Source organism: Eleutherodactylus coqui, chromosome 10 (assembly GCF_035609145.1).
Source record: "Eleutherodactylus coqui strain aEleCoq1 chromosome 10, aEleCoq1.hap1, whole genome shotgun sequence".
NCBI classification, from domain to species: Eukaryota; Metazoa; Chordata; class Amphibia; order Anura; family Eleutherodactylidae; genus Eleutherodactylus; species Eleutherodactylus coqui.
Genome location: NC_089846.1, coordinates 27,282,960 through 27,401,245, shown reverse-complemented (window position 1 = coordinate 27,401,245; position 118,286 = coordinate 27,282,960). Strand labels below are relative to the sequence as shown.

The 118,286-nt window shown below is 46.9% G+C and overlaps 2 protein-coding genes across 2 annotated transcripts; one reads left to right on the top strand and one right to left on the bottom strand.

Annotated features, from left to right (window-relative positions):
- Positions 1 to 392: 392 nt before the first annotated feature.
- On the top strand, positions 393 to 19,534 carry SLC31A2 (solute carrier family 31 member 2). The gene is made up of 4 exons (XM_066580692.1): positions 393 to 476; positions 13,020 to 13,086; positions 16,787 to 17,030; positions 17,113 to 19,534. Exons 1-4 carry the CDS (start codon positions 471 to 473, stop codon positions 17,297 to 17,299), a joined length of 504 nt encoding a protein of 167 aa, XP_066436789.1. The 5' UTR covers positions 393 to 470; the 3' UTR covers positions 17,300 to 19,534.
- On the bottom strand, positions 19,500 to 81,086 carry NIBAN2 (niban apoptosis regulator 2). Its single transcript, XM_066580691.1, has 15 exons — positions 81,010 to 81,086; positions 79,063 to 79,149; positions 31,397 to 31,527; positions 30,553 to 30,681; positions 30,367 to 30,472; positions 29,298 to 29,462; positions 28,197 to 28,312; positions 27,644 to 27,748; positions 25,557 to 25,719; positions 25,186 to 25,373; positions 24,947 to 25,102; positions 24,234 to 24,350; positions 23,265 to 23,372; positions 21,614 to 21,725; positions 19,500 to 21,529 (listed from the first exon to the last, which is right to left on the bottom strand). The coding sequence occupies exons 2-15, from the start codon at positions 79,115 to 79,117 to the stop codon at positions 20,526 to 20,528; spliced, it is 2,655 nt and encodes an 884-aa protein (XP_066436788.1). The 5' UTR covers positions 79,118 to 79,149; positions 81,010 to 81,086; the 3' UTR covers positions 19,500 to 20,525.
- Between the last annotated feature and the right edge of the window lie 37,200 nt (positions 81,087 to 118,286).

Sequence of the window (118,286 nt, the reverse complement as noted above, 5' to 3'; positions counted from 1 at the left end):
ATATATATATATATTTTTTTTTTTTATAGTATGAGGTCATTAATGGGTTAAGATTATCCTCTTCCTAAAGTATGCAAATATAGACATTTTTGATATATATATATTTATTTATTTTAATTTTTTTTACTAAAACCGTGTATTATCACCAGGAATTCCTTTGTTTTTACACTTTTGTGACGCATATGCAAACTTATGCCATAACCATACGCAGTTACGCCCTCTTTGGGGGTCAGTAGGGCCACAGACCCTCACACTGCCCTCTACTAATGACTATACTGTGTGGCCCCCCTCACAGCCAGGACCAGCTGACTGATCCAGCAGCCTTAGCCGCGGGCAATATGGCGGCTGTAGAGAACTGGGAGGAGCCGAGCAAGTCACATGACTGCGGAAGCCCCGCCTCTTAACTCGCGGTCAGCTGATGTTTAGGAAGTCCCAATGCGTGTCGGGGTTGCAGCCTGAGAGCCGCTGCCATGCAGGTGAGTGACCCCGCGGCCGCTGCCGCCCTCCTGGGACATTACAGTCCGGTGGCAACACAGCCTGAGGCTCGCAAGTGCTGTGGAACTACGACTCCCAGCATGACTTGCGGGTGTTGTGCAACCGCTTATTACTTCCCCGGGGAAAACCGGTTTACTCCTCCTGTCATGTGGGCTCAGTTACACCTTCCGCCAATTCTCTTCACTCAGAAATGAACCCTGTTGTTCATAGCAGCCAATCACAGCGCGGCGTTCATGTCTACATGAAGGTGTAATGTATGAGAGCTGCGCTGTGATTGGTTGCTGGGGGATAATCGATCAGTGTAACCGCAGCCAACAGCAAGCTGTAAATTGTTCATTTGATGTGGGCATAAAACCCGTCGCCGGCTCGTTCACTAGTCGTTTACACGGCGCTCATTCTTACACAGCGAATGTCAATGGCGGAACAATTTCTCGAGTGAACGCTGTGTTTGCTGTGTAAACAGGCCGCATGAGCAGGTGGCGCCCTCTTCGGCCCTGCCTTATTTGTCCTGGGTCAGATGGCACCCTCCGTGGCCCTGCGTTGTTTACCTAGGGGCAGGTGGTGCCCTCCGCGGGCCCTGCCTTGTTTGCCTAGGGGCAGGCGGCGCCCTCTTCGGCCCTGCCCTATTTGTCCTGGGTCAGATGGCGCCCTCCGCGGGCCCTGCCTTGTTTGCCGAGGGGCAGGCGGCGCCCTCCGCGGGCCCTGCCTTGTTTGCCGAGGGGCAGGCAGCGCCCTCCGCGGGCCCTGCCTTATTTGTCCTGGGTCAGATGGCGCCCTCCGCGGTCCCGCCTTGTTTGCCGAGGGGCAGGCGGTGCTCTCTGTACATGCGTCTGGGCCGTCCACACTGGTATATATTTGTGGCGCACGTTTTTTTCTCTTGTCGTTGTTTTTTGGACAGCGCCGCTGCCTCCCCGCTCCCCACATTGCTGACATGATCCCCCGCAGGCTGGCATGGAGGCTCTAGTGCCCTGTTATACCGCTTCTAGCTTGGATACAAGATGTGATGCGGGCGGGCATGGAGGCTCTAGTACCCAGTTGTACCACCTCTAGCTTGGATACAAGATGTGATACAGGCTGGCATGGAGGCTCTAGTGCCCTGTTGTACCGCTTCTAGCTTGGATACAAGATGTGATACAGGCTGGCATGGAGGCTCTAGTGCCCTGCTGTACCGCCTCTAGCTTGGATACAAGATGTGATACGGGTGGGCATGGATGCTCTAGTACCCTGTTGTACCGCTGTGCTGGATTACGGTTTCTCCAGCAGGCTTTGGGGTATTTTGTCGCTTTCCTAATTGTGTGGAAGCAGTATGCGCACACTGACCAAGTCAAACACAAGGTATGAATCTCATGTTAAAAATGGCTCTCCGTCCAGAAACAGCCAGACAGGGCCTTTTATTGTACAGACACACAATGGGCGTGCAACAGGTTACATCAGTAACATATAGGATTCTCATTTGTCGGATCATACAGAATCCCCCACCTCTCTGCCCACCTCTCTGCCCACCCTCTCTCACGTCCGCCATAGTATGGACTTTGTATTCTTTAGCATGCAGACAACCTTAAGGAATTCTGTGTAGTTGACAAGATGTGTTTAACTAGCTTGTGTTTGAAGAGTGGAAGGGGGCCTAGGTAAACACACAGGATATACACGACACTATGGCCCTTTAACTTCTTAGAAACTGGTTGAGCAACTTCGATGTATTTAGAGCAAATACATCACCCATCCATTGGCTAGCAAATACCATGATTAGATTGTGTGTGTCCTTTGAACTCCTCAGAGCTGAAAGTCATTACAATAGCAAAATACATTTGGGTTATATACAAATAGCGATAGACATTTTATACTAAATAATTATCATGTCTATCACAATCCCCCCTTAAAATGTCTATCCTCTAATTTTCTATCTAATTTTCACAGTTCTCTGCGCATGAGCCTATAACTGGAGCGCGTTGAAGGTTCGTTTTAGGGTCTTCAAGGGGGTGTAGGACTTGTCCACTCCTTCTGGGGATGCATCCAGCAAACTCATGGTGGGAGCGGCTTTTCCAGCATCAGTTTCACAGGTCTCTCTGACACAGGGGATAACACAGCAGACTAGAACAGAAAAGGTAATCATCAGTTCACATACAACAGCGACGCCCGTCTGTGCCAGGATCCTTTACCACCCGCTCATCCATGGCGAGTGCTGGTCCCAAAAGTTAGCTCTTTTTAGTTAGTGTGGTCAGCTTCTTAATAGCAACTGCGTCTTTACCCGCGGGTCACGTGTCGTCTAGGATGTAGGTATGACAAGTCTCCCCTATCATCTTTCAGACACTCCCCTTTTTTAGCTAAAGTCATATCTGAGGTCACTCTATTTTAAAAAAAGTCATAGTCGAGGTAGGTCCTATTGGTCGACTAGTCCCTATAAGGCGTCTCTAGTATAATTTATAAACCACTGCTAATTATAATAAACATAATTAATCCAGTCAACATTTATTTACCCTAATGATCAGGAAAGTGGACTCGAATCTAGTTTTAACTTGGTCTCTAATTTTTAAAACTTGTCAGGTACCCCCCTTGGCTATCCCATGACGTCAATGTACACGTGTAGATCAAAACTACCACCAGGGGTCTCTCTTCTCGCTCTAGTATAATGTTACAATACTAGTAGCGTGCACAGGTACGCACGGCGTGGGACTCCCTAATCTTCACCCACACCAATGTCCCTCCTGGAGATAGTCCTAATGGTGAACACGTCCAAGTCGCCTCACCCTTGCGTCAGGGCTTTCCCACTGCCCGTAAGTCCCTACTCCTAGGAGGGGGGGATCCCTACCTCACCTCAGAGGGAGGCCATGGATTCCCTGGGCTCATTTCCGGGCATCCATACCCTCTATCTGTACAAGTTAACACCCCACAGGGTGTGCCCTCGCCGGAACCTAAGGTCTTCTGCACTATCCCTAGGCAAATGGGAATTCCACTGACAATCCATCTTAGGAGATCGGGGCAGGCGCAGTACTAGTACATTTCTCCTTTTTCTTTGGTAGCGCATGTGGTTGGCATTATCGGAACTGGCTCTTCATCTTTTTCAAACAAGGGAAACGTTGGTGTCTGACAGGATGTGGAGGAGCATAAGGGCTTTACTAAGGCACACTCCCCTGTCCAATTACCCTCCAGGCGGGTCCTCTACCTCATGTCTCCACAAAGCCAGTAAACGTCTCCTAAGGACTGGACCTGATTCTGCATCTATTCCCCTCCTATCATACTGTAGGAGGAGCAATACCCGTTGGTGAGTTCCCCAAAAATCTCCCTCCACCCTGCCTATTTGCCTGGCAGGTGTAGTTTCCAGGGTAGTCAGTAATACTCTCTCCGGTGCAAACACTTAAGTAGTTATAGAGTATTCCTTCTTCCATTTCTCACGGACAGTGAAATTAGCGGAAATGTTCGTGAAGAGACTAATAAACCACTCTTCAGCATCTACAGGGAGATTTAGGGGGACCATCCCCGAGTGTAGTCGGGCACTACCGCACACGCAACAGTTAGACTTGTTGCTCCTGTTAGCATTGTACCTCATCAACTCCAACCAGAGATTCTGGTCAGAGTAGCCAGTCGCTACTGTCAAGGTGTCCTCAAAAGTAGGGTCGGCTATGATCATCATGTTCGTCAAGGTCTTTATCTTACGGCGGAGGGGGTTAATTATGGGCACGGGACTAAGTGAAGGCTTCCATTCGGCTGCATCTACCATATCCCTTATTTTAAACTTCCCTAAGGGATCTGTCCTCCCGTACCGGTATGTCCCCAGACTATAAGTCTCCCCGTCCCCCGGGCTTGGATCTCCCATGGTTAGTGTAACAACCGCATTAAAACCAAGCAGCATACTAAGTTCAGCCTTCCAATACCTGCTGTCCTTATTATTCTCAAGGAGGGTTATACGACTAATTAGGGATTTCCCGCTCCTATTTTTCTTATTTAAGGCACTTCGCGGTTTATAGGACTAGTCTGTTCCTGCGTTCCATCCCACTAATCCCCAATAACGGCAGTCTTCTCCCCAGACGTTATCAGTGGCGCAAACATATTGTATTCCCCGGGTATATAAGTCATATAACCAGCTGGACTGAGCTAAATCTGGCCTGCGGTGGGATCTTGCGCCTAGACACGGGACCACAGTACAATAGTCGAAGGAATATGCGGCTACTTGAGCATTGGACGAGTTATACTAGAAGGTAACCATACCCCCATATTCTTCCGACTAAGGATTCCAGTTGCTACCTTCCTCTCTCACTAGCCCTAACCAGAGTAACGTCTTTGGCACAACTAAGACTGGTCTCCCGGATCTGAAGCTTTCTTACAGTATGAAGCGTTGATCCATGTAAGTCTTTCGGCTAGTTTCACAGCTGTGGCAGTAGTCAGAAGCACCTGGTAGGGGCCATCAAATCGGGGCTCAGGAGGGTGCTTCCTGGGGAACTTCTTGATGCACACCCAATCCCCAGGCTGCAAGATATGTGTCCCAGTGTCTGCCTCTGAGTCTGGAAGAGAACACCTGTGCATAGGCTTTGGTTAGTTCTTTAACAACGGAAATCACATACTCAGTCAACACATCAGATTGTAATTGTAACTACTGAGGATAGTAACGACCTAGTCTTGGGGCTAGCCCAAACAATCTCGTAGGGAGATAATGTATAATCCCCCCTGGGTTCATATCTAACACTGTATAAGGCTATTGGATGACAGTCTTTCCAAAGTGGCGTCATTTTTAAGTATCTTAATTTTTGCGTGCCACTACGTCTCTCCACCTTTCCACTACACTAAAGGTGGTACAGTATGTAAAAGGCCTGGGATACATCCAGAGCAGACATGACATGTTACATTCACCTGCAAAGTTTATACCTCTGTCTGACTCTGAATCACTTCTGGTACCCCATATTCACAGTTTACCTCGTTCATGAGCTTCTTTGCGGTTACCTACTTGTTTACCTTGGTAACAGGGTCGGCCTCCAACCTGCAAAGACATCAACAACAAGCACGTATTCCTACTTCCCAACAAGTGGGAGCTGAACGTAGTCAATTTGCAATCCCTGAAATGGGTAGAGTGGTCCCGGCAAGTGTGGTGTGGCAAATTTACTTCTGCCCTGACTTACCCATGGCATAGATCATGCTAAACCGGACAAATGATGCAGCAGCTACAGAGAACCTAGAAGTCGCCCAACCTCTTTCAAGCGTCGTCGTCATTACTGCTTTACTAGGTGGGTCTTTCCGTCCATCAGCTGGGCCATCATGGGATACAGGAACTGTGGTGGGCAAGTGCTGTTGACCGTTCACCACACGCTGTCCTGTTTCTGCTGCTCCCATATTAGTCCATTTATTTTTTCCTTCCTTGCTGGCTGGTAACTGTAAAAGTCTTTAGCATATCAAAGTCCAAATTTTTGTCAATGTCCAAAGTTTTTTTTTTTTTTTTTTTTTTTACCACTGACTCATGCTGTCAGTATCTTTCTTCTTTCTTCCACGGCTTGAGGGCCGCTGCCTTTGCTGCGCTGTCAGCGAGTGTGTCGTCTCTCGCCTCTCCAGTGTAGGAATCGGTGCGAACTCTCAACTTTGTCAGGTAGAAGTAGGGCCTCCATGCGACTCTGTACCGTTGCACCATTCTCAATTGGTTGTCCTGCTAAGGTAAAAAACTGTCTGGCCTTCCATATTGGGCCGTAATCATGAGCTATGCCAAATGCATACCAGGAGTCAGTGTAAAGGATTGCCGGTCTTACCTCTCGCCACTCTACACGCCTCAGTGAGGGCCTTCCATTCCGCTTATTGTACTGTGACATGCGGAGGCAGAGCTTCTGCTTCTAGGACATCTTGTTGTGTGACCACTGCATATCCGATGTGGAGTCATCAATCCTCACCCTGGTACCATCTGCAAAAAGCTCAACATATGCATTATCAACAGGGGTTCTGGTAACTGTTTGCATATCTGCAGTTTCTTACTGAATTAGTACTAAATAATCGTGCTGATGTTCTATTTCACATGGCTCGGAACCTTGTAGCACAAAATCATTTATTTATTTTTTTTTCAAACCCAATAGCTGATCTACAACACCTAGATCATCTATGACCCAGATCACCTATGCCTCCCCCCTTTTGAACCGCAATACTCAATGGAAAAAGAGTCATTGCGTTCAAACTAGTAAACCAAGAGGCACAAAAACAAGCACTTTGTAGGTCAAGGTGACATTGTATGCAGCGAAGTCTGAGCGAAAATCTCCTTAAAAAAAAAAAATTTTTTTTATTTCAGGTCGCAGTTAGCATTTTTTAACACAAGGGGTCGCCACACGATTCAAATTTTACGTCACCCAGTGTAATAGTATTTCAGGGTATGGCCAGCGTTTAGCTTTTACTCTCCTGTCGGAATATAATTATAGCTTCAGTGTAGACTGACACTAGAATATACAAAAGGCTTAAAGAAAAACTAAAGAATACGGATGACTTAACATCCTACTCTGGGCAATTCAGTCCCTCTTTCTTCACATAAAAAGTAAAATTACTTCACCAAATTGCATGAAAAAGTTTGCTGGGTGACTATAGGGAAATTATTTCATCTGTAGGAGCCTTCCGTAACATCATCTGTCTGAGTATCCATTGGAGAAGCGGGCAGTGGAAAACAGAGCCCCTGGGAACATGAGAGAGCGTCCCCTGTCATGTATTCCCGGCCTCTGCCCCCCATGCATCAACTCCAATCTTCCATGCACTATAAACCAGCTTAGTCGTCTACTATGTCCCAAGCTGCATCTCCACAAAGGTTTGTTTCCCTGAACTTATCACACATCCAAAGTGGCCACATCTTGGAGCGTAACAAAGTCTGGTCAAACAAAACCTTACTTCAGACAATCATGATGTTAGCACTGGATACAGTGGCATTGGGAAATATAGGCTTCCCAAATGCAGCAAAATGGCCGCCAGAGGCAGAAAGGGGCGGGGCTACAAATCTCCCAAGTGAGGCAAAATGGCTGCCGGAGGAACGGGCGGGGCCAGGGGCAGCAGCACTCCCAGGTGAGGCAAAATGGCTGCTGAGTAGCAGCACGTCCAGGTGAGGCAAGATGGCCGCTGGAGGAGGAAGGGGCGGGGCCAGGTCCTGTCCCGGATGGGGAGGGACCGGAAGTAACATCACACACCCTGAAAGTGAGCACATGGGGGGAAATAACTTCAGGGTGGGGGCAGGCCTCACTACATTTACTGCAGAGTCACACTATGTTGGATTGTAAACATTGCAAGCACGGCCGCCATTACAGGGAGGGGCCGCAGTCAACACAAAGACATTACATTGTTCATAAGCAATACACATACCCCCCCACATGCTTTCCCCTCTTCAATCTCTTAACTACATTATACCTCCTTCTAGCAATCTAAAAACACATTTCTTTCTGCTAGGCTTCCTGCTCATCTTCTGAAAACTTTCTACAACCTATCTTACCTGTCCATGACCTAACATTTCTTTCTGCAACTTTTCCTGGTCCTTCTCTTTGTATAACATTTCTACATGTTCAGTAAACTCTGCTGCCTTCAGCAACCAGATGACAAGCTCTCTGACCTTTGGCCTTGCTCACTTTGCTCAACTCTATGCTACCTGCTTATTCTAGCCTATTCGAAGTTTCTGCACACAGTACTGTTTCTCTTGTAAAATCTGCTTTCTTCAAATCCTTCCCATATAACCCTTCTTTCCCACTCAGATTACAATACGCATTAATTCTATAAAACACAGGGAAAGACAAAGTAAACAGAAAGGGTTAATTGAGAAGTGCTCTTAGTGGCTTAACTTCAGTCCACTCTCTTACCAGCACCCCTCCCCCAATAATCAACACTGCACATTGTTTCTATAATAGCAGACAGACGGGATTACTGGAGAATACCCACAACGGCTCAAGGTATATATATATCTCATCCACCTTTATATCAACCCAAGGTATATATCTCATCTACCTTTATATCAACCCAAGGTCTACTAGCAATCCCGAAGAGCACTTCCTGTACACGTCTTAGACAGGACATTTAGCTATACACAGAGACTGACGATTATTTTCAATGACCAAAACCTCAATAATATTCTGGAGAAATCAGCCGTCACAAAGCACGACTATACTTCATACGTATATACCTTTCCACATATGAGAACATAACACGCTCAATCATAAAGTTAAGTATACGTATCATAAATCTTCCTAACCTCACACTAGTTTTACCTAGGAGCACGTGTCACTGGCGTGTTCCCTCAGACTTAAACAGCCGAGTCCGCCCTCCCGACACATTAACCCTCACAGAATTTATCTCTTGGTCTTGTATACACAATTTTTAACCGTCTCAGACATAACAGCATACACAGCGTACAAAATACCCCTAGACAGGTAACGTGGTGATTTTCCCGAGTGGACAGAACTAGAGTTATTACCTGTCTTTCAGTGAAGGTCCAGTCTGGCTCAGGAACAGGCAGAAAAGCAGTCAGAACCCAGCTTTGACACAGGTAGATAAAGCAATCTTACCGTGTTCTGTAGATTTTCGGGCCCCTGAGTTCTGCGTGCCATCTGCCGATCTCTGTACGTTCCAGGCTGTGACCTCACAGATCCACTCGCTCACCCAGGGACTCCAATTGTGCTGGATTACGGTTTCTCCAGCAGGCTTTGGGGTATTTTGTCGCTTTCCTAATTGTGTGGAAGCAGTATGCGCACACTGACCAAGTCAAACACAAGGTATGAATCTCATGTTAAAAATGGCTCTCCGTCCAGAAACAGCCAGACAGGGCCTTTTATTGTACAGACACACAATGGGCGTGCAACAGGTTACATCAGTAACATATAGGATTCTCATTTGTCGGATCATACAGAATCCCCCACCTCTCTGCCCACCTCTCTGCCCACCCTCTCTCACGTCCGCCATAGTATGGACTTTGTATTCTTTAGCATGCAGACAACCTTAAGGAATTCTGTGTAGTTGACAAGATGTGTTTAACTAGCTTGTGTTTGAAGAGTGGAAGGGGGCCTAGGTAAACACACAGGATATACACGACACTATGGCCCTTTAACTTCTTAGAAACTGGTTGAGCAACTTCGATGTATTTAGAGCAAATACATCACCCATCCATTGGCTAGCAAATACCATGATTAGATTGTGTGTGTCCTTTGAACTCCTCAGAGCTGAAAGTCATTACAATAGCAAAATACATTTGGGTTATATACAAATAGCGATAGACATTTTATACTAAATAATTATCATGTCTATCACACCGCTTCTAGCTTGGATACAAGATGTGATACAGGCGGGCATGGAGGCTCTAGTACCCTGTTGTACCGCTTCTAGCTTGGATACAAGATGTGATACGGGCGGGCATGGAGGCTCTAGTACCCTGTTGTACCGCTTCTAGCTTGGATACAAGATGTGATACGGGCAGGCATGGAGGCTCTAGTACCCTGTTGTACCACCTCTAGCTTGGATACAAGATGTGATGCGGGCAGGCATGGAGGTTTTAGTACCCTGTTGTACCACCTCTAGCTTGGATACAAGATGTGATACAGGTGGGCATGGAGGCTCTAGTATCCTGTTGTACCACCTCTAGCTTGGATACAAGATGTGATACGGGTGGGCATGGAGGCTCTAGTACCCTGCGGTACCACGTCTAGCTTGGGTTGGGGAGAGGGGGGGGGGGGAGCTGTGATGGTTTATTTGGGCTTCAGCCACTGACGTGACATGATGGATGATGCACATGATGAGTATTCTCTCTGGGCCGGGATCAGTATACAGGATGTAATACAACACTGAAGTGCAGCTTGAAATTCTAGCTTTACCCGGGGAATGGAGTCAAAGAAAAAAATCCCAGGAAGCGGCCATATACTCTCTGATATACGGATACAGGAGGGTAGGCATATAAACCACTTATTCCCCAACATGCAGACAGCCAGACTACTACATGGAGGCGCACGGTGCCCGTGTGAGGACACTGAGGAGCCGCCACTCACAAACCCTCCTTAGGCTTTACTTTTTACGGCCGGCCGATATACGCTACCATCTGATACATTGGGTTATACTGCATCAGATCACACAGGCGCATTCCCACGGTGTAAGAGCGCCCGGCCGACCAATATAGCGCCAGGTGGGAAACATAGTCCTGCAGCTATCTTTCCTGGAAGGAATACGTCCGCTGCCATAGACTCCTATGGGAGCCAATGGCAGCAGCTGGAGAAGGGAGGTGGAAGGGAGTGTAGCCGCGTGACTGCTAAACTCCCCCCCCTTTGCCTACTCCCATTGCAAAGAGAGCCAGGGACGGAAGGGAACTGCCTCCCCCCAAATGACGGCAATGTAGGCTCCGCTTATATGTTCCGATCCCGTGACGTCTGAACGGGCGCACAAACGTTAGATTTATGCACCTGTTCACGCGTTCTTTACGGCGCCGGCGGGTGCACGTGAAACCGCCTATGGTCGTGCATATTTTGTGCGGTAACAATGCAGGCAGTGTAAGCTGATGATGTCACCGTTATTCTTTTCACCCCTCCCGGTGACATAGTAATCAGGGTTAAAAACACTGTTCACGGGGTTTTACAACGTTTGTAACGCACCCCATTCATTTCAATGGGCCATGCAGGGCGTCAAATATGCGCCGCAACGCCCGAAAATAGAATATACTGCGTTTTGTTTTAGGGCAGCATTTTTAGCATTGGTTAAGCACCGGCTAAGAGCTGGAAAAAAAAATAAAAACGTGAGCGCTAATCATACGGTCTAAATGCAGGCAACGACTGATCGCCGACTAATAAGCCTTCGATCGTCCGTTTCTTGTCGGCTCGTTCACTTCTCATTCAGTCTTTCACAATGTGAACGACTGAACAATTCTCGTTGGAACAAGTCAATGATGAATGTACCGCTGTAAACTGACTGCAGGAGAGCGAAGGCGCTGGCGGTGACGTCACTCGATCGCTCATGGAAGCGAGAATCTGCTCTTCTAACAAGGAGCCTTACTGGTTTATAATGGGGTAAATGGAACATATTGGGAGGGGTGTAAGCTGTATCAACCACTGAAGTACTGGGTGAGAGCGCAGCGCTCCATCTTGTTTCACTTAGGCCGCTTTCACACGGACTACGAAATGGCACATTCGCCCGGCGATGCGACATGTTTGTGAAATCCGTGATTTTCAGTGGTTTTCTTCACATTTGCGGTATTTTCACTGATGGGGCGTTGAGAGAAAAAAAAATGTCGGCATTTTCAATCTATCTGCGATGGACTACTTTTTTTTTTTCTCTCTCTCCCGTTTCCCTGTGGAGCCTCCTTGTTTATTGCATCGCACGAACTTGCGATTTTAGTGCGATGCGATTTTAACATTAGAAACTCGTATTGACTGTCACCATAAAGAATTGCGCAATTTCAGCACAGGCGGCAGCGCTGCAAGATTATTAAGAAATAGCATCGCTCACGCTACAAAATCGTGGGAGCAAAGCAGCGATATCGCGGTCGGCCGTGTGAAAGAGGCCTTAAGGCGCAGCTTTGGTTGACGTGATTAGTTGTATATGGGCAGGTTCACACCGGATGGATTTTCCATCTGGACCCTCTGCATGGAAAATCCGCAGCAGCAAAGTGGATGAGATTTTCAAAATCTTGACCCCACACTGCGGAAGAGTTCTGAACAAAACCCGTGCGGAATGTAATCGGCAGCAGGTCCATCTTGGCATCAGCTTGGCTGCGGATCCACCTCTTCTGAGGCCGGAGTGATCTCCCAACCACATGGTGCTGCTGTGGATCTGCTGCCCACATTGTACAGCAACCTTGTGCCGTGTGAACATGGCCTCAGGCTTCTGTGCAGCCGGATCTGGCGCTATAACTCAGGACTGGCGTCCTATCATGTAATAACAGTAGTGTACGTGAATAGGAAGTTATTTATGTACTACATGATGGTATGGTGCACCTGGGGGCCCCGGAACATGGTTTAATTGTGTTGTGGCCCCTGTAAGAGAGAGTAAAGCCCAATTGTGAAGTTGAAGGGTAGCATGTGAGGAGCAGAAATCCGCTTTCCACGTCTCTCTAAGTCCCAGTGGGACCGCTGCAAGGACTGCGGTAAGGAAAGTGTCGTCCTTCTGCTATGATAGGGGCCAATCATCCAGGAACTCATCCGCCGTCGTTTGTAGCAGATTCGGGTACCAATCCTCGTTGAGTCGCTTGGAATGACCACAGGTCCGACAAGGCGCCAGTCATGTATCATAGCAGAAGGAGACCACTGAGTAATTTCCTTACGTCAGCCATAGCAGCGGTCCCACCAGGACTTGGAGAGATGCTGAAAGCGGACTTTTCCTTCTCACATGCTACTCTTCAACTCGGCAATTCGGTTTTACTCTCTCAATGCAAAACTGAAATCCATGTTCTGTGGCCCCCAGGGGTCCACATGTCATACCATAGTGTAGCACATCCATGTCTTCCCATTCCAGTACACCATTGTTATTTCAGTATCGGCCACCCGTACGGAGATACAGCGCCGGAGCCGGCTTGGACTCTTTTATCTCGGCATTCACAGTTTATCGTTTTTCTCCCTCAGATGCATTTTATTTTCTCGGACAACGTGACCCTCTTGTTTGACTTCTGGACGGTCCAGACCCTGGCAGGTAAGAGACGCCGAATACCACTTACTGCGCCCTGCAAGCACTGTCCCTATATGTCTAGTAGATCGGAATGACCTGCCTCCTACAGGCACCAATACAGTAAGGGGAGCCGGCGGTGCGCAGAGCCTCGCATGGGTACACAGCCGCTGCTTGGCTTTGTGTAAAGCCTCATCCAGATTGCAGTACTGATGCCATCTTTTCTGGTACCTCTTATTGGGGCCACAAGACCCGAGCCCCCGCAGTACAAGAGAGCTGAGCTACATCACCAGAGGGGGGCAGTAGTAACCTGCAATCACCTATACTATTCACTCAGTATAGGTGATTATATAGTGTGGGGGGGGGGCTTTTTAAAAAAAAATTAAACCAGAAATAAACGTATAAGGGCCCGTTTATAAGTAGCAGATTTTGGTGCAGCCGTAGCACCCGATTCAACCCTTTTGAGTGAAGTGCTGCAAATCCGCACCCCTGGTTGAATTAAGAATTTGATACACATTTTCCACTTCATTATAATAATTTATTACAGCACTGGGTCATTACAGCAATTAACTGAAATTCGTCAATCCGATTAGATTTACTTTATTGTAACTTTAAATAGAAATACACTTAAATTATTGTCCGTCTCCTAAATTGCTCAGAAACGTACAACATTTTTCAAATGTCCTTTTTTAATAAAGTAAACAAATTAAAATCTATATCTGAAAACGAGCCCAACATGTGACCATGACTTCCTGCAGCTGAAAGTATTACCTTAAAATGTATCCTTAATTTTAAATGTTAGCACCTCTATCCGTCCGATGTCAGGGGGGCTGCATGTGCTAAACCTTTACGGAGTGATTCTTTGTTAAAGTGACAGAGCAGGTTTCCAAACTGTGACCTGGTCATTAGGGCCACTCTCTCTCTCACACACCCGTTCTTTACAGCACTTTAAACAGACGCTGGAAACCGCCTCCATTGATTTCCATGGGGCTTCTCAGACGAGCGTTACAAACGCTGTATTCAAACGGTGTGATTTTCGAATGCTGTCTGCTCCATTTTAGTGCATTTCTGCATTTAACGCACCTAATAACCGATTGTAACAATGGGGTGTGTTAAGGCCCAATGTCCATGGGCGGATCTGATTTGCGAAATCCGTGCGGAAGATCCACAAATCAAGCCGCCTATAGGAAACCATGGGCGTCCGCAAATGAAATAAAGCATGCGGATTTGATTAGCGGACCTTTTGGTTTGAGAAAAAGGAAAAAAATGGCAGCATGCTCCATTTCAGTGCGGGTCCCACATGGACAGCGGCCATTGAAGTCAATGGAAGCAGTCTGATCCATGGCCCGTCCGCAATTGAATTGTGGATGGGCCGTGGATTCTGAGAGAAAGCAGGAGTTTAGAAAAAAAACTCCACTGCTTACATGTGGCAGCACGCCAGCCGGTGCTTCCGTACACGACCGCAGGGAAGAAAATGAAGACCCGGGCGGGTAGGTAGAAGGCCCGCAGGGTCCTCTGTCGTGGGCAGCGCCTAAGCCTCTACTTCCATCTGTGTTGCAGGCTCCATTCAGCGCCTCAGACGCAGATCGCATGTGACACGCCGGACAGCAATGTTGTGCCTGCAGGACTTATTCGTCCGGTAAAATATTAGACGGGTGCAGGAACTGAACGGACCCCATTATAGTCAACGGGTCGGTTGGGCACAGCGTGGTTCCGTTACAAGACGGATCTGTACATCCAGGGGATTCAGTCTACCTGCTCCAATAACTGAATCCCTGGCGCAGATGTGATTACAGTGTAAGGCGCTAACAGGTTTGGTCTTTAACACCTTTAAGAGTGATTGCAAACTTTTGACACGTCAGAGTAATATATCAAAAGTTTTTATCAGGTGCGGAGACCGCCGCTGATTGCTGACATGAAGGGGTGTATCGCTCACCCGATGGTTGTGCGCCCCTTCGGCTGTCATTGTCACATGTCAACACATGATGTCTATTCACCTGCCGAGAGGAGCTAACCGGCAATAATGGGACAACCCTTTGGTGAGCATTGCAGCCCCTTCATTTGGGTGATCAGCAGGGTTCTCGGCAGTAAGAGCAGTTTTTCAGCTCCCGCTACAGAGATGCATTGTAGCTGCCATTTTTCTAAAATACCTGGCAGTAAGAGATAGAATTCATCTCCTCCATTGGGCTTCGCAGGAATGCCAAACCAGCAGGGACTTTTCCCGCTGTCTAGTGTTACTAATGGGATCTGGTTTTGAACTATCCAGTATCCAAGAACGTTGGGTTTCCAGATTAGTGGACTTTCAATAAGGCCGGTTTCAGAAGAGCGTATTACAGGCAGTACGCACTTATGGGTGTGTGGCCCGGCCCAATCACGGGTCTACTGACCTAAACTCACACCATCATAAAAGGTCAGTAGAGCCGCGGCCGGGCGTCCGCATTACTGGCTCAGATATACGGGCCTGTGACACTAGCCTAATATACAGGATGTGAACTTACACAAGTATATGTGATATCGGGTGATCATTGGAAGTACATCAGATATCTCAGCTGTCACTTGTGTCTGCAGTCGTGTGATTCTAGGGCGAGTCATTTCCTTTTCTGTGAATTTCCATTTTTGCTGTGGAGTTGCATTCTAAAATCAATGTGATTTTGTGCGTATTTTTTGTGTTGTTACGCCAGAACTGGTGAAATACGCAGGCATAAGCAGATGTCGGTCACACAAACACGGTGCGCATTTCCCGTCTGAAATATGCTTACACCCGCGTGAAGAACTAGAGGGTGCTAGTTTTTTTTTCCAATGGCAGACTTGATCACACATGCCAGCACATGCAATCCACAGCAAACAACTGATAGATATTTTTTTACCCACACGCCACAGTTTGAGACAGCAGTCGATCAGTTGATCGGGCACCCGCTGTCAGCACCATAGTACACAGGAGTTGGAGCAGAAGTCGCAGCTCTGACCCATGTAGTGGCCGGCGCTTGTAACTGCAGGTGAAGCTGTCCTTGATTTTAGTGAGAGCTACACATGCAGTTACAAGCGTCCGCCACTACAAAAGGTTCGGCACATCAGCTTCTGCTCCGACCCGTGAGTAGCAGTGCTGACAGCAGGCAGCTGATCGGCCAGGGTCCTGAATGACGGATCCCAGCCGATCAACTATTAACCACCTATCCTGAGGAAACAACAATACTATTTCCCTGGAAACCCCATTAATATCTGATGATGCACCTGATGTATGAAGAGGTACATCTTCCACACGCAAAGAAATCTACAAGCTGGAGTAGATTTCTTCTTGTTTAATTTATGCCCGTTTTTGTAACAAATTATCCATAAATCTGTTGCGAAAGGCTGGCCACACCCACACCTGGCAAGCAACACCCACTTCTCAAAAATATGGGGAACTGGTGTCAAGGTAGAAAGTTGCAAATAAGGGCTGGCACCAAAAGTTTACAAATATCTCCCAATGTGCGTGTTTTAGGATCCTTATGATAGTAATAAGACCCGGGAAAAAAAAAAAATTGGAAAATCAGTAAAGAGAAAAAAACCCCAAACAAACCAGTATTCTTGGGTAAAGACTCTTGAGAACATAGGGGTTCTGAAACGCACATAGGAGGGGTCATGTGGTGACTGCTCTATAGTCGGCCCGGGTTACATAGAGGACCTCTCACCCAGGTTGTATATCCTACACAAACCCCTCTCGTGACATTACGGTTTCTTCCTCCAGGTCTCATGCTGTCATTCATGGTCGTTCTGCTCCTCACCATCCTCTATGAGATTTCAAAGGTGTGGAAGTCCAACCTTCTCACCAGGGTTCTCCAGACGCTGCCTGTAACGCCAGATTCTGCATTTTGTCCCCCACTCCTCTCGGACACAGAGGCGGACTTACCGTCAACTTCTGACACCTCGCTCACTCCTGATCCTTTGGGGGAGACCCCTCCAGCGGTGCAGTTCTCTTCTTCATCCTGTCGGTAAGTGTCTGTGGATCGGACCCTGTAGGTATCATATCCCCCCCCCCCCCTTCCCTGTACTCACTGCTCTCTCTACACACAGGTGGTGGTTCCTGCACTCCTCTCTCGCCCTCCTGCACACAGCCCAGGTTTTCCTCGGATACGTGTTGATGTTGTGCGTCATGTCCTACAATGTTGCCATCTTTCTAGCCGTTGTTCTTGGCTCTGCCCTTGGATACTACGTGGCGTTTCCTCTTCTTGCTAGATACCCAAAGCCTCACAGTTTATAGAGGACTTCCTAAGTGACGAGGCTGGCCGACTACTGACCTAGGAATCGATGATGCGGTGAGTTCAGGTTGTCTAAGGCACTCACTGCTTTTCAGATTCTTTTATCGTATTTCAGCAACCCCTATGAATAGAATCACAACGCGTTTCGGCCCAACCAGCCTTATGGCAGTTGAAAAAGGCTGAAGTGGCGTCCGATTGAACGGAGCAGCAGTCACATATAAGGTGCAGAACCATTCATCTTCAATGGGGCTGAGAGAAATAGCCGAGTACAAGCGCTCAGCTGTGTCCCACAGTCACATTGAAAATTAACCCTTTCCTATCCACTGTCTGACATCTTCCAACATTCTGATTGAAGCTTGTACAGCTCCAATGTCAGAAGACATCCGACAGGGTGGTATTACAGTCTATTGCCAGCCACTCCACTGTCAGTGCCTCTCTGGCACGCACACACTGGCTTTAGCCAGCAGATGGCACCATTGTATAACAGCAGAAAGAGAAAGCCTTTTAGGAAACTCTGAATCCAAAATTGGGTTGGAAAGTGTTAATGGAGTAGCGCTGCACATACTTTACTGCTGCTCCATTCAAGCTCCTCTTCACTGCGGGGAATGGAGTGAGGAGGAGAGAAAAACACAGACCTCCTGGGCTCAGGAACAGGGAGATGCCCACTGATCAGACTCATCACCAATCATATGGGTAGGCGATTCAATTTTGGGAATACCCCTTTAATAATTCTTTTTTTAAAAAGGGGACCCTGGACAGAAAGTGTCCTATCTGCATTACTTCCCCACTTTTGACAATTGGAGGCGATTGTCACCTTTTGTAACTTGATTATTGTACTAATGCATCTCAAATGAAGAGTGAAACAACTTAGGAAAGTTTTGCAATAGTTTTGTGTTTATAGCTCCTATGCAAACCTGTCTCCATGGTAACACCCCCGAAACCCTGTGTATTCTGATCCTGCAGCCATACGTTCTTCCACTAGTACCCAATGTATTTGTAACCTCCTGCATATACAGGGTTATTCAAAAAGAAGGAGCAGATGTGAGGAGTTAACAACCAACGATAGAAGACAGGTACCACAATCCACACATCACCGAAAAGCAGAAGGCTCAACGTTTTTTCCGACATACCAGCGAGTTCCATTTTCTACCACCTCGCAGCGCTGGGCGTCTCATTTACATGGGTGAACAATGCTTTTCTGTTTGCATATGTAAACAAGTTTTCGTGCCACTCGTAAATTTGCGGTTTTTCAAATGGCCGATGGAATTCAGATTGCACTTGAACAATGGAGTCACACGTGGCCAATTCAAGCCTATAAAACGATTTCTCCTGAAGCCTCACCATTTTCCTACCAACGAGAGTGCGCCTCAGTGTGGCAGGAGATGGAACTTACTGGTACGTCATATAAAACTTTGAAACTTCCACTTTGTGGTCATCTGCGGATTATTGACCCTTTTTTAGTTTGCGATTTAAATCCCCAAATCTGCTCCTTTTTGAATAACCCCGTATGCAGCATAAAATCGGAAACGAGTACAAGTAGGACTGTGAAATCAGCGCAGAAAAGGTTTCTTGTTGGTTACCATGGAGGTTTAGAAATAAGTTGGCAATAGGAAACGTAAAAGCTTTCATTTTGGGTGCACTGGGACAATAAGAGGTTAAGGGCTCACCCACACGGCATTAGTCTCAGTTCAGCATTTCGGCTCCGTTTGAGGAGCAGAGAAACGGGAGTACAAATGGAGTTAGAAGTTTCTGTTTTGATCCCCATTGATTTCAATGTATTTGTAAAAAACGGAAAGAATTCTGGTTTTCAAACGGAACAAATAGCGCAGCTGCCTGAGCCTGGACATAGCTTTTTATGAACAAGTACAGAACCAAAGTGTGCCTGCAGAGTAAGCTTCACCATTCAACAGAGCCGCCCTGCGTCAGATCCACGTTCTACATGGGAAACTCTTCAGACTTTTTTGTAAACTTTTAAGCGCCCATTAAATGTTTCCGTACTCCTCAGAGATCACTGAGGGGACCGCTCAGGTTCCACCACTACAGGGCTGCTTTTACTGTACCTTCTCCAGCTTCATTATGCTTTCTTTTGCTTAATTAATAACTATGGGACATTTGCCTACTAATATTTTACACTGGACTGAAATGCGTCCTTCACTCAGGCAGTGGGGAAAATCCACAGAAAACGTTTCAGACGCTTCTGAATTTCTTATAATAAAGTTTTTTTTATTTATTATTAATTAGAAGCTTTTTTTTTCTTTAAAACATTTAAAAGTTTTAATAAAATATATTTAAAAGAGGAAAATCCGCAGGTCTGGATTGAGATAAAAAGGCACTGCTCGGCTTCAAACATTGGGACGCCCCAAAACGATGTGCAAGGAGTGAGAATGCTTCCCTAGTCGGACATCTCCAGGTCGGTCTGTAACAGCGGGGGGCTTACTCCTGTCGTGTCCTTAATCCCAAACGCTTCACCTTTATCCAGGAACTGAACTGGTTAGGGTCTCCTATGGCTAGTTTTGCCAACCAGGTTTTGATTGCAACAGTGGGGGGATCCTTGGGCAGCATGGGACCCCATAAGGATACATCAAGTATAAAGGTTCAGAAGGTAAGGAATTCGGTCATCAAGGGAACTTTTGGAATGTCTAACAAGCTGTACAGTCAAATATAATCACCTCATACTTACATAGGAAAACTAAATGATGGGTGTGACTGCCCCCAATCTGTAAAATGATTGCGGCATACTCTGAGCCTTCCACCAGAGGGAGACATTGAAGCGGTCGTTGGAGTTAGTGTTTATACAAGTCTGTAGGGGCGCAGCAAGAACACGTGTGGAGGTGGCAGTAATGGAAGTGTGCACAAAGTGACACAGTTAGGAATGTAAAGCTCTAAGACTACGATCTGCAGAAGCGGAAAAATCATAAATTACCATCAGGGTGTGAGTTAGTGGCTGTCTTGGTGATCAGTGTGCCAGTCAGGTCAATATACAGTAGCCGTGTAATGGGGAGGTGCAGCGACGTGTGCTGGGGAAGATTAAAAAAAAAGGCGAAAAGAAAATACTTTGTAAAACGGGGTTAAAAAAAAATGCAAAAAAAATAGCAGCTCGGGCGTAGTGGAGGGTAGCAGAGCAAAAAAAGCATTTAAATAAGTTGTGCCAAGAGGAAGGGGAGCTTGGTGCCGCTTCTGCCCTCCATAGAAGTCCATTTTACAGCCTCAGTCCCATATTACTGGTACTCAGAATGGGGTGATAACTTCATCACGCTTCCTTGGAGCAGGTATTGGGATCTCTCTGTAGCCTTCACCTTCCTCCTCTTCCTCACTTAGGGGTGATTGGAAACCACTATCGGGAGTGGAATGTACTATGTGTGTTACAGGAGACTGGAGCAGCTGTGTTTGGCTTTCTTCTGTAGGGGTGACGAGGGAAGAACTTTCCTCCTGTTGTGTCTGAGGATGCTGTACTGTGTGGTCTGCGGCTTCAATGCTATCGTGTTCTGGACTGGGATGTTCTATTACCAACTTCTGTTGGGACTCTTCATTCTCATGAACCTCAGATTTTTCCTCCTGACTAAATGGTTGATGTTCTTCGACCAAATGGTCAATTGTCACCCGAGGCCGTTCCTCGTGATCAGTATGAACATCTTCTCGGTTGTCGTGTCCTAAGACGTCTGTTACATTGCTGTATTCTCGTACCTGCTCTGTTTCGGGTGTTGCTTCTACACTTTGGACAGGGTTGTGGTGTTCCGGCATCTCCTCTGTAGGACTATAATCCAGCTTATCTTCATAATGTTCATGAGATGAGACCTGCACTTCCGGTTGCGGCTCTTGAAGCTCAGCAGGTATCGCTTGCTCTGTGTGAGACGGGTGCGAGACCTCTTCTTCAGGCTCTACTTGGGCGGATCTTTCTGCAGGGTCCGGTACTGTTACATTATATTCTTTCACCAACATGCTACGGATTGCGCACACATCACTAGACCCTCCTTCCTCGGGGATGTCTTCGTTAGCTGGAGCCTCTAGGCATGATTCTACGTAATCTGGCGCTTCATCGTCTTGAATAATAGAGACCACTTGGCGCGCTCTGCCATGCCAGTCTCCAGCATTTTCAGTACTGTTGCCATATTCATCGGTCCAATTAATGGGAGGCGCCTCACCAAGAAGATGAAGGTTGGGGTCACTGTTGTGCATCACCATACTGTCCCGGTACAGGTTGTGTTTGCGCTGAGTGGCAGCATCCTTAACAGCTGTAAATGATGAAGAATACATTTAACTGTGAGTGGTAGGATGCCGCCACCGCCATAGTGCATCCAATCACTACCCAGCCTTACCTTGCACAATATCTCTCATTACAGTCTGTAGCACAACTTCTTCATAGACGTTCTCCACCAGGACGAACCTAGACAGCTCCTCAAATATAAGCTCCTGGTAACGGGGCAACTCCTGCGGAGGGGACAGAACAGCTCTAATGTAGTCAATGAGTAACAGCAGCAGCTCATGTAATGCTTACATTCAGCCAATTCAGATAAATGATAGATTGGAGCTGCTAACCGTCATAGGAATGATACACAGTGTTACATTTGTGCTCTCACTTGGAAGCATTAGTTCTCGCACTAGAAAAATGCATATAAGTGGAAATGCAGGTATATATTTGCCCTTTTCTACGATTAGGGAGTAGTCTACAATCTATTGCCCATTGGGAAATGTGAAGAACTCTGTGAATGCTATTGTCTTCCTTTTAGGTTATCTATACAGATAAACTGGGGTTATATTCTACATCATTAAAGGGGTTTCTGGGACATGCAAAAAAATTCTTGAAGGGTTAAAATGAAGAGCACTCATAGCTCCCTATCCAGTGCTGCAGCTCCGGTGCCCGCTGCACGAAACTCACGTGATGGGCGATCATGTACCTTCATTCTGCACGTGACCGATCACGGACTTCAGTAGTGATTCCACTGAATGATATGAGTAGCTGAGTGGTCACATGCACAATGTTTAAGGCTGCAGCGCCGTCACTCCCATCATATTGTGACATTTTCTTTTTGCGGGGTGGTTTGCCATTGCCTTCCCCATACTCATTTTAAAGAAGGAACGCTGAATCAACATTGAGCGGGCTACCTGAGCCATGCAACCTTCAGGTCGTGAGTGAGAGCATTCTGCTGCCTTAACACTTTGCGCCACACGAGGCTCTTGGGAAGAAGGGTAGCGCTCCAAAATCAGCATGAAAAAACAGGAAGTTTTTGGAGGAACTTGGCGTATCCCTTGACACTTGAGTGAGAGGTGCTGCTAGCCTAAATTATACTACCCATGGATGTAGAATTAGCATCTAAGGTATAGAAATTGTGTGAAGAGAAGGCATGGCTGGTGGCACAACCGTTTGGAAAGAACGTGATCAGAGTCAAAATGTGAAACTTGACTTCTCTTTATTGATCCAGTACTTGGCGCGTTTCGAGGTAAAATCCTCTTCTCACTCAGGAAATCCGCAGCTTTATATCCTCCTGAGGAAGAGGTTTCTACCTCGAAAAACATCAATGACTGGATCAATAAAGTAGAGTTTCACATCTGGACTTTAATCACATTCTTTTCAAAAGGTAACGCCATGACCCAGGCCTGTATTGATGAAGGAACCTTTTTCTTCACGTTCTCTAATAATGGGGGGGGAGATTACTGGCATTACACAATATGAACGTTCAGCACATGGTGAGTAAATAGAGGATTTGCGCTCGGCCTATGTATAAGAGATGCCGCCTCCAGCAGTTGGTTCTGGCCCAGATGCCATGTTTTTTCAATGCATCTACACTAGAAAATAGTCAAAAGAAACATTATTAAATCTTCCCCGTTGCGTTTAGTGTCACTTCTGCTTCCTGTGTTGCGGTTTATGAAGCCTTTCTTACTCATTCAGAGCCTTATCATCGCTACAGACAACTGCCTCCGTGACACATCCTAAAACTAGCCCCTCCATTTCCTTCGCCCTGCACTCACAGATTTGCAGGTCGGAGCCAACTTCTTCAGTAGAAACGGGATGATAATTTGTAGTAACGCTTCTTGGAAGAACTTCTTCCGGACGGTGCTGCTGTCATAGTCATATTTCTGTAAAACACATTACTCATATTAATGTTCTCATTCCATGAACCTGATCTTCCGTAATTACTCAATGCTTATTCCATGTGGTCATATGGTATTAATAACGCCATTACTAGTGTCAGCATTACCAGCCAGCTGCCAAGGAATGAGGAAGCAAGCACTGGCCTCGCCAACCTATAAAGCCAGACAGTTTTTATAAATGATGACCGAAAGCTCAGAGAGAGATCTCCCATCCGTTTCTTCCCCGCGGCACCCGAACCTTTCCTCTCGAGCGGGCAGGTACTCGCTAAGGGCAATGCTCGCTCGAGCAATTGCCCTTAGAGAGTATGCTCGCTCATCACTATCTAAAACTTTACCTTAACTTTAAAAAGAGTACCTGCACTTTCAGTCTGGCCGACGGAGCACGAGTGTTGCAGACTGAAAGTACAGATACTCTTTAACAATTCAAGGCAGTTTGCTGGCGACATCCGTTTCTGCCTGACATACAATGGAACCAACATTAAATTTCCTAAAGGGGTTGTCCAACAAAAATATCTACTATGTGGATACTTAAGTGTCTGATTGGTGGGGTCTCACCCCTGGGACTCCCACCAATTACAAGAAGAGTGCCGATAATGGCATGCGCCATCATTTGTGATTTTTCTACTGTAATCTGATGTAGTTTTCTGTAACCATTTCTGGCAGGAGCCGTGTTGTCAGCGAGACCTCCTATGGATCCAAGTCGCTAAATGTATCCGTGTCCCAACATATACAAGGCGCTATTCAAGTGCAGAAGGAAGTGGATACTGTTGTTTTTGGCAATTCTGAAGATCAGGAATCTACTACAAGAACCAGCATGGCTTTCCTGCCATATAGCCATTCTCTTACCTTGAGAACACGTTCTAGTATACGCTGGATGTCTCTGCACAGGTTCTCTGTTCCTTCAGACTTGCTCAGCTCCTGGTGTATGAGCTGCTCAAAGGTGAACACGGCGTTGTCCGTTTGCTACAAAGAAAGTGCACTATCCATTAGAAAATCCTCGCCAACATTCAGCAGTAACATACAGAGATCTACACATCAAAAGAAAAACCTCCTTCCACAAAGGACCACTAGAGGGAGCCATTGCTTCATCCTTTCAATAGCCAAGGCAATTTGTAAAAGAGTAATAAATAAGCCTCCCTGGTCAAATACAGCATCGCCCTCTAGGTGGGACCCGCATCTATCAAGACATTTACGGCCTAACCTGTGAATAGGCCGTGAATGTCTAAGGTGGCAATATCCCTTTAACAAGGGTGTTGCCATGCAAAATCGTCTAGTAGTGTTCAGAATTTTTGACTTTTCTTCACGCCTTGTTCCCATGTGATTCAGATTACATCATATAGTCACCATATGTAAAAGGGATACGAGTTCTTCACATTCAGGAGTTACAAGTGGTTTAAGGCCTAAATCTTGTAATGCTACCCCAACTATTCATACAGACACAGCTTAACGTTGATGTGTGCTCAATCTCCCGTACAACCATTTAAGGCTGGTTAACCCTCACAGATTAGAAACCATGGCATTACATAAAAGGACTTGGGGCGTTTTCTGCATTCGCTCACCTCTCTCATGAGAATCTGCGCCCTCTGCTTGAACACAGATGGACTTCCCACATCAAACCTCTGCTGCAGGCCTTCCAAGTTGAGGTGGTCCATCTTCTCATAGCACTGCTGCATCTTAATTGGATGATAGGCCAGCTGAGATATTTTTTCCATATGCTGGTGGAGACATACAAACACAGGTTAGAGGTTGTAGAGAGCAGCCATGTTCTCCTGTTTTAAACCCTTTCCTATACCCTTACCTCTCCCAGCTTGTCCCGTCCTCCTTCGTTCACCAGGTTCTTGTTCATTTCGGTGGCTTCGGTGAAGACCAGTTCTCGGACTTCAGAAAAGCCCTGACTTGTCGGCACCATCAGAGCTTCCAGGATAGATGGGATGTGTGACTGGACATGGTTCCGCACGCAGAGTTCAGCTTTGGGCAGCACGGCAGCTGTTATACAACACATTTACAGTTCAGAATCTAGCAAGAGTTTAGTGATCCAGAAGATCATTGAATCACCTGTTCTAGGGTGTGTGCGTGTATAACCATTTCTCTATCACTCTCCCTCCTTTGTCAGCCTAGGTGTGCGTGTGTGTGTATAGATATACAGATACAAAACAATGACTTCTTTACCGCGGATCTTGTTGGACACATGCTCCTTGCAGGCAATGATCTGGTCCATGTCCGTTCGTATCTGGCTCTCCATCTGTGCCCTCTTGTCACCACATCTCTTCTCCAGCCCCTCATAGAACAGACGCGCCTGCTCATGCACCAACCTGTACACGGTATCAGAGACCTGTGGACACAGCAGTTCAAGGAACATATATTTAGGTTATTATAGGCTGGTCTACAGCTTTCTGCAGACATCTTTCGTGCTTATATCCAAGCAGACTAGAGGATGGACACAGCCAGACAAATGTGGAGCCCGCTTATCACAGGGGAAACAAAGCTTGTACATCTGCCATCGGTGGGGATTAAAGCCCAGGACCAAGGACGGTATATTTACAGCATTTGGTCCTTAAGGCGGTTAAACCCTTAGATGCTGCGGCATTCTAGTGGTTTACAGGGGGCGCCAGTTCCCTCCATCACCCTACTGACCCACCCCCTAGGGTGTTGTGTTCTTGCTGTGACAATGGTGGCTATGGGGCCCAATAATAGCCTATTTACGTTTGTTTTTTTTTTCACCATTTCCCACCTTCATTGCTATAAGAATAAAAGTTATGGCTGTCAGGATTTGGGGATGAAAAGGAAAAAAAAAAATCACTGCAAAACTGGGTGCAGTTTTAAGGGGTTAATTTCTATAGCCAACTTAAAGGTCCATCCACAAATGAGGTTGGGCATCAATGCCAGTAACAAGTACGCAGCCTCCTCCTGCTCATTTCTCCTTTGTATTAGGTGGATTCCCATCATATCTGGTGAGAAGGGCCCTCGTGGCGCTGAAGTGGTTTCTCTCCACTTATCTCCCAGAACACTTCGGTTACAGATAATAACTAGCAAGTACTTCAGCTCTGTGCAGCGCGGTCAGAGAACGGAGCATCCCAGGAAATCATGTGACAGCCTCGAAACTGACATATAAGAGGCGAATGCTACATTACAGGTGCTACAAAATTCTAACATAGCAGACCATATATGACACTTCCAGTAGCGAATACAAGTGTGGCTAAAAGATGCAACTCGGAAGCCGTAAAATATAGAAGCACATTGGTTTATAATGGAAATCACAAGACCAAAGTCACATGATTGACTCTATAGAAACTATCGTTTTAGTATTAGTGACTTTTTCTGAAAATGTGGAAGTTGCGATCCTCTGACGTCACCGACTGCAAGAGGTTCTTATAGATTTCCCCTGTGAAAGTGAATTGGAGGAAACTGCAGAGAAATCTATTGTCAGCGGAGACGTAGAACAAAGACCGTATCAAATATCTGCGTGTCCAGCTAGTTCCTGGAGAGCTTCAATAAGTGCGTGCATACAGTATTGGGCTATACCTGAGCCTGCCGCAGAGTCCACTATTCCTGAACCTCTTTCTCTCCCCACGCTTACAAGTTCCCTCATGCTTACTGTTGCTGGAGGGGCGTAATACAGTCTTAATACAGCTTTACGGAGCTGCATTGTATAGAACATTGTGCGAATACCAACTGAGCCCATTTGTACAAAAGTGATCACACAGACAAGATGCCAAACAACTTGCATTAACTTGCCTTCAGAAGACACAATGTGGATGCTGGAAGAAGAGAAAGCCATAGCCTGCGCAGCTACGTCATACTGAGGAGCTATAGGTGACGTTACTGTAGGGGAGTGCGGGTTTATTAGTTTCTACAACCTTCTATTTCTCCAATCGTTTGCATCTCAAGGCCCATTTACAGGTAACGATTATCGCTCGAAATTCATTCAAAGGAGCAAATTTGAGTTATAATTGTTCAGTATGAATGCGGAAAAAAACAAAGCAAAACAAAAAAAAAACCCTCGTTGGCTCGCTGGTTTCTCGTCCCGTGTAAACGCTCCTTGCTCAGTGCTTCACTAAGTAGGTGAAACACTGAGCGAGAAGGAGGAGGAGAAGTCTGCGATCCAGCAGCGAGACTTTGTGTAAATGCTCCGCACGAGTGACGATGACCTTAGCGATGATGTCAGCGCTTGTGCAGTCATTCGAACGGCTGTCAGCCCGTGTAAAGGGGCCTTTACTGATTACATTTACACATCGGGAACAGATTCTGTGACTCACCAGCAACCATGTCCTTTGCCGGTCTTGGGGTTTACCCTTTAGTTTGGGACCAATGATGTTTTTCAAGTCAGGAATAAGGTCCTCCATCACCAGATTGCTGAGGACCTGCGGGATAAAGGACAAACTTGTAGGTTTATCTCATTAGAATCTTGTAAAGTGATGGGATCTCGCTAGGATATATGCCATTGATTTATGATGGGTGGGAGTCTAATCTGTGGCATTCCCACTGATCCAAAGAACAATGGGGTCATAGTGCTGCAACCCAGGGGCGTAACTATAGAGGGTGCAGGGGATGCGGTTGCACCCGGGCCCAGGAGCCTTAGGGGGCCCATAAGGCCTCTCTTCTCCATGTAGGGAGCCCAGTACTATGAATAAAGCATTATAGTTAGCGCCCCTGTTACAGGTTTTGCATTGGGGCCCAGAAGCTTCAAGTTACGCCTCTGCTGCAACCCTCAAGTCTTCTCTGTATAATGCTGCTCCAGGCCATCCAGCCGTGCAGTGAATTTAGTACAGAATGCCACGTATTACTAAGGAGGGGTCAGTAGCCGATTACCTGCACTTGGTTGCCACACAGCATGTCCCAGGTTCCGTACTGGTCACGGGCTTGCCTATAGAGCCTAACAGAGTCTGTAAAAGCTGCAGATTCAACTCGGGCTTCTTCAGGAATACCTGACAAAGGAGAGAGAATTTGGTAAACTATTACTTAAAGCTAGATTTCCCATCCTACTCCTCTTTAAAAAAAAAAACTAGTGACGGACGGCACCTCAAGGACAGATCTACAGGTGTTTTTATTTTACTGGGAAATTCTCTGTATTCCACTAAAACCCGGCAGCTGTGGAGTCTACAGATACAGAATCCCCCTAACAGTTCTCCAAACATAACATGAAGAATGCCAAACTGGACTGGATGCCCGGCGAGATGACTAACAAACTGCAACAAACCATTTCCACAGTCCCTGCCCAGATTCTGTGCTGAGTGCACAAATTAGGTGCTTGATGGGGTTAAAGACTAATGCAATGCATAACCCATGAGTGGAAGGTTGTTCTATGCGTCCTCTAAATGCGGTAGAGATTTTACAAGATACTGTTGTCTTCCTTACATATACTTTGAGATCTTTAAGCCAGGGCTGAAACCTGAAGATATCTTAGTTCTAAAACCTGGGTACCAGGTTGGTCCCAGTCACTGACCTCGGAAGGATGGAAGGCTGAGTCAACCTTGAGCCGGCTACCTGAACCATGTGGGGATTGAACAGACAACCTTCAGGTCGTGAGCGAGAGCTTAGGACTGCATTTCTGCTGCCTTAGCACTCTGCGCCACACGAGGCTCTGCAGCAGAACCATGACCGATTTATGGGGATGAACGATTGCATGATGTTCGTTTGACCCGTAACAGTCCGATTCAGCCTGTATAAAGCACCGATAGACGAGCGCATGTCGGCAATTGTCTACGCGAATAAACTGGAACGTATAAAACAACCTTAAGGCCGAAATGTGAAGCCCATTCATCAGCCGGTATGAAGCACAGACCTGGACTTCTCCATAAGTACCCTCAATTAAAGTAAAATACCGGGCTTCATCCGCACTAGGCAGCAAGATCTGATACCAGAAATGAAGCGTCACCCCTTGTGTGCCATAGGTTCAGGCTCCATACGTACCGTTATTGCAGTGACGCACGCAGTCCTGGAACACGGCGCTCCACCGCTGCTGCTCCCGCTCGGTCATGAAGCAGAATTGGTAGTGGCGGCAGTACGGGTGCCACAGGATTACAGGGAACTGTGTGGCACATTTCATCTGTGCGCTGCCCGCCTTCACTTTCAAGCCTGCAAACATAAGAAAGTAAAATCACTGCCTGTATTCTCCCCTTATAGTGATTTTACAGCCTCATAACACAACAAAGGGGCATGATGTGAATACTGTGTGATGCCCCAGCCATACTCTGTGATCCGTCTCTAACGAGAGGGCCATCACCACCTCTCAGACACCCATCCATATTGGATGCACAATCTGTTGGAGAGCTTCATATAACCATCAGGCCAAAATAAAGTCAGGCAATATTTGGTTTAAAGGGGTTATCCAGTCCTTAAAGCAAAGCTCTGGGCTTGGAGAAACAAAGATGGCCACACCAGCTTCTGACTAGCTAATGCACACTGTACATTAGTATACACCATTGGTCTAAGACATTTAACCAACTGATCAGAAGGGATACAGAGAGTCAGACTGCCACTGATCAAGTACTGGTGGCCCATCCTAATGACAGGTGCATTGGACAACCCCTTTAAATGCTAATATACAAGTCCCTGTTCGCATGGCTGACTCTTCGCTGGAAAAATCCAGTGTGACTCAGTCTCGTAATTCGCAGCTGAGCTGTGGTTTTCCTCCATGGATTGGCCCATGCTGCTGCCCAGATCCGCAGCCAATTACCTCCTTTCAAAAGGGCTCAACTGTATGCGGATTTATGCTCCAAACGATGCCAGACACTCATCCCAGCGATGCCCGCTCCTGTGCTATTACACAGGAGTGAGTATCGTTGGCATCGCTCACAGCGCTGCTGGAATGGAGGTACGGGGTGGTGAGCGTTTACAAGTAGTAAATGGCTGCGGCTTACACTGAACAACAGGTCAGCCCACGGTCTACAGGCAATTCGCACACTTGGATATGTCATAAATACAAAATAGACAGGAGAAAATCTGACATATCCAACAGATGATTTAACGTAGTGCTTACCTGGAATTGTACTGTTAAGCATCTCGGTGTACTGGTCCAGGGAGGTGAGCACTCGGTACCCAGCACAGTTGATGCCGGCTCGGGGCTGCAGGCCACGCTCATAAGCCTAGTATGAAGAATAAAGTTTTCTAAGTTGTCAGGCCTGACTGTAGATCGGTAATGAGGGCGATCATGGACAGCACTTACCAATTCGTTCTCATAAAGCACTGGTCCATAGTGGTGAGGAACGAGGCAGAAACGGTTCCTCCACTTTTTCGTATCATCTAGATACTGGAAGAGGTTCCCAGAAAAGATCACCCTGTCTTTGAGTGGGAGCTGAAAAGGAGGAAAAAAAAATTCTGAACAACTGATTCACTTTTGTTTGTTTTTTTTATCTTCACCAACAAAGTCACATATATACCCGACCGCTCTGAGCAGAGGTGTAACTTGAAGCTTCTGGGCCCCAATGCAAAACCTGTAACAGGGCCCCCAGTTATAATGCTTTATTCATAGTACTGGGCTCCCTATATGGAGAAGCGAGGCCTTATGGACCTTCTAAGGCCCAATGTCCACAGCAGAATCCGACCCTGCCCACGGCCGAGAACACTTCTTACCCGTCAAGGTCTACTGCGTGCCTGTCCGGGTCTTCTATTTTCTTCACTGTGGACGTGTAATCCACGGCCCAAGCACAATTCAACCGACAGGCCGCGGATGGGATGGCTTCCATTGAAGTGCAGGAACCGCACTGAAATGGAACACGCTGCGATTTGTTTTCTGGGCCAAAAGGTCCGCAAAACCAGTCTGCATGCCTTATTTCATGTGCGGACGCCCAATGCTTCCCTATGTGTGGCTTGACTTGCGGATCTTCCATGTGGATGACCAGCGCGGAATCCACAATGCAGATATGCCGTGGACATTGGGCATAAGGCTCCTGGGCCTGGGTGCAATCGCATCCTCTGCATCCCCTATAGATACGTCCTTGGCTCTGGCCATTTATGAGGGCAGACAGACAAAGAGGCAGGTACTTGACAAACCAACATTGATGATATACCTTCCGATGAAGTAGTTGTGTCTGTGGGCCTCCATTCCCTTCAATCTCGTAGCGGACACTATTAAACAGAGCAACGCCATACTGATCCTCGTACAACTTCCCAAATTCTGCCAGCAGTTTTTTCGTCCGTTCTGCAATACAAAAAAAAGGACAAAATGATCAGCATCCAGAAAATGTAACAGATTTTCTCTTAATATATTGATTCTTTTTTTATTCAGGGCAGCAAAATACATCTAACAGGCACTTTATTAGAGACCCCCATTTAGCAGCATGTTGGACCTCCTTCGGCCTTCAGATCCGCAGCAATTTGTCATAGCATAGATCTTAACACACAGTGGGATCTTCAGGAATATCGGCCCCTACGGACAGGAAGCTTCTAGTAATTGCCGCAAGTTAGGTGAAGGTGCTGACACGTTCTGACCAGCTGACAGGAAGGGTTCATTGATTCATGCTGCTTGCGTCAAATTCTGACCTCCCATCAGCACTGTGCAACAGAAATCTGGATCTATCTGACCAGCAGATGCTTTCCACTGCTCAGCGATCCACTTCTTGTGCTCTATTGCCCACGGGAGTCTCACCTTTCCATTTCTGCGCACAACGGATTTTGTGCAGAAAATACGTTTTATGCAGCGGAAAATCCACATTGAATTCTGCGTCACAATTTGCACCATTGGAGCAGATTTTAGGTTTATTTTGCTGCAGATCCACAGCAGAATTCACCCCTTCAATTGAGAGGGTAAAATCTGCAATACGGGGTGGATTTTGATGCGGATCCACACCAAAATACATAGTGCAAATTCTGCGTGAATGCACCCAAAAAGAGGATTTTTACTCACCGTAAAATCTCTTTCTCGTCTCGTCATTGGGGGACACAGCAAAGACCGTGGGATATAGCTTCTGCCACTAGGAGGCGACACTAAGCACAAAAAGTTAGCTCCGCCCTCTGGCTATATCCCTCCTGCCGACAGCAGGCTAATCAGTTTGTCATGCCAGCAGTTGGAGTAGCCATGCGGGAACCGAGAGACAACAATAGTTAGCAATATGACACATCAACAAAATTTAACTGTAATGAAAAACACATGACCATGTGTGACTTACAGAATCCGGAGTCCGACCAGGACCACCACTGTGTCATATAAAGAAAGAGGGGTGGGTGCTGTGTCCCCCAATGACGAGACGAGAAAGAGATTTTACGGTGAGTAAAAATCCTCTTTTCTCGCTCGTGTCATTGGGGTACACAGCAAAGACCGTGGGACGTCCCACAGCCGTCCCCGAGGGTGGGTACAAAAATCATAAACGCATGCAGTCAGTTTACAGCCGTCTGTAAAACCCTTTTGACCTAGCAAGCGTCGGCTGATGCAAACGTATGCATCTGATAAAATTTAGAAAAAGGCGTGCAGGGATACCCAGGAAGCCGCCCTACACACTTGTGACACTGAGGCCCCGTGATTTACCGCCCATGAAGCCCCCAGTGCCCTGGCGGAGTGTGCCGTCACCGGAAACTGCGGTGTCTAACCTCTAACCTGGTAGGCCTCCACCACTGCCGAACGAAACCAGCGAGCAACTGTCACTTTTGATGCTGCAAGACCACGTCTCGGACCATCCGGTATCACAAACAGGGAACCCGAGCGCCGGAAGGACGCGGTCTGGTCCAAATACGTCCTCAGGCGTGGACTAGGTCTACGGTATGCAGAGCCCGTCCCCTAGGGTGAACAGTCTCTGGACACGATGGTAGTACAAGGTCTTCATTAATGTGGAAGGTTGACACCACCTTTGGGAGAAAAGACCGCACCGGTCACAGCACCACCCCATCCTGGTGAAAAACCGTAAAAGGTGGTTTTGCCGACAGAGCCTCAATCTCCGACACCCTGCGCGAAGAGGTAACCGCCACCAGGAAGGCAACCTCCCAGGACATCAGCCGCCGCGATATCTCCACTAATGGTTCAAACGGATGAGCCTGTATGGCATCCAGAACCCGTTTTAGGTCCCAGGGTGGCATCGGAGACCGAAAAGGCCGGAACCTATCCCTTAAGGGAGCTGAGGCTCAGGCCCAAGTCCAACCCGTCCTGGAGAAAAGACAAGGAGGCGAGCCAACGAGAAATGCCTCGGGTGTGCCCCCCTCTGCTCGCACCAGCGAAGGGATGTTTTCCACACCCGGTGATATGGTAAAAAATTCCATGCAGGAAAAAGTGTAATCCACGCTTGCCTGCAGAGCAAAATTTGTAATCCTCTCTATTTAGTCATATTTAAAATTGCCAGGTGTACCCATCTCTAACCAGACACGTATTGGCTGCACAGAGCCCTCGTCAGTGGTAGTGAAGTGAGCAAGCTGACAATACAGCACACCATATTCTAGTGTTTGTTCTTTGGAATTACCCGGTGAAATACTTTCAATGACGACGGCTTTCTAGCCCTAATCATTGTTGGAATAACTGGGTCTGAGAAACCCGTGCCCTCAGTACCGTGGCCTCCACCGCCACGCCGTCCAATGCCGCGTAGCCAAATTCTGGTGGTAGAGGGGACCCTGAGAGAGCAGATCTTTTCACAGGGGTACCACCAGGGCACGACTGCTACCAGGTCCACGAGTTCCGCATACCATGTTTCTTGCGGTCAATCTGGGACTAAGAGAATCACAGGTAGCCCTCCTTCCTGTTTCTCCAGAGCAGCCGGGAAATGAGGAGCTTGCGGGAAGACCTAGGGGTAATGACAACCCGTCCGGGGAGCCATTAGCGCATCTGCTGCTAGTGCTCTGGGATCCCTTGACCTGGCCAGCTAGGCTGGAAGCTTCTGTCTGAAGCGGGATGCCATCGGATCCAGTGACTCCTTTGCTGCAGGTCCCGCCCTGATGGCTTATGTAAGCCACCGCGGTCGCACTGGCATTCCCTCCAGCCGATGTGCAAAGAACTGCAAGGTCCGGACTACTGCTTGCAGCTCCAATACATTTATATAGAGACCGGATTCCTGCCTGGACCAGGTTCCTTGTGCCACCGGATCCCCCAGCGCGCACCCTCAGCCTGACATGCTGGCGTCTGTAGCCAGCACCTGCCATTGCAGGCGCAGGAACGACCTGCCCTGCTGAATGCGTGGCCAGTCCAACCATCACTGGAGTGACTGCTGAACCCCAGGTGGAATGCTTACCTTCCGATCGAGGGATCATGCCAACCCAAACTGGGCAAATGAAACCGCCTCAGAAACGAGACCATTAGGCCCAAGACCTTCATTGCATGGCGGATCGCCACCAGTTGCCGTCATAGAAGGGACAGTACTTGCTTCTGCAGCAGCTGGTGTTTTGCCTCCGGGTGAGCCACTCGACCCAGAATCGTGTCGAAGCACATCCCCAGGTACACCATGCATTGTGCTGGCACAAGAGATGCCTCTTGTAATAAATCAGCCAGCCAAACCTGGAAGAGTGTCCAAGGCAATCTGCAGGCTCTCCAGGTTGTCCCGCTGGGTCGGGGCTTTACCAGGATGTCGTCCAGATATGGCATGGCAACGACCCCCCTGGAATGCACGAATGCCATTACTGCGGTTAAGACTCTTGTAAACACCCTGGGAGCTGTTGCCAGCCCGAAAAGCAACGCTGTGAACTGGAAACCATCCGATCCAGTGCCCGAATCGGAGGAAGCGCTGGTGCGCCTGATGAATGGGGATTTGTAAATATGCATCCTGGATATCTATCGAGGAAAGGAACTCCCCTGCCTCCAAGGATGCGATGACCGGTCGTACAGATTCCATGCGGAAATGACGAACCGCCACCAACTTGATCAATTTCTTTAGAGCCACAATCGGACAGACAGCCACCCTTTTCGGGGACCACCAAAGGATTAGTGTAGAACCCCGCACAGTGATGCTCGGGGAGAGCTTGCACCACCCCCTGCAAAATAGAGAGTGTGGACCGCCTTGAGGATAGCTGCTGCTTTCCCTGGGTCCCTCGGGGTTCTGGGCCGAAAAAAAGGGGGCGGACGTGTGGTTGCATCAGGAACTCTATTGCATAGCCCCTGGACACGACCTCCTGCACCCAGGTATCTGAGACATGAGTCGACCAGACCTGGCTGACCTAGAGAAGCCGACCCCCCACCCTATCCGGAAACAGGTGGGGGCAGTCCCTCATGCGGAGGGCTTTTGGAACTCCTCGTAGGCTGAGGCCCACGCCAAGAGACCTTGGTTTAAAGGGAGTCCTCTTCCTTTATACCCGCTCCTGCGGACCTTTCCTCTCCATCCTGCGAGAACTCGTTCGGCGACAGGGGCAAAAGTCTCTGCTGCGGCAAAAGCGAGCTCCTTTTACCCGTAGAAGTCAACGGGACCTGGGCCTCCCAGGCGGACATGCTGGCTGGGGGCCGCCATCTGACGAGAGCAAGAACATTCAGCTTAGAATGCCCGTTGACCCTCTGAGATGAGCCCGACTAGCTCGGCGCCAAAAAGGCGAGATCCTCCAAAGGGCATATTGATTAACGACCCCTTTGAAGAAGGATCTGCATCCCACGATTTTAACCATAGGCTCCGGCAAGTTGCCATTGATGCTGCAGAGGCCCGAGCCACCTGTTTGGCTGCATCTGCTGTGCTGTGCCTGGCAAATTCCCGGGAGAAGCCCCTTCAAGGACTCCCCCTCGTAACCGTTTTGCCCAGTCAGTAATAGCCTTACTGACCCGGGAAGAGGCAAACACAGGCTTAAGAGCCGACCTAACCGCCTCGAAAACGGTCTTCGCCAACGCCTCGACCTTTCGATCCTTGAAATCCATGAGATAGGAGGACTCCGCCGTAGGCAGCATAATAGGCTTAGCCAGGCGAGAGATAGGCGAATCAACTAGCGGTGGGATCGACTACTTCTCCTAACTTTTGCGAGAAGAGGTATTTCCCGTCCAAGTAACCAAACTTGGAAGGAACGCTTATCCCGGTGCCTTCCACTCCTTAGATAGGACCTTGTCAAAGGCCTCATGGGCAGGAAAGGTCTTCAGGAAGTGTCTGGGCTGCCTAAAAGAAAAGGATCCCAGACGCCTGTGGCTCTTGCTCAGTGAGCTGAAACGTATCCCCTAAGCTCTCCACCATCGCCGAAAATCTAAGGACCTGATCCTCCTCCATGACAAAGTCTGAGGAGGAGTCAAACCAATCCTCGTCCGAACAGACCTTCTCTGTCGATGATCGACGCGACCTCGTACCCGAGGAGCGCAAAACGGCGAGGAGGATGGAGACCGGGAGGACCGCCGTGAGTCCGGGGGCCTGTCCCGTCTTCGCCGACGGCCGCGCTGCGAGCCATCTCTGTTTCTCTCACATGAACCGGAAGCGTCCTGTGCCAACTTCTCCAAAATCGCACCAGACGCCCGAGTGAGGATCGACCCTGCAAGGGACAAGGAGCGGGCCCACTCCAGCTCGGCCATAAATGGGGGCTGAACGGGGGAGGGGTGCTTTGCACTGTCACTTGTTTCGCTGGGGAGCAGTCTCTACAAAATAGCTCAGCCTGTCCGCATGCGAACTCTAGGTTACGGCGTGAGCAAGCCAAGCGCGTTGCTCTTGCTGTCCCTGGTCCAGCCTTCAGAACTCTGAGGTCGGACATGGTGCTGGGATTTTGACCTGGCAAAAAGCTGCAAACTATCCTCCTCTATGCCAACCGCCGGCAGGAGAGATGAGCAGCAAGAGGGGGAAGATCGCCGCCAGGCAGCTTACCCTGGGTCCTTGTCGAGGTCCGGGGAGCCGCTGAGTCGAGAGCCTGCAGATGCTGAAGAGGCCTCCTGGAACTTTGACTTCTACTGCACACCAGCCTGAGCAAGCACAGCAGCAAGGAGTGGAGGCGCAGGGCGGTCTCAATCTTTGGCGCGCTATCTCCCAATATGCTGCTTCACCACATCATCCCTCCTCACAATCCTTGAGAGGGAGGGAGGAAGGGAGGGGCCGGAGAGGGGCACCGTGCATCCCAAAGAGGCCACGCCCCCTACGCAGCTAAGCCACGCCCCCTACGCTGCGTCCCGCGAAACCACGCCCCCCATGCGTGCTAGGGCGTGGTCAAGTCGTAGCCACGCCCCCATCAGTCCAGAGTGTTGCTGCCGCGCCCAGGGCTGCACAGAGGCCCCCTATTGTGCCCCATATGCTGCAGGAGTGCCCCCAATTGCCAGGAGCTAAAGCCCGGGCGGCACTATGTCAATGCGCTGTGCTACTAAGGGGCCTCGCCGGGACACCACCGCGTGTAGCCATGCCAACTCAGCATGCTCGTGCCCTGATACCAGCACCAGAACACCACCAGGTAAGCCATCACCCAGAAACAGCCCCCTGCGCTGCCTGCTAGCTCAAAGGGAGCAGAGGGAGAGATTAACCTGCCAGCCGCTGCACTATAATATGGGCACACTAGCGCTTACCCTACGCCATGCCGCGACGTACGGGGAGAGCCAAGGGAGGGGGGAAGGGAAGGTCGCCAGCGCATACTCACCTCTTGCGTCCTTGCTGGTAGAAATAGCGGCTCCCCAGTTCCAGCAGCCTACCCCTGTAACATCGCCTGCCCATGGGAAGGGGATGCGGACCTCTGCACCAAACATGGGGGGGCTCTCGCTGGCGGGCTACATGCAGATATATATGATCCGGATGGGCCACCTTTTCTTCTGAGGCGGGCCGGGCAAGAAGCAACCTGGACAAACCCGAGGTTGTTCGCCCTCCTCTCCGTTCGGGTTTGATGGGGAGCGTCCTGCCTCTCCGTCTAACCCTGGCCCTTAAAACTAGCCCTAACGGGCACGACCGTCCTCCTACGAGACACTAAGCTAAAAACTGATTAGCCTGCTGTCGGCAGGAGGGATATAGCCAGAGGGCGGAGCTAACTTTTTGTGCTTAGTGTCGCCTCCTAGTGGCAGAAGCTATATCCCACGGTCTTTGCTGTGTACCCCAATGACACGAGCGAGAAACAACAGTGCTAAATCTGCTCGTCTAGTGTTATAGCCCATCCGTGCTAAGGAACGACAAGTTGTGCATTCGCTCCCGTTAATTGGAGCACCAGTGTTTTATTAGACTGCATATTGCTGACTGTACAGCACCGGTTTGCTAGAATGATTCTTGATATCCTCCTCTGACCCCTTTCATTAATTCTTTACATCCACAGGATCCCCTTTTGCTGGATGTTACACCATACTCTGAAAGCAGTGAAATCCTGGCTATGGCTAGTCTAGCACCAATGGCCTTATTAGAAGTCGCTCAGATGACCAGCTTTCCCAAGCTACAAACGGGAAAGAGCCAGCGTTTCTAATAAAGTGGCTGTTCAAAATATTTTTATATTATATACACACTAACTATGCAATTAAACTAAACTGGGCAGTCGTCACATAAACATGAAGAGCGGCTCGGATTCATCTTCAGTGGACTGCTGAGGCATCGTTTCAGTGTGACATTACAACTCACATACAGACGGATCTGAATGGAAAAAGCACAAAAACTCTTATTCTATTATAATGCTGGACGGTAATGGGAAGTGCCCGCTTGTGCCCAGACATACACCCAGCGCCGGAACGACCGAGATGATTCATCAGATCCAAAAAGAATACCCGGGGCCAGGGGCTTAGCATGGACGACCGAGAAGAACAGCTCAGTATGGATTATCTTTTGACTACTGTAAGCAAAAACATAATAATCCTAACAGCGGCTGACAGGCGATGTGTGATCTCACAGCGCCCGTGCGCCCCATGTACAGGTGTTTAATCCCCTGATGACGTGGGTCGCTGGTCATTGCGGATTTTCCTATGAATAAGCAGCACTAAATGTATCCTGATCATCGGTTTTGTGAGTAATGGCCCCGACCAGACTGGAAGGCCAGCAGCTGGGGTGTTCATAGGAAAAACATAGGATTAGTCTGCAGAGTCCAGCTTTACACCACTTTACATCAAACTTATGCCAGGATGACACATTACTACCTGCACTACTCATCCATTCATCACCGCAGCTCCATGCACCCAGCGCTTCCATTATCCATCAACTAAGTCCATTTCCGGATGCTACACAATACAGCGATCATCAGTTTGGCGTTCTTTACATACGTATGGAGTAAACCTGACCGTGCAGAACGGAGGGAACGCTCCATGGGCCAAGCTACGTTTCTTAGGAAAGGATGGTTGTAATAGACGTTCCGATGCCGGAGGTGAGATCAGGAGTGAGCAGTTGGAGAGGGATGCCTTCATGTGATACAAATGTTAGTGAGGGGATTACATGGATACATTGTAGCAAACAGTCCTTGTTTGCTGTGACCGTTCATTTAACGCACTGTTAGAAGTTTGTGACATCTGTAAGCCGCTTGTCAATGTTGGCTTCATGTAACATGCGACAGGACGGTGCCGTTACTAATGGCTTCTATGGGGAGTATAGTGCTGGCAAGGGTAACACATCTGCCCATAGGACGCCCCCTGCAGTCAGGAAAGGGCACTGCCTGGCAGTAGAAGTCACCAGAAATGTAAAGCCCAGACTATTCTAAATAGAACAAGATCCTAAGAACATGCTAACGACCTTACAGATGGCAGTGTGTGCTTGGCCAACACCTGGTTGTACGGCTCCACGTTCATTAGCACATTAATCGGAGCTATAAATAAGCAGTCACACCCGCCATATTGCATGACTGCTCACAATACTGGTTTGCCTCACTAATATATGTATCTTAAGTGACCGAAACCATGAAGATGTCAATACTGAGGGCAGGAGATAAATAGCGGAGCCGTCACACCTGGGAGGTGTATGGGAAGGTCCGCAGTGACAATGGATTATGGCAAATGACTATTACCGCTGGTGAGAGCGGGCCGCGGGATTCACATTCTATACGGCTGGAAAGCAGAATTCATAGCCAGAAATATATTGACTTCCAATGTGCAAAGATAAAAGTCGCAGTTTAGAACTAAACTCTATAACTTCATGACGCTGCGAGAACCCTTTTATACGGAACGCTAATCGCCCGAATCGGAATAATGGTTTAGCGTAAATACCAGCAGCGAGTGAACGACCAATGACAATTCAGCAGACGTAAAAATCAAACGACGATCAGTCCGTGTATAAGAGGCCATCTTTTAATCTATGGACGACGGCCTGTTTACTGTGAATGGAGATGGGCGTACGGAAGCGATCTCTGCTCCGCTTCACCTCCCTTCAATCAGCGATCCTCACTCCTGCATTAACCCTTTCGAATCCAATTTGTATCCTGGTTTTCCTAGGGGGCTTACTCTTTTTCTGCTGTTAAACAACGGCGCTTTATGCTGGCTAAAGCCAGTACTGCATGAGGTGACACGTTGGATAGGCTCCGACAGCAGAGAGGCTGGCAATATACAGTAAGGGAACCCCGACGGACGTCTTCCAAATCGGAGCTGTACATGTATAATGTCTTTAGACGTCAGACAGTGGATTGGAAAGGGTTAAATCAAAGGCTACATTGGGACAGTGCATAAGGTCTCTAAAGATACTTTTAAGCAGGCAATTACCACCACCATGGTTGTTGTTCTTCCTTCTCTAGAGGAGGAAAGGAAGGAAAAGAACAGTTAGAAGAAAGCAAAAAGCCACATACAAACGCCATGCAGATGTTGCCCTCGATCAGACTTGAAGGTAGGGTCCTAGTGTTGCAGAAACTGTGTTAACCACTGAGCCAGGCAGCTACATTTCTCCTGGCATATAAACTATGTCCCATGCTGTCATATAATCGGATGTGAACAGATAGGAGGCCAATACTGTTACATCAATCATACCCTGTAAAACCACCTCCCTTCCCGGTTCCTCAGCGTAGTATTTACAGCAGTCAGAGGATTTCAATGTACCATGACTCAGTATAGCAAAATGCAAATAATGTAATTAATTCAGAACATTTTCTTTCTGCGGTGCACCTGCTTCCGTCTCTCAGAAGGAGGTCATTCTATGGATATACAAAGGCAGCAAGCACTACGGTAGGGATCAGACTATTGGGGAATCCCAGGGATTCCAAGACCCAAGTTTGGGAACTTGCGTGACGTAAAGCACTTGGGGCAGACATGAGTTGGTGCGGGACATTGTATACATGGTGAACACCCTAACCGTAAACCATCAGGAACACTGGAAGAGCAGGACATATAGAAGCCAACACACACACAGAAGATGGAATATAATTAGAGCCAGAAAATTATCCCGATCCGGCCTCAGCATTATTACATATGGAGGACAGATTGGATTTTTTTTGCCTTTTTTGCAGCGACATCAAACATTCAGCCCATCAATAAAAGTTTCTAGAACCTAAAAGGGGAAGCAGTCCACGCTGTAGGCATCTTCTTATACAGCAGGAGGAGCCGAGAAGATCGATATATAGTTTTGTAGAAGTTTCTGTGTAACTTGTCATTTCTTAGGCTTTTTATGCTTAGGAGTCCAGTGGGCGGTCCTAATCAGTAATGGACAGCTTACGGTCACAGATTACCGCCCACTGGACTCCTGACCCAGGATGAGCGGTGATTTAGGGTCCTTTTAGACGAGCAGATCATCATTTGAATGAGCGAGTGACGTCATCGCTGGCTCATTTGCTCCTGCAGCCTGTTCATACATGCAGACACATCATTGGCTCATTCAAACAAGAATCGTTTGATCTTCCACATTCGCTGTATAAGTGAATGAGAGCGACTGAATGAGCGCCGTTTATACCGAACGATAAGCGAATAAGCCAACGATGATTTCTATGCCTGCATAAGGGCTCATTCACACAACCATGTGACACGCGGTGAATGGAGTCAATGAAAGTAAATGGACTTTCATTGATCCGCTCACATTAGCGTGCAGGCACTGTGTGTGGATACGCATGTGAAAAAGATCGCAGCATGCTCTACTTCATCACGTATCATGCAGCGAGAGCCCTATTCATTCCTATGGGTAGCGTACACAATACATTGGATATGGGCAACAATACATGTGTAACCTCGCTATGAGACACAGTGCGGAATAAATAAAAAAAAAACAATAGTCGGCTCACAGAGACCGGTAAAACGGTCGTCTGAATGAGTCCTAAAATGAATGATTATCGTTCATTCTGTTGGCTCCCGGGAGGTGTGATAACCAACTTCACTCCCATAGAAATCAATGGGAGCGCTGCCTCCTATAAGGAGCGGAATTCAACGTGGGTATTACACTGACCAGCGTTGACTACTAACACGGGTCCAAATGATCAGCTGATTGGCGGACCCCCGAACTACTACTGATGACCTATTCTGAGTAGATAAAGTCCTGCAATCCCCCTATAAGGAACTCTAGAGCACTAGTAGATTTCAGTGGTTTCCTTCACACCCCACAACTGTTCTCCTGGATTGAAGCGCTAGGACCTTTTTGGACCCTTCCATACTTGTGGCTGATGCAAAGCACCTGGGGTTCCCTTTGCCAAGCACAAGTACACAGCGCCCTCGGTCTCCGGGCTCAAAGCATCTATGCAGCCTGATTAGTTTTGGCTGGCAATCATGTCTATAGCCATTTAACACTTTCTTCACCGGGAAACGATGCTGCCTGCAGGCTGCAAGAATCTTCCATCAGCTCCTCGGAAACTACTTCTCAAGCCACCAATAGTCCGTAGTTGTAAAGCCGTGGCACACAATCCCACCTATCATCTGAACTAACCGCATACAGAGATGGTCATCCACATTCGCTGGAGTCCCGGATAGCAGATCTGGATATTCATGGAGGGGCTCATCCACCACCAATCCAATATACTGCTGCAAAGATTAGGAATCCTTGTGGAATGTGTGATGGCGGCCCAATCGCCTGTCACTCGGCTTTACTGAAGATTTTTTACAACTGGGCAGACGAGGACTTCAGTCAGTAATAGACAAATTACTATATGAGATGACTCCACGATCAAGCCGTATCTGAGCAAAAATGATAAACCTCAATAGAAAACCGCCATTTACTGCGACCGCTTTATGATATGAGAGGACTTCCAGTGGAGACATGTAAAGAACAAACCCCACAAGTCTTTATACCCAGACATAAGTGCTCGGGGGTCCCTGAAGACCTAGAATAAGACCCCCATAAAAGATAAACCGTTCTAGACGTTCTTCACATTACGGTAGATGCATTTGTAGCCGGTCTTGCTTCTTTCGGCCGCCCTCTTTTACCAATGACCCAGCAAGGTTACTGATGGAATCCCAAACTATTCCAAGTATTCTGTAATTGCACCTGTTACTGTGTCGCAATCCATCATTTACCAGCAGTCCCACTGATGTTCAGACAATCAACAATGTCAGTTCGTATGCGGCGCGGCGCTGGAAAAATAGTATGCGGTTGGCAAATCAAAGGCGTCTTTAATTTGCTCTGAGGTTTTATTAACCTCTCTGTTTCAGCTCTTCAACATTTTAAGAGATTTTTAATAAAATTAATCATGTATTCAGCGGCTGAGAAATTAAAGACGTCTAAGACTTTTTTTTTGGTCCGATTTACAACTTGAGGGGCAGTGTGACCCCCGGGGCGTCTCCCATCTATTGTTCTGCTATCCGTTCAGGGCCTTTGAATAGAAAAGTACGGCTTCACAAAAACCTCACTCTAAAGTCTCATTCACACGGGTGTATTCAATTTTGGTCCATGAAATACGCAACAATTTCACAGTCCGAAAGTGCATATTCCTGGCTTATTGTGGATGTATTCATTCATGCATGACAAGAAAAACAAAAAAACACAAGAATCCTAGACTGGTAGAGTTGGAAGGGACCTCCAGGGTCATCGGGCCCAACCCTCTGCTCAGTGCAGGATCACTAAATCATCCCTGACATATATTTGTCCAGCCTTTGTTTGAACACTTCCATTGAAGGAGAACTCACCACCTCCTGTGGTAACCTGTTCCACTCATTGATCCCCCTCACTGTCTAATATCTAGTCTGTGTCTCCTCCCTTTCAGTTTCATCCCATTGCTTCTAGTCTTTCCTTGTACAAATGAGAATAGAGCTGATCCCTTTGCACTGTGACAGCCCTTCAGATAAGAAGGTCCCATTGATTGTGTATACATTGCGTATTTTACACAATCCCATTGACTTTAATGGACAATTCAGGTCCGTAATACTTTTTTGGCTTTATGGCTACTTCATGGGCCATTCACAAAATTGACAGGGGTTGACCCATTGACATATGGGAGACTCTTCTAGACATGCTGTGTGGCCTGTGCAGAGACTATTTTGCAAGAAGAGGGAGCAGATAGTCCCAGCTACTGTGAATGGTGGGTCCTGTGTTATCTGTATAGGCGTTACCTCTCAGTGTAATGCTGCCTGTGATGTTAGTGAGATGACTGCTGTAAAGCTTCCTCTACACATCAGGAAGTGACAGAATAGTATTCAGCTCTGTGGTCAGTCTGAAAAATGCAGGATTGTAGGATTTTGTAAAAATATAGGATTGTGACCAAAAATGAAAAAAAAAAAAAAAAAACCCAACCACGTTTTGGCCTAATGTCCAGGGCTCCAGATCCCGCAGCAAATACAGCCCATAGGACGGGCATTGAAAAATGCATTTCCATGCCCACGAGCGGAAATAAACTGTGATATCCTGCTCGCGGGGTGGAAATCCCAGCATGTCCTATTTCAGTGCAAGCCTCGCACAGCCACATCATCGCTAACATGCCGGCTTCCGCACTGCGCATGTGTGGCTGTGCGCCAATCGGTGAAGGCAGTGAAGACGCTGGACAGGTAAGCCGGGGCACAGATGATCTCGCAGTCGAAATCTGATCCGGCCATCTGCATTCCACCTTTTTTTAAAGAATTTTTTGGGAACTCAAAAATGTAATGTATATAGCAAGTCATTTTCTGATATCGCACTCTTCAAGGGAATGTGTTATCGGTCTGCGTTTCTCGGACCGCTATTACACTTGCCCATGTAAATACAGCCTTAGGGCGCATTTAGACGACCGTATATCGGCTGGGTTTTCACGCCCAGCCAATATACGGTGTCCCTCTCTGCAGGGGGAGGAGGCTGGAAGAGCCAGGAGCAGGAACTGAGCTCCCGCCCCCTCTCTGCCTCCCCCCCCCCTGCACGATTTTCAATGAGGAGAGGCGGGGCGGAGCTAATTCCTGAAACTTGGTCCCGCCCCTTCTCATTGCAAATAGTGCAGAGGAGCAGAGAGGGGGTGGAGAGGAGGCAGAGAGGGGGCGGGGGCTCAGTGCACTGCTCCCGACTCTTCCAGCCTCCTCCCCCTGCAGAGAGAGACGCCGTATATTGGCCGGCGTGAATAGCCGGCCGATATACGGTCGTCTGAATGCACCCTTAGAAAGTCAAATCACTGTGTAGGGAGTCGGAGGAGTCCTGCAGGATAGGTTCACCATCCATAGTCTGCTCTGCATGGTTTTCAGAGTTCCCCATGCTTGATTGAAGCATAACTTGACACGGCCCATGAGGGCCCAACTGGAGCTGCACGACCCCTGGTAGCTGCTGCGGCATGACTATCTAGCATATAACATTTGAAATTCTGCTTACTGCTTGGATCAGCCAAATTACACACATCTGCGGCCACCTAAAACAACTTTAAAATGTTAACCACCACCCCAAAATTCCTGTGTCCAGTGCCTGGCACCACAAACACTCTTCCCGGGAATTTACTAGGACACTCAAGACTTTTGCAAAGGGACCGGCCAATATGACTGTCTTCCGACGATCCAGCATAGGCCTGTTGTCTGCAGAGCTGACGCTCATAAATAGACCAAATCCGTACAGCATGCAGAGTGCTTAAAACTAAGATTGGAGACTGAATTCACTGGAGATTCCCTTCTTAAATCTGAAGGCCTGAGAAAAGTAATATTTCCGGATGTTTACCTTCCCTGGTTGCATCAAGAATAAATGTTGGAGGAGGAGGAGGTGCGAAGCTTTTTATAAACTGCTCTGATCTATTCTGAGAAACCACAAGAAACAACATCAGCGTTAAAACTCAAAGAAGAAATAAGAAAAAGCGGTTGAAGATTAGCCCCACCCTAATCAGCAGCACCGTCCTACTTCCCACCTGCTAGAAGGGCTTTACCGCCGGCTGCTTTATAGTATTTACAGTACAAGCCATTAAAAAAATATCTCATCCACACGGAACGGAAAATTCCATGCAGAATCCGCAGCACGGGTGAAATACAGCGCCGGTTCCAAATCCGCAGCGTGGCAATTCATGCTGTGGATTTTGACCTTTGAGTTGGAAAAGGATGTAACTAGCGGTAAATCTGCACCACCATCCTCTGATTAAAAGCCCCAACCCGCGGGTGTGCATTGGGCCACTGTGGAAAACCAGCAGCTTCCATCTAAGCAGTCTCCCCTTCCCTCCCCGGCTCTCTGCCTCTCTCCTCCACTCCTGTGTATGCAATGGGAAGGGCGGGGTGGGGCGGAGCTAAGCCCCACTCAGTACCGCCCACTCCCATTGCTGGCTATGGACAAAGGGCGGGGAGGGTGTGGGAGCTTAGGCCCGCCCTGCCCCACCCACTCCCATTGCAAACCTCTCAGAGGGGAGGAGAGAAGCAGAGAGCCGGTGAGTGGGAGGGACAGCGTATATCGACCGAGCATGAAAACCTAGCCGATATACGCACGCCTGAATAAGGCCGCCTGCAGACGGCCGGGTCGGATCTTGCTGCAAGAATTCTCACAGCGGGACCCAACCCAAGCGCCTGCAGAGAGCAGCGCGTCACTCACCAGCCGTGGAATTTCCGCCCGTGCGCAGGAGGCGACAGCCCTCAGGGCTTATTTAGGCGACCGTGAAAGCGCAGCCGATATATGGTGTCCTTGTCTGCGGGAAGGGGGAGGGGGGGGGGATGGAAGAGCCAGGAACTGAGCTCTCGCCCCTTCCCCACCCCTCGCCACTATTTGCAATGGGAGGGGCGGGATGGGGCGGAGCTAAGTGTGGCAAGGGGTGGGAGCTCAGTTTCTGCTCCTGGCTCTTCCATCCTCCTCCCCCTGCAGACAAAGACACCGTATATCGGCCGGGCATGAAAACCCAGCCGATATACAGTCTGAATAAGCCCTCAGGGTTTCTTCACACGGGAGGGATTCTGTATTTACATATGGAATTCCCAGCAGAATTCTGGCATGCATATTTTTTCCCAACGCCCTGCGGAATACTCCGTCCTGTGTGAAAGTGACCAATATTTCCTAGAACAGCAAAAAAAAATTTTTTTTAATTATGTTGCATTTGCATGTAGATACGCGCGTGATGCCATTTTTTCTATTTTCCCACTGACCCATGCAATTTTCACGTGCATGAAGAAGCGCATGTTGCAGAGATGTGATGCATTTTTCTTGCAAAATGCATCGCAGTCGTGGCAGAAATCGAAAGTTCCTCTGACAGATATCTCACTAGCCCACGTGAATGAACCCTTAGAGGAACGTGCATTTAAAAAAAACCGTAAAATTAATGAAAGCAATATGGGGAACCCTGGAGCTAGCAGGGGATTGGGAGGGGTTACCCAAATTGGTTACACCTGCAGTTTAACCACAAGGCAGCAAGTTCTTTCACTTCTAGCTGGAGCCCTTAAAGCGATTCTAGAAGTGCAGATGTGAAGATCTTCCCCGATAACACGAGGCTGCGGCGGCACAACAGATACCGGAGATTTCTAGTGATGCAAAGTTGCTAGTAGTCAAACTTCTTTTGTGGAACACGATTCTACCCAGTCCTGTTCTCTAGACTGCAGAGTATCTCTAGAGTGATTGATCCTGATGATTTGTGGGTAATCGAAGTACATCATGAGAATGAACAGCTTCCCAGCTATATGATTAATGCTGCACAAGTAGTAACAGCAGCAATAGCTAATGTAGAAGTAGTATCAATGGTGATGGCTAGAGGTAGCAACATCAACTTCACTATGTAAGGGGAGGGGGTCGAATCTGTGACTGCCATTGTAAAACGCGGGCCTTGAAAGGCATGCATTTCCGATTTTTTGTTCACACTTGCAGGTATGAATTGCATATCCCGCGAGAGGCAGAAAAATTGCAGTATGCTCCATTTTAGGACGGATTCTGTGCAGATGGCCCCTATTGAAGTCAATGAAAGCGAGTGTTCTGTCGCCCATGTGCAGTTAACATTGCGCATGAGCAGCGGAAATGCTCGCAACTTCAAAAGGTAAATAGATAGAAAAGCTGGAATGCCGGCTGGAGGGGAGAGACAGATCTTCTTTCTTCCACGAGCACGATACGCTGTGCAGTGTATATCCGCACAGAAAACCGCACGCATTCACAATTATGGACATTTACTTTTTGCAATTGATTGCAGATCTTCCGCTGCTTAATCCAACCCATTCGTGTGTGAGCCCGGCCTAATAGCAGCAGCAAATATTCTAGAATTCATAAGAGTATCAGTAGTCATCAGAGCTATAATAGAAGCAACAAAAGTAGCAATAATGGTAGTAGTAATAGCAGCACCAGGAGGGATCAGAGTTGTAATAACTGTACTAGTGATATTAGATGCAGCAGCACCAGGAGGGATCAGAGCTGTAATAACTGCACTAGTGATATTAGATGCAGCAGTACCAGGAGGGATCAGAGCTGTAATAACTGTACTAGTGATATTAGATGCAGCAGCACCAGGAGGGATCAGAGCTGTAATAACTGTACTAGTGAAATTAGATGCAGCAGTACCAGAAGGGATCAGAGCTGTAATAACTGTACTAGTGATATTAGATGCAGCAGCACCAGGAGGGATCAGAGCTGTAATAGAAGCAACAAAAGTAGCAATAATGGTAGTAGTAATAGCAGTACCAAGAGGGATCAGAGCTGTAATAACTGTAGCAGTGATATTAGATGCAGCAGCACCAGGAGGGATCAGAGCTGTAATAACTGTAGCAGTGATATTAGATGCAGAGGTACCAGGAGGGATCAGAGCTGTAATAACTGTAGTAGTGATATTAGATGCAGCAGCACCAGGAGGGATCAGAGCTGTAATAACTGTACTAGTGATACTAGATGCAGCAGCACCAGGAGGGATCAGAGCTGTAATAACTGTACTAGTGATATTAGATGCAGCAGCACCAGGAGGGATCACAGCTGTAATAACTGTAATAGTGTTATTAGATGCAGCAGCACCAGGAGGGATCAGAGCTGTAATAACTGTACTAGTGATACTAGATGCAGCAGCACCAGGAGGGATCAGAGCTGTAATAACTGTAATAGTGTTATTAGATGCAGCAGCACCAGGAGGGATCAGAGCTGTAATAACTGCACTAGTGATATTAGATGCAGTAGTACCAGGAGGGATCAGAGCTGTAATATCTGTAGTAGTGATATTAGATGCAGCAGCACCAGGAGGGATCGGAGCTGTAATAACTGTACTAGTGATACTAGATGCAGCAGCACCAGGAGGGATTAGAGCTGTAATAACTGTACTAGTGATATTAGATGCAGAAGTACCAGGAGGGATCAGAGCTGTAATAACTGTAGCAGTGATATTAGATGCAGAGGTACCAGGAGGGATCAGAGCTGTAATAACTGTAGTAGTGATATTAGATGCAGCAGCACCAGGAGGGATCAGAGCTGTAATAACTGTACTAGTGATACTAGATGCAGCAGCACCAGGAGGGATCAGAGCTGTAATAACTGTACTAGTGATATTAGATGCAGCAGCACCAGGAGGGATCACAGCTGTAATAACTGTAATAGTGTTATTAGATGCAGCAGCACCAGGAGGGATCAGAGCTGTAATAACTGTACTAGTGATACTAGATGCAGCAGCACCAGGAGGGATCAGAGCTGTAATAACTGTAGTAGTGATATTAGATGCAGCAGCACCAGGAGGGATCAGAGCTGTAATAACTGTAATAGTGTTATTAGATGCAGCAGCACCAGGAGGGATCAGAGCTGTAATAACTGCACTAGTGATATTAGATGCAGTAGTACCAGGAGGGATCAGAGCTGTAATATCTGTAGTAGTGATATTAGATGCAGCAGCACCAGGAGGGATCGGAGCTGTAATAACTGTACTAGTGATACTAGATGCAGCAGCACCAGGAGGGATTAGAGCTGTAATAACTGTACTAGTGATATTAGATGCAGAAGTACCAGGAGGGATCAGAGCTGTAATAACTGTAGTAGTGATATTAGATGCAGAAGTACCAGGAGGGATCAGAGCTGTAATAACTGTAATAGTGATATTAGATGCAGCAGCACCAGGAGGGATCAGAGCTGTAATAACTGTACTAGTGAAATTAGATGCAGCAGTACCAGAAGGGATCAGAGCTGTAATAACTGTACTAGTGATATTAGATGCAGCAGTACCAGGAGGGATCAGAGCTGTAATAACTGTACTAGTGATATTAGATGCAGCAGTACCAGGAGGGATCAGAGCTGTAATAACTGCACTAGTGATATTAGATGCAGCAGCACCAGGAGGGATCAGAGCTGTAATAACTGTACTAGTGATATTAGATGCAGCAGCACCAGGAGGGATCAGAGCTGTAATAACTGCACTAGTGATATTAGATGCAGCAGCACCAGGAGGGATCAGAGCTGTAATAACTGTACTAGTGATATTAGATGCAGCAGTACCAGGAGGGATCAGAGCTGTAATAACTGTACTAGTGATATTAGATGCAGCAGTACCAGGAGGGATCAGAGCTGTAATAACTGTACTAGTGATATTAGATGCAGCAGCACCAGGAGGGATCAGAGCTGTAATAACTGTACTAGTGATATTAGATGCAGCAGTACCAGGAGGGATCAGAGCTGTAATAACTGCACTAGTGATATTAGATGCAGCAGCACCAGGAGGGATCAGAGCTGTAATAACTGTACTAGTGATATTAGATGCAGCAGTACCAGGAGGGATCAGAGCTGTAATAACTGTACTAGTGATATTAGATGCAGCAGTACCAGGAGGGATCAGAGCTGTAATAACTGTACTAGTGATATTAGATGCAGCAGTACCAGGAGGGATCAGAGCTGTAATAACTGTAGTAGTGATACTAGATGCAGCAGTACCAGGAGGGATCAGAGCTGCACAGGCAGTGATTAATAGAAGCTGCAGTAATAACATCTGTAGTAGTACATATTCTACATATTACAACATCGCACAGAATGATCCATTGATGGGAAATGTATATTTAGGACTGACAGGGGCACATAGGTATTCTTGGTAGCGCTGACAGTGACTCACATCAATTACTTTTAGAAGCTTTTATTTTGCGTTTTGAATAAACTGATTCATTGTTGCTTGAAATCACAAAACCAACAAACATCCCGACAGAAGGAAACTTTGTAACAAGATAGAAAGGAGAAATAATCTTCTGCTTGTCTGATCCAGAACTTGGTGAGAGAAGCAGCGAATGAGGCAGGAAGAGGGAGTTGTGATTCACTACCACCCCCATCTGACTCATACAGACATCTGCTCCTAGTCCCATGACCGACCAATCAGTACGGAGGACTGTAGTAATGTAAAATACAGACATACAGTTGCTATGTATAGGCCAGATTAGACTACTTCTGGCATGATGGACATGATCAGCCTGTGAACAAAGGCTTGTCCTTATGTGCCTGTTATGGGCCACTTCTGTCAGTGTGTTTAGCAATATTCTATCTGTGTGGGCGTTTATTCACTTCAGTCTGTAAGTGTGAACACAGATACAAGCCACGTGCTCATGTAACTTAGGTTCACTTCATAGTCTACAAATAGAATTTATATACATAAAACATTGAATAAATTAGTAAATAAATTTAAAAACTTTTTTCCCATTACTCATTCTGGGTTTCAATCTGTATCAATGTCCAGAGCCCGACCAACAACTGTCAGACCAGGAACATGCAGGCTCAGTGAGTACCAGAATAGGGATCTGCCCTACATACAGTAGGCCCATTACTCATGACAAGCATCACTACATACTCTTAGCATTTCTGTGCCGCAGGTTTCTATTTACTGTTTGACTGGTTCATCTGAAGTTGGCGATCCACATTACTTAAAGGGGTTGTTCAGTTACAAAAAATCCCTTTAACAAGAGTCCTTTTACAAAGGCCAATAAATCATTCAGATACCCACGGATTGTCAGAATACAAGCATGCACAGACTGAACTTGTTCATCATTCAGTTAATGCATGCCTAAAAACTGAACGCCCGTGTAAACAGGCAGTTGTGCATCTATGAATGACAACCTGTTTACTGTAAATGGATTAGGGGGCCCGGAATGGTCTTCAGTCCCCATAACCTCCCTTTACGGAGCGATGATTGTTCCTGTATAAAAGCACCGCTGCCATCATTGCCGGGACGTCTTGTCGGGCATCTGCGCTGACAGGTTGTCCCGTGTTAAAATAATAACCTGAGCTGTACTTGCCCCGCTGCGGTCCAGGCGTTTCTTGGAGCAGATGACGTCACGGGAAATCAGGTTACCACTGCAGTGTCACCGCTCATTCTCCTGGCATCGGCACTCACATCCTAAGCTTTATATTCCCGGGAGTTTGGGAACGTGATGTTGCAGCGGTCACCTGACACAGCAAACACCAGGACCACAGCGGGGCTGCAGCGTGGATCCCGACAGCAGCAGAGGAGCAAGAACAGCTTAATTTACTATTTTAATACAGACAGCCCTATTAAAGGAATGTTGTTAGATAATCGAACAACACCTTTAAAAGTAATTGTGCTTATAGGATGTGACATGTTCCCTTTAAGAATAAACTGTTAAGCCCCCTGTCCACGGGCGTTGCGGTATCTCGCGGCGGATCTCCGCCATGGCAGCCGCCGCCGGCAGATGAACCTCTGCTGGTCAGCCTATCTGACAGAGATAGGCTGACTGCGGAGATTTGCGGCAATTCGCAGCATGCCGCGAGCGGAGAAAATAGCCTGCATTTTGGGAACATACCCCAAGAGTGAAAAGGTTTGCCTCCATTCTGCAGTCTCAGAGGCTCATGGACAGGTAGAGACTGTAGTAATAAGATGGAGCAAACATGCAAAGAATGTAACCTTGTGGCAGAAAGGTCAGAGACGGAGAAGGACATGGAGAAAACATTCCAGTCGTCCACCTGATCCCTGGGAGATAAGCAGCTACCAGGGGTCTCTAGCAGCCGCTCATCATCCTATACTACTAAAAAAACAGCAACCCCAACATGTACAATGCAGTCTTTTCCCGCAGTCTCTAGTTCACATGAGCAGAGCGACAACCAATACGGCAGACGCTGCTGCAGCCAGGGGTTGTCAGTGTCCCTCAGCTATGCCAGAAGGGCTAATCTGATCTGTGATCCATCCCCAAGCCGGTCCAACTGCATAACTAGGTAGGTAGTTTTGCCATTTAGGAGTTTGTGACCTTCCTGTCTGGTATCTGTAATGACAGTCATATTTGCTGTCATATAAACACTGAATTCGGTCCGGGAATCAGTACTCAGGGATCATGAATGCAGAGGAGTGAACTTTTTGCATGAGCTCATCTGACCAAAATGATACTTACAGAAGAATGTAACTTCAGATAAAACCAAGTGTGAAGAAGTATTTCAAGAACTTGTCGATACCACCCCAAATCCGATGTTCTTCCAGATCATTGGTGTGGGCACAGAGAGCAGAAGCTACAAGAACATTTACACATCAGATTGGGAATGGGGACCTTGGGTAAGAAACTGAAGAACTCTGCAGGACTACTTCACGTCTGACAATAAGAACAACATACAAGAGAAAGTGACTTTAGGCGACTGCAGTATGCAGGTTAGAGCTCGACATTCCTCACATAGCTTCCGTTTCTCCTCCCCATTTCACTGATATATTTACCATTTACCAAGGGGCATAAGAGAATTCAGAGGAGGGGGGGTGGAATAAAGAAATCCTTGAATCTGGAGAAAATGGTTCCGAAATGACACTACACTTGAACGACCAATCAAGATAGGGGAGGGGTTAATACATTTAAAGGGGTTTTACCAAAATCAGCTGTTATCACCTAACCAAAAGCTAGATGATAAGTCACTGATGGGACCCCCATTAATCCCGGGAATGGGGGGGGGGGGGCTCAGGTTTGCCTCTGCTTGTCAACGAGAGATCGTTGCACCCACCCGCAGTGATGCCAAGATTGAATTGGAGAGGTCACACGTGACTCCTCATTCATTTCAAATTAGGCTGATGAAAACAGGCGAATATGAGCGTTCCGCTATCTCCTGCAGGCCTACTGAAGAGCAAGGGAGCGGCTTCACGCATGGACAACCGCTGCTCCATCCAATCTCCTCCTCACTGCAGCGGTGCAGCGAGCCCACAGTGAGGAGGGGAGGCGCAGGACCTCAGTATTAGGGATCAGTGGAGATCTCAATGGTTTGGATAGTTGATAAAAGTTGATATGGATACCACCCATTTTAGGAAGAAATCTCAGGACCACCACTCACTTGTAATGGAACGCCCATCGGGTGGTTCTCACCTTATCTGCTTACAGCGGATAGGCCATCAATGGTTTACAGGTGGACAACTTCTTCAATTTATATTTACAACTATGAAACCACTTAATACCCCCCATTGTTCTGCCCGGCTCCCTCAGACATGTAGTTTAGTTGTTGGATCGTCTTATCCACGGCACACATCGCTAAATACAATAAAAGGCAAGGATGCACTAAACACACAGACACACCAACACAAACACACATAATGAGATAATAGGACAGCCAGGTTTCCCAGGCAGCATACGAGTGGCCGGAGGAACCGGAGCGCCCGACAGAATGCAGAAATAGGCCTATAAAAGGTTAAGACTTAATTCACTAGAGGATACATTAGAGTCACTTATAAGGTCACTTCCTGCCTACCAGACAGCGCAGCGGGCACAGGCTGCCACGCATCACTGACCGATCCCAAACTGCTGTCCGACTAGATGGCTTGCCAGTCTGAGAACATACAGCGAGAAGACATGTCTTCTCTTGACTAAGGTTTATTAGAGGAACCGGGGGTCCCAAGACATCACTAAATGAAGTGTTTCTCCAGTGAAGGATCCTTTTAGGCCCGATTAACAGACAATGAAGACTACATTACAAGAGAGCCTTAAAGGGTCCCAAGAAATCATGTATTGGAGATAAAGTATAGAAAAGAGAGATCTCTGCGCTTGGAGGAATTCTATTTTCCTTGTAAATAGAGCAGAACGATCCGGCAAAAGAATGTTCCCAAAAATATATGTTATTGTTCCAACAAAGCAGGAAAAAGACAAAGCAAAGATCTGACTGGTACGTCAGCTCTGCATAGTGAAACGCATTTCGGGGCTGGTGGTGCCCTTTTTACAAGCACAAGCCTTTTGGTCTTTGTAGTCCAGTGTCCATACACTAAGAAATCATGTATGGCATCAAGAAGGGGTTTTCTAAATGTCTCCCTAACCAACAAACCTAGTATTATATGTATATTTTATTTATATATATATATATATATATATATATATATATATATATATATATATATATATATATATATATATATATATATATATATATATATATATATATATATATATATATATATATATATTATACTGTTGACTTCCAGGTGTACACTGACGAATAAGCTGCTGCGGGGTGTAGTACATAATGTCGCCACCCTCAGCCACCATTGACCAAGTGAGGTGACATTACTATGGATGACATGACAGTGCTGGCTGGGGACCGTATACATGTATACGGTAGAGACATACACGTGGACTCCGCATGTACGGTGCTCTTCACCCCTAGAAATGATGCCTTTAGGGGAAAATATCTCCCCAAATAATTCCAATGGAACACAAAGCTGGTCTGTCAGACTTGTATGGAATCGGACTGATAAAGCTTCTGTCTGCCCTTCTATTAAAGGGACTGTCAGCCCTATAGGCTAAGATTAAAGGCTCCAAGTAGCTGACCCACTGAGTTGGGGGATGTAAGTTTTATACTTACCTACCCCGCCGTTGGGCCACAGAGTAACACAAGCATGAAAGACGGCAGACTGAAGCCAAGCAAATCATAGAACAAATACAGATGAATGTCCTTGTCCTGGTGAAACAACTCCATTGTAACAAGTCTTCTCACTATCACTAGTAGAGAGGAACTTGCCGCAGGCTTCTGTTGCAGGCCCGGACCCGTCGCATCTAGTCCAACCCAAAGAGCTGTAACTCTTTCACTAGGCTACATTTCCTGTAGTACATTACAATACTGCCGATACCTTCAAAGCCTACAGCTGGGACCCCAACATGAAGGGCCACAGCCCTGTACATACTCTGCAATGGGTTGAAGGGCTAGAAAAACATGGCTGCTTTCTTCCAAATACAGCGCCCCCGTCTATAAGGTTGTGTGTGGTATTACAGCTCAGCTTCATTGAAGTGAATGGGAGCTGAGCTGCAATACCAAACACAACCTTATAGACAAGGGTGGCGCTGTGTTTGGAAGAAAGCAGCCATGTTGTTCTAGCCCCAGACAACCCTTTTAAAATGCGTTTTCTTGGCATGAAAAATGAAGAAGCTATGGCTGAATTTACATGACTGAGTGTGACATGAATTTTTCTCAGACCTCACAGATGGCGTTGGCGATTGCAGTGGTTTGCTACATTTTTTACCAGAGTTTTCAACAGCGCTTTTTTAACACAACCCATCATTGTGATGGGGGATGAGGTTCGTTAAAAATTGCGAACACACCTCAAAATACAGCAGACAGCACTCGAAAATCGGAGCAGTTATGTTTCTGCGCAGGTCGGGAGGCCCTATTGAAATCAATGGGAACGTAGTACTGGGGCGTCCACACTTCAATTAACACCCGTGGATTTGATTTGCGGATGCCACACACGGAAAAGAAATCTCAGCATGCTCCATTTTACCGCGGATTCCGCGCGGATGGGCTCCATTGATCTCTAATTGAATTGCGGATTTGTAGGCATATACCTCCCTCTCTGGTTGCTTGCAGACTAAGCAGGGAGGTGGGGAGGATGGGAATGCCAGCACTTTGGGCTTGCAATTTTTTTTCCGTACGGATGATCTGCAGTGCATCCATTAAAAATAATTTGCGCACTGACACACAGGTCTACCGCTGCGGAAATCCGCGTCCGGAATCTGCTCGTGCCGTGGACATGAGGCCCAAACCTGAGGTTCTCAGGCTTTGGCAATACGATCCCAAGTTAAAAAAGTGCAATTTGCATCACTGTATCAGGAGGTTTTAAAGTACGTTACAAAAAGAAAGAAAAAAAAAAAAAAACACACAACATGTTCCAATAGCTAAAAGGAGGAAAAAAAGAACAGAAAAACTCAATGCGCTCACATGCAAGTCACATGGCATGCAAATGTGATGTTTTTTTTCTTTTCACGCTTCCATAGGAAAGGCCGATTCTTGCAGCGGAATAGCCCAAAAATAGCGCAAGATCAAAAAATTGCAGCATGGCCTGTCTGTAAACATGGATGAATGACCCCCTGTTTACACGGACGTCAGTCAGTCAGTTTTCATGTATGCATTTAGACTGATCGATGATCCTTCACATTCGCGCTGACCGCAGGAGTCTGAACGATTCCTCTGCCCGTGTGAAAGGGCCCCCCAAGATCGAAAAATCAGCCAGTCCCATTGAGGGCATAGCTGGATGTGCCTAGAGAGCGCATCAGGATACGCTGGCGCTATGTAAGCAATGCAAATAACTAAAGAGATCTTGACAGTAGTCCTATGGAAGTGAATGGGATTATAATGCTCATCCTCCACGTCCGCAATCGGGGTCCCACAAACCCCCCTCCCAATGCTGTGACATATCAAAAGATCAGATTACGTTTAGTTATAAGATGGATTGCTATATTCGAGCAGTCCTTAGTCAACGGTCTGCTTTATGCATCGACATGATCCATAAGAGCATGTTCCGAGGTCACAGCCCAATTATAGACCTTCACAGCCATTTCTCTCGTGGTCCATCAATGACTTCTCGTTTGATCCCACATGTCATCTCTGACAACCTCTCTCTCCATGGCAAGGTCAAGCCTGGCATGTGCATTTTGGGTGGAGGCTTCCACTACTCATGCCCTTGCCATGCTCTTTTACATAAGTCACTGATAGCATCTGCAAGGAGGAGGCCGATTACTGCCCTGTAGGTGTTGGCAGACTGGCATGGCCAAGTGAAGGGCTGAACAATCCAAGTTATTATTACTAAGGAAGCCATGTGCATCTGCTGCCCACCAGCAGGACTGGCACGGCTGCCCAGTGCAGTAGATGCAGCACAAGAATCTTGCCCAACCAGACCTGGATGAAAATAAATAAACCCTGAGCCAAGATCAGCTCTCCACCCTGAATCCTGTCAAAGAGAGATGAAAAGCACATTCTGTGCCAATACCCAACCACACGCCTGCTCATTAAATGACGACAGCCCTCAATTATTGTCCACGCCCAGAGCCAGGGGAGAAAACTTACTCTGCCGCTTACAAACCACAGAGCAAAGCTCATTTCTGGGTTCTCCGTGCAGTTTATGATATAATCCCAACTTCCTCCATCTATCTTCATTCCTGCATTCTGTACATTAACTCCTCGCGAAATAAACAGGACTCCTATATAGAAGCACCTGCTACAAATCTGGAATCCTCGCTTACCTGCGCACTAACCTTGTAATTTAACCCTCTCCTCTCACTGCCTCTACACAGGTAACCATTTACATATACAGCCCCCGGCCCGCTCAAGGTTAGAGCTTCCTTGTATGGAGATTCTCGGAGCGCAGCCCAAAATTACGGGACAATTTCTCCTTGGATCAGTTTCAGCGTGAATCCACATTAGAATGGGAAAATCCAGCGATCTGAGCGACTTCCAATGCGGCCGGGTCATCGGTGCTAGTCTAAGCGGGGGCCTGGAGTTCACTACTACCAACCTTGTGGGGTTTCCTTATGCAATGGGGTGGAGAGTATACAGAGAATGGTGTGATCAAGGGAACATATCCAGCAAAGGGGATCCTGTGGACGTAAACAACTCGCTGACGAAAGGGGTCAGAGGAGGAGGTCAAGAATTGCTGTGATGAGCAGGTGGTGTGTAGTCAAGAGCAATGGAATACAACACTGGCGCTCTTACTAATGTGCCCAACTTGCCGTTCCTTAGCACAGATGGGCTATAACAGCGGATGAGCAGTACAAGCCAAGAGAAACACAGCAGTGGGCAAAAGAGCACAAACATTGCATCACTTAACAGTAGAAATACACTGTCTGCTCGGATGAATCCAGATTATATTGCACCATGCTGATGGGAAGGTCAGATTTGGCACAAGCAGCAGGAATCAATGAACCCTTCCTGGTCAGAACTACAGGCCCTCCATCTACCGTTACTTGCAGTAACTGTAAGAATCTTCCTGTCCGCAGGGGCCGATATTCCTGCAGAACAATCTCATCATTTACTGCGGTTCTAAGGGTCAAAGAAGGGCCCGCACACTACTAGATGGGGCTCTCTAATAAAGAGGCCATTCAGTATATACACACACACTAAAATCGTTCATTTACTTTAAAGTACCCCATTCTTGGCACCTGGTTTGCGTAGGTGGCGCGCAGGGGAAAGCGGACATACACTTCCAATGTCACGGTGCAGATGCCGTTTCATTTATGACAGATTTCTGTTTAGAATATTAGTTTGATGAAACAGTTCAAGAAAAGTTGATAATTCAGCAAATACTGGGGCCAATTGGAAGCGTACAGCCCGGCTTGGCTGCGTTGCGGAATATACTTCAAGAGAGAAAGAGCAGAAGTGGAAGCTGATGGAATCCTATTCTGTCCCCGATAGACGAGCGCTTGGGGTTCACGGTCCCCCGGCCCGATTCTTTATAGTAGGAAAATCGGGGTAGATTTGTAAATGATGGTCCATATGTTCCGTGTGTGTGTGTGTGTGTGTGTGTGTGTGTGTGTATATATTATACACACACACAGTAGCCCGCAGATCCACGGAAGGGCTCGCTACAGTCCTCGTTATCGCGATTCTATCATTATGGGGACGGCGTGCATTTGTACGTGACGGGGGAGATTACAAACACCTGAATAAAAGTAGACGTCCCGGATTTCCAGCAGGTCCCACATACTCTTTTCGGCTGGACAGGTCAAATCACAGACTACCGTCTGAACAAACCTCCCATATAGTGAATTTATGGGACAATGCTATTATAAAAACTGATTAGAATTCAACTGTAGGTGGTTATACACATTTGGCTGAGGTTGGCTGCACCCACCAATTTTGGACAAGGTTCATTCAGAAGAGGTCAGGGAGGAAAAAAGGCTTTTCTATGGGTTCTTCCACAAGAGCGATGTTTCGTAGCCTGCTACATTGCGAGACTACAAAATCGCAGTATGCTCTTTGGGCCTCGTTCACACGGACGACACGGCATTGCCACGAGAAAAAGACATCCCTACCTCGAAAATAAGCCCTAACTGCAGAAGAAAAAAAAAGCATACATCACCTTAAAAGCGCTATCGGGGCGCCACTGCAACTTCCACATGATCCCCGGCACTGGTATTCTTCATCTTTTCTGGCCGGGGATTGAAAAATACCCACCTCCTGCAAGCGCTGGCTGTGATTGGCTGACGCTCAGCCAATCAGAGCCAGCGCTCGATGAATTGCTGTCACCTGTGTGGATGTGGCCTTAGCCCTCATGTCCACGGCACGCATGGGTTCAGAGTGTGGTATCCCGCACGGAATCCACCTGTGGACATCGGGCCTGAATCTGAAATACCTTCCTTTTATTTATCTTGTACCAATTCTGAGTCCTTTTCTTGTTTATTCACACTAAAAGTGAAAGCGCAAATTTAGCTGCTTCCATCTTGGACAGTCATGTAACCCAATGGCAGAGGTCTATAACCCTATAGATGTCCCCTGAGGTCCATAACCCTACAGATGTCCCCTGAGGTCCATAACCCTACAGATGTCCCATGAGGTCCATAACCCTACAGATGTCCCATGAGGTCCATAACCCTACAGATGTCCCCTGAGGTCCATAACCCTACAGATGTCCCCTGAGGTCCATAACCCTACAGATGTCCCTTGAGCTCCCACAATGCACTGCTCTCTGGTAACAGGAAACCGGCTGAATTGTAAACTCATTGTTTTGCCATAAAAGAGAATAAAACACCATGTAATAAAAAAGGAGAACGAGATAAGAAAAGCAAAGTATTTACAGACGGATTCAACATCCCAGGCGGATTTTAAACTGTGTAAGGATGAGCTCAGACGAGGTTTTGCGCACATAATACGATGTACCCATCTCCCATAGGCGGCCATGTTGCTGCTCACATGAACTTCGCAAAATACGCGTACAAGAAAAAAATGCTACATGTTTTGTCTTGTCACATATTATGCGCACGGCGATTGGCATCATGCACGTACGCAATGTTTTTGTTCTGTGTGCCACTTTGTGCCCCTGCAAGCCTGAAGAGACAAAGATGATCAACCTGCTTCTCCAACTACCGGAGGAACACTGCGTATTAGCGTGCATTCACACAGGTGAGTTGCATCGCACAGGACACGGACACGGCGTGCGGGAGACCGTATATCTGCATGGTCTAGTCTCATGTACGACTCGCACAGAAATAGAACAAGCGTAGCCGTGAGGGGAAAAGATACTTCCCATGTAAATAGACTCATGGAGAGGCCTGGGCTCTATTTTCGTGCGGTTTTGTACGTCTCAATGCAGAAAACGTGCACAATTTTATTGCCTCTGCCAATGTATTCTAAGGCCGCCAGCAGACCAGTCAGTCGGATTCTGCATGCGGGATCCCACCCTGTGCCCAGCTGGTGACCCCGCGTACCTGACCGGAATCTTCTTAATCTGTACTGCGGATGGTCCGTCCGGCGCACATAGGCAGTACAGATTTCGCTGTGCCGTTGCTAGGAAATGATGCGAATTCCTTGACCTTTCCGCGATGAGGACTTCAAAAAGGCCACGGGTCAGACAGCTTCCATAGACTTCAATGGAAGCCATCCGCACGGAATCCACCTGAAAATAGAGCCAGCTGCGATCTTTCTGCCTATGCAAATCCGCCTGTGTGCTGCCAGCCTAAGGCTGCCTGCCCACGGGCGTAGCGGTATCCCGCAGCAGATCTCTGCCGCAGGAGCCGCTGCCGGGGAGCAGGAGACAGCTGTCGGTTCTCCGCACTGGGCCTATCTGACAGATAGGCTCACAGAGGAGAATCGCGGCAAATCCTAGCATGCCGCGACTTGAATCCCTCGAGCGGAGAATCTCTATGACTCTCCGCTCGTGGATGCGCTTTCCATAGCAACGCTATGGCGGTTGGCCGGTGACCGTGCTGGCAGCGCTCAGTAGTCGGAGGCCAGAGGAGCGGTATATGCAGGCTGAAATCAGCTGCAGGTCCGCTACTGAATCAGAGTCCAGATCTGCAGCAGCCGTGTGCATTCGGACGCAGTTTTTATATGGAAATGCAACGGATTAGGATGTCCGTTTTTTCTGCTACAGAAAATTCTAAGTATTTCCACTATGTGAAGGAACCCAAAAAGAAAATCGGTGACGGAGGATCTGAATAGAACGCCAATTGTATGGAAATGCCTAAACTGAACCACCGCACTCCTTTATAACTGCTGACTTTTGTGGTACGGCACTTCGCTCCATCTCAGTGCTACTCACCATGGTGGAGACATAGATTGGTTTTATTCAGAGGCCAACAATAAGAAAGAGTGATATCATGTAAGACGGATGGCGTTCTCAGGAGACACGTGACCACTATGTGCCAGGAAGACACGACGTCACGGAGAGTCACAGTTCACCGACTACCTGGCCGCCCGCCGCTCCCGTACAAGTCTCCCATTATCTTTTAGATGTTACCAGTCAACAGGATCCCACCAACCGGCGCGCTCAACTCCGGCTTGAGAAGAAAAAAGTTCTAGTATCACTAAATATTTGCACCACTCCCCAACATTTCTTCATCGTCTTCTACTAAACACACACAAACAGCGAGCTACAGAGGTGTCATTGTGACGCTGTGTGCGAGGGAACGTGTGACAGGCCCAGCGGGCAGACCCGGGACGCGGCCACCTCCTCCAAATATTCTCAAGGACTCGCAGAACAAATAGAACCAGTTTACACCAAACCCCGACTCCGCAGTTAACCTCTTCACGGGCCGGGTCTGTGCATACAGGAGCGCCTCTGTGCAGGTTATGAATGCTGGAGTGTAGATCTATAAGGATGGAAAAAGGAAGCAAGGGTGTGAGGCCGTCCACGGCGCCTCGCAGAAGAACGTATATACTGTACGCTGATCAACCGGAGCATTCACACCACCTGCCAAATACCATGTAGGCCCCCTTGTGCCGTCACTGTACAAGGCCTTGTAAGGTGTGCAGATGCTTTAAAGGGCACCTGTCAGCAGCTTTATAGAATGCAACTTAAGCTCATGTTGTAGCAGCAATTCACGTCTGTCATCCATACCCCATCAGTGAGGCTAGGGCTACATGGCGACTTTAGCTGTGACCAAAGATCGCGGAGAGGCTCTGCAACCTGTAAATCTAACAGAAACTAATGCGGGTCACATTGGCACTTGCTAGTAGCCACGACCCGCAGATCATGAAAAAAATACTGCAAAGCTAGATTATTTGTGACCAGCGGGTTGCAGTCACGGCTCCCTGCGAGTCAAGGCCCATTTAGACCCAACGATTCTTGCTCAAAATTCGCTCAAAGCCGTCTTTTGAGAGAGAATCGTTGAGTCTAAACGCACGGACATCGTGCAGTTTTCGTTAACGATTTGCTCATCACTGTCCTGCAGCAAGCTGAAAGACAACGATGAGTCTTATCAGGACCACCTGCTGAGTTCTCAATGGGATACCGCTGATACTATTGTCTCAGCTGGTATCCTACTTGGAGAACACAGCAGAAGACAAGCGGTCCAGCTGTGTTCTGCATACCCCGCTCGAAGCACTCAGCTGTATACCAGCTGAGCACTTCGTGAATACAGCATGAGTATGTAGAATACAGCGCTCCAGCTGTGTTCTGCATACCCCACTCGGAGCGTTCGGCTGTATACCAGCTGAGCGGTCCATGAACACAGCAGGAGTATGCAGAAGACAGCGCTCCAGCTGTGTTTTGCATACCCCGCTCGAAGCACTCAGCTGTATACCAGCTGAGCACTCCGTGAATACCAGCTGAGCACTCCGTGAATACCAGCTGAGCACTCCGTGAATACAGCATGAGTATGTAGAATACAGTGCTCCAGCTGTGTTCTGCATACCCCACTCGGAGCGTTCGGCTGTATACCAGCTGAGCGCTCCATGAACACAGCAGGAGTATGCAGAAGACAGCGCTCCAGCTGTGTTCTGCATACCCCGCTCGGAGCGCTCAGCTGTATACCATTTGAGCACTTTGAGAGGGCAACAGCTGTATGCAGAAGATAGCGGTCCCGCTGTGTTCTGCATACAGCGTGAGCCTTCATTTACACACTTATGCAAAGTGAACACTCAAAACTGTCACTCGAACTACCGTTTAAGCGTATTTTGAGCGGTCATCTTGCCGTGTAAATTCACACAACGATTATCACTCAAAAGATGTCTTCTGAGCGAATTTTGAGCAATAATCGTTGTGTCTAACTGGGCCTTTACAATATAACATGCACCGACTACTATTAGATTAGGAGATCAGTGGGCAACACTGATATCTTTCATCAGCCGACCCATATCTCAGTCAAAGTTGCCATACAGCCCCAGCCCTGTTACAGCAGCTCGCTCATCGTAAATGGTCACTATAGGTGACAGAAACCTATTGACATGGAACCTAAAGGTACCTTTACACAGGACGACTGCTGGGCATGTAAGCCCCGACAGCCGCCCCGGAGACCATCACTCCTGCGCTTTCACACACAGAATGAGGTTGAAGTGCGATGGAGATCTCTCCCGCTCGTCCGCCTCCATCTACTGCAAACTGAACAACCGCCTGTTTATATGGCCCATAGTCGCTTGGTTTATGGAGGAGCTAAAATCCAAGAGACTCCCGACAAGCGAGCGATTTCTTGCTCAGCGCCCTGTTGACGGCCGCGTGCACACAGGATGACCATCGCCAAATTCGACGCTTCTAGTGATAATCGTCCCATGTTAAGGCATCTTAAGATATTGCATATGTACACCCCTAACCTTAGGGAATATAACCCGCGGTTCAGCATCCAGCTGGAGATCTGATTAGCCAACATTCGCCGTTTGCGCTGACATTTCTCCTAACAGTGCAGCTCATTGGAATTCAGTTGCCACCGACTGTTTCACAAACACAAGCGGGAAGCAGATGTCTTCAGTGCAGAAGCAGATTTTATGTATCATCATCTGCGCATGCATATACGGTATACTATTGGGGGGGTACATTTTGGCTAGCTATGGGAACACATTCTGCAAGTGCCTTTTTTGAGCCATTTTAGAACTTGCTGATAATTTGGCCAGTACATCCAACAACGAACGTTAACAAGGTTGCAGTCAGGGCGTCATTACCCGAATGCTGACTGTCGCCAATAACGCTCACATTTTCTCAGTAATTGCTGGGGTGAATTTGCAAGCTCAGTTGCAGCTTGGAAATTAGCACTGAAACGCGAGCATTAGTGGCACTCATGCAATAATATGCTTATAGTTCTACCGCTATCAGTTCCATCGCATCTCCCTTCTCGGACCATCACCAGTCAGCAGTATGAAGGGGGCAGGTTGGACCCCCACTGATCACGCTTTGATGGTCTATCCCAATAGTGGACTCATGCAGAAACATTATGCCCTGCATATTATATGAAACTTTTCCGCTGTAATCAACGCAATCCTCATCAATGGAGAACTCCTAGGGACCTTTCACACAGGACAGAATATTTAGCAACAGCATTGTATGATATGCAGTCCTTGAATTCTGCACCAAAATCCTACCTTGAAAATAAGCCCTAGCCTGCAGGAAAACATTTAAAAATAAGTATACATCACCTTAGAAGCGCTGTCCGACTCCGGCCCATCTTCTCCCTGGTCCCCGGCACTGTGTTTCAGCTCTTCTGGCCGGGGATTGAAAAATCCCTGCCTCCTGGAAGCGCTGGCTGTGATTGGCTGACACTTATCCAATCAGAGCCAGCGCTCGATGAATGGCTTGGTTCATAGAGCACTGGCTGTGATTGGCTAAGCAGTCAAAATCCTCCCAGTGGTATCACCAACAGCACTCAGTGTATAAACAAAAAGGATACAACAGGACATCCAAGTCCATATGCAGCGTCACTAATACAAGTCAGAGCCCATGACTCACAGTATGTTTCTCCAATATATATAACGTCCGTTAGAGCATATAAGGTGCAAATAAAATGCTCTCATATGGAGGACTAAAGAGAGAATTTTAGTTGCACCTTATATGCTGTCACGAATGTGATTGGCCAAGCGTCAGCCAATCAGAGCCAGCGCTTCCAGGAGGCATAGATTTTTTCAATCCCTGGCCAGAACAGATGAAGAAGAACAGTGCTGGGGATCAAAGAGTAGACGGGCTGGAGCTGGACAGCGCTTCTTAGGTGATGTATACTTTTTTTCTTTGCCTGCAGTTAGGGCTTAATTTATGGCTTTGACAGTAGGATTTCCTACTGTCAAAGTTGCATCGCACCACACGAAAATTACATTTTCATGCTATACAACAGAGAGGAAGACTCCATAGGGAAACATGGGCTACAGAACCTCTAGAATCGCATGCATATCGCCAGACCCGAGAGGTTTTTGTGTTGGGTTGTCGCATGCTACAAAACATCGCACGTGTGAATTAACCCATAGGAAAGCATGGGCTTCACATACCTGTGAATTGTAGCAACACTACAAAATCGTGTGACTTTGTCGCCCGTGTGAACAAGGCGTTATGGCAAAGTAGCCAGAAAGAAACCTCTCCAGTAAAAGACACATGAAAGCCCCCTGGAGTTTACCAAAAAGAACCTGAAGGACCCTCAGACTATGAGAAACTCGATTCTTTGGTCTGATGAAACCAAGATTGAACTTTTTGGCCTCAAGTCTAAGTGTTGTGTCTGGAAGAAACCAGGTACTGCCCATCACCTGCCCGATACCATCCCTACAGTGAAGCAAGGTGGAGGCAGCATCATACTGGGGGACAGGGAGACCAGTCAGGGTGGATGGAAAGCTGATGAGAAAGGAGCAAAGTGCAGAGATATGCTTAATAAAACCTGATCCAGAGAGGAAGGGGCTCAGACTGGGCAGAAGGGTCACCTTCCAACAAGACAATGCCTCCAAGCACACAACACAGAAGTGGCTGAGGGACAACTCTGAATGTCCTTGAATGACGCAGCCAGAACACTGACCTGTACCCAAACCTCTATGGAGAGACCAGATAATGGCGTCCACAGACGGCCCCCATCCAACAAGACAGAGCTGGAGAGGATCTGCAGAGGAGAATGGCAGAAAGTCCCCAAATCCAGATGTATAAACCTTGTGGCATCATACCCAGGACGACTGGAGGCTTTAATCACTGCCAAAAAGGTGCTTCAACCAAGCAAGTACAGGGTGTGAATACTTATGTCAAGGCAAAGTGTTAGAAATCTTTATCCTTTTTTTTTTTTTTTTTTTTTTTAAGAAAAAGCGTTTTCAGTTTGTCAGTGTGGGGTGTGGAGTGCAGAAAACTTTTTTTTAACTTTAATTTGCCACAACATAACAAAATGTAAAAAACCCCAAAAGGGTCTGAAGGCTTTCCAAATGTATCAATGGTAGATGTAAGTAAGAAACAATGTAAAGAGCACTTCTGTAAAAGTCATCTCCATAAGAATCCAATTAATTTCTGGTAATCCCGCCACACAGAGAGCTCTAATTAATAGAACATTTTCTTGAACTGAGAACAATTCATAAAAATTATTAAAAGCATCTGCTGACCTTAAAGACACTCAGTAAATCTGGAGGTAGATTTCAGAACATACGAGGTTGTCTCATCCAGACAATCTCCCCCCTGTAAGCCCTATTAGGGTATATGGACATCATAGAGCGGGATAGGTCATGGGGAGAAGTCATCAGATCAGTGGGGAAGGGAGGGGGGGGGGGGGGGGGGGGGGGGTCGCCCGCACGGGACCCCCTTTATATGTCAGAATGAAGAGCTACTTTGTAGTAGTGGCTCGCGTTCTACTGGCTTTAAGCCATCCTTGTATCATAAAGATGACAATTCACCCGAATGGCCGCCATGTAACGCTCTCTCTCGTGACTGGCTGCAGCTTCCACTGGCAAAATCAATTATTTGCAAGGAGGGTTGTGCCGAGAGCAGCACCCCCGTTCTGAAGAGGATTATCTCTGAAGAACCCTTACTTTTAAAGAACCTTCTTTGGCGTTTTCTAGAAACAAATCATCAATGACCCATCCTCAAGATCCGTCATCATTATCAGACCAGTGGGGTCCGACACTCAGGATCAACTGCCTGAATTGACCGTGGCGCTGCCACTTTCATTGCATGCCAGGCACAGCACAAAATATATTTCACTGTAGCTCTGCCTTGTATACCAGCTCAGTCCCATGCACTTGATTGGGGTTGAGCTGGTCTGAGGCCATGTCACCGATGAACATGACATCACAGACCTGAGAAGAGGATTGATGGAGGGCTCAGGCTGCAGACCCCCACCAATCAACTATTGATGACCTATCCTGGAGATAGGTCACCAATAGTTAAGTCCGAGAAACCCCTTTAAGATGATATGTCCCAACAAAAGCTGCCATACCTAAAGCTTCATGCACATTGCTGTATTACAGAATCAGGTTGTCAGGGGTTTAGCTGGGGGTGGTGCAGTATATGCCCCAATTGCTAGAGTACCAACATTTGCCTTGGCCACAGTATTTAAATATTAGGCTTGGGCAATTAACCCAATCTTTGCCTCAGTCAAGATAAACCTATTAACCCCCCACCCTCATTGCCTCATGGAGAAAACATGGCGGTACAAGGAGTGCATAAGGGCCTGTGCACAGCCATAAAGGCTCCGTACACGTGGCAATGCCATACGTATGGACCTCAATATACAGAATTCTTCCAAATGGCTCCCATATCAATCAATCAAAAAAAATAAAAAATTCAGGGCATCCAAACAGATGTCAGATGCATTATCCTAAGTAGCCGTCAACAGGACTCAGATGTTTGCGAAAGTCTCTGGTCCGTAAAAGTCTGTTCACACAATGCGGTAACCACATGCGGATGAAACCCTGCCCACTCACAACAACCCATGGCTGCACGATCTTGCCAACATCATCATGTGCCCGTTTTCTGCCATGTGCTGTTATTGCATCTTGTGGCCATAACCCGAATAGGATGCAGATCATCAATTGTCATTCGAAAACCCGCAGACCATTTCAGGGTGGTAAGCCATTCAGGTACAACCAGACATTGCTCTCTAGCACGGTTTCATGCCATAGGCACACATAAGGGGAGTTGGCAGGTTTGGTGAACTATGGTGACATTTGTGACTATGCAGCAGCTGTTGGGTATGCCAAATCTTTGCAAATTTCTTTCCAACCCCCTGTGAATTTTAAGTTTCAATGCTTATACCTTTTTTTCCCCCTCTGCTGCCACAATTACTGCGGCTCAATTACCCTTCGCAAACAGTAGGCGATGCATTATGCCGGATGACTGATAAGCTCATACTATTACAGAAAAAATAAATATCCCCATTTTCCAGTATAACGGTTAATGGGGTTTTCAATCAAAACAAAATTAGAATACGAAAGAGTGATTAATTAGTCTCAGTTTCCACCTCATTGTTGCCATAGGAACGAAGACAGTTACATTACTAATTAACTGAGGAGGGATAAAGAGTTATGATCTGAGCGGTATCAAAAATTACTTGTAAAACCAGAAAAATAAACACATTTAACATTTTTGACAAATGCGTTCTGCAAATCCAACAGATCTCCTCTTTTTCGGTGAAGGGTCCGTTGTGCAAGGTTACGTTATTGCACTACATTGGTTATACAGGTAGTAAGGCGAGGCTCAGTAGGATCTGGCCCATTGTAGACTGACAGGTGACTCCAGGTATGCACATAATCGCCCAGCCTTATCACTCTTATTGCTACACTTGTGGGATTAAGGCAGCAATAAAATAGTACACCATTGTGAGGAATAAAAGGTTTTATGTGGCCATGATGGGAGTGATTTGTCTGTGATTGTATCTGTGTGTGCAAACAGTTTGCAGTCTCCTGGAGGAGAGCTAGTTTGCATAGTTTTTCCCAGGCGGCACGGACCTAATGATCCTACCGGCAAGCTGGATCTCCGCTAACAGAATCATTACCTTCTGAGAACCTGTCAATACTGACATCAGACAAGGACTTAGGGGGACACTGCTCTGATGGGGGGGGGGTTAAGGCCGCTTCCACACAGGCTACACGATATGGACGCGAGAAAAATTGCAGCAATATTGTATTGGTGGTCCGTGCGAAATTTCTGCGTTTTCTCACCGCGATAACGCAATTTTGTGTTAAAGCAGTTAGGGCTTATTTTCAGGGTGACATGTGAGCCCTACCCCGAAAATAGGCCCTAGCAGCATAAAAAAAAAAAAACACACATATCACCTACGAAGTGCTGACTTCTCCCCAATACTTGTCTTCAGGCATTTTTCCCTGGTCAAGGATTTGAAGGGCTGTCATTGGTCCATCGAGTGCCGTGGCGCTCAGCCAATCAGAGGCAGTGCTTTCCGGAGGTGAGCATTTACAAATCCCTGGCCAGGGAGAAATGCCTGAAAGACAACTGGCAGGGACTGGGGAGAAGACACACCGGGGCTGACAGCGCTTTTTAGGTGATTTATGTGTCTTTTTGATGCAGCTAGGGCTTATTTTAATGCTTTTACAGTAGGATTTTCTACTGTAAAAGTTGCATCGCACCGCGACATGACTATGGACCCCTGTCCACAGACATGTATTCGCCGGTGGTTTACTGCCAGCCAATGCTTTCCATAGCATTGCTATTGAAAGCGCCTGCCCCTGTCCACAAGCGGAGAATCATTGCGATTCTCTGCTCGTGGCGGGCGATTCGCAGCATGCTGCGAATTGCCCTGATTCTCCGCGGCCAGCCTATTAGATAGGGCTGACCAGCGGAGATTCGCAACACCCATAGACAGCCGGCCTATATCTGTATCTTGCATTTATCACTAGTTTTATCCTCTGCGGGCTTTATTTCTAATGGTCAGTTTTTCCTTAATGGAAATTAGTTATGATATGTACACTACACATGGGAAGGGGAGATCCTGCTCCTCTATTTCTCGGTAGCACATCTGCAGAAGCAGCATGGAGGAGATTATACAGCAGTATTCAGCATTGTAGATGTGGATTCAGAACAAGGGGTGGGATTTCTCGCAGAATTTCCGCCCGTGTCCGCCTGCATAGGATTGCATTGCAAGACACAATCCTATGCAGACGTCTGTGATTTGTCCGCATAAAGACACACGCGGAAAACAAATCATGGCGTGTTCTATTTCTGCGCGGGTCTCGCAGAGGCCCACACAGAAATGTCACTCCCAACGTGACAACTCCGCTCTGCACACGCGCCAGCTGGGCGGCAGCCGGCACATCACAGAAAGGAGAAGACGCGGAAGCAGGTGAGCCACACTGGTCACTGCAGGGAATTCTCGCAGCGGGATCCAACCCAGCCATCTGCAGGCGGCCTAAGGCTGGTGCACACTTACCGTGTGCCCGAGAGGCTCAGGTACAACTCACATCAGACACCATAAAGGCACATGTCCGTGTGCTGTCTGATACACAGACTACAACATCCGTCCCAACAACTATCACTCCTGTGCCTTCACACAACAGCAATAGTCTGGTGGAGAAGAAAGGCAAAGCACGCTGGAGATCTCTTTGCGCCGCCCGCCTCTATTCACTGCGAACAGGCAGTCGCTCAAAGATGGAGTGGCCCCTGTTCACACTTAGCGAGAAGTTGCTCAGTAGTCATTTTCTTTCAATGAGCTGAAACGGAACGACTAGCAACTACACAGTGACTTCTCGCACAGTGCCCCGTCGGGGTACACAGGCCGACAGTTCCCCACTATCCATCATTTGAGTGATTTGGGCAACCATCGGCCCATGTATAGGAATCTCAACTCGTAGGAAGTCCTTCAGAATACCAAAGGATAACTTTTTCAAATGATTTCTTTTGGCACCCCTAAATGAGTGTTAGCGGCTCCAATTAGTGGGTGCTCTCGTTAAGTGTTATTAGTGCATTTGACAGGAATCTCCGTCAGATTCTTCTTTTCCAACTCTTGACTAACTCTCCATAAGGAGTTTTTTGGTTTACCAGGTTTTATTTGTTGCAAGCAGCTTTTCTGTAACAGGGATCGCCCCAGACGCCCATACAGAATGTCTGCGGCGCAAAATAGTCTTTGCCAACAAGTGTTAAAGGGCAAAAGTAGTGGGGATCCCAAGACTTTACTTCAGTCTGCACAAACAGTCACCTCCCCCTCCTCATCCATACCCTGGAATTTCCGTCCTCTGCATCCTGCCCTAACCCATGGAAACGTCTGGCTCCTTCCCCCCCTTCCCTCCTTGCAAAGCTGACTGACTACGTGGTACTCAAATACTTCCACTTCTTCCACAAGCCCTATTACTAATAGGCATACACTGTGGTTACTCGATTGCAAAACTTTTATAATCACTTGCAAAGCAATACTTAGCTTAACATTGGGTCATCCTCCGCAGCAGACGACTGTAATTGTAGCATTCATCAGCGGGCAGGAATCCTGAAGGACTATGGTAAGGACAGGTAAAGGACAATGACTGGTTGTGTGCAGAGACCACCATAGTGTGCCACACACAAAGCCATTGCTTGGAACACTCACATACAAGAGATCCGTAGTCAACAGACACAATGGTGCAGAAAAGTGGCAGGAATGCAATGTCAAATGCCAAAATGACACCGTGACTCCAGCGCTGAGGGAACTACTGCCTTAAAGGGTTGTACCGCAATTAGAAGTCATTCCCTATCCACAGGGTAGGGGATAACTTGCAGATGATTAGTGAGGGTCTCACTGTTGATCTCATGAATGAGACTGCCATGGCCCGTTCTCCTGTCACTGTGGGGGTCAGCAAGAGGCAGATATAAATGCTGCCCATATGTACTGCACAAGAGAAGCACGGATGAAAGGACTGATGATCGCAGAAAACGTGATGAAAGCAAAAACTTTGCAAAAAGAAACAAAAAATAAAAAACACCTCTGATCAATTCTGCACGGATCGGCAGATGTCACTTCTACAATTGAAGGGGGTGAAGTCTGCTGCAGATCTGGATCATAATCCGCACACGGTACAGACACTTCCCAAATCCGCTACGTGTGAACGCACCCTTCGGGCTCATTCACACTGCGTAAAGTCTGTCGTTTGCTCCATCCTAGGAGCTGGACAACAGTAAAACAGAATTGCAGGATCCGAAGCATTCAAACAGACCCCATTGATTTTAACGGGGTCTGTCCAGATTCTGTTATGCTCTCACATGTTTTCCAAGATGACCCAACGCTGCATGCAGGTCTCTTGTATCCCGGATGGTAACAAACCTGCTGCGGAGGGTTGAATGAAACCTGCAATGCATGTGTGAATAAGCCCTTGGCCCCCTGTCCACGGCAGTGAATCACGCCGTCTGAAGCTTTCCATAGCATTGCTATGGAAAGCGCCGGCCCTCTGTCCACGAGCGGAGAATCACTGCGATTCTCCGCTTGCGGCCGGCAATTCGCAGCATGCTGCACATTGCCCTGATTCTCCGCGGTCAGCCTATCTATCAAATAAGGCTGACTGTCGGAGATTCGTCTGCAGCTCCTGCTCCCGGGCGGCGGTTCCCGTGGCGGAGCTCAGCCGCAACGCCCATGGACAGCGGGCCTTATACTGCTAAATGACAAAAGCCCCGTTGGAAAGGCACAAATTACAAGCTGCCGCTGTGCTCATGGGCCGGTGGGTGTGAAACGGCCAGAAGAAGGTCTTAAGGACTCTGTGCTCATTGGGAGGCATTAATAGGCCTCTGACTTATAACCAAGTTGTCACTTTCTCTTACATGGCAGAGAAAAAAAATGGAGTTGTGTCAAAGTTACATTAACTGTGAAACAAAGAACATGACTCCTACAAATCCCCCTGGGTACATACATAGATGCACTGGCGTTGGCACAATATTCTGCAGCAATTTTCTATAAACTGTGACAAAAATGTAGCGCTTTCACAAAGTCACAAGGGATTTTTTACAATAAAACACAACAACGCCGACACTACGTATGAACGCACCAATATAACGCTAATGTATGACAAGCGAGGCCGTGCATAAAGCATACGACAAGTTTTGGGTCAACCACCACATCTTAAGGCAGACAGACCGTGTTCACACTGCCGCCGTGGCTTCAGTCTTTACAGGACCCATGACAGATACGACCCGTTTCAGAGATCCGCTATAACTTCCTTGTTCCTCATTGACTAAGAGCCCTTTAACACGGGGAGAGAATAGTTGGGATCAGAGGTGTAACTTGAAGCTCCCGGGCCCCGATGCAAAACCTGTAACAGGGGCCCCAACTATAATGCTTTATTCATAGTACTGGGCTCCCTATATGGAGAAGAGAGGCCTTATGGGCCCCCTAAGGCTCCTGGGCCCGGGTGCAACCGCAACCCCTGCATCCCCTATAGTTACGCCGCTGGTTGGGATTCCCATGACCCAGCAAGAATCTGAATGATTAGTTTGGTGTTAATGCTTGCAGCGACTGAATGACGAACGGTGATCTGATCTCTTATCAATCAGTTTCTGCAGGCATAAAACCGGACAACGATCAACCCGTGTATACCGCCCACGTATGAACAGCGGCCCGTTTACTGTGAATACAGTGCTCTCCATTTACTAAGCGATGATCGCTGGGACGACTGTCAGGCACATCTGCAATCTCGAAAATATAATCGTCCTGTGTAAAAGGGCCCTAAGGCCACTCTCACACATAGCGACAGCAAAACATCGCGATTTTGATCGCAACATTTTGTCACGATTTTACCGCACCCAATCATTGTGATGGATGATGAGGTGCGTTAAAAAGCGCAAGACGCAGCAAAATACAGCAGACAGCGCTCAAAACAAATTGCGGCATTCTGCGAGGCCCAACTGAAATCAATGGGAGTGTTCTACTGCGATTACCGTAACATTTTGAATGCCACAGTAATTGCAGTAAAAAGCGCAAGTGTGAAAATACGACAGCAGAATGGCAAAAAAAAAGTAGTTTTTAGTGCAGCTTTTATAACTTCCAAAACGCTCCTTGTGAATGCATCCTTACGATGGATCTGTGAAATACCAGTTTTTTTCATGCGTTACGTTATTCCGATCATCAAAAAGCAGCAAATGTGTGACGGAAAAGAAGTAAAGGCTCCTGCCCACGGACAGATACTTGCTGTGGAATTCGGGGCGGGCGTCCGCACCGCGGATGTGCAGCAAATAGTGCCTATAGCATGCTATGGGAAAATCGATTCTTCCTGCACACTTGCGGAAACCAATTACGGTTTCTGCAAGTGGAGAAAAAAAGAAATTAAATCGCAGCATGCTCCATTTTTGTACGGATTCCACACCGATGGCTTCCATTGAAGTTAATGGAAGCCATCCGATCTGCGGCCCTTCCGCAATCACATTGCGAAAAGGTCGTGGATTCCATGTCAATGCTAAGTGAAGACACGGGAAAAGCAGTAGTTTAAAAAAAAAAACAAAAACAAAAAAAAACAGTACTGCGCATGTCCGGCGGCTCGCTGTGCGGACCATCCGCAGTACAGAATACAAGGAAAGAAAGCTGGTACGTGCGGACGCCGCGGCTGGCAGAGCCAGTTTCCATATGCGGGATCTCAGTGTGCAGGGGGCCTAAGGCAGGTATATAACAGAAGCCTTGCCTCCTGCACACGGGCAGAAATTCCGCTGCGGCCTTTCCCACAGAATTTCCGCCCGTACCCGCTGCCATAGGAGTGCATTAGATAATGCAATCTTACGCAGACAGCCGCGATTTGACCGCGTGAAGACTAGTGATGCGCCGGCTCCGCTCTGTGCACGTGCCAGCTGGGCGGCAGCCAGCACATAGCAGAGCGGGGAGACGCCGGGAGGAGGTGAGACGCCAGGAGGAGGTGAGCCGCAGTGGTCATGGCAGGGACACGGCTCACCTCCGACTGCAAGAATTCTCACAGCGGGATCCGACCCGGCCGTCTGCAGGAGGCCATAGAGACCTTTATTACGCGCCATTTGTTGCTAAATATGCCCTATCACATCATATTAATATTTTAGCACTAAATTAAGCATTTCATTGGAATCTAGGGATCACTAATTATTTCATACACTAGTCTGGCAGCTCCACCGACAATTTTGATCTAAATTACCCTAAAAATGAGTAATCTATTAGACATATAGCAAAGCTATAGAGGGAAGTGCTGCTGGTACAACTCCAGCTACTCCTTTCCTGTGCGCTGATGATTACATGTCATCCCCTGTAGGTGGATGACACATCGCCATCAAAACCTCTCTGCTTTTAATAGGTCTACATGTGGGAAATAGCAGCAGGTAATTACGACACATCATCTTCCCATCCCAAGATCGGTTTCCAAGTCTCCAAGAATCTTCTAGCTTGACAGACACAGGACGAGCCTTGTTCTCCAATGTCAGGCCTCATTACACCACAAGCCAAACCAGTTATTATTCCACTCAGTCATATAAAGCGCTTATTACGTATGGCAGAGAATGGCAACTGTTAACCAAAGCATGCAGTTAAATGACCTGCACCGACCTTCTATAGTCATCCAGCTGGAATTGCATCGCTGTACGTTCTATAGGCCAAAGATTCTGTATGCCGGCAATGATACATCTGGTAGAGTATGAGTGATCAGATCACCGCTCGGCATTCAGTCGCTGCAAGCATTAACACCGAACTATAATCATTCAGATTCCGGCTGGGTCCTGGGAATCCCAACTATTATCTTCCTGGATCTCTAAACAGGTCATATCCGTCAGGGATGCTGTGAGGGCTGAAGCCATGATGGCAATGCGAACAAGGTCTGTCTTCATATATGGTGGATGACTCAAGACTCATTGTACACGTTAACGTCTCTGGGGCTCACCAGCCAGAGCTTGGCAATGTCTGGGCTTCACTATTGATCATATTCCATGCCAACATCTAAGGGTTCGATCATACGAGCTTATTTGCGCAGTGTATTACGTACACAAAATTTGCTTGCGTAATACAGTGAATAGCACATATGCATCGGGTCGTTCACATGAGGGTATTTTTTCAAGCCATCTGCAATCTCGTGAAAAATGCGCAGCATGGCATACGCAGAAAACCTGTATATTCTCTGCACATATACATACTAAATCAGTGTAATTTTGCGAGTATTATTTTGTGTAGGCAAACCAGCAGTGCATTTACGTACACAAATACATACCAGAGCGGAGAAAATAGGCTTAAAGGGGTTGTCCCGCGGCAGCAAGTGGGTCTATACACTTCTGTATGGCCATATTAATGCACTTTGTAATGTACATTGTGCATTAATTATGAGCCATACAGAAGTTATAAAAAGTTTTATACTTACCTGCTCCGTTTCTAGCGTCCTCGTCTCCATGGTGCCGACTAATTTTCGCCCTCCGATGGCCAAATTAGCCGCGCTTGCACAGTCCGGGTCTTCTGCTCTCTTCAATGGAGCCGCTCGTGCAGAATGCCGGCTCCGTGTAGCTCCGCCCCGTCACGTGCCGATTCCAGCCAATCAGGAGGCTGGAATCGGCAATGGACCGCACAGAAGAGCTGCGGTCCACGGAGGAAGAGGAGGGGGGGGGGGTTTGAAAAAAAAAAACCCGTTTCGGCGCGGGACAACCCCTTTAAGTGCATCTCGGTCACGCAAACACGTTGTGTATTTGCGCAGTCGAAATGCGCCTACACTCGTGTGAATGGAAGTTTGTGTCTCGGACCCAAGCAGAATAGAGTAAGTAAATGGATTGCTGAGGCTTTGCAACCTGTGCAGTGTAATTTACATATATATCACACACATACATACATATATATCACATACATACATACATATATATCACGCACATACACACACATAGTACAATGCCAGCTTTGATCCAAGGTACAGTACTTCTTGACAGCAGATTCAAAAGGGACATGTTTTGCTTATACAGGCCAATCAGATTCCTGCTTTAAATGGATCTATCTATAGGATTACTACATATCTACAAGATATACCATAAAAATCCAATAGATGCAGGTTCCACCTCTGTGATCAGCACCAATTGCCAGAATAGGGCCCCTCCGACCCCGTCCTACTGTCACTGGTGACCGGGAGTACAGAAACAGCTGGCTAGTTGGGCTATGCCACTCCTGTAACTCCAACTGAAGGTACAAAAACAGCATAGCACTCCTGGCCACGTTTGCCAACTTGATCATTACTGACTCTTCTGGTACAAGTTAGACACTATCCCATCTGCTCAATGTTTAGTCTCCATAGTTCTAACACATGAGGTCGAAAGTGTTTTTGTAAGGGATCGTGGGAAGAAAGCTTCACCTAAGGTAAGTAGAGGACATTTTTTGTATTGGACACATCTAATGGACATCTACCTGTTGACTTTGATCATACAGGTGAGAGCCGACACACCCTTTAAATCCCTCATTATTTCATGCAAGTCCTTTTTTACACAAAGCAAATGCTCATTAAAGCTGAAAGAGTTTTTGCATCATGAAATCAAGGTGTTCTTCTACAGACACCTGCTAAAATCTAGATGACAGCAGCGGCACCCACTCATTCCCTACGGAGAGATGTTCTACAAGACACACAAGGATCCCACGCAAACAAGTTGTGCAAAACGGCATTCCAGTCTGGTGAGACACTTAAAAGAAAAACTGAAGACGTTATCTACATTGAGGAGGAACCTCCTCTGCTTCCCCAAGTGGCATCAGAGTTGTCGGCATTACCTGCGATGTACTGGCGTCTGCTTTCATCCAGGTGACTTGATATAACATCCCCCATGGCCTACCACTGGTGATCACAGCAGGTCCTGCCTAGGAGAGAGACAGCTGAGATTTAGAGGAGGTACTGATGCTGACATCTGAGGGTGTGTGAAGAGGTGGGATTTGTGGAGGTCTGGAGTGAGAAGTGGGTGTGACTTGGAGAGTAGAAAGAGTTGTCATGGCACTGAAGACAAAAAGATGGCAAGTGAAGAGAAAAGGAGATTTGCAGAGAAATAAAGAAACAGGAAGACGGTGATGCAATAGGCACACGAAAAGGAAAAGTAGATCGTCGGCGCCGCCGAGTTCAATATCACATGAAAGATACACATAGATGAAGTAAAGGAGTGGGAAGGATAGGGAGAGCCAACTGTAACTATTACAGGACATGGAACTTCCATGCATGTAGTCTTTGTGCTCAAGGGCCTCAGATTCAGGGTTTTTTTTTTTTATTAAAGGGAATGTGGCATCAGAAAAAGACATTCTATAAATCACATTTTCTGTTAAACATATTTTAAGGATTTTTGAGGACTTTTTTTTTTCATTTTTAGATACAATCTGTAGTTTAAAAAAAAGTCCTACATTTTTGACACTGACCACAGAGCCCAATACTAGGCAGACACTTCCTGGTCTGGAGAGAAAACTGTCATCTCTCTAACATCACAGGCAGGATTACACTGAAGGGTGACACTACCCACATTGACCATCGGCGGCAGCCAATGGAAGCACAATCTTGTCGATAAGGTCAGTAAGATTGCCCAGCTATTGCCAGCAGAGCGGAGTCTCAGACGCAAACCGGTATCTATAAAGGCTGCGTTCCCATGTACAGATAACACAGGATCCACCATAGGTGATCAGCTGTGACTTTCTACTCCCCTCCCTTCAAAATGACCTCTGCAGGTCACAGAACATGTCTAGATCAGCCTCCCATACAAGGTAATGGGTCTCCTGTTGTCCATTGTGTGAACGGCCCATGAAGCTGCTGTAAAGCATCTCTGTAAATGCAGCTCTGGTGAATGGCAGCCCCCATTAATTGTGAATAGACACAAGAATAAAAAAAAAAATTCTACAATAAGAAAATGAAAATCAGATTCGAAAAAAAAAGGGAAATATTTTACTATCTGGTTTTAATTAATGAAAACAAAATTAGTGATATAGCCCCTTTAACACATGCTCTATTGGTGTCTATGGCCAGCCCAAATATAGAAGCAAGCGTAAACACACACTGCCCTCCCACTGTATTCACAGTCCAATATGACGTCTGGCCATATCCCCAGGGAATATATGCCCTATATGAGAACATTTTAGAATGCCACTACAGATATATAGACCAATTCCAGAGAGAACCAGTGGTTTACTATGCGTCTGCAATTAAAATCTGGATTACTGACTGTCACTGCATTACATCAAGTACTGCACATGCTCTGTTAGTATGGCAACATAAAGAAATAACAAATAATCCAAGATGCTCTAAAATACCCCATCTGCCACTTAAAAGACACATAGGTGGAGATCTAGCATGCAGACAGAAGAAATTGGCTACAAAGTATCAAGCTGGCATAATAGCTGTATGATAGAGTTAATGTGATCTACATGGCTTGTACTTCTGAGTCAGGGGGGAGACGGGGCTGGCTGCTTCCCAGAGAGACAGGCTGAGAGCAGAATGTGTCTGACCTCCACACCCAGGCTGTCTCATTCATTGTCTGACTCTTTCCTCGTCTTCCTACGTCCAGCAGTCCATATGGGACAAGCCCTGGCAGCTCCGATCTGTGCCAGTCCACATACACATCGCTACATGACAGATGCTGGAGAGAACTTTGTAAACTCCTCTCCGCATCCATCCACAGCGCTGCCCCCCATCACACCCATTGTCTAATGCCCAGCACCCCCAGTCCATGGCAGCGCAGTACCTACCTAGCACGGGGAGCCTGTCTCTCTGGCTGCTTCTCACAGTCTGACACACCCAGCAGTCTCTCTGCTCTCACCCTCTCTCTGCCTCCTCCCTGCACTGACACTCCCTCCAGCCTTCTGCCCTCCCTGTTCCTCTCCACAAATACTTCTGTATCTTCTTGTATGTTCTCCAAGTCTCTGCAGTCACAATACCCGCCGCTCTCTTCTACAATGTTACACATCTGATACAATGTAACGATCTGCAGTCGCATACCCCGCCGCTCTATTCTACAATATTACACATATGATACAATGTAACGATCTGCAGTCACACACCCCACCGCTCTCTTCTACAATGTTACACATCTGATACAATGTAAGGATTTGCAGTCGCATACCCCGCCGCTCTCTTCTACCATGTTACACATCTGATACAATGTAACGATCTGCAGTCACACACCCCGCCACTCTCTCCTATAATGTAACACATCTGATACAATGTAACAATCTGCAGTCGCACACCCTGCTGCTCTCTTCAACAATATTACACATCAGATACAATGTAAGGATCTGCAGTCGCATACCCCGCCGCTCTATTCTACAATGTTACACATCTGATACAATGTAACAATCTGCAGTCGCACACCCTGCTGCTCTCTTCAACAATGTTACACATCAGATACAATGTAAGGATCTGCAGTCACACACCCCGCCGCTCTATTCTACAATGTTACACATCGGATACAATGTAAGGATCTGCAGTTGCACACCCCGCCGCTCTATTCTACAATGTTACACATCGGATACAATGTAACGATCTGCAGTTGCACACCCCGCCGCTCTATTCTACAATGTTACACATCTGATACAATGTAACGATCTGCAGTCACACACCTGCCGCTCTCTTCTATAATGTTACACATCTGATACAATGTAACGCTCTGCAGTCACACACCCCGCCGCCCTCTTCTATAATGTTACACATCTGATACAATGTAATGATCTACAGTCACACACCCCGCCGCTCTATTCTACAATGTCACACATCTGATACAATGTAACAATCTGCACACACACAATCCGCCGCACTCTTCTACAATGTTACACATCGGATACAATGTAACGATCTGCAGTCACACACCCCGCCGCTCTATTCTACAATGTTACACATCTGATACAATGTAACAATCTGCACACACAATCCGTTGCACTCTTCTACAATGTTACACATCGGATACAATGTAACGATCTGCAGTCACACACCCCGCCGCTCTATTCTACAATGTTACACATCTGATACAATGTAACAATCTGGACACACACAATCCGCCGCACTCTTCTACAATGTTACACATCGGATACAATGTAACGATCTGCAGTCACACACCCCGCCGCTCTCTTCTATAATGTTACACCTCTGATACAATGTAATGATCTGCATCAGCTTCTGGTCTTCCTGATCGTTTACAGACCATAGAGCCAGCTGCTATAAGGTGCACCAGGAAAGGGGGTCTTGTTTGGACTAGCCCCCTACCCCTTTGGTACTAAGTGAACTTGCACAGGACTGCAGTGTTAGGGCTTATTCAAGCAAATGTCCCCTAATATGTCCCATGGAAAACTGACCGATTCTAGTCCGTGCTGAATCCTTGTGTGCATTTCTATGTCATCCGTTTTTTTCTCAGAAAGATGGCCCAACTTTTTTTGCATTGCCCAGTAATGAATAGTAAGTGTGCTCCTTTTTTTTGCGCACCCATTGACTTTGGCTGCCTGCACACGAACGGATTTGCATTGCGGAATCTGCAGTCAGCGTTCGTACTGTTCGCTACATGTTATTGAAAAGTGAATTGCGATTTCCGCGAGTGGAGGAAAAAATGCAGCATGTTCTATTTCAGTGCGGAATCCGTATGGACGGCTTCTATTGAAGTCAATGGAAGCTGTCCAATTCGCAGACCTTCCACAATTGACACTGCGGAAAGGTCGCAAATTCTGCGTCATCGCCTAGCGACGGCTCAGGAAAAATAAACATTTTAAAAAAAATCTGTACTACACATGTCTGACGGCGGCTCGCTGCAGCCATGCGCATTGCAGATAAAAGAAGAAAAATAAGACAGGTACGCACGGACGCCGGACGCTGTCAGGGTCGGATCCCGCTGTGGGCTTCCGCGTGCAGAATACGACCCGTTCGTGTGCAGCCAGCTTTATATGGGTGTCATCTGAGAAGTTGAACTGATTAGGATATGCTGCGGTTTGTTTGCCGCCTGTCTGCCTGTACGGCCCCGCTGTCTGGAATGGTCCGTGTGTTGTCCGTGTGCAGTCAGACACAGGCAGCACACACATGAATATCACCCATGTGAATAAGCCCTAAGGTAGGATTCACACAGGTGAATTCTTATTTGTGTCATGTTTATGTGCATCCACTTTAGCATATTTGTGAAAGCAACTGCATTCTCATTGTACTTCTTGCGTGTTCAAATCTGCCACATTTGCGCATGCAAAAAAATACGCACCGACGCTGTCAGCCATTGAAATGGCCAATCAGTCTAATGTTCTAGATGAGTTCTTTTCCTGCACAAATGCACAGGAAAATAGAACATGCTGCGTATATTTTTGCACGGCGGAACTGCACACACAACATACGCACTTGTGAATCCGGCCTAACACTACGGCCACACAGCGCAATGCGAAGATCATACAGTAAGTAATGATGGCGAATGTGATCATGCTGCCGCTTGCGATTTTCTCGCATGGTAGACAACATTAGGAGTTAAAAACTCACCGCACGAACATCGCGCGGTCGTGCATTGCGACGAAACGTTGGGAAAATAGGCAATGATTTAAAATAAAAGTTAAAAAATCGTAAAAAGATAGGGCAGGCAGCGATTTTTAAATCTCGCAAGATCGCATGAGAGAAAACATCGCAGATAGGAATGAAGTTATTGAAAAGCCTGGGTTTCATATTTCTGCTCTTTTCACGCATTAATGCATCGCTCAAAAATTGCCAATTTTCTCACAAGTGTGAAGGCAGCCTAAGGCTGGTTTCACACGAGCGACAAAGGAGCACGATTTACCGGCGTTGCGATAGCGCGAGTAAACGCATGTTTGTGAAGCCCGATGATTGATGCAGATTTTTAGCCCCTTTTTTGGGTCTTTTCTTATAAAAAAAGATCTCAACAATGGTGATGATGAACGTACCCATAGCAATATAGTGAGAAGAGATGGCCAGAGGTCATGCTTCTCTTCTCAGGGTGCCTTCTCCAGAGCGGAATTTGGCCGCAGAAATTGCTGCACCAAAATCCACATTTTAGTGCAACTTCAGACGACCATAATACGTGGTGAAATGACGCTTGTGGGGATCCGCCCTTTGGCTGGTTTCACTGTGCTTTTTTGCTCACTTGCAGCAGACTGATACATCTGAATACCCCAAATCGGTATATTAACGTATCCCGCAGAGGAGCCATTAACTTCAGGCTGTTCTCACACAGGCGATTCTTCCATGCGAGTTCTGTGATTCTGAGACGGATAGAACTCACGTGGAAAAAGAAGCCATTTAGAATTGGTTCATTCACACCAGCGATGTCCTACTCTTGTCCGATTCCCGGAAGAGACCTTGGACAGACGGACGGTGTGTCAGTGTGCTGTCCCATGCGGGTTGCGCCTGAAAATACAGCCTTAAGTCCCACTTAGATGGGGACCCGTCCCTCTCCTCACAGCTCTCCCCCGCCCCTCTCCATTCACTGAACACAGCGGCCGTTCAATACTGAACAGCTGCTGTTTACACTGAACGCTCATTGTCCAGGATTTTATGCAGCTTAAAATTCTGACAGGCGGCTGTTAAAGTGAATGGAGAGGGGTGGGGGGAGAGCGAGGAGTGAAATCTCCAGCCACCCCACTGCGAGCCAACAATACTCGCTCCTGTGCAAGTACATGCAGGGACAAGTGTCGTGCATCGTTTGCCCGACAGTCGTCCCGTGTAAATGGGGCTTCACGTGGCTAAAGAAGTCCATATGTCCAGATTTTGGATTTTGTTTGACCTGGCTTTCATTTGTTCGTGTCTTTTTTGCTCACACAATAGCCTAATCTACCACATAATGGTGCTCTTTGATAAAGACATAAACAAACAGAAACCAGCTGAAACAAAGTCTAAAGTTTGGACGTTAGGACTAAGTGAATGGATCTGCTGTGGGACATGTCAAACAATCATTTCTGGGTATTTCAATGTTTTCTGAACGCATGTGTGAGAGTGACCTAAGGCCGGGCTCACACATAAGCTTACAGAGTAATACTCGCGATGTCCGCATGTATGATACGCGGTAATTCGCAGGCAATCACATACATTGCCTTATGCAGTTTCGCTCACATTTGCATGTAAGCATTACGTAATATGCGAGCGCAAAAAAGAAAGCCGCATGTTTTATTTTGCCATGCATTACGCCAGTTGTTCTCTATGGGTGCGCAATCAATTCCACCCATACGCAACTACATTGTGTTTGGGCAGCATATATACGCGCCGTGGCGAAGTGTCAGCATGGAAATGTAAAAAAAATAAATTAATTAAAAATCGGGAAGATCGTGCATGACAGTGTGCATGCGATCTGCCGTCATGCGCAGTACAATATCGTTTCTATATGTGGTGATAAGCTGGTGCACAAATGCAAGCCAAAGTGAGAATGAGCCCATTGAAGTCAATTTTATCGCATGTGGCAGCGATACGAGATTATTCTAAAAAAAAAGCAAAATAAAAAGCAAAATCGCAAACGCCCTTGGGAAACTAGCCGTAGGGTTGCAGAACTTGCAGCAACAACAACCTGACTATAGCAGGAATGGATTTCTTACAATCTTTGGGTCGCTGTCATGTCTGCTTGGAACCCAACCTCATTCACATCCTTTAGGCTCTGATGTCACAGGGTGACATTGTGATCTTCACCCCGACGAAGAAGTAACCTGTCAGAAGTTGACACAGGAAAAATGAGGCTACAGATAAAAGCCGAGTGTGTGATTGTTCCCGGCAAGAGAAACCAAGTAGTCTTGTAGATATGATACCTTTTAAGGGCTAACAAAAATACATGATGTAATAGCGAGCTTTTGGCCATTCACATGTAATTTCTTGCCAGTACCAGTGAAAGTTACAGCAAGTAGAGGGAGGATAAGGCGTCATACCCACGGCCGGGTTGGATTCCGCCTGCAAAATATCACAGCGGAATCAGACCCGGCGCCCCCCAGAGACACTATATTCACTTCTCCTGATTTACAGCGAGAGTTTTAGCCAGCAAGCCAGTGCGCATGCACAGTACAGCGCATGCACGTGACATTGCTGGGCAGTGACGCAATTTTCAGCAGTACTTCCGCTGTGCTCACAGTGGTAGTATGGCAAGACGTACGGCTTCCATTGACTGCAATGGAAGCCATCCATGCGGTTTTCCGCACAAATTAGAACATGGTGCGATTCTCCCCGTGAGCAGAAAACCCCTGTTGATTTCCGCTCATGGGCATGGGAGAATCGATTACCACAACATGTCTATGGATGGTTATTGCTGTGGAATAGGGTTGGATGTCTTGCCGTGAATTCCGCAGCAATAATCCGTCCATGGGCATTAGCCCTAAAGCTAAAAGAACTTGAAGTTTGGTGCAACACTCTAAATATAGAGGAATATTAAAGATAAAAGATAATGCAGGGTGATACTTCTCCTTTATTACATGACGTGCATAGAAGCGCGGGAGAACGCGTTAAAATATACAGACTAAGCAATAAATAACAAGAAGTAAAACTCAGAGTGGAAAAGGTGGATAAGAAATAGAAAGATATAAAACACATTTAAGATATCAAAACATAGCAAAATGCAAAGTATACAAAGTGAAATATAGAATGTATAGAACAGATTAGACAAAGCCCACTAATAATAGTAAAAACTATCTAAGACGGGGTGTATAGAATATGTATCCAAGTCAAAAGAAATCCAGAAGTGGAGATAAAATGTTTCGGAATTAGCATAATCTAAAACTGACAGGCGCATACTAATAAATAGGAGCCACTAGTTTAAGACAGGAATATCATATAACATGCAATACAAGACAATTCAGTGTTACATCTAAAAATCATTTCATAAAAAAGTACTAGTGCCTTGGTCGGATCTATGGCGTGTACATTAATGGGAACGGGAAAAAAATATATAAATATGTATATGATAGATAACCACATTCCCGCTTTTTTCCAATGGACATTTGAATCCCTGCACTACCCGCGCCATAGCTCTTCTCCAGTCGCCCTGCTCCGTACAGGTAAATTATTCCCTTGCCCCTTTTTCCCCATACTCCCCATACTCCCTGTTAGTACTCCCCATTCCCTTGTTATCCCCTCCCAGTAACTTGACTTGCCTCCGTCTTTATCTATGCTTCTCCCTTCCGCCCAGCTGTTTCTTCTGTATGTACATTTTTTCAGCCTTTCACACTCTTATTTTTGTAAGTCTTTTTGGGATTCCCTTTGACATTTGGCACCTTACCATCCCTCGGTCTCCAACTGGTGAGTCTTGCGTATCATGTGGCTATGTAACATCCACCTAAGGGCATGTTCACACTTAGCTGAAATTGGTGCAAATTTCAGCCATTTTTAAAGATTTCCATGTCAAAACCTGCAGCGGTGTAATGGATTTTGATGCAAATTCTGGTGGTGGTCCGCAGCTGATTGCAACCTTTCAATAGGAGGGGTGAAGTCTGCTGCGGATCCGCACTATGAGTGGCACTAGTATGGGGCAGTGTTATGGGGCACTATGAGTGGCACTAGTATGGGGCAGTGTTATGGGGCACTATGAGTGGCACTAGTATGGGGCAGTGTTATGGGGCACTATGAGTGGCACTATTATGGGGCACTAGTATGGGGCAGTGTTATGGGGCACTATGAGTGGCACTAGTATGGGGCAGTGTTATGGGGCACTATGAGTGGGGCACTGAAATGTATGGAGTGTGACCTCAGTTCAGGATATACTGCAGCCCTCTCCTTGGGACAGACGGGGATTCCAGCGGTCGGACCACCACCCATCTGAACGTTATACCCCATCCTGTGGATAAGGATAACTTTCAAACACGGCAAACCCCTTTAAGGGTATGTTCACAAGCAGATTACACCTTTAAAAACCACGGCAGTAATCCGCAGTCGAGTTGCAGATTGCTACCCTGGCTGTGGGATTGTATGGCCGCCGCTCCGCATAAAGATTTAGCCATTTTCGTGGGCAAATCCACATACGATTCCCTGGTGTGGGAAAAAATCTTCATCGCATAGACTGCGGCGCGGATTGCCACTAAAACCAATAGGATGCAGATTAATACCGATTCGTGTCACATCTGTGCCCAATTTTCTTCCATGTGAACAGAGCCTTACACGGGTGGAATTTTGCCAGGGATTTGACACGCAATCTGTGCCAGTTCCTCGGCATATCTGCCTCCCATTGCTGTCTTGAAGTCTATAGGATGCAGATTTTTTTCCGGATGCAGATTTCAATTTCATGTACGGAAAGAAAATAAAGGAACATGGAGGGGAGGGGAAAATACCCACCTACTGGGGGCACCTATTTAATTGGGGTGGAGTTACCCACTTACTGGGCGCATCTACATAAAGAGCGAAAAATTATCCACCTACTGAGGGCACCTATTAATGGAGGGGAAATTACCTGCCTACTGAGGGCACCTACTTTATAGGTGCAGAATAACCCACCTACTAAGGGCGCCTACTTAATGGGAGGGTGGAAATTAACCCCTAATAGGGGCACCTACTTAAGAGGGAAGATTAGCCATCTACTGGAGGAATTATAATGGTGGTGGGATAATTACCTAATTACTGAGGACACCTACATGTGCCGTAAAATCATGTGAGTGGCTGATTTTCCTCGATCAAGTCCCGAGCTTAATTAGCATTTTCTCGTGCATTCACATGGCCGGATGCAACGTTTTAGTGAAAAAATACGTCGCACCCCAGTAAGCCCCCGCTCGGCATAAATCCTCAGAATGACTTCCAATGTCTACATAGAGGCACCTGTAAGCTGTTCCCTGCGTTGGACGCTGCTAAGCTGCCTCCCCCTCCCTTCTTTTTTCAGCTCCTATAAGAGTCTATGGGAGCCACCGCCATATATCGGGTGAAACATGGATTCAGAACTATCTTTTTACCCATCGTATATTAGCAGGCACGGATTTCGGTCGCATATGTTCTATTTTTTGTGGTGCAACGTTTTTACGCGCCGCAAATTCGCCCGTGTGAACGAATGCAGTGGAATCCAATGCCTCAGATGGTCGCGTATATTGGCCGGCTGTGAAAACACGGCTACATAGCCGCATATAAACGCTCGTGTGAATAAAGCCTTAGGGCGAATGTCAATGGGACTGTCTAATGTTAAAAACGCATCGCACAAAAATCGCAAAGCACAAATGCAGCGATATCGCGGGAAAAAATGCCCAAGAAACACGAAGTGTGCAAGAGCCCTTAGGCTGGGTTCTCACAGGTAGGAATCCCGCCGGAAATCTTGCGGTTTTGCTGCGAGATATTTCTGCGAGATATTGCCGCGGGGAAAGCGCTGCTTCAAAACCCGCAACACTTACCCACGGGTTTTGGAGCGGCTTGGCCGCATGCTTTTCTGTTGCAGCCGGCGCTCCCATAGAGAGCAGCAACGTGAAAGTCAATGTCTGCAGGCATAGCGGTAAAACGCTGCGGGTGTCTGGCGAAAATTGCGTATGGGCAGTGAGTGTACTGCACATGTCCGCATATCTCACGCAGAGTGACCTGTTCTGTTTCATAGCGCGGTTGCATACGAGTCGCCGCCCATGCGCAATATTGCGTATGGACAGCGTTTGTATACGCGCCATTTCACACTGCCTATACCATTCCTCTATTTCTAAACTGATATATACTAAATATTATGTGAGGATTTTACTCTTCATATAGGTCCCCCCACCTCCGCCCATTATATTCAGCGTCGTCCGCTGTAAACACTCAGGCAGATTTACCTCACGCTAACACTTTCCCGCCACAAAGCAGCCGTTCAGTTGTAAGGTTTCTTTCTAAACACAACCTGCGCCATCTAGTGGTCGTTACCAGTAAGTACCACAGAGCGCTACCATTTGTGGGGAACTACAAATCTCAGCATTCCCCTGTTCTCCACTATCCAGCAGGGTAGTTTTAGTGTTACTAGCTGGTTTCCAGCTGTGTTGTTGTCCCATAACAATCCTGTGAGGTAGGTCAGAGCGGGAGGGCGGCCATGGCATGCTGAGGAGATGGCACAGGCATGAGGGATGACGCAGCGGGGAAACAAGTCACTGGAATGTGAGGAATGAAGTCAGCTCTGGGGACGAGAACAAGAAGTCTGAGCTGTCAGCTCCACGGAAGAATGCAGGGTGACATTTACACAAAATGCGGCAGGAGAGACGTGTGAGACATGGCGGAGACAAAGACAAGGAGGAGACGGGCAAGAAAAGAGCCATGAGGCAGCAGCTAGCTAAAATGGAGGGCCCTGCTGAATGAACTGGGGGCCGCTGCCCACATAAGGTGGCTCGTCGCCTGGAGCCACTAGTCATGAGCGCCACGTTTCGTTTTCCTTTCATAAATCACCCCCTTCGGACAGCCTACAGCGCGTTTCGATATGGCGCCATTGTAGTACTGCGGCCTTGATTGTGGCGCTGTGGTCATGGCTCATCCAATCAATGCAGCACTCGATAAACCAATCGATGCGTGATATCGCTGCGAGAAGATGCAGTGATATTACACAAAAATCGCGGGAACACAGCTGCGATGTTGCTGCGATTTTCTCATGGCGATGTTGCGTCGCCTGTGTGATAGAGGCCTTATTAAACCTGCACATACATCCTTTTAGGGTAATAGCTCGGTCGAGCGCTGACAGCCATGCTCCTGCTCTAACGCTGGGTTCCCACAGGGCAGAATTGTAGCGGGATTTCCGCACGGAAAATCCGCCGGCAATTTGTATCCTGGGATGAAGCATCAAAGTGGACGAAATTTGCAAAAATCTCGTCCACAGGCTGCGGAGAAGCCGTTGCGGCCAAGCCGCGATGAAACTGACGTGCCACGCGGAATTCAAAGCTGCGGCATGTCAACTTTATTGCTGTCTCCACTGCGGCCGTCTCTCTCCATTGCCGCTTCAAAACCCGCATGAGATTTGAAGCTGCATTTCTGCCGCAGAAATCGCACCGGATTTCCGTGCGGTCCCGCAAGATTTCTGCGGGATTTACGCCCCGTGTGCAAGCCTAACAGCCGGGAATAGTAAAAGCTCAGATGCTGGAACTTTAAGCCTTTACATGCCACAATTAAAAGCAACTGCAGCATGTGAGCAGATGACAGGGCAAGGGGGCTCTTTCTGTCATTCATCAGCACCCTGCAGTGCGATATGAAGGTATCAATGGTTTCCCATAGCAGCCAGTACCCCGACAAAGGCCTCCGTGTCTGCCATGTAACTCAGCCTATTAAGCCCTGCCTCCAGCTATGACTGCTGTCATAGGTTTAGTAGAATGCACTACATAGGTAATGCAGTGTACTATCCCAGCGATCAAACTATCTCATCTTCAATTTGCTTTCAGGGACTAAAAAAATTGCATTAAAAAAGTTCAATAAAATTTATGGCCGCCTGCACACAGACGGATTTGCATTGCGGAATCCGGTGAGGGCGTTCGCCTCCAGGTTCGGGGGCCGCCGCGGAGCGGGGGGGGGGGGCGGAGGGGGGATCTCTCTCTCCCGCCTGCTCTCCCCCGCTCCCCGCCGCGACTTACCTGTCAGCCGCGGCGGCTCCCGAATCTTCGGGGACGAGCAGGGAGATACTCGGCTAAAGCACATTACTCGAGCGAGTAGTGCCTTAGCGAGTATACTTGCTCATCCCTATTATTTTTCTTTTGCTTGCCTTCCAATGTAATAGAAAGCAGTTCAAAAGTTGCGTGTACCTCAAAATGGTACTAATAAAAACTACAACTCTTCCCGAAAAAAAAAACAAGCCCTCACAGAGTTGCTCTGGGTCTTCGAATGTGGCGATGCAGATTTCATTGTTTTTCTTTAAAAATGTGTGCTTATTGTGCAAAAAATGTAATAAAAGTTCTACAACACATTATACGAACCCCAGAGTGGCGCCATTAAAATATACAACTCCTCCCATGAAAAAACGAGCCCTCATACGTCTCTAGCAATGCGGCAATGAAAATCACTTGGTCCTTAAGGCACAAAATAGGCCGATCACTAAGGTTGTACCCAGATTACAAGTTAACCTCTATTCACAATATAGGTGATAACTTGCTGATCAGTAGGGGGTCTCACAGACTGAGACCCCCACCAATCTTAAGAACATGGGTCCAGGACCCCCTTCTGTTTGTCACTGCAGGGGTCACTTCTCCCGCAGCAGCGTCGTCAGAGCGATTGGAGAGCTGGACGAACATGTGCAGTCACGCTCCATTCATTTCAATGGGGCTGACGGAAATACCAGACCGCCACAGCTGTCTTAAAGTGCTTTCCTCTACTCTCCCCCTGAAAACACATGAATGCCCCCCTAAACTCTGTATTCATGTTTGTGGGAGTCAGGAGAAATAGCTATCGGCTGAATGAGGGTTTAGCCAATAGCTATTGAAGGTCTCTGGGCACGTCTGTGTACGTCTTAACTTTCCATCAGGGAGACCACTTACGGAAACTTTGGAAGTATACATTTACTAGATGTCACTTAGTGGCTTCCATCACTAGCTGGTCAGTGGAGTCCAACTGCTGATCGGGTCAGACGCTCACTGATCAGGAGAACGTGGGCCGGGTTGGTCCCCAAATGCAGGAAGTGGGGGAAGCACAGATCAGGCAGGCGCACTGCACTCCATTTATTACAGTGAGGGTGCCGAAGATTCCCAAGTGCTTGATGAGAGCCTGTATCCCATATACGAGGGTCAGTCAAAAATTGCCTGAAGAACCTTTCACCTTCCTCAGCGTATCGGTCCAAAGATTTAATGTTGTCAATAATCGTGGATGGTCGTCCGGCTCCTTCTTCGTGGCTGACACTTGTGAGACTTTCCTTGGACTTCTCTATCCATTCATACACACTTCTTCACGACAAAACACTTTCTTCAAACTATGCACAAAGTCTTCGATAAATATTGGCACCAGGCGCACCCTCGGATCTTTTGTGTAAAGCACAGGTGGGGCAGCCATTTTTTCTTGCACTGCAGTCACAACTTAATTAACATAACACATTCAGACCTGCACAGCAGTGACTAGGGAGACCTACAATGGAAAGCGCTGATAAGACAGTGCGGCCAACCGAAGTTCAAGGGCATGTTTACACGGGACGGAAATACTGCGGAATGTCTGCAGCGGAAATTCCGCATCGAAAACAGGGTCAAAATCCGGAATATGACTCGAAATCCGGAATATGACTCGAAAACAGCTGCTGCACCCGCAGCTGATTTCAGAGGATGCAGCGCTCACCTCCGTAGTCTTCAGGTGTCAGTGCACTCCTTCACCTGGCGGACTCTAGTGAGCCCAGCGCCACTGATCAGATGATGCAGAAGTGCCATCGCCTGACCAGCAGCGCTGCGCTCAGCACAGGCCGCCGGGGAAGGAGAGCGCTGACAGCCGAAGATTTCAGAGTGTATTGGGAAGTTGGGGGAAATAGCAACTTTTTTGGCCAACAGCTATTGAAGGTTTATGGGCATCTTATGGCTTATGGTGTTTATAAAAGGACTTTCCAGCCAATGACAAGTTTCTTCTTGACTCGCCAAAGAACATCAATTAATTATTTAATGTGTTTGGCCACATATGAGCCATATGGCTTGTGTAAGAAAAGTGAGTTGTACAGCACTATGAGGCGGTGGAGAGGCAACACTCTGTAGGCATCAAGGGCACAGATTGAATGGCAGTACTACTAGAGTAGAGGGATGCAATTTTCTGCAAAATTTACTCACTACTACATGCCACGAGGCAATTGGGCACAGTCACCACATGGCAGCACATTGCTTACTGTGTACATGTCCTTACCAGGATACACAGTCTTCTAAAAACAATCTGTCTTATCTACTTACATAAGAAGCCATCCCTAAAATATTCTACTTATTTTGAACCAAGAACAGCTTCTGCTCGAAGAAAATGTCCCGGTCACGCCATCTGCTCCTTTTACCAACAGAGAACTGGATCCACTCCAGATAAAATACATTGAGGTCTGTGTGTTGCACAGATGATACATACTGGACAGCATTCAGACTGTCTGCTAACAAAGAGCGAACAAAAATGCCAGTGCTTCATACTGAAGACTTGGCGAAATGAGCTGCTCTGCTGTTACAACCAGTTACAAACACGAATGTAACCAATAGTCGCTTACAAACCAGAGCTTTGTACCCAGTAAAATATCCCTATACTGGACGTATTGGGTTACTATTATATTTAGTTCAGGGCTAGATAGGGGGTGTTGGACTTGCCATCTCGTACTTGTTGGAATACCATGGATTTAAAACATAACATTCTCACTGCCTAAAGGCAACACTAGAGGGAGCTGAGGAGCTTACTGTATACAGTACATTGAACTCAATAGTAATACAGTAAGCACGCTCTAGTAGTTGCTACAGGTTAGACAACATATGTTTTAAAGGCATCCCTAACTTTTTAGAATAAGCTGTTTTGTGTGTACATGAGAAATAAAATTATTTCTGGCCATTATATGATTAGTATCTGGTATTTTCACCAGTTTTCCCTCTGCAGGCTGTATCTCCAAATCTCAGTTTTCCCTAATCTAGAGAGTGTATACTGGCTACTATGATGTCTCCAATACATTGCAAACATACGAGAACAGGCTCTCTTCTTCTCGGTTTCTCTGTAATACACCCTCATAAGTAACAGCGTCATGGAACACATTATAGAGCACTACTGAGCAGTGTAGATGTGATTTCAGTAGCTGTGAGACAGTAAACATTTACTAGAAGCTGTAGCCATTTCTCTAAGTCTCTCTGCTTCTGTTTTCCTCCGGCAACTCCCTCCTCTCTCCACAGACATCTATTCGCAGTATGGAACAGCAGTATGCAAAGACTTCCCCAACGCACACACAGGGTGAAGTGTGAAGATGTCAGAAAGAGGGGAGTGGAGACGTGACAGGAAGGGGGTTAAGCGGAGTCAGAACAGTGAAAGTGAGTGCATAGAGGGGTGCTGGAGAGGAGGGAGAGAAGTAGGACAGGGGAGGGGTGTAAGATTTTGGAAGCAAGCAGCTGTATTCTGTAAACAGGAGGGACTTGTAGAGTGTTGGGGTGTCCTTGGGAGCCCTGTGCTGCAACCTTTATTGCCTCAGCACGCCATTCAAGCTGCAAGCAAGATGATGTGAATAGCGTGGCCAAACAGGAAAGCTGGATCAGGAGCCAGCCAGGACAAGCAGCAGGCCGTCCGGGACAGCAATTTATCGTCCCTCCGCGATTACATAGCAGAGAGACGATGACATCACAGAGGGAGCACCCTCCCTCTGAACTTTTTACATGCCATGATCAACATTGATTGCGGCATGTAAGGGATTAACAGCAGCAATCCCTGTTGTTGTAATGGGAGGCTGGCTGTCAGTCATTTAGGGCATAACTGTACGTTCATTCGCGGAAACCCCTTCTCACCCAGGAAGTACATATCCTACCTGAGGTGGGAAGACATTAGGTTATTGTTCACTTTTCAAGTTAACCACCTGAAGGAAATATAGACTTTATTGAATAATAAACAATAGCAGCCTTAGGTTAGATGGTAATCTGTGTCAAATTTTTTGGCGCCCTCCCATGATAAGAAAAAAACAATATATTGCACTAATAAGAAGTCTGCCTGCAAGAGAGCAGCATACCCACAACAGAACAAAGTGAATTAATACTGTTCCAGAACCAAGTCCATAACATAAATACAGGACTGGGACCAAGCGCAACACACAAATACAGCAACAGAATCAATTTCATAACATAAATACAACACTGGAACCAAGTTCCTAACATAAATACAGCACTGGGATCAAGCTCAACACATAAATGCAGCACCAGAACTAAGCTCAGTACATAAATACAGTAACAGAACCAAGCGGAGTACATAAATACAGTAGCGGAATTTATAGAAAACAAGAAATTGTGTTTTGGGGTACCGATGAGTAATCAGAGGCATCTCAAAACATCTGAGCAGAGGAGCATAGTCAGGAGAAGGATGATTCATGTAGCTCTACAAGATGCTGATGCACAGAGGAAGAAGATCATCTCGCCGGGTGCAGCTAGGGGGCAATCCCCCATAGCCTACATCTTTCTGGAGCTCCTGTACAAGCTGGTGGTCAGTGCCCCATGGAATCACATGGGTCAAACATAGCTAAAGCCAGTTCTGGTAATAATCTTACTTCTCAGCCTAGTCTCCAACAGCAACGGTGAACTAGAGGAGAAGCTGTAGTACTAGGCACACAGTACTGAGCCTTCAAGGGGAATTATAAGTAGGCAAGGCAGAAGATCTAGGTCGGAGGTAGACAGAGGTACAGATGAGGACAGCATGGTGGTTCTTGAGCAAGTATAACACAGGTCAGGGCAGGCAAAGGGAGGAAATAGGATGGGTTGGTAACAGGCCAGGAAAAATGTAAAATCGTGTTCCTTAAAAAAATCACACAGGAATGTGATAAGTCCTTATGATGAGGCACCAGATTTGAGAAGGAAATACAATGCGAAAAGCCTTTAGAGCTATTGGTAAGTACATCAAACTCTTCTCCAGCACAGACACCTTACCAGGACAGACTCTACGAAGAGGACCTGTCATGTGGTAAAGTCAGTGGGCCCCGTTGACTCCATCAACTTATTTTTTTCTTGATACCCCTATTTGCCTGTACAGACTGTTCTTAGATCTAGCTCCTGATGATGTCAAGCTGTCAAATGGGCGGTCCCCACAACTCACTGTCAGTGGGTGATGTCAGGCTTGATTGATAGTCTGGCGACACCCATTGACAGTGAGTGGTGGTGTCTGCTCACTTGACAGATTCACAGGACCAGAAGCCCAAATGGGCGAATGGGGGTGAATATCAAGAAAAGAGAAGTGGCAATAGATTCAGTAGGTCTGTGACTGCGGAGCTATGTACCCAGCCTCACTGACTTTATCGCATGGCAGGTCCTCTTTAAACTTAAGGGGGTTATCCAAATAAAAAAAACAAACAAAAAAACAAAACTAAAAACAGCAACCATTAGTTTGAAGCAGAAAAGAACCAATTCTCACCTTTTTGTTTCGCCTGGCAATTCAGCACTGAGTCGGGTGGTGATGTTGTCTAAGGCACAGCGGTGACAGACGGAGGCATTTTTTTTTTCAAATATACCAACTTTGCTGAACGAACTGGTTCACAAAAAATAGGAGGGTATTTCGTACTTGAATGTTACATAATTTGACCCCTTAAGGACATGGCCTATTTGGGCCATAAGGCGCTACAATTTTTGGGGGATTTTGATCTCCACTTTTCAAAAGCCATAACTTTTTATATTTTTCTGTCGACATGGCCGTATGAGGGCTTGTTTTTGCGTGGAGAACTGTAGTTTTTATTGGCACCATTATTTTTATATTAAATATGTTTTTTTTAATGTCTTTTAATTTGTATACAAAAAGGGGGAAGGGCACAAAAAAGAGTTTTTGTTTGTTACCATTTTGTCTGTGCTTTTTTTTACTATTTTTATTTAGTTTTTACATTTTTATGCCTCTGTATGGGACATGAACCAAAAAAAAAGCTATGATCACTAAAACTTCTGTTTTGCAATGCATTATCACTTACAATAGCGATCAGAGGCCATGGCGGGCCTGGACGCCATTGGCATCCAGCTGCCATAGCAACCCATCGTTCCTCAGCGATTACATAGTGGAGGGCCGATGGCATCACAGACGGAGCACGCTCCCTCTGTGAACCCTTTTACATGTCGCGATCTACATTGACCATGGCTTGTATAGGGATAACAGCAGGGATCTGTGTTCTTACTGATCACCGCTGTTGCACTGTCAGTCACCGTAAGTGCCAGAGTACAGCGATACACTGTGACATCTCTAGTACACTTTCATCTAATATACTCTGTACATAACGTAGCTACCCTGAAGTGTCCTGTTACCACGTTACATCGTTAAACAACACATCACGTATTAACGGTAAACATCAAACTCTCAAATACAGTATCTCAATTCCCGACTTTCCCGTTTCACAGTCTTTTTTGGGAGATACTCCCTCTGTTGCAAATGTCAGTCCATCTTAGCTCCCACTGTGCACATTAAACAGTCGTTGGATCAGTCATACGTGCCCTGCAGCTCTATATCCAGATCCAAGGTGTCGTCCTCTGCTTCTGCCCCGAGTCATCAGGGCCATTTTGCGTCTAGTCACTCAGGTCCATGGCTGCTCACCAGATTGGGGTTTGGTCTGCTGTGCTGCCCCTCTCAGACATATGCTGCCATGCCACCTCCGTGTTAAGCGGTAATGCCAGTAGTACAGCAGTCACATGCTGGCTACTCGTAAACAGAGACCTGGAGCACCGCAGGAGTTCTGGATCGCTAGGGGAAACAAGACTTCAGTACCTTTTCTTTTTTTCTCTGATACCAAAAGCAACTTTTTAAATTTTTTCTATTTTATAACGATGGATAACCCCCTCTAGAGGAATGGCAATTGAACTCACTAGTTTTGATGGGACTGGCTAACCATCTAATGTGTATGAGGATGTCCAAACTCTCCCCTGACGTTAGATATCAGGGGAATGAAGGGTTGGGAAGGATGGATTTCAACATGTTGATCTGCCGCTATGTTGAAGATATGCCACTACCAGCTGCTTATTCCCCTCTACCTATTGAGGATACATGTCAAGCAGAGCATGTATGCCTAGGGTGCCACCTTGCCAAAGGTCAGAGGGGGAGCAGTTTCATTTTTTAAAAATCTTTTTGCAACACTGAAGTTTTTTATACAATGAACGCCTTCATCAGTCCCTGGGAGTGTTGAGCATCTTTTGTATTGCTCAGTGCTCCTCGCTCCCGGCTGGTTCTACTCTGCTCTGGGTGCCAGTGCTACACTGAGTTCCGCTCCCCCCCATCTGGGGTCGGATCTGCAGTATGTTTTAATTGTGGCTTCAGATAAAGGGTCTATTCAACCCAGAAGGAGGACCTTTGTGCCCCATCTGACCCCAAGGCCCGGGTGCAACTGCTATTTCCACACTACCTATAGCTATAACCCTGGCTAAAGATGTCTCAGCAGCAAACTCTGCAGTCTCCAGGATAAATCGCCAAGACGGTCTGGGCTGAATGGAGAAGAAAAGTAAAATGAGTCATCAGATGAAATATTTATTTTGACTGTTTCTTTTAAGATATATTTAAGTCTTTTTCAGTAAAAGTAAGCTTTTTTTAAAATAGATTCTAGGGGTTGGGTGGGCACAAATGCCTAATCTACCTATGCCATTGAATCACCTTGTCCCAGCCCTGTGTGTGCTGGGGGCCGAATAAATAGGTGTATGGCCATCTTTAGTGTAACTGGTACAGACCAACTGTGGAAGCTCTCATCAAGAAGGAAGAGAACAATCCCTTTAAGAAAAGCTAATCTTGTGAAAGCTACCTTAGGGATACAACACTGCTTATAATGAGAACATTTCCAATCATCATTTATTACAGTTGTTGGTGTGGAAGCCATCAGAATAACATTGAAAAGTTCTGGAAGAAAGACAGAGTGTTTTCTTCCTAGAAGAAATGATACTAAATAAGGGAAACTGCCTGCAGGCTCCGACTACATCAGAATAAGAACAATTTATTTTTAGGTTACTCCTTAACCACATCGTTTCTGGTGACAGTGAGGAGACAACATAAGTGGTCCAAGCCTGCAGAGAAATACTGCAGAAATTACTCCTATTGTTACCAAGCAGCAAGCCTAGTGCTATACTCTCACTCATAGATTCCTTCCCAGCACGTCACATGCATGTAGGCATGATTTAGAGGAGAGTGACGCCTTATGGTCCACCTCAGCATCCCTCCATCTAGTGTATTTGCAAAATAGAAGGGTAGCAGCTACCCAACCACGCTCCTGATGTGACAGGGCTTCTGCAGCTGATGATCATAGTGAGTGATAGAATACTAAAAAGTGAGTCTTGTTTGTCCTGCACTAATGAACAACCCCTACTGGCAGCGCTCAGACACGCAAATATCCTTGTGAAGGAGCCCTTAGGGGTACTCCCAAGAGCAGCTCCAAGGACCCTGGTCTTCACCCTTTAACCTCTTCTTTTTAAGAGAGATCTGGTCTTTGCTGCAGAACAGCTCCTAGACGTTATCTCAGGAGTAGGCCCAGTACAGTGACTGCTGACCAAGGTGGGTCCAAAAATTTTGAGGTATTTAGCAAGGGATCAGGATAGGATAGAGGTAAGCTGGGCTTACATGGAACAACTGTGTGGAACTTAAGCACCTGACCGCCTTCCCAACAACCATCGCTTCTGTGTTTCACACAGGAGCAATAGTCGTTCTGTGAATGGAGATGGAGACGGCTGGAGATCGCTTCCGGCCACCCACCTTCATTCACTGTAAACAGGCAGTTGTTCATGGGTGAACGACTGCCTGTTTACCTGGACCGATAATAACTTGTTTTTGAGTTCAGCTAAAAACTTAGTGACTCCAACAAGTGAGCGATTTGTCACTCAGCGCCCTAGTGGCTCCCACTTGTATTGGATGACTATCACCCAAATTCATTGTTGAGTCAGGGTAACAGAACCTCCTGTAAAGGTACCTTTAGATAACGGGCCGAGGTCAGGACAGGCAGAGTTCTTGTAGTACGGAAAACTGGCCATCACTGGGTTGGACTAGATGACCCTTGAGGTCCCTTCAAACTCTACCATTCTATGATTCTATGACTAAGACATTTATGCCTTTCACCAACTAGACCTTGGATTCTTGCAATGCCAAAGTAGTATTTAGTGTTTCTGCTACATAGAAGTCTAAAGAGAGTGATAGAAACTTGCTTGTCTGTTTTCATAGGCAGCAAGTGACAAGTCAGTTCTTAAAGTTGATGTGTTGAAAGCCAGAAAATGGGCAGACAACTGGGTCAGAGCATCTCTATAACATCAGCTCTTATAGGCTGTTCCCAGTATGTAGTGGTTAAAGGGGTTGTCTAGTTCTAAACTATTGACTAATCTCAGAATAGGTCCTCATCAATATCAGGCCGGCGGAGGTCTGACTTTCAAGGCCACCGCTGATCAGCTGTTCGCTGGGCCGGAACACTTTTGTACTGACCTGATTTCTGCAGGAAGCAGACAGCTTTGTTCTCACTAAAGTGGCCAGGCTTGGTATTGCAGGCCAAATTTCCATTAAAATCAATGGAAACTTTCCCTGCAATACTAAGCCTGACCACTGTGTTAAGAACAGAGCTATCTGTTTCCTGCAGAAATCAGCTCATTGCACAAGTACACAGGTCTAACAAACAGCTGATCATGGGGGTCCCAGGTAGGAGACCCCTGTCAATCTACTATTGATGACCTATGCTGAGAATAGGCCATCAATAGTTTACAACTTGACAACCCTTTTAATAGCTACCAAAAGTGGTTTAAGGAAGGGCAACTAGTAAACTGAATTGATGCATGTGGGGGGAAAAGGCTAAAGGCTAGCTTGTTTAATCCAATGCTACGGTAGCACAAATTGCTGAAAAAGTTAAGTCTGACCACCTTCAGAGATCGCGTGGAGTCCATGCCTCAGTGGGTCAGTGCAAATTTGGAGGCATGAGGGGGAACTACACAAAGTTAGACAGGCACTGTTAGTTTTAATGGTATATGACCACTGAACCCTATGGGCCATCTCCAGCTGCTACAGTAGTGTTCCTTGCATCGCTGTCCTCGGTCCACCTCCCTTGCCCGGCTTCAGCAGTCTAAACATGACCTTGGTATGTGTATATTTTATCTTGTCATGGTTCTATTTGATTACTATATTTATTTGCAGTCACTTCTAAATCTGTGTGTTGATCTGACATATCAGGCGGACTACAAGACTGCAGACTCCAGTTATAAAAATGTAATTTTGGAGTCAAATGTTGTGCTAGAATAGGCCGTATGCCAAGTTCCATGACTTGCTGCCCTTCTTGTCTACAGATTTTTTTCTGTTATTTTGAAAGATCGTGTTTTCCAGCTAAGATTTCTTAATGCTGCTATTATATCAGTCTTCACGACACGGTACGCAGCTGTTCTACCGCTCTACAGTCATGTCTATAAGTAATGCTCATACCCTTCATTAATTGGGCTTTATTAGCAGGAGATGGAAGGTTTTCCTGGATAGTGTGTGGGACCAAGTGTAGAAGATAATGGCTAGCTAGTAGAGATGAGCGAGCACGCTCGTTTAAGGCTCATGCAGGGGCGGCAGGGGGAGGCGTGGGGGGAGGGGGGCGGGAGGGAGATCTCTCTCACTTTCCCCCGCCGCCCCCCCCCCCCCCCCGCATTTACTCGGACGATTAAGCAGTTACTCGAAAAGACCGATGCTCTCTCGAGCATCAGCCTTAAACGAGCATGCTCGCTCATCTCTACTGGCTATCCTTGGCTCGGAGGGAAGACATAACAGTAATAAAAATCCTTTAGTGCCACAAGTGGCGAAGCCCAATAAGGAACTTCATAGATTCACCAGGCCACCATGCAAGGAAGAGTAGACTTGGCTGCATCTTAATCCATCGGCCACTGCACTCATAACAGAGATCAAGGCTGCAAACAAATAACTCATTGGTTAGCACTGGGTAGTAGCCGTGGTCATCTGCGACCACAAGGAATGTCAGAAACAAGTCCAAGAACACAGGAGGTCAGTAAGGTAAGAAAAGCCAAGTCAGGTAACAAGTAGAAAGCCAAATATACTATGGTTATAAACCTGGTACATAGCAAATAAATAAAATGTAACTGAATCAGGAGGTAAAGAGGCTTCCATTTTTTGAAAAATATGGCTGCTTTCCTCCAAACACAGCACCACCCTTGTCCGTAGGTTGTGCCTGGTATTGCAGATCAGCTCCCATTCACTTCAGTGGAGATGAGCTGCAGTACCAGACACAACCCCACGGCGCTGTGTTTGGAAGAAAGCAACCATGTTTTTCTAACCCCGGACAATCTCTTTAACAAATGGAGAAGAGCCGACATCGGGAACAGGGTGCGGCAATAAAGAAAGAGAGAAGATTAGAGTCAGTAGATATTTTAATGATGTCTATCAAAGAGATAGGGAAATCTTGTTGCTTTGTGCCAACCACCTGTTGGAAGGTGCAGAGCGCTTCAGCCCAGCGCTGTTTCCGTAGCTCGCACTCAGAATGGGAGTTATGGAAACAGTGTAGCGCGCTGTGCTATACAATCACTTAGCTCCTATTGACTTCACTGAGAGCTATGGAAACAGTGTTGGGCGAGGAGCTTGGATCTTTCTGTAGGTTCCGTCCATACGGTCAGCATTGATTTTACATCTAGGCTATGAAAAGCCCAGAAGGGAACATCCCTTTAAGCTCTGACACAGGTATGGCCTAAAAGGCATCCATGTATGGCAACCCTGGGAGCCTTCACTAGGATATGGGATGGCCATGCTAGCCAATTGACACCGACTAATCACATCTCAGGGTTGGTTAATAGGCCGCTAGAAGGGTATTTTCCCCTTAGGCTAACTATTTAGATGCGCACTCACCTTTGACCATGGCATCTAAATAGTTAACTGCTGCGATCGGCGCTAACTCTGATTATAGCAGTTGCTTGTGGCTGTAAGCTGTCCATAGCTGATAGCTGCCTGGTATAAAGTGGACTCGGCTCTCCTGCCTACTGCGTAAACGCTTTGTGTCCGCATGACGTATATATTCACGTGATGTGGTTGGACAGGGGTAAAGGGGCTAACCAGCTATAGACTATTTATGGGCTATCCTCAGGATAGGTCATCAATAGTGGATCAGCCAGGGACCACCAATGATCAGCTGTGTACGGGTTCACTGCACAACCGATTGAAGCTGACTTCTGCCAGAAGCAGATAGCTGTGATCCCACTGCAGTCAATGGAGGCTGTCTGTCCTGCGGCGAGTCGCCACAGATCCGCATCATTGATGGCGTGTCATTCTCTACACTGTGCGCCAGTTGGCATATCCGCAGAGCAGAGACAAGACAATATGACAAGTACGCGGGGGTCACTGCCGTGGCACAGAGTCTAATTTCGATGCGAGATCTCGCAGACGGATCCTGACCTGGCCGTGTGCGTTCAGCCTTAAATAGTTGTATAATATAAGACCGCTGACTCGGCTATCTCCCATAGCCCCATTACGGTGCATGTGTGCCCACCGCTGCCATACGCTGTGGCAGGACTTCCTGGATGACTGGTAAACCCTACTATGAGACAATGCCTGAAAGGGAATCTGTCACCTACTTTTAGTTCTATAGACTAAGCTTATGGGCTGAAAGTAGGTGACCCACCGAGTCCAGGAATGTAAGTGTTATACTTACCTCTCCCGTCGTTTTCCCGGTATCAGCACTGAAAACCACTGCTCAATTAATTGAGCAGCGTGCTAAGTAGTCCACCCGTTCACATTTTGTAATGGGCGAACTACTTAGTAGCACCGCTCAATGCACTGCAGGGACAGCTTCCAGCGCTCTCACTGGGGAATGACGGGGTAAGTACAGGGGATGGACAAAAATATGGAAACGCCTTAGAAATGCCTGGGATTTTAATCATTAGCACTGAGCTGCCCTTTTGACCCCTGCTTAGCTTAGAGCTTTCCCGCCAAATTTGCGTTTACTTCACCTCTTGCCCTGCTCTGGTTGCTTTTGGGAGCCTTGCTGCATGGCACAAACCCCTGACCAATGGAACCTTGTTGCTCGGGCAGATGTTCACTTCTGCCCAGCAGCATCTGTATACATGTCTTATTAAAATCTGATTTATAATCCCATGTAACGGTACGGTGTTTCCATATTTTTTTCTACCCCCTGTAAGTATAACACTTGCATTGCCGGACTCGGTGGGTCACCTACTTTCAGCTCATAAGCTTAGCATATAGGGCTAAAAGTAGGTGACAGATTCCTTTTAAGTCAAAGATCTGATTTCATAATTGCATCAACATTTCGACTTGGCACACTAATCACTAATTTATGTACAAGGTCTCTAAGGACAAAAAAAAAAATCTTGGTAGAGATTGCAACAAGCCTTCTGATATGCAAATGCAAACTCCTAACCTTTTATTACATGAGATCATGTTTTGTATAATCCTCTGACACCAACATGTTGAAAAAGAAGTGTCATGACTGCTGCCCTCCCTGTGGAGTAACGTTGGACAACACTGATTAAGATCTGTCTTACACAGTTGGAATCTCTCCACTTGTCTTCAATTTCATAAATCATGTCTGTGTAAATGCGGAGGGAGGATCAGGGGCCTTCTGAGTGTGGGAATGAAATTTTGATGAATGCCGCTTGCATCTCAGTGCCATGAGTTTTTCCCAGCAGACCATTGGTCCGTATGAAAAAATGTCAATGTGCATAACCTCATAGACCTGTCATGGATTAACAAGGACAGCACAAGGATCCAGATATGGTAGTGAACACCTAGCCTTAAAGGGGCACTAACTTTTCAGACAACTTCTGCTCATCTACTAACTTGTACTACCTGAAAATAAGACCTACCCTGAAAATAAGCCATACTCTGATTTTTTGGGGGGAGAATTAAAATATAATCCCTACGTAGAAAATAAGCCCTAGTTGCATTACATTAAAAAAAGGAATACATTATCTAGCAGGCTCGGTCCAGGGTCCGGGTCCCTCCTGCAGCTCTCCGAAGCTTCGACGCGCTTCTTGCAGTCCTCGGCCGCCCACAGAAGATCACTTCCAAGTCACGGGATTCATAACTCCCAACTCCAGAAAGCAATGGCTCTGATTGGTCCTCGAGCGCTGTTCAGCCAATCAGTGCAGCGCTTGATGAACCAATGCGATGACTGTGATTGGTTCATCGAGTGCTGCATTGATTGGCTGAGCAGAGGTCAAAGAACCAATCACAGCCATCACGTTGTGGAGGCAGGTTTTTTTAATTGGCCAATAAATGCCGCGGCTCAGTGCGTTGAAAGTCAGGAGAGCAGTGGGAGGATGTCTTATTATACTTACCTGCTAGGTAAGTATAATAAGACATCCCCCCGAAAATAAGACCGAGCTCCTCTTTTCTGGGAAAAAAATTAATATAAGACAGGGTCTTATTTTCAGGGAAATACGGTAGTCTCATCATTGTTTTAAAAAAGCATCAAGCCCCAAGAAGTTGTAATTTTTAAAGTTTTGACATTGGTCTCGGAAAACCCCTTTAACACTTCCGTTTCACTGAAGAGGGAAGTCCCGCATACATTCTTGCCACCTAGGAGCAAACAAAGTTCTAGAATGTGCTGAGAAATTAGAACACAGATTCCATTAGGAAGTTGGCAGAGGTTTCTGTGCAATGTTATGGTGCACGGCTTAATAAGGTTTTCATTTATGTGCCATGATGACTTGAGAGAGGATTACTTGGTTGCTCCTTACTTAGTATCATCAGAGGATTAACATGAATGCCTGCCCTGTATGTATCTTGCCAGTGTCACACTGATACTAGGAAGGTATGCATACAATTCGGCATTGGTTTCAAGGAGTATGAATCAACCTTGTATTCTTGGTTGCAGCATAGGCTTCCCATGCAATGAATCATCCAGGCAGATAGTGTAGTGACAGGTTGCATAAGAGAAGTCATTTGGACTTATTATGGATGTGTGAAGCATTTCGGAATAAACCTGCTTTGAAGTTTGACTCGGACATGGAGTTAAGAGTCCTGGAGGCGGGCCGCGCCGGTCTTTCCTTGCCTAGCTTGTAGACAGACAGCTCTCTTGCATTCTGTGTATAAGGAAAGAGCTGTCAATATACATGCAGAGGGTGGGAAGAAGCCATTGAGGCCCACCTCTGTGCTATGCAGCTCCGTTCCCGAGTCAAACTTCATAGTATGTTTTTTTTTTCTAAAACGCCACAGGGGCAATGGCGTACCCATGCTGGGTTCATGCTGCCCATAGTTTGAACCTGGTTGGAGATTCCCTTTAATACTACATTTCTGCAGTATCTTCAGAAGCCTGAACTGCAGTAATCAGCTGATCGACGAGCTGACCTTGATCAAAAAGGTTTGCTGGTATGAGAGGAACCTTTTAAGCGATCCAGTGCTACGATTCAACTTTTTTCCAGCCTGTACTTCCTAAAGTGTTACCATGCCATACACTGGTCCCTTCATCTGCACTGAGCAGCAGTCCAACATTTTCCACTATAGTGACTATAGACGGATACACTTCAATATAGTTGCAACGATTGTAATAACCTTCATTGTGGGACATTGCAGGTCTAATTTATATGTATTGCTATACCTGTATTTTCTCATACAGTACGACTGCCGGCCTCTCACGGACTACCACCCAACTATGCTTTAAGGCCCATTTAGACACAATGAGAATCGCTCAAAAATCGCTCAAAGCCACCTTTAAGCGATTTTCGTTCTGTTTAAATGTAGGGACATCATGCAGTTCTCGTGCACGAGTCGCTGATTGCTGAATTCTAACTTGCTAGAATGGAGTGATCATCTGTTATCAGCGGAGCAGGCTCTTATTAGCTGACTGCTCTGATAAGATTCTCTGTGCCTGTGTCCTACTGGGAATTCACAGCGGGGACACTAGCAGTCAGCACTGAGAAGAATACATCTGTTTGCTTATGGAAAACAGCTATATTGTTCTATTAGTGGCCACAGCTGTGTCTAGCTCTACACTAGCTAATTAGCTACTATAAAGTATGCAAAGATGATCGCTCAGAGCAGTCACTCAAACTATCATTTGAGTGAGTTTTAAGCGATTATCTCTAAGTGTTAATGGGGTCTAATGTTATATCCAGCGAGAATTTAGGCAATAATTGCCCCATGTAAAGGTATCTTAACCTCAACTAGGGCACATTTCCATGTACATTTATGTACTAAGAGACCTGTAATATCCTTTGTAAATTATCTCCTCCCAGAGTATAACTCCCAAGTGCCATGTTCACACATTATCTTAGCGGCTGCCTAGGAAATACTCAAAGGGACTATTTCCAAGGTAAACTCCTCCGAGACTCATGACTAGGGATCAGCAAAACATAAAATTTACTCCGCTGGCAATTCTTCGGTGAGTGCAGCCAAACGCAAATATTTCACTTGTATTCTGGTGTTCTTCTCAATTGGTTCATCAAGAACCTGGATGGGCGCTTCCACTAAGAACTCATTGGTGGTGGGCTAACTGGATGATCCTCCAGATTCCTGGTAGTACAGTAAGGGTACCTTTACACTGAGCAGCTATTGTTCACATAGTCGCTTAGGAAAGTTGTTTGACAGCTTTTTTACAAAGCGCTTATTGTTCATTAGTTGTTCGCCAAAATATCGTTGGTAGGGGGGAAATCAATGTAAATTCGTTAGCAAGTAATTCATATACGAAGAACTGCGACTTTACATAAGACTACTTTTTATCAACCAGCGACTATATTTTAGGTTAGCTGACACGGGATGACTGTCAGGCGCCCAACTGCTGTACCAATGATTATCCCTCCTGTGTTCACATACAAGGGATAGTCATTCAGCGAACGGAAGCCAGAGATCTCTTTCGGCCACCCACCTTCTTGGTTCCTAGTGTTTGCACAGGGAATATGACTATAGATGAGCGAGCATGCTCGGTAAGGTCAGTTACTCGAGCGAGCATCGCTCTTCTCGAGTAACTGCCTTCTCATCCAAGCGTGCTCGAGGGGCGGCGGGGGCGAGCGGGGGGGAGAGTGGCGAGAGAGATCTCTCTCTCCCCCCCCCCCCCACTACCCCTCGCCGCCCCCCGCTCACCCCCGCTGAGGGGGATCAGACTACGCAGGGTTTGTTTGCTGTCTGATGCTTAAGGTGGCTTTACACGAGCTGATAGTCACCCAAGTTACGTGCACCATGATTTCAATTGCCAGACAGCATTTAGTGCCAAGTAAGCGTCGTAGCTCTTGAAGTGGCGACCATCCTCCTGATCAACAACTGTAAATAAACACAACAGGTACACTACATGGGGCTCGAGTACACCGAGAGAGTGCTATAATACTACGAAGTTACAAGTAAGCAAGTGCCCTTTACAATAGAAGCGTTCGCTCTTGCGAATATGTCCTCCAAGAAGCAGAACTTACAGGCGAGCGAATTAACTATCTTTCGAAGTAGCGAGCAAAAAGGCAGGAGCGCCAATTGGCTCTCCATTCGCCATTACGAATAATGATAGGAGGCACGTGGCGCTGCCACCTGTGGGACATTTTGAGGCGTAACAGAACAAACAAGCAAGCAAATTCACCTGGTGTGGTTAGAAGTGTTCACTCCTACGAATATGTTCTCAAAGAAGTGCCAAAACTTGCAGGTGACCAATCGAAGCAAAATCTTCGAAGTAGAGAAAAGACATGGCTCTATCACAGGCAAAGGGAATGGCGAACAAGCCTTTTATGTAGCTCCTGTCCTTCACTGACTCAGCCGCCAATAGTAGAGCACATCGAGCGATGATTGTTCATGAGTTGTTGGAAGAGATATCATTCATTGGGGAAACTACATGCCAATTAGTTCGCACGTCGTTCTAATACAAACGGCTGGGACTTTACACCAGGTGACTTTCATCAACCAGCGACTATTTATTTGGTAAGCTGAAAAGGACAAAAGCGACTTCTCACCTGCCACCCTGTTGATCTTTCAAGCGATTATTCGGCTGACAGTCATCCAGTGTAAAGCCTCATGTCCACAGGGAAAATCAGGCCCGCTATAGATTCTCCATGTAGAATCCGCAGCGAGTCCCTCCTGCCCCGCGGACATGAGGGCTGAAAATAAGAATAAACTCACCTGCTCTGGGCGATGCGTGTCTTCCCTTCTTCGCGGCCGGATCTTCTTTCTTGGGCCCGGTGGATGAGCTTAGCACACCGGCTGTGTGCCGCGCACATGCGCCGGGCCGAAGAAAGAAGTTTCCGGCCGAGAAGGAAGACCCGCATCGTCCGGAGCAGGTGAGTTTAATTCAGGCGCGGGTCTCCCGTGGATCCGGACGGCTTCCAAAGGCTTCAATAGAAGCCTGCGGGAGCGGTCCCCGCTGGAGTCCCGCACCTAAATGGAGCATGTCCATTTTTTTTCCCGCGTGCGGGATCCACGCCTGCAGGAAAGAATGACATCCACAGGTATTTAACTACCTGCGGGTGTCTAATGCATCCCTATGGGGCGCGGATCCGCGTGCAGGAAAAACGCTGCGGATTTAAAATCTTAATTTGCCCGTGGACATGAGGCCTAAAAGGTACTGTAACCTACCAAATGTACTTTAACACAAAGTGGGGGACAAGTGGAAGAAAGAACTGGAAATAGAAGAGGCCGCAGGATTACACCAGACGGGATAGGTTTGCTCTCTGTCAGCATGGAGACACCTAGTCTGCACAGGCGCTATAGAAAGAAGACTGTCCCAAATGTTTCATGACACCTCTTGAAACGTTGCATCATTCTTCATTTTAAATTTATTGGGACAATAAAAAAAAATTGTCTGCGAAGGGGGGCACAGCCTTTAACCCTTTCCAATCTAATTTCTCTGCCGCCTGCACACTTCCCAGCTCTTATTTATTTTGGGTGGGAAAGCGCATTGTGGATTCCTTGGAATTACTCAAAATCCATAAAAATGACCCATCATGATGATTTTATTAGCATTTTTTGAAACTTAAAAGTGAATTAATTCATATGTATGTCTATCATATATATATATATATATATATATATATATATATATATATATATATATATATATATATATACACACCGTGTTTCCCCAAAAATAAGACACTGTCTTATCCCCCCCCCCAAAAAAAGGGAGCAGTGTGTTATTTTTTTGGGGGGGGGGGGCCTTATACTCATCTGGTCCGCGGCGTCCCGATGCCTCCTGATGGTGTTCAGCGGGGCGCAGCGTCCTCTTCATCTCACAGCTGTCTTCTGCTGGTGACGTGGCTTTGAATACCCCACCTCCAGCAGAAGACAGCGCTCTGATTGGCTAATTCAGCGCTGGCAGCCAATCACAGCCAGTGCTCGATGAGCCAATCACAGCCATTCAGTGATGTCATTCAAGCCCCGCTACCAGGAAGAAATGCTCTGTCAGCGTTCAGGAGAAGACGTCAGCCTGAAGCAGCACCCCAGCCCAGCGCGAGGGACCCGAACACCGTCTACTAGGTGCTTTTTTCCATGTAGTCTAGCTAGGGCTTATTTTCAGGGGAGGGCTGATATTTCAAGCCTCCCCCGCAATCCACCGAAAATCATTGTAGGTCTTATTATTGGGGGAGGTCTTATTCTCGGGGAAGTGGTAGTTCCTGATGCTGCCTCTCTCTGCAGCCTCTCTCTCTCTGGCTTTCAGCAGGGGACTGAATGTGTCTGGAGGTTTTAACTCCTCCAGATACATCCATACAGCTGTCCCTCCTGATTAGCACACCTTCCAATATACAGAAGATTTGTTTACAGCCCCCTGCAGGCCATTCTGTGCACTGCTATGCCAGAATATATGTATATATATTACTATACATATATATATATATATATTTATATATACATACATACATACATACATATATTACACCCAGGCATCCCTCAGGATCTGAGGAGGAGGGAGAATGTAATTACTTGGTCTCTGTCCCTGTGACACGGATATTGCTGCGTCACAATGTTATCCCCATGGGGCTTGAATTCCACACCTGTTAAAATCCGTGCATCTCTACTTCAAAACCGCAAGAGTAATTTCCACATCGGGAAAACTTTCTGCTCAGAATTCAGGACGTCTTGCGGAATTGTTGTTGTGGATTTCTAAGATACAAAAGATGTATTTCTGCAATTAAAGTCAGCCTAAAAAACGCAAGAAATTCTGCAAGACGTTCCGCTGAACTCATTCCGCAGTTAGAAATGCAACGCAATCTGCATTAATTGACAAAATCCACATATGCGCTGCGCCCTGCAGACAATTCCATCCCGGGTGAAAGGTCCAAAGTCCAAGTAGCAACAACATTACATTGTATTATGCCTTTCTGTACCACATTGGCATTGAGTGCCCTCTCTTCTTGTTCTATTCCATGCTGAAAATGATACCAGTTTGCGCCATGTGTCATGTGGTTGAAACAGCACTTCTAACTGGCGCTTCCAAACCCTGTAAACAACCTGATTTTGCCAGGAATTTGAGACCTTGTAAGATTGTAAAAGTTGAATAGTAACTCAGGCGCTTCCTAAGAAGTAGTAAAAGTTTCAGATCTTTATAATTAGTTGTGTATGTTACTCTGATTCAGAATATTCTAGAAGTAAGGGTGGCTATTTGAGATGAGCGAGCGTACTCGCTAAGGCAAATTACTCAAGCAAGTATTGCCATTTTCAAGTACATGCCCGCTCGTCTCAAAAGATTCGGGGGGTGGCGGGGAGAGCGGAGAGGAACGGGGGAAGATCTCTCTCTCCCCCCCCACCCCCCCATGCTCACTCCCGCAACTCACCGCTCACCCCCGACGGCCCCCGAATCTTTTGAGACGAGCCGGCATGTACTCGAAAATGGCAATACTCGCTCGAGTAGTTTGCCTTAGCAAGTATGCTCGCTCATCTCTAGTGGCTGTACACCGGACAACCATTATCCAAAAAGTCACTCCATGGAGCCAATATAAGTGACTGTTTTTCGGTGTAAACTAAGCCATTAACTGGGTGACAAGGGAGAGTTTGCTGACTAGTCGCTTGACTTCAGCTCACCTAAAAATAGTTACTGGTGCATTAACCTCTTAAATATTTTTTGAATTTATAGTTCTTTATTTTAAAAATGGTTATATTTATGTTAACATAAAGTACAGGAATGGGTTCGCCATTTTGTTTCGGATGCTTTGATATATGATTTGCATAGTCTAAGATTGCAGGGCGGATATGGCGACGGTTAAGATTGGCACAGACGGCGGGTCGTTTTCTTTTTTTATACATATGTTTATTTTTTTTCCGCAGTCTTTAAAAAATCATTTTTGTAACTATTTTTTTCTGTAACATCTATGCCCCCTATGACGTCATATGAGACCTCATGTCCACGGTGGGTTGGATTCCACATGCAGGAGCCCGCAGCGGAATTCGACCCTGCCCACGGCCAGAGACCATGGTGCTTACCTGTTTGGGTCTTCACTATGGATGTGTGCATAAGCGCAGGCCGCCGCACATGCGCAGTAGATATTAAAAAAAAAATCTCCTGCTTCCCAGGGGAATCCGCAGCCCGTCCGCAATTCAATTGCGGATGGGCCGTGGATCGAACGGCTTCCATTGACTTCAATGGAAGCCGTCCGTGCGGTAACCACAGCAAAATGGATTGTGTTGTGATTTGTTTTCCTGACTAGAAGGTCCACAAAATAAATCTGCATGCTTTAATTAAGCTGCAGATGCCCATGACTCGCTATGGGCGGCTTGAATTGCAGATCGTCCGTGCTGTTTCCCCACGCGGATTTCACAATTTCGAATTTGCCCGTGGACAATGGGCCTAAGATGTCTGGGGGACATTCACAATGTATATATTTTAATTATTTCATAGTTTTCCACTGTCACTAAAGCATCCATAGGAGCCCGAGTTACAGGGGAAAACATCCCCTATAGTAACATTATTTACTATAAGAGTTGTTTTGGGGTCTGCTAAGCCCCTGCAACTATGACAAGCCGTCATCACCTTCTCCTTCAGGTCCTCGGCTGTGTCCGACAGTAGAGGAAACAACCTGCTCCTGCTACATTCCAGGAGCTTTAGTCCTGTGCCATATTTTTACTATAAATCAGGATTAAAGCCCTGGACCAAATACCATTAATTTACAGTGCTTAGTCCTTAAAGGATTAATTATCATCTGGTGTAGACAGGTAATGTAGTGGCCCAGTACATACTTTCCTGGCCCCCTCCATAATGTCATACATGTAGTGATTTGTCTTGATGCACTGTGCAAAATGTCTTGTCATTCTTTTGTGTGTATTGCACAGCTGCAGTAAGTGATGGGTTAATGTCTGCAAAATATGAGCTGTCTGCCTGTGAATGTATCAATTATATCCTGTCACGTGGTATGAGAGAAGGTATAAATGTGAGTGCTTGAAAGCGGAAAAGGTCTTCCATCTTCCAGAGCTGCTAGGTGAAGTACAGAGGGACATAGGGGCACCTTCAGCCCTCATGTGTTGAAGATGGAGGAAGAGAAGAGATTTCCCAGAATGCGTATCTTCAATAAATTGTAAGTGAGCCCCAGAGAGAGAGTGAGCAGAGCGCAAGTACAGTCAATCAAGGCCTAGTGCAGAGGTATGCAATTGCTTGACTTACACAGCCACGTGTTCTGAAGTCTGAGTCCCGCTGAGTGGAGATACTAGTCTGCCAGAGAGTCTGTGGAATGACCCTACCCCTTTCCTCCTCCGGAGTGTTCCCCGTCCAGGAGCTGTACCTGACAGATAATTTGGACTGTAGGACCGGTGTCATCCTGAGTTTCCTCCCTGACCTCAAATCCTTTGTCTTACCTGCACTGGTGTATCATTTGAATTTATGCTTTGTACCACTAAAGAGAAGTTTTCAGTGAAGTTAATTCCAGGTCCTGACTGTTCCCGGGGACTTGAGGTACTTAAACTGTCTGCGGCTCATTTAGTCACCCCACCGATGGTCATGCAGGGGGTATCGGGAACGGTGGCGTCACACGTGACAAATCTCTCTGCATCTGTTACCCTGTTTAATGGGCATCCCCATGCCGGGGATGTCCGGAAGAGGCCCAGCACTGCCCTGGCCTTGGCTACATGTGTTCCTCCGGGAGGGAGTGTGATAAGTGCCGCCATGACAAGCCAACACTTTACCCTCCCAGCTCCTCAGCGTATGTCATGTGTTACCCTACGGGACGCTGCAGTAACAGTTAATCTTTCAGCCAGCAACTTTGCAGGGTTGTGTGCACTTGTACGGTGTGCACCCGCTGACCAAACATGTATTGGCTCCTGCCTTTTTTTAACATTTTGTCCTCCTACTTAATGCTTATTGGTTCACAAAAACAAAGTCCTTGCTGGTGAGAAGAGCGAGAGGCTGCAGCACGACCGGTCACGACTATTTATGTGCGTTCAGTGGACTTGGCAACAAAGGGGCATGCGTTGCGGAGTGTTAAAATTCCAAATGCCCATCCACCAAAGGACCTTACGCCCCCTAACTAGTCACCGAACTAAATGCTTGTGTTCAGTGATTGCAAAATTGAACAATTGACACCAATCGCCCTGTGTAAAAATACAGAAACAACAGTTGTTCGTATGCATTAGCGACTACCGTGTTTCCCCGAAAATAGGTCCTACCCCGATAGTAAGACCTATCGAATTTTAATTGGAGGCTTGAAATATTAGGCCTCCCCTGAAAATAGAACATATCTTAGTTGCCCCAAGAATTAAAAAAAAAAATAAAAATCAATACTCACCCTATCCGCGGCGTCTGGATAATCTGCGGTGTCCGGATGGTCTCCAGCGGCGCTGCCGCGAATGGCTGAGTCCTCCTTGTCTGCCTGCTCAACTTCTTTCTGGTGACGGGGCCTTGAATACCCCGCCTCCAGCAAAGCGAGCACTGATTGGTTCATCACAGCCTCGGCAGCCAATCACAGCCGGCGCTTGAGGAGCCAGTCACAGCCTTTCAGTGGATGATGTCACTGAATGGCTGTGATTTGCTCATCGAGCGCCGGCTGTGATTAGCCAATCACAGCGCTCGCTTTGCTGGAGGTGGGGTATTCATCCTTTTGGGGGGGGTCAAAAAATAATATAAGACAGTGTCTTATTTTTGGGGAAACACGGTATTTCGAGCAGCTCTCCAGATGATACGTGTAAACCCACCCTAAGAGTAAGGGAATTTCCCCGTGCTGCGAATCATCCTGAGAAGAGTATACGGGACGGAATAGGCCGCACGACGCACTGCAAGCTGCCGTAAATTTCCGAACAAAATCCACAAGCTGCCTGCGGATTGTGATGCAGAATATAAATGACTTAAAACCAGCCTGCAATTCCTGCAGATTTTCGTATGATAATAGGCAGGTGCGGATTTGGCAGCGCCCTGCGGCGTAACTCCCTCTCATGTGAAATGTCTCTTTTGGCCTGCCTGCAACCATAAGGAAAAAGTGGCCGCTTGGTTTTTTTTTCTGACTAATATATAACAGTGGAGCAAACAAGACAGTACAACTCTCCAGCTCAGCCGGCTCGTCCCCCTCCTAGTGCATGCCTGGTTTTGGACAGATCAATATCCCACAATTCCCCAAGTAGGATTCCAGCACTTTAATCCAGTAAACTCTTCCAATATGACTAAGGGCTACATGACGTGATACCTAAGGACCGCAGCTAGGAAAATGCCGGCTTTCAGATTTTTCAAGACAGCCGATTCTGAGTTCTAAAGAGTTAAAAGTAAAAAAAGAAAAAACTAAAATAAATGCTACTTTTTTATTGCCACTGCCAGTTCCATCCTGCACGTGCTGGCATCAACCGCCGTGCTGGCACCAACCACCGTATGGTGAGCTGCAGGATATACTAGGAGAGGAAGTGCTTGTCTGGTTTTGTGGTTTGTGTGCAGATTTCCCCTTCAGGCTTTTAGACTATTAAATTAGAGTCCAGAACTCCCCATCACAATGGAAGAAAGTTCTTCAAACTTAGCAAAGAAAAAGGGAAAAGACTATTAAAGTGGTGAGAAGTATGTTAGAGCCCAATGGTCTGGCCAGATCTCTTACCTTAACCTACCTGGAGGGTTTGGCACTAGAGATGAGCGAGCACGCTCGTTTAAGGTAGATGCTCGTGCAAGCATCTGTCTTCTCGAGTAACTGATTACTTGTCCGAGCAAATGCAGGGGGGCAGCCAAGAGAGCGGGGGGGGGGGGGGGGGGGGGGGGGGGTGAGAAAGGGGAGGTTTATTTGGGGCCTGTTGGGCTGCTAACAGTAGCGACCCGCAAATTGCACAACCTTTTGTTCTTTTACGCTAAAAAGGTAATATTGAATTTGAAGCACTTTCATGTCTACGGCCGTATCGGTAAAGCGCTGCAGGTCTCCCTGCAGCGCTTTACCGATATTTGTAAATATTGGGTCTGACGGCAGAGACCACGTATGACTGTGAGTGTACTGCGCATGTCCCCGTATCTGATGGGTCGTGCGCAGTGTAACTTTTTTTTTTTTCTTCTAAATTCCCAGCTCTATTTCATAGCGGGGTTGCATATGAAAACGCCGCCCATATGCAATGTATTGTGTATGGACAGCGTTGCATACGCTGCCTATACAAATGTACAGGGCTCACGCTGCGTGGTACACGGAGAAATAGAGCGTGCTGCAAGTTATTTCTCGTGCGTATCTACACACAGTGTCTACACTCTCATGTGCATGGATCAATAAAAGCCCATTGACTCTGTTCATCGCGCAGCCGTGTAACGCACGCGTAATACGTGGTGAAAATACACCCGTGGACATGAGCTGCCGGGATTCAGGTATCTTATAGCATAGTACTAGAGATGAGCGAGTATCCTCGCTAAGGCACATTACTCGAGCGAGTAGTGCCTTAGCCGAGTATCCTCCTGCTCGTCTCTAAAGATTCGGAGGCCGGCGACCGGCGGGGAGCAACGGAGGGGAGATCTCTTTCTCCCTCTCCACCCCCCCCCCCACCCCCCCGCTCCCCAACGCAACTCACCTGTCACCTGCGCCGGCCCCCGAATCTTTAGAGACGAGCGGGGAGATACTCGGCTAAGGCACTACTCGCTCGAGTAATGTGCCTTAGCGAATATACTCGCTCATCTCTACATAGTACCCCTGTGTAAACTGACGTATTTGGCCAGGGGCTGCCCTGCAAAGTTTGACCAAATCTGGGGTTGCTGGACGGACAGAGGTACCTGTCTAACTGCTCCTGGCTGGACTGTGTTGGTGTATCACTTGCTACCATCCTACTCTGTAGACTTTTTCTATAAGTCATGCTGTGAGGGCTTCTTGTCTTCTTCCCTCGTTACTCCCAGACTCCCCATTTGGGAGTCTTTCTCTTTGCTTTGTATTATAGAAAGCAGTTATAGAACTAATTGTTATAAATTGTGAGTTTATTTTCATACATTCGGATCCAGTACTTCAATGTGTTGTAAATATTTCTTCATTCTGATTTAATAAATGTATCTTTAAAAAAAAATATCAAAAAAAAAAAAGTGTGAAATGTAGCAAAACAGAACTTGTATGGGCTGAGTCACTGAGGTTTCCCAATTACATGAGTCACACTTGCTTCCTTCGTATTTACATTGTTGCTATGATCACACTGATGTTTAGAGGAACTGCACACAATGTTGTAGCATGCATACGTGTATTTTATTCTTTTGCAATGCCTTTAA

What these genes read in the sequence shown, in the direction of transcription:
- SLC31A2 (XM_066580692.1), top strand. An exon ending in GACGGTCCAGACCCTGGCAG is followed by an intron (nt 13,087 to 16,786) that starts GTAAGAGACGCC and finishes TTCTTCCTCCAG; the next exon opens with GTCTCATGCTGTCATTCATG. An exon ending in TTCTCTTCTTCATCCTGTCG is followed by an intron (nt 17,031 to 17,112) that starts GTAAGTGTCTGT and finishes CTCTACACACAG; the next exon opens with GTGGTGGTTCCTGCACTCCT.
- NIBAN2 (XM_066580691.1), bottom strand. Translation starts at nt 79,117, where the DNA reads ATGGGGGATGTTATATCAAGTCACCTGGATGAAAGCAGACGCCAGTAC. An exon ending in TGTGTCCAACAAGATCCGCG is followed by an intron (nt 25,374 to 25,556) that starts GTAAAGAAGTCA and finishes GTTGTATAACAG; the next exon opens with CTGCCGTGCTGCCCAAAGCT. An exon ending in AATGAGAGATATTGTGCAAG is followed by an intron (nt 21,530 to 21,613) that starts GTAAGGCTGGGT and finishes CATCATTTACAG; the next exon opens with CTGTTAAGGATGCTGCCACT.